This window comes from Apodemus sylvaticus, chromosome 9 (genome assembly GCF_947179515.1).
Source record: "Apodemus sylvaticus chromosome 9, mApoSyl1.1, whole genome shotgun sequence".
NCBI lineage: Eukaryota > Metazoa > Chordata > Mammalia > Rodentia > Muridae > Apodemus > Apodemus sylvaticus.
Window position 1 is genome coordinate 99,929,713 of NC_067480.1, and position 144,179 is coordinate 100,073,891.

Genomic DNA, 144,179 nt, shown 5'->3' on the forward strand with positions numbered 1-144,179 from the left:
TGGAGTCACCAATATAATTTGCAGATAGGTGCACCTCAGGAAAGGCTTATTGCTCATACAACCTCCATTGTATCCTTTCCACAGGGAACTTTTCAACCTGGAGGAAACAATCAACTTGATAGATTTCCTGCCTCTCACAATGTTTCTCCCAACTCTTCTGCACCCCTGACATTTGGAGAGAGTGATATAGGTGTTTCTGTGGACACACCCCGCCACAGTACCAGTAAAAGTAACTTGTTCTCAGCAGATTGACGTGTGGTGAATCTTCATGGTAACCAGTGCCAGGAAAAGAACTAGTTTCTTCCATTACTGATGCTAATGGCAGCAGTAATCTATAGATATAAACACAAAGGTTTGGAAGACAATTTAGTAGTCATATCACATGCACCTAGCCACATATTAGCAGTAACCTCCTTCATTGGTCTATGTCTTCCCCAGCATAAGGCTTATTCTAAGAATGGCAGTACCTTCTGTAGAAAAAAATCTTAAACACATTGGAACACAGTTATTTTTGCCCTAAACAGGCATGCCACTATGGCAAAAGTGAGCTCATTTTTCCATCACATTGGTAGTACAGAATACATGGTTATAACCAAAAAGAAAAATTGCTGACAATTCATCTCCAGACACCTTTACAGTAGCCCTATGCAGGAGAGTTGGGGGGCAGCTCTGTCTCACTATGTGATGGTTTGTATATGCTTAGTCCAGGGAGTGACACTATTTGGCAGTGTGGCCTTGTTGGAGTAGGTATGTCGCTGTGGGCTTGGACTTTAATACTCTCAGCCTACTTGCCTGGAAGTGAGTCTTCCACTAGCAGCCTTCAGATGAGGATCAGCTACTCCTGTACCATGCTTTCCTGGATGCTGCCAAGCTTCTACATTGATGCAATGGACTGAACCTCTGAATTTGTAAGCCAACCCAACTAAATATTGTCCTTTATAAGACTTGCCTTGGTCATGATATCTGTTCACAGCAATAAAACCGTAACTAAGATACACTATGAATTCCACAAGATAAATCATGTGGAGTCTTCAGCAACAGAGAATTTACCATGCAGTCATACCATGCGATCATCAGCACTAGTGATAGTTTTTTTTAGTTTATGGGGCCTCTGGGGCCTCCCTGGCAAATAACTCATAGAGAGGGAGGTTATGTAATCCTGGCTCTATATTTTTATTCATGAAACCTATAAATATGGGAAAGTGTTTGATAAAGGCATGTGATTCCAAAGAATACATGAAAATATCAAGTGTAACAATACTGTATATCAACACAATATTGACACAACCAGTATATAAGAATTACAATGGTACAGAGCTCAGGGAACCCATGGAAGAGGGGTAGGAAAGATTGTATGAGCCAAAGGTCAAGGAAAGCACAAGAAAATGCACATAATTAACTAAGCAGGGCTCCTAGGGGCTAAGAGGGACCAAACCGACAACCAAGAAAAATATACGGGGTCTAACCTCTGCATATACGTTATGATTGTATAGCCTGGTATCATTGTGGAACTATTAATAGTGGAAGTTAGAATGTCTCTGACTCTTTGGCTTGCTTTTGAGACACTTTTCTTCCTGCTAGGTTGCTTCATGCACCCTTAACTTGAGTGATATGCTTAGTTTTATTGCAACTTGATATGCCATATTTAGGTGATTTCTCTGGGAGGTCTGCCATTTCTGAAGGAAAATGAATCTGCAGGGGAGAAGGGATGTGAGAGGGAGGGCCAGGGAGGAGAGAAGAGAGGGAACACTTCACTGAAGATGTAATATATGATGTAATATTTAAAAGATGTTATAAGTAGAAGAAAACAACTAAATAGACAATTTCAAAAACCTTGCTAAAAGGAAATAAGAAGCACATCAAAGTCATAGAAATTTAGTTTCTCAGAGAAATCATTTAGGCAGAATGCTTGCCCTATTCAAAGGCACACATGACATAATGATCACACATGGAATTAGATTAATTCAAGTCTAATAAAAATTCCCAAATTTATGCTACAAAAAGACAATGCATTTACAAGGATGTGGCCTTCAGCAGGTGGAGAGTTTATCAAGTATATTTTGTTCTTGGCTTCTATTGGCACTAGTATTTAAAACAATAGAGTAACCATTGTGAATTAAACTGTTTTCCAAGCACACTTTTAAGTTTCTTTCATGCTTCAATTATTTATTTCTAATATTCATGCAATGAGATATAAATATACTCATTTAACAAGGACAACAAGTTACAGAAATCTGAGGAAGCCAAGACATTTTCAAAGGCAGGAAATAAGAATTGAGAGTCTAACTCTGATCACCCCTCAGTATGATGTGTGCTGTATATAGTACAGACCACATACAAAATTAAACTGTTTTGTACTTTACACATTGCTTTTATATTTAAGAAGCATTCACTTTTAAAATCTAAACTCTGGTATATGAAATGAGCAAGACAAATTTTTCTTTTTCTCTTTCTTCCCTCAATAATAACCACTTTATTGAATGTATCCAACATGTTTTACAGGGTACACTTTATCCAGACTCTCCTCAGGTTACAGACTTTTTTTTTCCATATCCCAATTCTTCAAAGGCATAGTCTATGCCAACTTCTTAGGAACCCCCCTGCCTTTCTTTCAGCATCACTCCCCTACTTTTACCTCTACACATTATGGAAACTTAGATTTGTTTCCCTACACATCCATGTATACAGCCAATGTAAATACCAGATGACAAATGTAAAAGTCCCTTCCCTTACTTTCTCAAAACTCTTACTGTCCCTCCTCAATAGGTGGAGCTAATTTTTCTTAATTAGCTATCATAAAAAATGAAAGAGTACCTACTACACTCACTATGATGTTGGCAAGGTTCAGCCTGCCAAAGATTCATTTTCTCTTCTCCTCTCTTCTCCTCCTCTTCTCCTCCTCTTCTCTTCTCTTCTCTTCTCTTCTCTTCTCTTCTCTTCTCTTCTCTTCTCTTCTCTTCTCTTCTCTTCTCTCTCTTCTCCTCTCCTCTCCTCTCCTCTCCTCTCCTCTCCTCTCCTCTCCTCTCCTCTCCTCTCTTTTCTCTCCTGTCTCTCTGTCTCTCTGTTTCTCAGTCTCTGTCTCTCTGTCTCTGTCTCTCTCTGTCTCTCTGTGTGTCTTTGTCTCTCTGTGTCTCTTCTGTCTGTCTCTGTCTCTCTCTGTCTTTCTCTGTGTGTCTGTGTCTGTCTCTGTCTCTCTCTCTCTCTCTCTCTCTCTCTCTCTCTCTCTCTCTCACACACACACACACACACACACACACACACAACTTGGAAGAACTTTTATGGAAAGAGCTTCAGGTAAGAGATAGGTAAAGATGTTCTCTTTGTGTTTCCAGGAACCACAAAGAAGCAGCTGGAACGACACAGGTAAAATATTATTCTAGGAAAGAGAGCTAAGGAGCCCTCTTGGGTTTACATGAGCTTAAGGAAAAGGTAGAGTAGCTCAGTAGAATGACACAGAAAGAGATTTTAAATTGCCAGCAGTTTAGTTGTAGAATCAGGCTTGTAAATATATACAGTTAGGAAAATAAAGTTACCTCACTGAGCTAGCAGGTTTTACCTCAGTTTACACCTCCTGAGTTTTTTTTTTTATATAAATATTAGATAATATAAATGTTTACTATGGCTATCCCTTTTTCTTTGACGAGTTATTGGCCACTGGCCCACAGAAGCAGTGAGTGGGGTCCAGACTGTCGTGAACTGGATGGAAGAACTTCCAGGACTCATCGTCAGGGGAAACAACTTTATTTTATTGTTCCAGGAAAAGGGTATATAACAGCTCTTAGGAGTACAGGTGGAGAGGGCTGATTGGCCATTACACAATAGCTAATTATCATATGGGTATCAAACAGCCAGACAAATGCAGCACTTCCAGGAAGAAGATAGATGATAGATAGATAGATAGATAGATAGATAGATAGATAGATAGATAGATAGATAATAGATAGATAGACAGTCAGACAGACAGATAGATGATAGATTCCTAATATATGCATGCAACAACAATTAGTGAAGAGGCCTTAAATTTGAAGGGGTGCAGAGAAGGGTAACTGGGAGGTTTTAAAGGGAGGAAAGGAAGAGTAGAAATGCTGTAATTATAATCTCAATAAGAAAAATATCACTTAATAATTGTGATAACATATTGGAAAGAAAATGGAATCAGAATGTCATTTAGCAATTCTGGAACCTAGAAGACATATTCTTACTTATGCTACAAAATGCATAAGTATGATAAGCTTATTGCATGGGTATATGTTGAAGATGCTCATGAATTATTATATACTGAAATTCAAAAATGCTAATGGATTAACATGTGGAAAATGCATTACATTCTATTGCTTAAAACTCATCATACTGTAATTGTTAGGTACAATAAAAAAGCACTTAAAAGGATATTTTTCATTCCTTGAAGAATTCATGGGTCAAAAGTGTTCAATCACAGACATACTTTCTGAACTCCAGAAAGGCAGGAAAACAAGTTTCATTTGCAGCTAATTTTAAAAAGGGGTTATGTTAAATGCAAGGTTATTACATTCTTTTAGTTGTGCCTTGTCTCTGAAATCACTGACTTTGATGGACTAGATTTAAGTTATTCATCACCCAAAAACAGAAGTGAGAATTATGATCTGCAATGATATTTGATTATTACTTGAGATAATATTTGCTTTAAAGCATCATAAGGAGGTTGCTCAAAACTCCTGAGTGCTTGTTTAAATGGTTTTCATTATTAGATTTAACATTCAGAGGAGAGGTAGTTTTATTACATGTTATGGTTTTGTTAACACACCAAGAGAAAGAGAAACTGTATTTCCAAAGTATTACTTTAATCATAAAAATATGTGACCTCATAAGTGCAAGTTTACTTTTCAATGTAAGACCTAAAAGTTACATTAATGGTCAGAGAATCCAGTGGCTTCATTTGTCTATGGAAGAATTATCCCACCTGAGAGGAAAGCTTAGGGCCATGTTGTATTATCATTTTTCTTGCAACTTTGACCAAATTCTTGCCAAAAGTAATCCATAGAAAAATTCTGTCACATCAGGGAAGCAAGGTGGCAATAATATGAAGTAGCCAGACAGCTGGTCACATTTTACTTTCAATATGGAAAAACAGGAATGAATGCCAATAATTAGCTTGTTTTCTTAATTTTTTTTATTTAGCCCCCAAACCACACCAATGGGATAGTTATACCCACAATCGGAATGATCCTTCAACACTAAGTTAATCTCTTTGGAAATAACCTGGAGAGCCATGTCCAGAAGTAAGTCTCCTAGGTGATTCTAAATCTTGTCAAATTAACAGTGAAAATTAACCATCAAAGTTGAAGCCATGTGACTCAAGAAAAAATAGGAAACACATAATCGCAGTGCAATTTCATTCTCTTTTCCATACCTAATTCATGCTGTAAGTTTTGTGAATGGCCTGCTGGTACTATCATTGTGCCTCATTCTGTGACTCAGCACACCTAAAGGAGTCACTGAGTGCTTTTCTACTGCCCAAGCACATAAATCACTTTACCCTTTCCTTAAAGAGTAAACATATGTCCAAATGACTTCCATTTCCTAAAACTAATCTGAAGCATTTCTTCTCATGAAAAAAATCACAATTAGTTCTCTGGTCATTGTGAATGAAAATGCATGATTTTTGTCGAAGACCAAGTGACCATAGGTGTGTTGGTTCATTTCTGGGTCTTCAATCCTATTCCATTGATCCGCTTGCCTGATATTGTACCAATACTATGCAGTTTTTATCACTATTGCTCTGTAGTAGAGTTTAAAGTCTGGGATATTGAATCCCCCTGAAATTCTTTTACTGTTGAGAATAGTTTTAGCTATCCTGGGCTTTTGTTATTCCAGATGAATTTGAGAATTGCTCTTTCTAGCTCTATGAAGAACTGGGTTGGGATTTTTATGGGGATAGCATTGAATCTGTAGATTGCCTTTGGCAAGATGGCCATTTTAACTATATTAATCCTGCCAATCCACGAGCATGGAAGGTTTTTCCATTTTCTGAGATCTTCTTCGATTTCCTTCTTCAGAGATCTGAAGTTCTTGTCATATAGGTCTTTCACTTGTTTGGTTAGAGTCACCCCAAGATACTTTATGCTGTTTGTAGCTATTGTGAAGGGGGTCATTTCCCTAATTTCTTTCTCAGTCTGCTTATCCTTTGAATATATAAAGGCTACTGATTTGCTTGCGCTGATTTTGTAGCCAGCCACTTTGCCGAAGTTGTTTATCAGCTGTAGGAGTTCTCTCGTGGAGTTTTTAGGGTCACTTAAGTATACGATCATATCATCTGCAAATAGTGATAGTTTGACTTCTTCCTTTCCAATTTGTATCCCTTTGACTTCCTTCTGCTGTCTAATTGCTATAGCTAGGACTTCAAGAACTATATTGAAAAGATATGGAGAGAGGGGGCAGCCTTGCCCTGATTTTAGTGGGATTGCTTCAAGTTTCTCTCCATTTAGTTTGATGTTGGCTACCAGTTTGCTGTATATTGCTTTTACAATGTTTAGATATAGGCCTTGAATTCCTGTCCTTTCCAAGACTTTTAGCATGAAAGGATGCTGAATTTTGTCAAATGCTTTTTCAGCATCTAATACAATGATCATGTGTTTTTTTTCTTTGAGTTTGTTTATGTAGTGGATAGCATTGATGGATTTCCTTATATTGAACCATCCCTGCATCCCTGGGATGAAGCCTACTTGATCATGGTGGATGCTGAAAGCATCCAGTGGAAAAAAAGATAGTCTTTTCAACAAATGGTGCTGGTTCAATTGGAGGTCAGCATACAGAAGAACGCGCATTGATCCATTCTTATCTCCTTGTACCAAGCTCAACTCCAAATGGATCAAGGACCTCCACATAAAACCTTACACACTGAAACTAATCGAAAAGAAACTGGGGAAGACCCTGGAGGACATGGGCACAGGGAAAAAGTTCCTGAATAGAACACCAATAACTTATGCTCTAAGATCAAGAATTGACAAATGGGACCTCATAAAACTACAAAGTTTCTGTAAGGCAAAGGACACCGTCAAAAGGACAAAACGTCAACCAACAGACTGGGAAAGGATCTTCACCAACCCTAAATCCGACAGAGGGCTAATATCTAATATATACAAAGAACTCAAGAAAGTAGAACCCAGAGAAACAAATAACCCCATTAAAAAGTGGGGTACGGAGCTAAACAAAAAATTTTCACATGAAGAACTTCGGAGAGCTGAGAAACACCTTAAGAAATGTTCAACATCATTAATCACTGGGGAAATGCAAATCAAAACAACCCTGAGATTTCAGCTCACACCAGTCAGAATGGCTAAGGTCAAAAACTCTGGAGACAGCAGGTGTTGGCAAGGATGTGGAGAAAGAGGAACACTCCTCCACTGCTGGTGGGATTGCAAGATGTTGCAACTACTTTGGAAATCAGTCTGGTGGTTCCTCAGAAAACTGGGCATGTCACTTCCTGAGGACCCTGTTATACCACTACTGGGCATATATCCAGAGGATTCTTCAGCATGCAATAAGGACACATGCTCAACTATGTTCATAGCAGCCCTATTTGTAGTAGCCAGAAGCTGGAAAGAACCTAGGTGTCCTTCAATGGAGGAATGGATACAAAAAATGTGGTATAGAGGGCGGCGGCGGCGGCGGTGGTAGCAGTGGCTGCTCCAGCTGAAGGGCCATCAGCAGTGGAACCAAGGCGACACAGGGTCCAGTTAGGCCCTGCGCCCACGACCACTGACCTTCGCTGACCAGCCGGGCGGCAAGCAACTGCGGTTCTGCGGAGCCTTTCGCTGCACGGAAGCCACTTCAGAACTCGGCTGCCCGCCAGTCAGGAGAGACTCACCGCCATCTTGATCCCGGGCTCCAGAGATCGGTCAGACTGAGGTACACAAACATAATCCTAGGCCCAACACCGCAGGGGTCTGAGCCAGACGGGCGTTGGCCTGCACCCAGGCCCTGGGCTGTTCGAGTGGCCATCGGGGCGCCAACCCAGCCAGGAGTTTTTTTTTGCCCCGGCCGGTGCACGGCCGCCATTTTGCCTACAGGAGCCAGAGTGCTCGGGAGGGCAGAGACTGCTAATAAGCGTAGCCTGAGGCTAACAAAACGGGGGTCTAGGCCCCAAAAGGCACAGGACTGACCCCAAGAACTGGGCGGCTTGGTGGGCCATCTGTGTGTCAACCAGCCCAGGAGGTTATTAGCACAACAGACTCTCCCGGTGCTTTCGCAGAGCGCGGACGCGCACGCCCGCCATCCGGGTCACCTGGCGGACCCAAATAACAAACATAGCCCTAGGGGAACTTTGCTCGGACCTTGGCCTCCCAGGCGTTTGCCTGGACTCAGGGCCCAGGCGACAAGGCTAACCTAGTGTGCGCCAGCCCGGTTGGGGAAATCGGCTGCCCAGCGGAGTGAGCGGAGCACAGGGGAGGTCACAGCAACATTCACCTTCGGAGCTCCCTGGGGGTGCACACGGGTTCCACCTGGTCCACAGACACAATCTGGGGCAAGGCCTCAGGCAGAAGCCCCCAGCTCAACTCTCTCCGCTTCAGATCAGCCTGGGTGGCCGCCACATCTCCAGGTCCCTCAAGAGGCTAGTGGGGGCTTCCGGGCGGCCAGCTGGGAGAAGTCGGTGTGCTCCAATAAATCCTGCGGGCCCCAGCGGGAGCCTTCAGGTGCCTGCTTTGGGATCTGAACAGCCTGGACAACAGCACCCTGTCTATAGGCAGTGCAGAGTGTAAGCTGTGCACCAGAGGCCAACGGGGAAGGGGCAGCTTGCACTGGTGAGTCCAGCACTGACAAGACCAAGTAACACCAGTGAGAGCTAGATGGCAAAAGGCAAACGCAGAAACGTCACTAACAGAAATCAAGGCAATATGGCAACATCTGAACCAAATTCTCCTCTACCAGCAAGTCCTGGATACCCCATCACACCAGTAAAACAAGATTTGGATTTAAAATCACTGGTCATGATGCTGGTACAGGAACACATGAAGGACATTGAGGAGAAAATGGATCAAAAGTTAGAAGCCCTTGCAAGGGAAACACAAAAATCATTGAAAGAAATCCAGGAGAATACAAAAGCCAACAAGGAGGAAATGCAAAAAACACTTAAAGAAATACAGGAGAACTTTGCTCAACAGGCTGAGGTCATGAAAGGCGAAACACAAAAATCTCTTAAAGAAATACAGGAGAACTTTGGTCAACAGGCTGAGCTCATGAAAGAGGAAACACAAAAATCTCTTAAAGAATTACAGGAAAACACAAACATGCAAGGAAAGGAGCTAAGCAAAACCATCCAGGATCTAAAATCAGAAGTAGAAACAACTAAGAAAACTCAAAGGGAGACAACTTTGGAGATAGAAAGCCTTGGGAAGAAATCAGGGGACAGAGATGCAAATATCAACAACAGAATACAAGAGATAGAAGAAAGAATCTCAGATGCTGAAGATTCCATAGAAACCATGGACTCAACAGTTAAAGAAAATGCAAAGTGCAAAAAGCTTGTAACCCAAAATATCCAGGAAATCCAGGACACAATGAGAAGACCAAACCTAAGGATTATAGGCATAGATGAGAGTGAAGATTTACAACTTAAAGGGCCAGCAAATATCTTCAATAAAATTATGGAAGAAAACTTCCCTAACCTAAAGAGAGAGATGCCCATGAATATACAAGAAGCCTACAGAACTCCAAACAGACTGGACCAGAACAGAAATACTTCCCGTCACATAATAATCAAAACACCAAATGTTCTAAACAAAGAAAGAATACTAAAGGCAGTAAGAGAAAAAGGCCAAGTAACATATAAAGGAAGACCTATCAGAATCACAGCAGACTTTTCACCTGAGACTATGAAGGCTAGAAGGTCCTGGGCAGATCTCATGCAGACTCTAAGAGAACACAAATGCCAACCAAAACTACTATATCCAGCAAAACTCTCAATCACCATAGATGGAGAAACTAAGATATTTCACGACAAAACCAAGTTCACCCAATATCTATCCACAAACCCAGCCCTAAAAAGGATAATAGGAGGACAACACCAATACAAGGAGGGAAACTCCACCCTGAAAAAAGCAAGATAGTAACCTTTCATCAAACCCAAATAAGTTAAGCAATCAAATTTAAAAAATAACGTCAAAAATGATAGGAAGTAACAATCACTATTCCTTAATATCTCTTAACATCAATGGACTCAATGCCCCAATAAAAAGACACAGACTAACTGACTGGATACGTAAACAGGACCCTACATTTTGCTGCTTACAGGAAACACACCTCAGGGTCAAAGACAAACACTACCTTAGAGTAAAAGGCTGGAAGACAATTTTACAAGCAAATGGTCTCAGGAAACAAGCTGGAGTAGCCATTTTAATATCAGATAAAATTGACTTTCAACCCAAAGTCATCAAAAGAGACTCTGAGGGACACTTCTTGCTGGTCAAAGGAAAAATACAACAAGAAGAACTCTCAATCCTGAACATCTATGCTCCAAATGCAAGGGCACCCTCTTTCATAAAAGAAACTTTATTAAAACTCAAAGCACACATTGCACCTAACACAATAATTGTGGGTGACTTCAACACTGCACTTTCCTCAATGGACCGATCAGGAAAACAGAAACTAAACAAGGACACAATGAAACTAATTGAAGCTTTGGACCAATTAGATTTAACTGATATATATAGAACATTCTATCCTAAAACAAAAGAATATACCTTTTTTTCAGCACCTCATGGTACCTTCTCCAAAATCGACCATATAATTGGTCACAAGACAGACCTCAACAAATATAAAAAGATAGAACTAATCCCATGCCTCCTATCTGATCACTATGGAATAAAAGTGGTCTTCAATAGCAACAGAAACAACAGAAAACCCACAAACACGTGGAGATTGAACAATACTCTACTCAATGACACCTTGGTCAAGGAAGAAATAAAGAAAGAAATTAAAGACTTTTTAGAACACAATGAAAATGAAAACACAACATACCCAAATCTATGGGACACAATGAAAGCAGTGCTAAGAGGAAAACTCATAGCCCTGAGTGCCTCCAAAAAGAAAATGGAGAGAGCATACATTACCAACTTAATGACACACCTGAAAGCCCTAGAACAAAAAGAAGCTATTTCACCCAGGAGGAGTAGAAGGCAGGAAATCATCAAACTCAGGGCCGAAATCAATCAAGTAGAAACAAAGAGAACCATACAAAAAATCAACAAAACTAGGAGCTGGTTCTTTGAGAAAATCAACAAGATAGATAAACCCTTAGCCAGACTGACCAAAGGGCACAGAGAAAGTATCCAAATTAACAAACTTAGAAATGAAAAGGGAGACATAACAACGGAAACTGAGGAAATCCAAAAAATCATCAGATCCTACTACAAGAGCCTGTACTCAACACAACTGGAGAATCTGGAGGAAATGGACAATTTCCTTGACAGATACCAAATACCAAAATTAAATCAGGACCAACTAGACCATCTAAACAGTCCCATAAAGCCTAAAGAAATAGAAGGAGTCATAGAAAGTCTTCCAACCAAAAAAAGCACAGGACCAGATGGTTTCAGTGCAGAATTCTACCAGACCTTCAAAGAAGAGTTAACACCAATACTCTTCAAACTATTCCACAAAATAGAAACAGAAGGAACACTACCCAATTCCTTCTACGAAGCCACAATTACGCTGATACCAAAGCCACACAAAGAGCCAACAAAGAAAGAGAACTTCAGACCAATTTCCCTTATGAACATCGATGCAAAAATACTCAATAAAATTCTTGCCAACCGAATCCAAGAACACATCAAAACGATCATCCACCATGATCAAGTAGGCTTTATCCCGGGAATGCAGGGTTGGTTCAATATACGGAAATCCATCAATACAATCCACTACATAAACAAACTCAAAGAACAAAACCACATGGTCATTTCATTGGATGCTGAAAAAGCATTTGACAAAATTCAGCATCCTTTCATGCTTAAAGTCTTGGAGAGAACAGGAATTCAAGGCCCATACCTAAACATAGTAAAAGCAATATACAGCAAACCGGTAGCCAGCATCAAACTAAACGGAGAGAAACTTGAAGCAATCCCACTGAAATCAGGGACCAGACAAGGCTGCCCCCTTTCTCCTTATCTTTTCAATATTGTACTTGAGGTACTAGCTCGGGCAATTCGACAACATAAGGAGGTCAAAGGGATACAAATTGGAAAGGAGGAAGTCAAACTATCATTATTTGCAGACGACATGATCGTCTACCTAAGTGACCCAAAGAACTCCACTAGAGAGCTCCTACAGCTGATAAACAACTTCAGCAAAGTGGCAGGTTACAAAATCAACTCAAGCAAATCAGTGGCCTTCCTATACTCAAAGGATAAGCAGGCTGAGAAAGAAATTAGGGAAATGACCCCCTTCACAATAGCCACAAACAGTATAAAGTATCTTGGGGTGACTCTTACCAAACATGCGAAAGATCTGTATGGCAAGAACTTCAAGACTCTGAAGAAGGAAATGGAAGAAGACCTCAAAAAATGGGAAAACCTCCCATGCTCATGGATCGGTAGAATCAATATAGTTAAAATGGCCATTTTGCCTAAAGCACTATACAGATTCAATGCAATACCCATCAAAATCCCAACTCAATTCTTCACAGAGTTAGAAAGAGCAATTATCAAATTCATCTGGAACAACAAAAAACCCAGGATAGCTAAAACTATTCTCAGCAACAAAAGAAAATCTGGGGGAATCAGTATCCCTGACCTCAAGCAATACTACAGAGCAATAGTGTTAAAAACTGCATGGTATTGGTACAGTGACAGGCGGGAGGATCAATGGAACAGGATTGAGGATCCAGAAATGAACCCACACACCTATGGCCACTTGATCCTCGACAAAGAGGCTGAAAACATCCAATGGAAAAAAGATAGCCTTTTCAACAAATGGTGCTGGTTCAACTGGAGGTCAGCATGCAGAAGAATGCGAATTGATCCATCCTTGTCTCCTTGTACTAAGCTCAAATCCAAATGGATCAAGGACCTCCACATAAAGCCAGACACTCTGAAGCTAATAGAAAAGAAACTGGGGAAGACCCTTGAGGACATCGGTACAGGGAGAAAGTTTCTGAACAGAACACCAATAGCGTATGCTCTAAGAGCAAGAATTGACAAATGGGACCTCATAAGGTTACAGAGTTTCTGTAAGGCAAAGGACACCATCAAGAGGACAGATCGGCAACCAACAAATTGGGAAAAGATCTTCACCAATCCTACATCAGATAGAGGGCTAATATCCAGTATATATAAAGAACTCAAGAAGTTAGACTCCAGAAAACCGAACAACCCTATTAAAAAATGGGGTACAGAGTTAAACAAAGAATTCTCACCTGAAGAACTTCGGATGGCGGAGAAGCATCTTAAAAAATGCTCCACTTCATTAGTCATTAGGGAAATGCAAATCAAAACAACCCTAAGATTTCATCTTACACCAGTCAGAATGGCTAAGATTAAAAATTCAGGAGACAGCAGGTGTTGGAGAGGGTGTGGAGAAAGAGGAACACTCCTCCACTGCTGGTGGGGTTGCAAATTGGTACAACCACTCTGGAAAGCAGTCTGGCGGTTCCTCCGAAAACTGGGCACCTCACTTCCAGAAGATCCTGCTATACCACTCCTGGGCATATACCCAGAGGATTCCCCACCATGTAATAAGGATACATGCTCTACTATGTTCATAGCAGCCCTATTTATAATTGCCAGATGCTGGAAAGAACCCAGGTATCCCTCAACAGAAGAGTGGATACAAAAAATGTGGTATATCTACACAATGGAGTACTATTCAGCCATTAGAAACAATGAATTCATGAAATTCTTAGGCAAATGGATGGAGCTAGAGAACATCATACTAAGTGAGGTAACCCAGACTCAAAAGGTGAATCATGGTATGCACTCACTAATAAGTGGTTATTAACCTAGAAAACTGGAATACCCAAAACATAATCCACACATCAAATGAGATACAAGAAGAAAGCAGGAGTGGTCCCTGGTTCTGGAAAGACTCAGTGAAACAGTATTTGGCAAAACCAGAACGGGGAACTGGGAAGGGGTGGGAGGGAGGACAGGGGAAGAGAAGGGGGCTTACGGGACTTTCGGGGAGTGGGGGGGGGGCTAGAAAAGGGGAAATCATTTGAAATGTAAATAAATTATATCAAATAAAAAAAATGTGGTATATTTACACAATGGAGTACTATTCAGCCATTAGAAACAATGAATTCATGAAATTCTTAGACAAATGGATGGAGCTGGAGAACATCATACTAAGTGAAGTAATCCAGTCTCAAAAGATCAATCATGGTATGCACTCACTGATAAGTGGATATTAGCCTAGAAACTTTGAATACCCAGGACATAATCCACAAATTAAATGATGTCCAAAAAGAATGGAGGAATGGCCCCTGGTTCTGGAAAGACTCAGTGCAAGAGTATAGGGAAATTCCAGAACAGGGAAGTGAGAAGGGGTGGATGGAAGAATAGGGGGACAGAAGATGGCTTATGGAACTTGCGGGGAGTGGGGACCCAGAAAAGGGGAAATCATTTGCAATGTAAATAAAAAAAATAAATAAATAAAAATAAAATCCAAAAAAAAATGTAAAAGAAAAAAAAAAGAAAATGCATGATCTTGGCCGGCACAGAACTGGTACTCTGATCTGCATGACACATGGGATTCTCATCTAAAACCAACTCAAACTGTAACAACATAAGCAGAAACTCTACAACTATGAGAGCATTGTCTGTATTCAGAGACAGTATACAAGAGTTTGTGTGCAAAAGGACTTTTCCTTGAATTTCTTATGAATTGATTCTCTACTTCATCATTTACAAAAAGAAAAGCATAAATTTATAAATTCATTGTCTCCCTTTTTCTGTTGAAGTAGAGAATTGATATCTCATTAAGGATATATTGATGAGTATCCTTAATCATGGAACCTAAACTCTGTTTAGTTAGGACTACCATTTATTTTAACCATTATTTTATTTAATCATTATTTACTTAATGACTAAACATTTATTTTATTAAATCATTATTAGCAATGATATTAGTATGCAGCAAATGTTCACAAAATATATTTCAAAGGTATGAAGCAAATGTGTTTATCTCTTGTGAGTCATCTTTTTTACAAACTGAACATTCCCATTTCTTAACTCATTCAGCAGCTGGCATAATTTGGAAGATCTTCACTATCCCAATTACTCTCCGTATATTTCATTCAATATCTTACCTACCATATAATATGTCACAGACAAAAGAAAATTATACACAGTAGTATCACGGTGACTTAAAAATACTCAAAATTGAGATTGAAATACATTCAGAAAAGAATACATTTACCTCTCTCAGTTGTTAGATCATTTGGATTGTGATTGATTATAATCACAATCCAAATGATCTAACAACTTACAGGTCAGGAACTACAGATGTAAGTATCTCCAACAGAATACAAGAGATAAAAGAGAGAATCTCAGGTGTAGAAGATACCGTAGAAGAGATGGACACAACAGTCACAGAAAATAAAGAATGCAAAAAGCTTCTGACAAAAAACATACAGAAAATCCAGGACACAATGATAAGACCAATCCTAAGGGTTAAAGGTATAGAAGAGAGTGAGGATTCCAAAATTAAAGGGCCAGTAAATGTTTTCAACAAAATTATAGAAGAAAACTTCCCTAACTTAAAGAAACAGATAACCCATGACATGAAAGAAGCCTACAGAACTTCAAATAGGCTTAACCAGGACAGGAACTCCTCCAGCCACATAATAATCAAAACACTGATACACTAAACAAAGAAAGAATATTAAAAGCAGTAAGTGAAAAAGGTCAAGTAACATATAAAGACAAACCTACCAGAATTACACCAGACTTCTCATCAGAAACTATGAAAGCTAGAAGATACTGGGCAGATGTAATACAGAGCCTAAGAGAACATAAATGCTATCCCAGGCTACTATACCCAGCTAAATTCTTAATTACCATAGATGAAGAAAACAAGATATTCATGACAAAAGCAAATGTACACAATATCCTTCTACAAACCCAGCACTACAAAGGCTAATGGGTGGAAAATACCAACACAAGGAGGGAAACTATACCCTAGGAAAAGCATGAAGGTACTATTTCAACAAACCCAAAAGAAGATAGCCACACAAACATAACTCCAAACCTTTAACAATGAAAATAACAGGAAGTAATAATCACTTTTCCTTAATATTTCTTAATCTCAATGGACTCAATTCCCCAATGAAAAGGCATAGACTAACAGACTGAATGCATAAAGAGAGCCCAGAATTCTGCTGCATACAAGAAACCCACCTCAGTGACAAAGACAGTCACTACCTCAGAGTCAAAGGTTGGAAAACAATTTTCCAAGCAAATGGTCCCAAGAAACAAGCTGGAGTGGCCATTCTGATATCAGATAAAATCAACTTTCAACCAAAAGTTGTCAAAAAAGATAAGGAAGGGCACTCCATAATGGTCAAAGGAAAAATCTACGAAGATGAACTCTCAATTCTGAACATCTATGATCCAAATGCAAGGGCACCCACATTCATAAAGGAAACTTTACTAAAGCTCAAAGCACATATTGTACCCTACACAATAATAGTAGGAGATTTCAACACCCCACTCTCAGCAATGGACAAATGATGGAAACAGAAACTAAACAGAAACACAGTGAAACTAAAAGAAGTTATAAACCAAATGGATTTAATGGATAATTATTTGTTTGTTTGTTTGTTTGTTTGTTTGTTTGTTTGTTTGTTTGTTTATTATAAAAGACAACATTTAATTGGGACTGCCTTACAGGTTCAGAGGTTCATTAGTCCATTGTCCTTAAGGCAGAAACATGACAACATCCAGGCAAACATGGTGCAGGAGGAGCTGAGGATTCTACATCTTTATCCAAAGGAAGCTAGGAATAGATTGGGCATCCTCAGGCATCTAGGAGGAAGATTTTTAAGGCCATTCCTAGAGTGACACACTTCCTCCAACAAGCCTACACCTTCTGATAGTGACACTCCCTGGGACAAGCATATACAAGCCATTACATTCCACTCCCTGGCCCCCATAGGCTTGTTCAAACATAAGTCTGTGGGGGCCATACCTAAACATAAAATAATGCAATAGAATATTTCATACTAAAGCAAAAAAATAAACCTTCATCTCAGCACCTCATGGTACCTTCTTGAAAATTGGCCGTATAATTGGTCACAAAAGGGGCCTCAACAGATACAGAAATATTGAAATAATTCCACGCACCCTATCATATCACCACATTCTAAGGATGGTCTTAAGTTCCAACAAAAATAACGGAAAACACACATACACATGGAATCTCAACAATGCTTTACTCAATAATAACTTGGTCAAGGAAAAAATAAAGAAAGAAATTAAAGACTTTTTAGAATTTAATGAAAATGAATAAACATCATACCAAAACTTATGAGACACAATGAAAGCAATGCTAAGAGGAAAGCTCATGGCTCTAAGTGCATCCAAAATGAAAATGGAGAGAGCTTACACTAGCAGCTTGACAGCACACTTAAAAGCTCTAGAATAAAAAGAAGCAAATATACCCAAGAGGAGTAGAATGTAGAAAATCATCAAACTCAGGGCTAAAATCAACCAAGGAGAAACAAAAAGAACTATACAAAGACTCAGCAAAACCAGGAGCTGGTTCTTTGAGAAAATCAACAAGATAGATAAACCCTTAGCCAGACTAACCAGAGGGCACAGAGAGAGTACCCAAATTAATAGAATCAGAAATGAAAAGTGAGATATAAGAACAGAAACTAAGGAAATTCAAAAAATCATCAGATCCTACTACAAAAGAATATACTCACCACAGTTGGAAAATCTGGATGAAATGGAAAATTTCCTAGACACATAACAGGTGCCAAAGTTTAGATCAGATAAACCATCAAAAATAGTCCCATAAGCCCTGAGGAAATAGAAGGAGTGGATAACAGTCTCCCAACTAAAAAAAAAAAAGCCCAGGAACAGATGGGTTTAATGGAGAATTCTATCAGATCTTCAAAGAAAAAGTAATAGCAATACTCTTCAAACTGTTCCACAAAATAGAAACAGAAGAAATACTACCCAATTCATTCTATGAAGCCACAATTACACTTATACCTAAATGAAACAAACACCAAACAATGAAAAGTAACTTCAGACCAATTGCTCTTATGAACAATGATGTAAAAGTACTCAATAAAATTCTCGCCAACCAAATCCAAGAATACATCAGAATGATCATTCACCACAATCAAGTAGACTTCATCCCAGGAATGCAGGGATGGTTCAATATATGGAAATCCATCAATGTAATCTACTACATAAATAAACTCAAAGAAAAAAACCACATGGTTATTTCATTAGATGCTGAAAATGCATTTGACAAAATTCAGCATCCCTTCATGTTAAAAGTCTTGTAAAGATCAGAAATTCAAGGCCCATACCTAAACATAGTAAAAGTAATATACAGCAAACCAGTAGCCAAGATCAAACTAAAAGCAACCTTGAAGCAATCCCATTAAAATCGGGAACCACACAAGGCTGCCCACTCTCTTCCTATCTATTCAATATAGTACTTGAAGTTCTAGCTAGAGCAATTAGACAACAAAAGGAGATCAAAGGTATACAAATTGGAAAGGGAGAAGTCAAAATATCACTATTTGCAGATGATATGATAGTATACATAAGTGACCCCAAAAATTCCACTAAGGAACTCCTAAAGCTGATAAACAATTTCAGCAAAGTGGCTGGATATAAAATTAACTCAAATAAATCTACTCAAAGGAAAAACCAGCTGAGAAATTAGGGAAATGACTCCCTTCATAATAGTCACAAATAATATTACATTTCTTGTTGTGACTCTAACCAAGCAAGTGAAAGATCTGTATGACAAGAACTGCAAGCCTTTAAAGAAAGAAATTGAAGATCTCAGAAGAAGAAAAGATCTCCCATGCTCATGGATTGACAGGATTAATATAATTAAAAGAGCTATCTTGTCCAAAGCAATCTACAGATTCAATGCAATTCCCATCAATATTCCAAATCAGTTCTTCATAGAGCTAGAAAGAGCAATCTGCAAATTCATTTGAAATAACAAAAAAACCCAGAATAGCAAAAACTATTCTTCACAACAAAAGAACTTCTTGGGGAATCACCATCCCTGACCTCAAGCTCTACTACAGAGCAATACTGATAAAATAAAAATAAAAATAAACTGTATGGTATTGGTACAGAGACAGGCAGGAAGATCAAAGGAATAGAATCGAAGACCCAGAAATGAACCCACACTTATGGTCACTTGATATTTGACAAAGGAGCTAAAATCATCCAATGGAAAGAAGCATTTTAAACAAATGGTGCTGGATCAACTGGAGATCAACATGTAGAAAAATGTAAATTGACCCATTTTTATCTCCTTGTACTAACCTCAAGTACAAGTGGATCAAAGATCTCCACATAAAACCAGATACACTGAAGCTTATAGAGGAGAAAGTTGGGAAGAACTTTGAACACATGGACACAGAGGAAAATTTCCTGAACAGAACAACAATGTCTGATGCTCTAAGAACAAGAATTGACAAATGGGACCTCAAAAAATTGCAAAGCTTCTGTAAGGCAAAAGACACTATCAATAGAACAAAACAGCAACCAACAGATTGGGAAATGATCTTTACCAATCCAACCTCTGATAGAACCTCTAATATCCAATGTATACAAAGAACTCAAGAACTCAAACTCCAGGTCAAATAACCCTATTAAAAATGGGGTACAGAACTAGACAGAATTCTCAACTAAGGAAACTCGAATGGCTCTGAAAGACCTAAAAAAATGTTCAATATCCTTAGTTATCAGGGAAATGCAAATCAAAACAACCCTGAGATTCCACCTCACATCAGTCAGAATGGCTAAGATGAAAAACTCAGGACACAGCAGATACTGACAAGGATGTGGAGACAGAGGAATACTTCTCCATTTCTGGTGGAATTTCAAGCTGGTACAACCACTTTGGAAATCAGTTTGGTGTTTCCTCAGAAAATTAGACATAGTACTACCTGAGGACCCAGATATACCACTCGTGGGCATATACCCAGTAGATCCTCCAACATGTAATAAGGACACATGTACCACTATGTTTATAGCAGCCTCATTTATAATAGCCAGAAGCTGAAAAGAACCCAGATGTCCTTAAACAGAGGAATGGATACAGAAAATGTGGTATATTTACACAATGGAGTACCACTCAGCTATTAAAAGCAATGAATTAATGAAACTCTTAGGCAAACAGATGGAACAAGAAAATATCATCCTGAGTGAGGTAACCCAAACACAAGGGAACACATGTATTATGTACTCACTAATAAGTGGATATTAGCCCAAAAGTTCAGAATAAACAAGATACAATTCACAGACCATTTGAAGCTCAAGAAAAAGGAAGTCCAAAGTGTAGGTTTTAAAAATTAAAAGAAAACACAAACAATCAAGTGAAGGAACTGAACAGAACCATCCAGGATCTAAAAGTGGAAGTAGAAACAATAAAGAATCACAAAGTGAGACATCTCTGGAGACAGAAAACCTTGGAAAGAATTCAGGAGTCATAGATGCAAGCATAAACAACAGAATACAAGAGACAGAAGAAAGAACCTCGGGTGCTGAAGATACTATAGAAAACATAGACTCTGCAGCCAAAGAAAGAGCAAAATTCATAAAGCTGATAACCCAAAACATCCAGGAACCCAGGACACAATAAGAAGACCAAACCTAAGGATTATAGGTATAGATGAGAGTGAGGATTTACATCTTAAAGGCTCAGTAAATATCTTCAACAAAATTGTAGAAGAAAACTTTCCTAGCCTAGAGAAAGAGATGCCCATGAACATACAAGAAGCTTTCAGAACTCCAAACAGACTGGACAAGAACAGAAAATCCTCCCAACACATAATAATCAAAACACCAAATTCTCTATACAAAGAAAGACTATTAAAAGCAGTAAGGGGAAAAGGGCAAGTAACTTAGAAAGGCAGACCTACCAGAATCACACCAGACTTCTCACTAGAGACGATGAAAGCTAGGAGATCCTGAGCAAACCTCATACAGACCCTAAGAGAAGAACTTCACAAATGCCAGCCCAGGCTACTATACCTTTCTTCATAGATGAAGAAACCAAGATATTCCATGACAAAACCAAATTTACAAAATATCTGTCCATAAATCCAGCCCTACAAAGGATAATTGATGGAAAATGCCAAGAGAGGGAGGAAAACTATACCCTAGAAAAAGCAAGAAAGTAATCCTCTTCCAACAAACTCAAAAGAAAATACCCACACAAACGTAAAAATAACCAAAATATAATAGGAAGCAACAATCACTATTCCCTAATATCTCTTAACATCAATGGACTCAACTCCCCAATAAAAATACATAGACTAATAAAATATTTCTCATGTAAATCTTCAATTTTATCAGAAAATGCTTATAATTCCCCTTTTAATTAATTTAGTAAATGTTTATGTCTGCCATTTTATCTGCATTATTTTTAATGATAATCTTCAATTTTAATTCATCTTTCTATATACTTTCCCTATTTTATCAGAAATATTTGGGGGGGGGGTTGAGACAGGGTTTCTCTGTGTAACCATGGCTGTCCTGGAACTCACTATGTAGACCAGGCTGGCCTAGAACTCAGAAATCCCTGCCACTGTCTCCCAAGTACTAGGATTAAAGGCGCGCTCCACCACCACTCAGCTCAGAAATATTTTCAATATTAATCTTTGATTTTATCACAAATATTTCTAATTCCACCTTCAATTAATTTAGAGTTTTTATATCTACCATTTTATATGTAAAATTTTCCATGAAAGTAAATTTTAACGTGTTTGTCTATTTATTTCTTGAGTTTTACCAGAAATATTTTCCATGAAAATCTTAAAAAAAAAAAAAAAAAAGTGTGGGGTTTTAGAGAAAGGGAACTAAATACTCACAGGAGGAATTATGGAGACAAAGTGTGGGGCAGAGACTGAAGGAAAGGCCATCCAGAGACTGTCTTACCTGGGGATTCATCCTATAAACAATCATCAAACCCCAACACTATTGTGGATGCTAAGAAGTACTTGCCAAAATGAGCCTGATATGGCTGTCCCCTGAGGGGCCCTGTCAGAGCCCTTACAAATAGAGAGGCAGATGCTAACAGCCAATCATTGGACTGAGCATGGGGTCCCCAATGGAGGAGTTGGAGGAAGAACTGGAGGAGCTGAAGGGGTGTGCAGCCTCATGGGAAGAATAATGATGTTGGTGAACCAGAGCCCCCAGGGCTCCCCGGGGACTAAGCCATCAACTAAGGGGTGCATATGGTTCCAGCGGCGTTTGTGTTGGAGGAATTCCTTGTTGGGCATTGGTGGGAGAAGAGGTCATTGGTCCTATGAAGGCTTTATAGAAGCCCCAGCATGGGGAAAAACAGGGGAGGGGGGAGGGGAGGTAGGAGTGGGTTAGTTGGAGGGGCATCCTCATGGAGGCAGGGGAAAGGAGGATGGGTTGGGTGTTTTCTGGGGGGGGGGGGGAACCAGGAAAGGAAATAACATTTGAAATGTAAAAAAAGAATATATTCAATAAAATCAGATAAGTGTTCCTGAATATAGATATATGTATAAATATCAATATGAGTTCACATACAAGTATAAATGTAAACCTTCCTTAGTTGACCAAAGGAACTCAGGGTAAATAATTACAACATATTCAAAAGGTGTTACCAAATCTAAGTACTACAACTGTTTCTCCACGACAAGAATTTAGACACCCACTACTTAAACAGATTCAAGAAGGGCTTCCTCCTCACAGACCAGCAGCCCAACTCCTGATCACATATTTGCAGCATGATCTGTCTCCGTATATGTGATCAGTCTCCTCCCACTTAGATACGGTGGGAAAGACTTCCATAGCCTACAAAATAGGGAACCCAATGTTACCTTTAAATGGCTATCATATTACCTCATCTGCACCTTCATATTGTCTAGGATGTCCCACTCTTTGTTCTGTAACACATTAACATTTTAACATTAGCACTGTTTAGCATTAAACAGTGACCTGAATGCTTTCCTATAATGTTTTTAAGTGGTCTACCTTAGTCTATTATGAACTATATAACACCTCTCCATGCTGCGCAAAACACACCCACCTCTTCCTGCCTCTGAGTCTCCATTAACCACTGTCCTAGTTAGAGTTTTACTGCTGTGAACAGATACTATGACCAAGGCAACTCTTATAAGGACATTTAATTGGGACATTTAACAGGTTCAGAGATTCAGTTCATTCTGAACAAGGTGGAAACATGGCAACATCTAGGCAGTCATGGAGCAGGAAGAGCTGAGAGTTCTACATCTTCATCTAAGGCTGCTAATAGAATACTGGCTTCTAGGCAGCTAGAACTAGGATATTAAAGCCCATACCCACCGTGACGCATCTAATCCAACAAGGCCACTCCTCCTAATAGTGCCACTCCCTGGGCAGAGAATATACAAACCATCACTACCACACTTCAGATTATAATGCTTTAGCAGGTGGTGTCTAAAGTAAATCTGTGTAAATAAAATGATCATTTATCATATAATCATTATACTGTAAGGTGCTATGAGAATTAAAATGTTTGATTGAAAAGTATTACTTAAAATATAGATCATCATTGGTGATTATAATACTAAAATGTTAAGGATGAAATGGACAGACCCACACGATGAAATTTGTGACACAACATCACAAAAACATAAAAGGATATATATGTGATAGGTGAAATGTATTAAAATAATATTTGTAAGACCTTGGTGGCTATATGACTGTTTGTACTCTAAAAATTAACATTTAAGAATATCTTTAAAACTCCCCAAAATAAAAAACTATGGACAAATGACTGATCACTCTTAAGCTGAAAATTACCACTCAGGTGCAAGTTTAAATGCTTCTGCAGAAAATAATTTCCATCCTGTGAGGTACTGACTCTATGAGCAATGGGAGGTCAGAGAAATCGACAGGAACTGACAGATGATGAGGAGCACACATGGAAATTTGAAGAATGTAGCATATTACAATATGACAGAGAAGATGGAGGGCTTTCTCAAGTGTGAAAGACAGCATGAGCAAACACAAGGAGGAGGCATAGAAATGCAGGTGTTCAAGAGAGAAATTACCAACTCTATGAAAAGACTCAGTACTAACTTTGGTTAAGCTATATCTGGACTGCCACTGTAGATAGAAAAAGACTTAGACACTTTCCCTAATACATTGGTAGTATTTAAACAGAACAGTAGATGTAGTGTTTACAAACAAATTTGTCAAATAGCTACTGTCTTAGTCAGTGTTTCTATTCCTACACAAACATCAGGAACAAGAAGCAAGTTGTGGAGGAAAGGATTTATTCAGCTCACACTTCCACACTGCTGTTCATCACCAAAGGAAGTCAGGACTGGAACTCAAGCAGGTCAGGAATCAGGAGCTGATGCAGAGGTCACAGAGGGATGTTTCTCACTGGCTTGCTTCTACTGGCTTTTTCAGCTTGCTGCTTATAGAACCCAAGACTGCCAGCCCAGAGATGGCACTACCAACACGTTGCCCACCTTCCTTGATCACTGAGAAAATGCCCCACAGCTGCATCTCATGGAGGCATTTCCTCACCTAAAGCTCCTTTCACTGTGATAACTCCAGCCTGTGTAAAGTTGACACACAAAACCAGCCAGTACAATTGACCCCTTGTAAATTTGACACACAAACACATCACTATTAAGCCTCAACCCCTACTTTTTTATTCATCCCCAAGAACTAAATAACTTTAAAAGTCTCTGCAAATTCTTACATATTAAAATTTCAATCCCTTTAAAATATCCAATCTCTTTTAAAATTCAAAGTCTTTTTACAATTAAAAGTCTCTTAATTATGGGTTCCACTAAAATACTTTCTTCCTTTAAGAGGGGAAAATATAAGGGCACAGTCACAAAAGGAAAATCAAACTCCAACTGCCCAATGTCGGGGTTTCACTCACCATCTTCTGTCCTCCTCCAAGGGTTTGGGTCACTTCTCCAGTCCCGTACTTAGTAGCACATACATTGTCTTCTAGGCTCCAGCTGCCTATACTCAACTCGAGCTGCTGTTCTTAATGGTCATCTCATGGTACTGGCATCTCTAAAACACTGCTGTCTTCTGCTGCAACTGGACTTCACCAATAGCCTCTCACATGCTCTCTTCATGGCGTCAAGCCTCAGTTCCTTTGCCATCCTTCAGTCCTTCACCCATGACTCCTTTAGCCATGGGCCATCAATTGCAACTGAGGCTGTACTTTTCCCAATGGCCTTACTCTGCTTCTCACAGTGCCAAGCCTTAGATGTTCTTCATGACCCCTCCATGCCTTCAAAACCAGTACAATCTGGGTGACTCTTACAAATTACCAAGTCCAGCCACAAGGGACAACCTTGTCTATCTCTGGAACACAGCCTCTGTGTGCTCTTAGAAAACAATTCCCAGAAGATTCACCTCAATGATGCTGGTCTCCTCTTTTTTAAAAAAATTAATATTAATATTTTTTATTCGATATATTTTTTATTTACATTTGAAATGATTTCCCGTTTTCAGGCCCCCCGCTCCCTGAAAGTCAGATAAGCCCCCTTCCCTCCCCCTGTTCTCCCATACACCCCTTCCCAATTCCCTGTTCTGGTTTTGCCCTATACTGCTACACTGAGTCTTTGCAGAACCAGGGGCCACTCCTCTGTTCTTCTTGTACCTCATTTGATGTGTGGATAATGTTTTGGGTATTCCAATTTTCTAGGCTAATATCCACTTATTAGTGAGTGCATACCATGATTGATCTTTTGAGACTGGGTTACCTCACTTAGGATGATGTTCTCCAGCTACAACCATTTGTCTAAGAATTTCATGAATTCATTGTTTCTAATGGCTGAATAGTATTCCATTGCATCCATTCTTCTGTTGAGAGATACCTGGGTTCTTTCCAGCTTCTGGCTATTATAAATAGGGCTGCTATGAACATAGTGGAACACGTATCCTTATTACATGCTGGGGAATCCTCTGGGTATGTGCCCAGGAGTGGTATAGCAGGATCTTCCAGAAGTGACATGCCCAGTTTTCTGAGGAACCTCCAGAATGATTTCCAGAGTGGTTGTACCAGTTTGCAACCCCACTAGCAGTGGAGGAGTGTTCCTTTCTCCACATCCTCACCAACACGTGCTGTCTCCTGAATTTTTAATCTTAGCCATTCTGACTGGTGTAAGGTGAAATCTCAGGGTTGTTTTGATTTGCATTTCCCTAATGACTAATGAAGTTGAGCATTTTTTAAGATGCTTCTGAGCCATCTGAAGTTCTTCAGGTGAAAATTCTTTGTTTAGCTCTGTACCCCATTTTTAATAGGGTTATTGGTTTTCTGGGGTCTAACTTCTTGAGTTCTTTGTATATATTGGATATTAGCCCTCTATCTGATGTAGGGTTGGTGAAGATCTTTTGTGTTTCCTCTTTCATGACTTCTGCCATTTGACTCACTTTCTTCTGCATTTCTTTAAGTCTTTTTTGTGTTTCTTCTTTATTGGCTTCTATCTCTTAAGCCTTATTCTCCTGCATTTCTTTAAGTGATTTTTCTGTTTCCATTATATGGGTTTCTAGCTTATTCATGTTCACTTGTATTTCTTTAAGAGATTCATTTATGTCCTTTTTGTGTTCTTCTAGCAGCATCATGACCAGTGATTTTAAATCCAAATCTTGTTTTTCTGGAGTGTTGGCGTATCCAGGACTTGCTGATGTTGGAGAGTTTGGTTCAGACGCTGCCATATTGCCTAGATTTCTGTTAGTAGCATTCCTACGTTTGCCCTTTGCCATCTTGTTGTCTCTGAAGTTAGTTGGTCTTGTCTCTGGCTGATGTTTGAACCTCCTGTGAGGCTGTAGGGCTATTTCCGCAACACTGGATAGCTGGGTTTCCCCTGTCACAGATTGCTGATGTGCTGCCCTCCTCTTGGGTGCCCTTGGAACCCTAGTGTGCTTGCCCCAGATTGTGTCTGTGAACCAGGTGGTGCCCATTTGCTCCTTCAGGGAGTGCTGATGGTGTATGCTGCAGGGGCCTTTTCTGCGGGAATCAGCAGAGTGCTGATCACTGCCGGGCAGCTGCTCCCCCAGTCGGGTTGGTGCACACAAGGCTAGCCTAGCTGCTCAGGCCCTGAGTCTAGGCAAAAGCTGGGCAGGCTTAGGCCTGAGCAATGTTCGCGTAGGGCTATGACTGCTAACTGGTTCTGTCTGGTAGCCAAGATGGTGGCGTGTGTTCACTCCCTGAAAGTTCTTGGAGAGTCTGCCTGGCTAACAACCTCCTGGCTGGGTTTGCACACAGATGGCCCACTGGACAGCCCAGGACCTAGGTGCAATCCAACACCTGTCGGGCTTAGACCCTACTATGTTAGCCTCAGGCTATGACTCTTAGCTGGCTTTGCCTGCTAGAACTCTCTGATGTCCTGTGGCCAAAATGGCAGCACACACTCAGGGACAGACTGTACGGCAAATAACCTCCTGGCCAGGTTGGCACATCGATGGCCCCCTAAATACCCCAGGGCCTGGGTGCAGGCCAAAGCCTGTTGGGCTTAGACCCCCGCGATGTTGGCCTTGGGCTAGTCTGTGTACCTGGGGCTGTCGGTTCTCTCTGCAGTCTGAGAGCCAAGATGGTGGAGAGTCTCTCATAACTGACTTGGCAGGAGGCAGATTTCTGATGTGGCTTCAGTGAAGTGAAAGGTGCTGTAAATCCACCGCCGCTTGCAGCCCATCTGGCCAGAGATGATCAGTGGTAGTGGGTGCAGGGACTGCCAGGACCCTGTCACCTTGGTTCCACTGCTGATTGCCCTTCCGCTGGACAAGCTGCTGCTGCCAACGCTCTGGTCTCCTCTTAATCATTACTAATTACTTAGCTCCAGCTAACCAACATCAATAGTCTCAGTAATGCAAAAGTTTTACTTTAGTACTTTGGGCGTCTTGTTAATCACAGCTGATTCATCAGCCCTAGCTAACTAAACCATAGAATGTTCATAGTCAAACAGCAATAGACCTGATAAGAGTCTTCCATTTTCCCTCCGAAATTTCACAAGCCGGTACTCCATCTTCTGCACTGTTCTCAACATTATCTTCCAAACTCCTACAGAACGTTCCACAGAGATCTTAACATCCTAATGGCTCTTCTAACTCAAACTTCCAACTTCCTTCCATTGTCCCCTAAAACATGGTCAGGTTGTTACAGGAATATACCACCATGGTGGTACCCATTTGTCCTAGTCAGGATTTCTATTCCTGCTCAAAACATCATGATCAAGAAGCAAGTTGAGGAGGAAAGGGTTTATTCAGCTTACACTTCCACGCTGCTGTTCATCACAAAAGGAAGTCAGGACTGGAACTCAAGCAGGTCAGGAAGCAGGAGCTGATGCAGAGGCCATGGAGAAATATTACTTACTGCTTTACTTCTTCTGCCTTGCTCAGCTTGCTTTCTTAAGGAACCCAAGACTACCAGCCCAGGGATGGCACCACCCACAAGGGGCCCTTCTCCCCCCACCCCATTGATCACTAATTGAGAAAATTCTCCACAGCTGGATCTCATGGAGGAATTCTCTCAACTGAAGCTCCTTTCTCTGTGATAACTCCAGCTTGGGTCAACTTGATACGCAAAACCAGCCAGTACAGTCATGTAACGTAAAGTAATCAAATGAACACAGGCACTAAAGGGTTCTGCAAAGCCCATATTACAGTTACACAGAATGCAGTGCAATTGGATGAAAACATTTGGGCCCACATTTAATACCATGCTTATATTATACTTTAGAAATCAGACACTATGTATTTACAAAAACTGTTGAAATCTCCCAATTCCTGGGATAACATGTAATATCACTTGTTCCAAAAAAAGTTGTTGACAATAAATCAATGGAATTTATTGGAAAATAGGGTTTGCCTAATAATAAAAAATAACTTATCAAGAATATGTATGTGTGCCTACACATACATATACACATAAATATATGTAAAAAGAAAAAATCAAAGAAAAAAAGGTAACCACTTGAGGGGGGTATGTGAGGTAGTTCACAGGAGAATAGCTCCAAAGGACTGGAGAGGGAAAAGAGAGGGAAGGAGGTAAAATAATTCCATTTCAATTAAAAACATATATAAGAATAGAGGTGTCAGAAAGCACAGAAACTATGGTATACACTGGAGTTTGGGACATCCTCTTAAAAAAATAAATTAAAACAGTTCTCACTATCATTTAATATTCAGACCGAAGAGATAATACATGGAGAAGACCAGTTTATGAATCAGACTACACCTTGAGTAAGGTTGGGCAGTGACTTTGAGGCAACTGCCCATGAAGCTCTAATTCATAAGAACAGCCAGTTTTTCTGAGCAAGTGCCTTAACCTTCATGGGTATAAATAAGAGGAGAGTAGCACCAGTGTACACTTTGTAGAATCTTGGACCAACTGAGAGAAATCTAATGAAAAGACGCTTACTCATATGGAACAAATTGTTCTAAAGAATTTATAAGTATTTTTTCATAATATCATAAACACTGGCTATTAATGCAATAAACTTACTACACAACATTTTTTAAAGCTCTGCTTAAAGCAGTTACAGAAACTCATAAGAAGAAATTGGTATCCACATGTAATAGGCACATATAATCACAAATAAACATGCTGAGAGATGCTCTATACATCATATAAAAGATGCAAAATATCAAAGATGCAAAGCCACAGAACAATATTAAAATGTGCAAGGAAAAATGCCAATTCAACTACAAGACACAGAGCTCATATCACAAGGAACATATTTCATCAGAAGCCAGGAGAACATGGAATGGTACTTGTCAAAGCCTGGAAAAAAACAACTAGTAACAAAGCTCCTTACTCCTTTGCAAAGTTATCTCTCCAAATGGAAGGAGAAATAAGGACATTTCAACACAAACACAAATTAAGAAGACTCATGACATCCAAACTAGCATATAGAAAATTATTAAGGGAAAACTATACATGGTGGAAAAGGAAGAGAGTCTCACCCATAGGAACACAAATAGGAATACATTCTAGACATTAGAGAAAGGAGACAAGAGTTCCCAGTCTGCCCACTTATATTCAGTATACTACTTGATGTATTGTCAAGAGGAATAAGAAAAGAGAGAAGCCAAGATATAGCTTTTCACAGATGATATGGATCTGTAATTACAACACCCTACAGGCCCCACCCCAGAAAACTCTTCTGTCTAATAAATACTTTTAGTACAATTGCAACACATAAAATTACCATACACATTTCAGTAGCCTTTCTTTTTACTAAAACTGAACTTCCTGAGAAATACATTAGGTAACATTTCCATTCACAACTGCAAATAATAAGAAGGAAGGAAGGAGGGAAGGAAGGAAGAAAGAAAGAAAGAAAGAAAGATAGAAAGAAAGAAAGAAAGAAAGAAAGAAAGAAAGAAAAATAACCCTAACGATATCCCATTCACAATAGCAAATAAATCGATAGATAGATAGACAGATAGATAGATAGATAGATAGATAGATAGATAGATAGATAAAAGTACTTAAGAATAAAACTAACCAAAGAAATGAAAAATCTTTACCATTACAATTTAAGAAACTAAGTAAAGAAATGTAAAAAGATAGCTATCTTAGGGTTTTACTGCTGTGAATAGACAGCATGACCAATGCAAGTCTTATAAAGGACAACATTTAATTGGGGCTGGCTTACTGGTTCAGAGGTTTAGTGCATTCTCAAGGTGGAAGCATGGCAACATCCAAGCAGGCGTGGTGAAGGCAGACCTGAGAGTTCAGCATCTTCATCTGCAGGCTGCTACCAGAATACTGGCTCCCAGGCAGCTAGGACAAGAGTATTAAAGCCCACACCCACAAGGTCACACCTACTCCAACAAGGCCCAACCTCCCAACAGTGACACCTCTTGGGCGACACATATACAAACCATGACAATAGCAGATAATAGATGCTCCTGGACCAGAAGAAATAATATTATAAACACAGTTATATTACCAAAAGCAATCTGTCATATGATAGACATGCCAGTGTAGATAAGTAGAAAAAAGTCTACACAAAGAACTGTAGACAAATAAGAAATATGGAAAAGAGGAGAAATTGTCTTTCCTAGGGAAGAGCATGACAATTGTTTATTTAATACTAAATGGTCAGTCGTGAAAACATAAATACAAGTAAAATTATAAGGATAAAGTCAGTTATAATTAGAAATGCATACATATATACATTGATGATTGTAACAAAATTTGATGAAAATAGAGGCCATGAATTTTAAAGAGAGCAAGGATGGAGTATATAAGAGTGTTCAAATGAAAGAAAAATAAATGGGAAAGATGTAATCATATTATATTCTCAAAAATAAAAGAAATACTGTTTAAAATTAAAACAAAACCCTTTGAACAGTGAAGGAAACTATTATCCAAAAGAACGTATAGCCCTATATAGGAAATAATCTTTGCAAGACAGTGAATTAATATTGAGAATATAAAAAGAATTGCAAAAGTTAAATACCCAAAAACCCTATTGCTAATCAATAAATAGGGTAATGAAGTATGTAAAGGTCACTAAATACTTTAGTGCTCAACAGTTTAGCCATTAGAAAAATGCATGCAAATTATGGCTACCTCAATATCCTATATTATCCCTGTTAGAATGGCAATTATCAAAACCAAATGACCACAATGTTGATGAGGATGTAGAGAGAGGAAATATCATCTACCACTGTTCAAAGCATAAAGTATCTCAGCCACTCTGCAAACTATTATGGAGATTCTCAGTAAATATTTAGAACTACCATATGGCCCAATTCCACATTCCTGAGCATATATTCAAGAGATGCTACCGAAGAGATACTTCTATGATCTGCTTTGCTGTTATTGTTTTCAAAAATAGCAAGGAAACTCATTCAATCTAAATCCTTATCAGTGAGGAATGTATAATGAAAATGTGGTACATTGTATATACAATAAAATTTTGTTTGGTCATAAATTATGAAAATTTATAAGAAGCATTCAGAATTCAGTACTTCTCTTGTTCTTTAAGAAGCTGAAACAGATTTAGCATATACTATTTTCATAAACATGGAGTGGCTTCTCCTAATGTAAAAAGACAATAAACTCTGCATTTAAATCTATTTTCATGAAGACAGAAAAACAGTTCAGGTACATTCAACTCAAATTTATTCTTCATAATGAACTTATATGAGGACAAGATACAGCACAAAGTAGAATGTATTTTTTCACCTCATCACCAGATGTCTACTGCAGTATCTTTTTCTGTATCTGCTGATAGACCTAGATGTACTGATCACTGGGGATGATAGATGGAGATGATAGAAAGAGAGGTGAGCATAGATAGATAGAGAGATAGACAGAGATAAATGAGTAGATAGAGATACACACATAGATATATAGGTATATGATGATAGATATATACCTAGATAGATGATACATACATACATACATACATACATACATACATACATACATACATAGAGTTGATAAATACATTGGTAGAGAGATAGCTGATAGAGATGATAGATAGATAGATAGATAGATAGATAGATACATACATACATACATACATACATACATATATACATACATACATACACACAGTTGATAAATACATAGGTAGAGAGAGATAGCTGATAGACAGAGATGATAGATAGATGATTGATTGATAGATAGATGATCATGATGAATGATGATAGATAGATAGATAGATAGATAGATAGATACAGAGATATAGAGATACAGAGATACATAGTTGATAGACACATAGAGAGAGATAGCTGATAGACAGAGATGATAGATAGATAAATAGATAGATAGAAAGATAGATAGATAGATAGATAGATAGATAGATAGATAGATAGATGGATGAAGATAGACAGACAGACAGGCAGATAGATTATAGATGACTGATTGATTAATAGATTAACACTTATGGATAAGGAATGTATAGATACACTTCAGAATATTATCAAAGGATGCCACATCAGACTTCCGATGTACTTTTCTGTAGATTCCTTTTCTGTGTCCGTTCTGCACCCAACTACGACTACTTACCTACATCCACGCTTTACTTTATGTGTGCACTTAATATTCCACTTGAAAAATTCATTGTCCATCAGTCCTATGCTATTTTGATATGGAAGAAATGGAATATAGTCCTTCAGTTTTCACTGTTAACTATTGAGCAGTCAAGGGTAAAATTACACAGCCAATTTCAAGGAACTGTACCATTTCTAAAATGCATTACAAACCTTCAAATGAAAGTACATACATGCATATATGTATACCTTATTCATATGATATTCATCTCCTGTTAATAAAACACTATCTTGATTAGCAAAATAAAAATGGTTTTAAAAAGTCTCCAAAACATGGAGACATTGGTTTTAAAACTTACTCCAAAATACTCACATTCAGCCTTTAAAAGATCTCAAATGCAAAAGAAAGAAAGAAAGAAAGAAAGAAAGAAAGAAAGAAAGAAAGAAAGAAAGAAAGAAAGAAAGAAAGAAAGAAAGAAAAGAAAAGAAAAGAAAAGAAAAGAAAAGAAAAGAAAAAAGAAAGAAAAGGTTTTGGGCTGTTAAAAAGTAGAGATTAGGCAGAATTTCATTATCAGGTAGTAAGTTTGCTTTTAGAAACTTATTCTAGTACATTTTAAAAACAGATTATATTACCTCTGGCCAATGATGCTCACCTAGGCAGAGAGCTGACCCATTCTCCCTCTAGGACCTGCTGGAATAGGAGAAATGGCCTGGGTGCTCTCACAGAGTGCTGACTGTGAGGTAACTCTTCTGCAGTGTGTGGATTAGAATGCAACGGGATTCTTCTGCTAAATATGTCACTGTTATACACAAAGCTGATCCCTACAGAACTAAAAAAAGAAATCTAAATTTATTCCTTACCTTATTTCACATTTTCAGGACTTATTTCTATCATTTGGTTTATAATCTCACCTATCTGGTCCAAACTGTTCACTTCTAACTTTTATTTTCTTCCTCATCTGAAAGCTAGATCAACTAAACAGCTTGGCACAGTAAATCGCATGTCCTCACTGTGAAGTCCTATCTTATTTTTGGAAGTAAAAAGTCATATTCTATTAGCAACAGTAAAAGAGGGAAAATAAGCTCTATCTCCCTAGCAGGAGGAGACTGTTAAGTACTCTACCAGATGTATGATGAATCTCAAAGGAAAAAAAAGTCAAATCTGTGTTCATAGCTACAATAAGTAATAAACGGGGCTTCATGGAATTATCCAGTTGGAATTGGTGCTAAGTTGAACATCCCAGCTACAACCATTTACCCACATGCATCCTATACTTCATATGTGAACTTAGGTTCCACTTGAACAATTCAACTCCCCTTATCCATTTTGATATTAGTTTTCATTATATTTCAAACCAGAAAAAAATCCTGCTTTATATTATTTGGGGGTAACATGGATGGGAAGAAAGCCAGTAAGGATTCAACTTTAAAATACCTAAAAACAAAGCAAATGAAGACAAATTGCTGTTATTTAATGACCATGTTTTCAATAAATGGGTCTATCTTGAAGTATATTTATGATTAAATATAAAAACTTGAATGATAGCATTACAAGAATATGCATATATGTATAGTTTCATAGTAGAACTCTTGGCTAGGATAAACAATGTTTAACCCTCATCATTGCAAACTAAGAAGGAAGATAGTAAAGTGTGATCAAATATTCTGCAATATTTATGTTCTGTTTTGTCATTGATACAATGAGGATATATTTGATCACACTATGATCCCAAAAAATTGTTGTTTACTGTAAAAACCTGTTTCTACAGGTGGTGTAGCTCAGCCTCAGCAGACACCTTTAAACCCTCTGACAGGAATACAGACAAGCTCTTAGTACTCACCTTTTATCCCAAACAATGAAGGTAAAGTTAGTTTGGAGAAACAAATACCTATGTTTGAAAGTGATGTCTAATTGAGTGGCAGACAAAGTGATAAATCAGAGAAGGATTTGACAGAATAGGATATGCCCAACTCTCAGAAGAGACAGGATAGGGAGTTACTTAAGAGAGCAGTGCAGAGAAAGGAGAGGAAAGTTTTACAGGGCAGTCAGTAACAAATAAAACCAGAAATCTCATATTCTTATTTTTATAATTATAAGGCAATTTGCCCTCTCACTCATCACTATATTAAGTTGTATGCTCAGTGAACTTTCTAAAGGACAGAGGATTTTCTAGCAGATTTTTACTTTCTGTTTTTTTTCATGTATGCCAGTATATTAAAAACTAAAAGAAAATTGTGTACAGGAGAGCTAGTTAATTTTAAATGCATGAAAAGACAGGTATAGCACATGGAAAGATTGAAAAATCTAAAACATAAGAAAAGAGAGATGATGTGTTTACTTTAGATTCCAGCAGAGATATAAACCTAATATATTTCTTTCCTGAGATAGAAGCTTGTATCGGGATCCATTAAGCTCTCTAATTGACAGGGGGATAGCAGACATTTCAAAGAAAGGAAAATGAAATAGAAGCAGAGGCATTTTTATTCCTAGTTGTTATTTTCTGTATTTCTTGAGTTTTTACTGCATGCAGGGAAATCGACACACACTACATTTTGTTATTGCTTTCTGAGCATGTAAGGGTTGTGACACACAGGCAACTTTGGGGCTTTATGATTTATTGCTTTAACCACTTTTAGTGCCATCTCTGCATCCTCAAATTCAGGGCGGGATCAAAGGCATATTTAAAGGACAGCATTTTCTGGATTTCCTTTGTAAAGGGCAAAGCACTTACCATTTTGCCATTCAGTGCACTTACCAACCTTTTACCTAACTGTGTAATGAACAGCATTTAGACCTGCTTTCCAGACCTATTCAATATGAGCAAACACATTTCCCTGATCTCAACCAACTTTCTATATTTTGATGCCTCACAATTTTGGCTTTCCAAAAACCTGGAGCCATTTATTCTATGTTCTTTTGTACTCACTAATAAGTGAATATTAGCAATCAATCTATAAATAAATAAATAAATAAATAAATAAATAAATAAATAAATAAATTTTAAAAGTACAGAATACCCAAGATATAGTACAGAGAACTCAAAAAGGTCAAAAAGCTGAAGGGCCCAAGTGAGGATGCCTCAGTCCCACTTGGGAGGGAGAAGAAAGTAATCATAAGTGGGAAGGTATGGAGGGACCAGAGAAGGAAAGTGGACTGGGAGTGGGGAGAGAAAGGGAAACCTGATCTGGTATTTGGTGAGGGAAAAGGACTGGGTCTAGATTCAGTCAGAGAAGATGCATCTAACCCTCAAGAGACCAGAGGTCTCAGGGAGTTTAGAGGTCGGGTGAGGTAAGTGTGGGGGTGGTGACATCCTCGTGGAGACAGGGGAGTAGGGAGGAGGTATGGAATGTGAAACAGTTGGAGGGTGGACAGGAAGAGGGAATAAAATCTGGAGTGTGGAAAATAAATAAATGAATAGATAGATAGATAGATAGATGGAAAAAAAGAGTACAAAAATGTTTAAAGAAAAATAAAAGGTTTGTGGTTTTCATATGCATCACATACAGTGTGTGTGTGTGTGTGTGTGTGTGTGTGTGTGTGTGTGTGTGTGTGTGACAGAAATAGACAGAAATAGAGACAGAAAACAGAGAGCACAAACAAATGAACACACTATGATGGAACTACCTGAAACTATACCACATCCAAAGAACAAAATCTTGGGCACCACCCTTACTCCAAGGCACTGGTATGCTCAGAAACACAGTCACCTAGAATCACAGATTCAGCACACATACATAGTAAATGTCCACAGCTGAATCTGAAATGTATCCAAGTGCCTCCTCCCAGGGTTAGTAAAAATTTACTCTCTTTTTCTTTTCATGGAAATCAGTATGACTGTAGATTCTAATGTGTGTATTTAAGCCTAAATTTTATTTTTTACATATAATATATTGTAAAATTTCTACACATTAATGTCAAAATATCTGACAACTCATGAAAATTATCCATTTATAATAACCAAAAAATAATACTTAGAAATAAATTCAAACAAAAAGCTGAAATATCTCTACAATTAAAACTATAAAATATTAATGAAAGAAAATGAAGAAGATACAAATTCATGAGTAAAGTTCTCATTTTCATGGACTAAAACATTAGTGTTGAGATTTCCAGTTTACTAAAAATGTAAAAAAAATGACTGTATAAAATACGTATCAGAATATTAATAACACTGCTTATTGTAGTAATCATTTTCTTCCTAAAACTCAAGTAGAACCACAAAAGATCGCAAACAGTCAAAGTAATAATGAGGGAAAGAAACAAGTTGGATATACTGCAGACTGTACAACCAGAACAGCAAAGCACTAGTATAAAAATAGATCCATAGACCAGTATACTGAACAAGTAGTCCAGAAACAAAACTACGATTTTAAGGCTGATTGATGTTTAATGAAAGTTCTAAGGACAGTGGGGAAATGATGGTTTCTACAATAAAAAAACCATTTGGGGAAAATTGGATTTCCACACACACATAAGAATTAAATTCAACTGTTAACTCTTGATATATAAAAGCTAAGTCAAAAATGGGTCAACATCTTAAACATAAGACCTCAAACATCCACAGTGCCTTATTTTTAAGCCATTGGAGAGGGTGCTTGTCATTTGGAACAATGTGGAGGAAACTGGAGGGCACTGTGTTCAGTAACACTTCAGAAAGTATTGCATTATGTTACTTGGTGGGTCTCTGATGCTAATTTCACAGAAACAGAGACAGTAGTGGTTCCCAGAAGCTTGACTGGTCGGGAAAAGAGACAGTGTCTTAGCTAGGATTTCCACTGCTGTGAGAGGCACCATGACCAAGGCAACTCCTGCTACAGGACTACATTTAATTGAGGTTGGTGTACAGGTTCAGAGTTTCAGTCTATTATCAATGAGATGGGAAGCACGGCAGCTTCCAGGCAGGCTTGGTGCAGGGAAGAACTGAGAATTCTACATCTTCATCTGACTGCAGCCAGGAGAAAACTTTACTCGTCTGCACTGGGTAGAGCTTCAAAGCCCACCCCCACAGTGACATGGTTCCTTCAACAAGACCACACCTCCAAGCATACTTAATCCACCACAGAGAGTAATTTTGGTTCAAGGATATAGAATTACAATTACATCATAAGAACAAATTCTAGAGATCAGTTGTGTGTAGTATGTGACAATATCCTGCATTCTTTTTTTAATTATATATTTTTTTATTTTCTATATTCTTTGTTTACATTCCAAATGATTTCCCCTTTCCCTGTTCCCCCCTCCTCATAAGTCCCATAAGCCCTCTTCCCTCTGCCTGCTTCCCAGTCAACCCCCTCCCACTTCTCTGTCCTGGTAATCCCCTACATTGCTGCATTAAATCTGGCGGTTCCTCAGAAAACTGGGCATGACACTTCCAGAAGACCCTGCTATACCACTCCTGGGCATATACCCAAAGGATTCCCTCGCCTGCAATAAGGACACATGCTCCACTATGTTTATAGCAGCCTTATTTATAATAACCAGAAGCTGGAAAGAACCCAGATGTCCCTCAGTGGAGGAATGGATACAGAAAATGTGGTATATTTACACAATGGAATACTACTCAGCAATTAAAAACAATGACTTCATGAAATTCTTAGGCAAATGGTTGGAATTAGAAAATATCATCCTAAGTTAGGTAACCCATTTGCAAAATATCCTGCATTCTTGAGAATTATCTCTCCACATAGAAATAGTCATAGGAGACCATGTACTTATCAAGTAGCAAAATTTTAACATTCAGAATACATATTCAGTTAAAAAAATCCATGTTGTACATAAGTACATAATAGATAGATAACTTTAAAGAAAAAAGAGTAAAACATTGAAAAACAGAACAAAGTAAAATTTTGGAAAACATCTTAAAACTACAAAAAATAGCTCAGGGTGATCCAGTACTTAGTGACGCTTTTCTTTCCCGGCAGGAGGACCTGGTTATACCACTCCTGGGCATATATCCAGAGGATTCTTCAGCATGCAATAAGGACATATACTCCACTATGTTCATAGCAGCCCCATTTGTAGTAGCCAGAGCTGGAAAGAACCCAGGTGTCCTTCAATGGAGGAATGGATACAAAAAATGTGGTATATTTACACAATGGAGTACTATTCAGCCATTAGAAACAATGAATTCATGAAATTCTTAGACAAATGGATGAAGCTGGAGAACATCATACTAAGTGAGGTAACACAGTCTCAAAAGATCAATCATGGTATGCACTCACTGATAAGTGGATATTAGCCTAGAAACTTTGAATACTCAAGACATAATCCACATATTAAATGATGTCCAAAAAGAATGGAGGAGTGGCCCCTGGTTCTGGAAAGACTAAGTGCAAGAGTATAGGGGAATACCAGAACAGGGAAGCGGGAAGGGGTAGATGAAGAAACAGGGGGAGGGAAGAGGGCTTATGGGACTTGCGGGGAGTAGGGACCCAGAAAAGGGGAAATCATTTGAAATGTAAATAAAAAATATATCAATAAAAAAAAGAAAAAAAAAAGAATCTACCTCACACCAAAAAAAGAAAAAAAAAAAAAACCTACAAAAAAACAAAACTAATCTTCTAAAACCAACAGACCCACTCCAAATATTGCAAGGCATAAAAACTCCACCTAATATTTCTTTGGAACAATTTTTACAGCTTGCCAACTCCCATCAGATTGAAAAGTTTCAGAAGCAATGAGGCCTCAGAGATGCAGAGTAAATGAAAACGTGTTTTCACCATGATGCTGCATCCCCAGTACACTTCAGCGAGTTCTTCAGCTGCCCCACCTTCCCATGGCCACTCCCTCCAGGGCTTCTTCAAACTATCAGAAGCTTTAAGTGAGCAGAACAAGAAGAAACTGAGAAAACTTTCATGCAAACATCCAAATATATCTGGCTTGAACTTAACAATTTACACATTGGTAATTGTAGAACAAAAACTCTAGAGTCAAAATAGACTTCCTAACTTAAAACATCTAATAAGACATTGCCAATTAAGAAACCTTAGCAAGCTCAATGGTACCATATGCCTACCTAGCCTTCTTCTCTTTTGTTTTAGATCAAGTACTTGATGTTTCAACCCCTAAGTAGAAAATACATAAATTATAACTGTAGAATTTACTAAAACTTTAATACATAAATGTGATTGTTTAGTACGACCTCCTCTTCTAAATCTAAAACATATTACCAAGAAAATAAAAGCACCTTAAATACTAAAAAAGAACATCTTTACTAACATTTTCCCTAGAAAAATTATGCATACCTACAATGTTGAATGTGATTCTATTCAGGAATTCCTTCCCTTTTATTTTTCTCTTGCTCTATGGTTTGATAAAATACATATATATCTGAGAAGCTACTATATTGATATGAAGTTTAAAATCTATAATCAAATTCTTAAAATGTTAGTTAATGCCAAATAAAAAGTATATCTGATTTCTTATTAATCAATTGAAGTGAATAAGTAACAAAATTTGAAATTGTGAAACAACCTAGAATAAGAAAATAAGTAACTTTTCAAGTTTTTTCCCTCACACCTAAGGTTCTGTCTCATAACATGAAGTTGACATAGCTCTGTCCTAAGTAAACTTAATAAGCAACAATCTTTACCATTAAAACAATGACACATTTGTGCTCCTGTTAAAATATACTTTAACACCAAAGACATATTTTTAATCCTCCTTAGTTTCCAATATGTTTGCACAAATTCCCCAAAACACAATCACACACTCAAATTTTCTTGCCAAAAAAAAAATCTGGTGAAAGTAAGAATTATGCATAGATAATTTTTTCTAAATATTTTAATTGAAGTCAATTTTCCTAAGCAGCATCTTGTATTACCATTTTTAGTATCTTCAACAAGTTCTTATAGTTTTACTCTTCAAACATATCTTCAAACATATCTTCAAGCTCAGTTTTTGAACCAAACCCACATGATATTTGCTCCCATTGTCTTCAAGGGTACCACTGATTATTCTCCCAAAAGCTTCTGAACTCTAAACTATGAGGCATCTTTCTCTTGCAAGTGGCCCAGTTGGGCTTCCATGGTTGTTATCCGAGGTCCACGATTGTTTGGATACAGAAGGGACCATGACGGAGTGACAGCGGCATCCAAAACTTGGTCATTGAAGTTATGTTTCTACCTAGGCTGTTCACCTGGTTGCAGGGAGAACAATTTCAAGTAAAAATGGCTTTGCTTTGGGCAGGAAGTACTTGTTCCTTCTGAATTTCAATTTCCTCACCTGTAAAGTGGGGGAAATAATTTTTTCCAATAATGGAGATTAAACTCAGACCTTTGTCAATGCTAGGTAAGACCTCTTGCACTCTGCTGCATCTTTATCTCACCAGATTTTCTTTTTAAAAAAATTGTGTTATTTTGCCCAGACTGGCTTCCATCTGGTGATCTTCCCCTCTGATCTCCCAAGGAGCTGATATTGCCAACATATGCCACTGAACCTGCAGTGGATAATAAGTCTTTTTTTATAAAATTGGTGACCAATGATAATATTTTTAAAGCTGCAGTTTCAGTTCTAAGAGCTGAGTACACAGTCAATTAAAATATTCATTATTATTATTATTATTATTATTATTATTATTATTATTAAGGGGGTATTTGAAAGTTTATCTCAAATGTAAAAAACCAAATAGACAATACTTGCAATTTCATATGGCTTAATATAATTTTATCTCCCAAAATGTAGAAGGGTAGCTGCCATGTTGTTTTATGTAATTTTATATTAACAGGATAAAACAAAGATTAAAACCAATGTTCACCGTGGAAGGACTTTAATACCAAAGTCTTTTGTTCCAGTTTTGACTCTGAAATGTTTCCAACAGGCTCATTTGTTTGTTAAAGATCTTATGACAGACTCAAGGGACTGGATTCCAAGGGTTCCATTATCATCACTGTCTTAGTCAGGACTAAGTCAGGGTTTCTATTCCTGCACAAACATCATGATCAAGAAGCAAGCTGGGGAGGAAAGGGTTTATTCAGCTTACACTTCCACATTGCTGTTCATCACCAAAGAAAGTCAGGACTGGAACTCAAGCAGGTCAGGAAGCGGGAGCTGATGCAGAGGTCATAGACGGATGTTTCTTACCTGCTTTCTTCCCCTGACTTGCTCAATCTGCTCTTTTATAGAACCCAAGACTATCATCCCAGGGATGCCACCACCCAAAAGAGGCCCTCCCCCCTTGATTGCTAATTGATAAAATGCCCCACAGTTGGATCTCATGGAGGTACTTCCACAACTGAAGTTCCTTTCTCTGTGATAGTTCCAACCTGTGTCAAGTTGGCACACAAAATCAGCCAGTACTACCAATGATTATGATAAACATTGTTGTTTTTATTATGAAAAATAAATGTTCCATCTTGCTACTTCATAGATATGATAAAGTAGAATGAACAATATACCCTAGATTCATTCCTTTTAGAAGCCTGTTCAGCTAAAGCTTATCTATATTGGACGTCCACAAAAACAATCAATCAATTAATAGGTTAAATTTAATACTTTTAATAAGTGTTCAAAATGACAGCTGTATCTATTACAAAGAATGAAAGAAATTTCTAGCTCTGCAGAAAATGGCAATGACCCTCAGTTATTAAGTCACAAATAATAGGCATTCAAAAATTGACTAAAGAAATATACCAAAAAGCTATTATGTGCTTCTCCAGGTTTAGGACCAACTACTGAATTCTCCATGTGGATATCTACATGACTCCAGCAACACCCCACAGCAAATCAAGAAAAATAACAACTTATCAAACCCAACTATCTGTTCTCTAATTGATCTTAAGAGATTTTTGCTCCTGGTAAACTCATTATAGTCTTTCGTACAAGAACACATATAACCAACTGTGAGTCTGTCTAGAATATCTCAGGCAACTCTGTGGCCACTACTCCATCAAAAACAATGAGCTTGGTATTTCTGAAAACTCTAGGAATGGCAACCAAACACACTCATCCTTGGCAGCTGAATCAGGCCAGTTTGCCATCAAAAGGAGTCACTATTTCTCCTTTAGCAACTTTCACAGTTACAGTTAAACTAAGTGAAGCTTTAAGGATTGTCAGTCAATGAATAAATATTATATTTAAAAGAATATTTGTGCAAATTAAGGTACTGATTCATTGAATATCTCAATTGTCATCCAGGTATTTTGGAAGTTAAATAGAATAAAATAAATAACCAAATGACCAGAAAATGTTTTGTTCTATGAAATTAATATGGGAATAAGAACTAGTCTAATTTTATTAAAGGAAAATGAGGAGGGATGTCTCTGATGATTTTTCTTATTCTTGAGAATTTCATATATGTATATAATGAAATATGATCAGATCTACCTCAAGTACTCCATCCAACTCCTCTCACGTTACCCCAATGAACCATCTCCCAATACCATGTCAATCTCTTATTACTGTTGTTATTATTACTATAACCCACTTATTCCAGCCTAACCACAACTGTTACATCTACAATAGTACACCCCAAGGCTCAAGAAACATCACAGAAGAGAGATGGAAAGACAGTAAAGCTAGAGGATCAGGACATAGGTCCTGAGGTTGTGTCTCCTAATTACTTGGGCATAGAGTTTAAATCATCACTAATCAGAAAAAAAGTCATTTGACGACAAGCACATTTGAGTTCACTTCCATTGTTTATTCAGCTTTACTCAAATTAAACTTTACTTGGATTCCTGGATTCAAATTTGAGCATTTATATTATTAATTGTTTCACACAGTTTTAGAAAATGAAATGCTACATTTCAACTCATCTGAACCCATGAAATATCATTCAATAAATTATGCCGTGATATGCTTTGAAGCAATCCATAGTGAGTATGTTACCTAATTTCTGATTTCAGGATTGGGTGAAAACTCAGAAATAATGACAGATAAGAAGGTCTGATAAATCCATAACAACCTATGATGTCATCTGCATGTGCATATTTGTTCATTGTTTAGGGCTGTTCATTCCTTGACTATGATCCTGTAAAGTTGCTCCAAAAGGAATCACATTAATAAAAGCCTTACCTCTTCATTAGAAATATCTCATATTTCTCATATTCTGGGCCTATCTTTTTTTCTGTGAATGTTTCCTGTTTTACATTTCTTAATGTGACTAAAAGCAATCTATCTTGGTTGAAAATAGCAATTCCACAATAGAACGAGTTGTACATTTTTGTGATACAAACTCAAATACATTACATTTGTCTGAATTGCTATTAATATTCATGACATTTTTGCACTATTTGTTTTCTAGATTGTAGTTAATGCCATTCCCACTTTTCTACTAAATGTAGCTGAGTAAAAAGCCTAAATTGCTATTTTGTGAAGTGCGCTGAAGTGTTAATGTGCAATGTGGTTAAAAATGACTAATGAAAAAGTTAATAGGGCCCTTTTCCACAGTCTGCTTCCCAAGATGCTCCATCACACACTGCATTCTTGATGTTCTTCTTGGATTCAGGCATTACCAAGATATATGTGTCGTGATTGTCCTTGTAAAATCCATAGGCTAGAATATAACAGAGAAGGCAATATGAAACCAAATTTCAAAATTCCAATCACCCTGTTACCGATTCAATGGTCTGACACCACATTCCATATTCAACTGAGTCTCTGCCCTTCTGAGTGCTTTTTCCTACCTAACATCCCAACATGTCCTGGATCACAAATTGATAGAATTGATTTCAGATTTAGATTGCTTTGAATTCAAGTTCTAATTTTGCCACTGTTCTCTGAGTATAAGATATTTGACTCAAATTTCCTGATCTACCCAATTTAGTTAGTAATTATTTCATTATATATACTTATATAGTCTCCTCTACCATGCCTTACAAACAAACCAGGCACTAGCTCTGTTACTGAAATGCTTAAAAAGCTCTTAAACTACATCCTACCTACAAGAGTTTACTAGCCTGGAATGTAACCAGAGCACAGGAAAGGAATCCCTCAGCTAGGTGGTCCCAGCTTGGTGGCAATTGAACACAAGTTAAGCTGAATCCGGCCAGGCTGCCTGGGGGTCCTAAAGAACATGTGCAAGAAGGCCACATTGTCTTCTTGAACTTTGCCTCTTTTACCTGTGAAGTAGATACTTCTAGAGACTGATGTAAACCTGGTTCTTTCTATTAAATCATTAATCCCTTAGAACTTTGTAGCAATACCAGTAGCCTCCACTTTTTCTAGTCCTTGTAACTATGTATCTAATGTTTTCAGTTTAATTTACTTTTTCTTGTTCTTTGTTTATTTCTTTAGGTATTCTTGCACAATCTAACTTTGTAGACCACATTGCTCTTACTTGAGTATTATTTCCCTGACTCAGCACTGGGATAACAAGCATGGACTACCGTACCTGGCTGTAATTTATCTCTCAGTGTATCCTAGATCTGGTCTAACATTGAACTAGAAGACTCCCATAAACCAGTGGGTATTAAAGGCACAAGTAATGACAAAGTACTGGGGTTCTAGACCCACTTTTACATCTATTGGAATAACAAGCATGGACTTCCATACCTGGCTGTAATATATCTCTCAATAGAACCTAGATCTGGTCTAACCTTGAACTAGAAGACTCTCCCATAGACTACTAGGTATTAAAGGGACAAGTAATGACAAAGCACTGGGGTTCTACATACACTTTCACATCTACTCTACATTGGTGTTGACTGAGACTCAGGTCATCACTGTTCTGGATGAACTCAGCCACAGATGAACTGAACCATGCTATAAAAATGTTTGAAATAGTGCTGTTTCTGATTTCCTTTCTCAGTTAATTCACATTTCAAATATTATGGCCTATTTTTTGTGGCTGTTGTTCCACTCACAATTCAGTATAAAGATATTCTAAATTCCATCTGTTTTCTAATTATATTTGAATTATTAAATGTATATATCTAATATATGACCCATGATCTTTAAGATCTACAAAACTTAATTTGAACCATTTTAAATCATTCAATTTATTTTCATCGAATCTCAGCCTTTGGCTATGATCAAGAGTAAATTCACTTAGTTGTTAATCATTTTTGAATAAAATTAACCTGTGAAGTATTTCTAATGTCAATTTAAATACATAAAAATGTTTAACAATTCATGAAAGCTTTATGGCCAAGTTACATCCACTTAAAAAATTATTTAAATCTTTGATATATTTTAAATTAATTATTACTTGCTTATAAATGTATTACTATTATGTACCAAATGCAAATACCAAAGGATCTGTTGAACATTTATCTAAATTTTGTAGAAAAACATATTCTTGGTACTTTTCACTTTCATCCACCTTGGAGAGGTAAAACATTAAATTACTATAAACCTATTAGGGTGAAAGACTCCTGTCTTTCCTGAAGGATTCAGGAAATAGCATGGATGTAAATGGGTCCAAATCTTAGGACTGTTTTGACTCGATGGGTGAAAACTCAAAACAAGTAATCAAAATTTTTAAATGGGAAAATTTAAATGGATGTTTCTCCAAAGATGACATATGGATAGCTGTGATATAATAAAAAATTCTGAGTTGTTCCATGACCCCAGTTTCTGGCACAAAACATGTAAAATTCTTGATAGTGATCAGTCATGAAATTACTAGGAGCCTTTGTTACAATGTCTGGAGTCTTTTCCCAAGTTTCTGACATAAAAGCAGCCAAGACTCTCTGGAGAAGAGATGTGCTGGAAATTGAACCAATCAATCTTCAATAGCCTTTGTGTTAATCATCTCTCAGGAATAGAAACTCCATGGAAATCCAATACTATAGTTTCCAAAGTTCCTGACTGGGGAATATGAGAGGTTGGTGAGCCAGAGGTGGACAGAGGCTCTACGGGCGTTGCCCAAGATTCTGCCTCTACATCTCTTCCAATTGGCTGCTCCTAGATAGCATCCATTATAATAAACAGGGAAAGATGGTTTCCCTGAATACTGCTACTGAGTAGGTGCTGCAAAGCCTCAGCAACAATGAGTCTGCCAGACAGAAGTGTGAGTACCAGTGAGTGATCTATGAACCAAGAAGTCATAGTGAAATGTGGACTAATTCTGGGTACTTCAAATAGAGTTGGGTGAAACTGTAGCACTTTCAGTCAGTGTCACCAGAAAATCAGAGACTTCTCAGCAAAGAAACTAGTGTTAGAATTGTTTTAAACATAGAAAAGCAGCTTTAGTCTTTTAATGACCATCCAAACACAAAGAGATAATAAAAATCACTAGTCACTAGGTAGGTCTAAGTTGAAACCACATAATGTAACAGCTACTGGAATAGCACTAATACGTTATATAAAATTTAAAATATGGGTGGAAATGTTGAAAAATGATTATGCCTAAAGATTCCTGGAGATATACATATATATTAGTATGGTCACTCCTGGAAACAGTGTGATGGTTGTCCATAGAATTAAACATGGAACTGCTACAACACGGTTCATCAATTCCACTTTTGAATATGAATGCAAAAGATGGAAAACAAAGATACAACCATAGTGGCATGCCAGTGTTCCTAGAAGGACTATTCACAGTAGTGAAAACCAAGGGACAACACAAGTCCCTGCACAAATGCATTGTGTTCATACGAGTAGATGACAAGGACCCAAAGAAGAGATGAAGTTCGGATAAACTCTACAGTGTGGATGACCCTTGCAGTCTCCATACTGAGAGAAATGTCCCATGACTTCACATTTACTATTAAACACTCTAGAAGAGGCAAATTCAAAAGACCAGAAATTAGATTAGAGATTGTGAAGAGAGGATAGAATGTGAAATTTCTCATTATTTGAAACTTCCACACTTAAAAAAAATGAACAAGGGTGACGATTGTATAATATATACAGTAAAAGTATCTAATGCCACTGAGTTATACACTTGTAAATAAATTTATTTCACGTGTGTGTGCTTGTGTGAGTGTGTGTGTGAGAGTGTGTGTGAGAATGTATATATGAGTATATGTGTGTGAGAATGTGTGTGTAAGAGTATGTATGTGTGAGAGTGTGTTTATGTGTGTGAGAGGATTTGTGTGCATGTGTATGAGTGTGTCTGTGTGTGTGTGTGTATGTGATTATATGTGTGCCTGTGTGTGTGAGAGTGTGTGTGTGAGAAAGAGGGAGAGTATGTGTGTGAATGTGTGTGTAGATCTCTATGAGTGTACATGAGTGTGTGTTTGTATGTGTGTGAGTATGTATATGTGTATGAGAGCATGTGTGCCTGTGTGTGTGAGAGAGAGTGTGTGTGAGAGAGTGTCTGTGTGTATGTGTGTGAGCATATGTGTGTGAGAGAGTATATATGTGTGTGCATGTATGTGAGCATATGTGTGAGTGAGTTTGAGTGTATGTGTGTGAGTATGTGTCTGTGTGTGAGTGTGTATACAAGAGTGTGTGTATATGTGTGAGAGCATGGGTGCGTAAGTGTGTGTGTGTGAGAGAGAGAGTGTGTGAGTGTGTGTGAGTGTGTGTAAGAGTATGTGTGTGTATGTGTGTGTGTGTGAGAGCATGGGTGCGTGAGTGTGTGTGTGTGAGAGAGAGTGTGTGAGTGTGTGTGAATGTGTGTAAGAGTATGTGTGTGTGTGTGAGAGAGAGAGAGAGAGAGAGAGAGAGAGAGAGAGAGTGTGTGTGTGTGTGTGTGTGTGTGTGTGTGTGTGTGTGTGTAAAGCTAGATTGGATAACCTATGTCTCATGAATGGATCTAGGATATTTAAGTGGGAAATATCATAAGTTATTGTACAGTACGTGCACCTCCTTAGATTCTCACAAGGCTTTGTAAGAAGGATAAAAAGAGAGAAAACAGTTTGAAAGTATAAAATTGTCCAAACTCATTCCATAAATTATCACCAGTAGGGGTAGAAACTCAAACAGTTTGAATGACAGATGATTTAGAAACATTCTTATAAAAATCAGAGTCTTTGTTTTTTAGTGAGTCTGTTTGTAGCACTTTAGCCTATAAAACCATCTACTTTTAAAACTATTCATATCAGAAAATATCTTTAAAATCTATGGAGAGAATGCATAGGTAAATAGAACATAGAAGTGTCCAAGTCATAATGTTTAAGATAGATTACTGAGGTCACAAGGCATTGTCTGTATGTGAATAGGCAGATAGGCAAGTATTGGCCTGAGGATGAGGCTCGTAGATAGCGAGTTAAGTTTAACATAAATGTAAAATCTTTAAAATTTACACATTATAGGAAAAAACTCTTCAATCAACCCTGGTATATGTAACAAGACCTATGACTTATTCAGTGGATAAAAAGACTGCTTTTACTTTGTAGCATTTTTCTAGGGCTAGAGAGGTAACTCAATAGTTAATAGCATGTGATAATCTTCAAAGGACACAGCGATGTCTTTGACATTCCTAACACCCAGCTAAGTGACTCAAAACTGCCTTGGGTCCAATGCCTTCTGTGTGTTCTTTCACACACAAGACATAACACACACCCATGCACACATATATAAATAATTTTTAAAAAGTAAACCAATTTTTTATAGCATGTGTTGTTGGCATTGCTGTTTTAAGGAGCTGGGTTCAAATTCAGGGTGTTGTGTGTGCTAGGCAAATATGGTTTCGACAGTCTTTCTACTTGCCAAGATTTCAATGAGTCCTTTATTGTGAGGAGCTGCTTTGTGTGTTTTAAGATGTTTAGCAGTCAAAGGGATAGAAATTGGAAAGAAAGAAGTCAAACTATCATTATTTGCAGATGATATGATAGTCTACCTAAGTGACCCAAAAAACTCCACTAGAGAACTCCTACAGCTGATGAACAGCTTCAGCAAAGTGGCAGGTTATAAAATCAACTCAAGCAAATCAGTAGCCTTCCTATACTCAAAGGATAAGCAGGCTGAGAAAGAAATTAGGGACACCCTTCACAATAGCCACAAACAATATAAAGTACCTTGGGGTGACTCGTACCAAACATGTGAAAGATCTGTATGACAAGAACTTCAAGACTCTGAAGAAGGAAAGGGAAGAAGATCTCAAAAAATGGAAAAATCTCCCATGCTCATCGATTGGCAGGATTAATATAGTTAAAATGGCCATTTTGCCAAAAGCAATATACAGTCAATGCAATACCCATCAAAATCCCAACTCAGTTCTTCATAGAGTTAGAAAGAGCAATTCTCAAATTCATCTGGAATAACAAAAAACCTGGGATAGCTAAAACTATTCTCAACAACAAAAGAAATTCTGGGGAAATCAGTATCCCTGACCTCAAGCAATACTACAGAGCAATAGTGTTTAAAAACTGCATGGTATTGGTACAGTGACAGGCAGGCAGATCAATGGAACAGGATTGAAGATCCAGAAATGAACCCACACACCTATGGCCACTTGATCCTCAACAAAGGAGCTGAAAAGATCCAATAAAAAAAAGATAGCCTTTTCAACAAATGGTGCTGGTTCAACTGGAGGTCAGCATGCAGAAGAATGCGAATTGATCCATCCTTATCTGCTTGTACTAAGCTCAACTCCAAATGGATCAAGGACTTCCACATAAAGCCAGACACTCTGATGCTAATAGAAAAGAAACTGGGGAAGACCCTTGAGGACATCGGTACAGGGAAAAGTTCCTGAGCTGAACACCAGTAGCCTATGCTCTAAGATCAAGAATTGACAAATGGGACCTCATAAAATTACAAAGTTTCTGTAAAGCAAAGGACACCATCAAAAGGACAAATCAGCAACCAGCAAATTAGGAAAAGATCTTCACCAACCCTACATCAGATAGAGGGTTAATATCCAATATATACAAAGAACTCAAGAAGTTAGACCCCAGAAAACCAAATAACCCCATTTAAAAAATGGGGTACAGAGCTAAACAAAGAATTTTCACCTGAAGAACTTCGGATGGCTCAGAAAACTGGGCACCTCACTTCCAGAAGATCCTGCTATACCACTCCTGGGCATATACCCAGAAGACTCCCCACCATGTAATAAGGATACATGTTCTACTATGTTCATAGCAGCCCTATTTATAATTGCCAGATGCTGGAAAGAACCCAGGTATCCCTCAACAGAAGAGTGGATGCAAAAAATGTGGTATATCTACACAATGGAGTACTATTCAGCCATTAGAAACAACGAATTCATGAAATTCTTAGGCAAATGGATGGAGCTAGAGAATATCATACTCAGTGAGGTAACCCAGACTCAAAAGGTGAATCATGGTATGCACTCACTAATAAGTGGATATTAACCTAGAAAACTGGAATACCCAAAACATAATCCACACATCAAATGAGGTACAAGAAGAAAGGAGGAGTGGCCCCTGGTTCTGGAAAGACTCAGTGAAACAGTATTCAGCAAAACCAGAACGGGGAAGTGGGAAGGGGTGGATGGGAGGACAGGGGAAGAGAAGGGGGCTTACGGGACTTTCGGGGAGTGGGGGGGGGCTAGAAAAGGGGAAATCATTTGAAATGTAAATAAATTATATCGAATAAAAAAAATTTAAAAAAAAATGCTCAACTTCATTAGTCACTAGGGAAATGCGAATCAAAACAACCCTGAGATTTTCACCTTACACCAGTCAGAATGGCTAAGATTAAAAATTCAGGAGACAGCACGTGTTGGTGAGGATGTGGAGAAAGAGGAACACTCCTCCAGTGCTGGTGGGGTTGCAAACTGGTACAACCACTCTGGAAATCATTCTGGCAGTTCCTCAGAAAACTGGGAAGGTCACTTCTGGAGGATCTTGCTATACCACTCCTGGGCATATACCCAGAGGATTCCCCAGCATGTAATAAGGATACGTGCTCCACTATGTTCATAGCAGTCCTATTTATAATAGCCAGAAGCTGGAAAGAACCCAGGTATCCCTCAACAGAAGAATGGATGCAAAAAATGTGGTATATATACACAATGGAGTACTGTTTAGTCATTAGAAACAATGAATTCATGAAATTCTTAGACAAATGGATGGAGTTGGAGAACATCATCCTAAATGGGGTAACCCAGTCTCAAAAGATCAATCATGGTATGCACTCACTAATAAGTGGCTATTAGCCTAGAAAATTGGAATACCCAAAACATAATCCACATATCAAATGAGGTACAAGAAGAACAGAGGAGTGGCCCCTGGTTCTGGAAAGGAGTGGTTCTGGAAAGACTCAGTGTAGCAGTATAGGGCAAAACCAGAACAGGGAAGTGGGAAGGGTGGATGGGAGAACAGGGGGAGGGAAGGGGGCTTATGTGACTTTCGGGGAGTGAGGGGCCTGAAAAGGGGAAATCATTTGAAATGTAAATAAAAAATATATCGAATAAAAAAAAAACAAAAACCAAAAAAAAAAAAAATGTTTAGCAGTACGCCTAACTTCTGACTACTAAATGTCAGCACATTCACATGCTCTATTTTGACAAACAAACATGTTTGCAAACATCACCAAATATCCCAGAGCAAAACTGCCAATCCAGAACCAATCCTTTGAGCAAATTAAAAGATGGTGTGGCACCCAGTAATTGGCTAAAGAGCAATGATCAGCGAGGGGTACCTCTGTGAGAAATGAACTAGCATCCTCTAGAAGATGAACAGCGGTGTTGGCAGTGGGCAAAAAGTTCAGGGGTGAAATAAACCCTCATCCCCACCTGGGGATCCATCCTGTCTACAGACACCAAACCCAACACTGTTGCTGTTGCCAAGAGGCGCTTGCTGACAGGTACTTGGTTTGGTGGCTGCTCCTTGGGAGGTCCAACCAGCAACTGACCAATGCAAATGTGGACAATTGGAGCCAGCCATCAGACTGAGCTCAGGGAACCTGGTACAGGAGTTGGCAGAAGGACTGGAGGAGCAGGGGAGAATTGCAACCCCATAGGAAGAACAACATCAGCTGGCTCAACACCCAGCGCTCCCAGGGACTAGACCACCAACCAAGGAGTGTACAGGGAAGGATCCATGGCTCCAGATACATATGTAGTGGAGGATGGCCTTGTCTGACATCAAAGGAAGGGAAGGTCCTAGGTCCTATGAAGGTTTGATGCCCCAGAATAATGGGATACTGGAGAGGGGGGCAGGAGAAGGTGGGTAGGTGGGGGAGCACCCTCATAAAGGCAAAGGAGAGGGGCGAAAGTGTGGATGTGGGATGGTTGTGGAAGGGTAACCTGGAAGTGGCATATCATTTGAGATGTAAAAATAAAATAATAATAATGATGATGATGATAGTAATAATAATAATAAACCTCTCATCCAGATGGAAGAAGAGAATGGCATATGTGTCTTAATTTTTCATCTAATATTACTCAATTCTGAATGTAATTTATTGTGTTCTTTATACAAGTTCTGTACTTGTGCAGCTGTCCTTTCTTTTACTTTTCTGGTAAAATGTGAATGAAACCACAGTGTGCTCTGACATTTGGGGAAGAGGGAACATTAATGAGCAGAGTGATACCTGCTTAGACTAGGTGCTAGGAAGAAAAGGAACATAGTCTTCACAGCCTTGCAATTGAAGCTCCCAAGTGAATCCCTTATATTTAAACTCCTTAAAGCAGCCAGGAAGTCTTTGTGTGTATGTTTGTCAGCCATCACTTTAAGTAGCCCTAGGTTCTGACCAATGTTTACAACAATAGGAAATGTTTCTCAGTTCAGAAAAAGCCAGACACTCTGAAGCTAATAGAAAAGAAACTGGGGAAGACCCTTGAGGACATCGGTACAGGGGGAAAGTTCCTGAACAGAACACCAATAGCCTATGCTCTAAGATCAACAATTGACAGATGGGACCTCATAAAATTACAAAGTTTCTGTAAAGCAAAGGACACCATCAAAAGGACAAATCAGCAACCAACAAATTGGGAAAAGATCTTCACCAACCCAACATCAGATAGAGGGCTAATATCCAATATATACAAAGAACTCAAGAAGTTAGACCCCAGAAAACCAAATAACCCTATTAAAAAATGGGGTACAGAGTTAAACAAAGAATTCTCACCTGAAGCACTTCAGATGGCAGAGAAACATCTTAAAAAATGCTCAACTTCATTAGTTATCAAGGAAATGCAAATCAAAACAACCCTGAGATTTCACCTTACACCAGTCAGAATGACTAAGATTAAAAACTCAGGAGACAGCAGGTGTTGGTGAGGAGGTGGAGAAAGAGGACCACTCCTCCACTGCTGGTGGGGTTGCAAATTGGTACAACCACTCTGGAAATCAGTCTGGTGGTTCCTCAGAAAACTGGGCATATCACTTCCGAAAGATCCTGCCATACCACTCCTGGGCATATACCCAGAGGATTCCCCAGCATGTAATAAGGATATATGCTCCACTATGTTCATAGCAGCTCTATTTATAATAGCCAGAAGCTGGAAAGAACCCAGGTATCTCTCAACAGAAGAATGGATGCAAAAAATGTGGTATATCTACACAATGGAGTACTATTCAGCCATTAGAAACAATGAATTCATGAAATTCTTAAGCAAATGGATAGAGCTGGAGGAAATCATACTAAGTGAGGTAACCCAGTCTCAAAAGATCAATCATGGTATGCACTCATTAATGTGGACATTAGCCTGGAAAACTGGAATACCCAAGTCATAATCCACACATCAAATGAGGTACAAGAAGAACGGAGGTGTGACCCCTGGTTCTGGAAAGACTCAGTGTGGCAGTATAAGGCAAAACCAGAACAGGGAAGTGGGAAGGAGTGGGTGGGAGGATGGGGGGAGGGAAGGGAGCTTATGTGACTTTCGGGGAGTGGGGGACCAGAAAAGGGGAAATCATATGAAATGTAAATAAAAAATATATCGAATGAAATTAAAAAAAAAAGAAAATTGGTAAGCAAGAATACTGAAGAAGCCTACAGAAAAGATAATATTTTCTCATTTGTAGAAACTGCTTTTTCCTCCCTTTGTATGTTCACACTGTAATGAGTACTTTATTCATTCCACCATGTGACACCAAGAAAATCAATCTTTGACATAAAGAATTACTCTACCTTTCCACAATTCCATCATCAAGATCACACACACACACACACACACACAACTAATTTTTAGCATGTATATTTTTCTCAACAATATCAAGGCTATACAATCAGCATATGATTCAAACTCAAAGCCACCCATGCTAGAAATGTTACATTTGAATTCAAGATGCCCTATAGTAGAGAATGTAAACTGTTGAATAATTTTTACCACTTGTTTTCCAGGCACTACTAAATATATATTCACTATCAAAGGCCTAGTGTTAGGAAATAATAAATGTAATCCCCTTTGCACAGCAACCTAGAAGAAAGCTTTTATTATGCTATCTGAATGGCAATAAATGCAAATACCAGCTTTTAGAAGTTTATAATGGGTTTTGTTGACCAGATCAGTGTCCCTTATTAAATTAGACTAGCCAATAAACTTCTGGAAGAAAGAAGTACACAACTACGTTGTGATCTGCCAATTCTGTGCCCTCTCCACAAGTGAATTTCCTGTCGAGCCCACATCACTTAGATTATCTGCAAGTCTCAGTTCTTCTTCGTGGCTGAGTTCCACTTTCATTATTGAAGACCACTGGTATGCAAACAGTTGCCTATTTTTCACAGTTTTGTTTGTTACAAAGGATGATTTTTTTTCTTTCTGTATTTGTTTCACTCGGCTAAACCTTTGATAGCTTAAAGCAATAGAAATCAATTCCCTCACTTTTCTAGAAGCCAAGAGCCTCTATGTGTTGGTAGGCCACACTGCTTGCAGCAGCTGGGAAGAAACGTCCGATATCTGCAGCATTCTTTTAAATTCCTTGACTTGTTATATCTCCTAGTGTCTGCCTCTTGTTCCCCTGTGTGAGCCTCAAATCTCTCTTGTCCCATGGCCCTGTCATATAAGAATGTGTCTGGTGTCAGAAAGGACATAATCATTGTGGTACCCTCACCTCAAACTTATTAGTCACATTTACAAAGAGACATTTCAAAAGCAATAAAGTCACATTTACACATTCTAAGGATAATGATGCTGGGATAAACTGGTAGCTTCATTTTTAAAACATATGTTGCCTGTCAGCCCATGAGAACCAGAAACCTTAAAAATAAATCCAGTTTCAATTGGCAGATCACTCCAAGATATCCACAGATTTACAATACTTAGATGGTTCTTAAAACATTGGTTCTTTCACAAAATAATGTTAAAGTAAAATATATTAGATATAAATAAAAATAAAAGGAAAGGAAAAAAGAAATACATAAACCAAGAAAACTAAATATATATGATGTTGTCATTTTCCTGGAACATATTCTCCTGAATCCAGCCTGGTTTGGAAACTATGTGAATATTACATGTATATCTTTATTTACTTTCTTAAAGTAACTATGTGTAATTTATACTTTCAGGTAAGCTCATAAACACACACACACACATACACACACACACAAACACACACATGCACATACCCCTAATCACAATCCACACGTGTTCTCAGGTGGCAAAAACTTGGTACCAATATTCAGCAATCATATGGGGTAGTTGCCTGTATCACAGATCCCTTAATACTTACATTATATCTCATGCAAGATAATTGTGCTCTATACAATATTGAGAAAATATAAGGGCTTAGAAGATGAGTTCATAAAAAATAAACCCATATGTATACTAGGAAACACTGAAAGTTGCAGTGATTTGGCCAATATCACACATTATTAACTAGATGAGTCAGATTTGAGACTGTTCCTCAGTAACAATCAGATGTGCTAGAGAATCACTCTTTTGTACAGAAGGACAGATCTGCCCTGGGCTATGGAAATGACAGATAACATGTCTATATAGAGAGAAAGGTCCAGCTGGCATGAGTGGGTCCCCAGAAAAGCCTTCGCTGACTTTAGTTCAGAAAACACAGATTTCATTTGCATTAAGCATCAGACGTGGATCCCACTGCAATGATTCAGGCAGGGACACAGCAGTAGGAGACAAGAGAGAAGCAGAATTAGAAAACAAAGATGAGGTATGGTAATAGGATCTGATGCACCGATTACTTTTCTGATGGTTGCAACAAAAGGCCAGACAAAACTAATTTGAGAAAGCAAGGGTTTGTTTTGGCTCAGATTTTTAGGGTAGAGTCTTCTTCGGTGTGATGTCATAGTGAAGTGACAGTAGCCTGAAGCATCTGTTTACCCTGCATCCATACAGAAAGCACCAGGGGATGGATGCTGATGTTGGATTCCCCCTTCTCCTTTTTTTTCCTCCTCTGTTCATCCTGTGGACTGGTTCTATTCTTACTTAAAGTGGGGCCTCCTACCTCACTTAACCTAATTGAGAAACTACCTCAGAAGCATTCCAAAGTTTTGTTTCCATGACAATTCTTTAGATGCTGTTAAATTGGTGGTAGAAATTCACCAGTGTGCCTGATGTTTACCAGGACTTGGGAAAGTAGAACTAAATGGGATCCCATGTTACACTGATACAGTATTCTGAACACCTCAGACCCTTCACATTCTCTACCTCTAGGACATAGATCCCTACAACTGTAGAACTCATACACTGCCAGATTTGTTCCTGAAGCTCTGCTAGACCCTGGGATTCTGTTCTAACAACTTTCCTATAGGTTTGTACCCACTCTAGCACCAACACTATACCCTCCTCTTCGTTTTCTTATGTGCTATCCACAGGGTCTCAAAGGGGTGATTGCATGGAGGGCCAACAGATTTTGCTTTCTGTTTATTTGCTCTACTCCTACTGGAGTCTAGTACTAGCAATAAGTGCTGTACTATTGGGGAAAATGCAGGCAGAAGTTAACAATTAGGAAACATTAGCATTCAAGGAAGAAATGAGAGAAGGCACAGGAACAAAACGGGTTTTCTTTTTAAAGGTTATGATTCAGGATATAATATAGAGGAAATTCTTGGCATTAGAAGAACGAGCTGGGTGCCAAAGACAAAGATACTTTTGAAAGAAAATGGAAAGCTTTTCTATTTCATTTAAAACAAAGAATGAGTTATTTGCCGCCATAAAAGGCAGGTCAGCTGTTTGGAATTAGCGGATGGGACATTATCAATGGTTTCACATCAAGTTTTAGAATCTTGGTAGCACCACAGCCAATAATTTTGGAAATTATAATCAAAATCCAATTCTGAAATTCATAGATAGCATGATCATGAATGTAATAAGCCTGACTCTACTTCCTCAACTTAAATTGAAAAATTATTTCTATTTGCCTCACGGTGATACTACCTTAGTCACACAATCCCTCTCTTCCTATAATGGTTTCTTATATGGCAAGTGTGGGAACCATCCCTTTTGATTCAAAAGCTTTAATTCCTTTGCAACCAAATTTATTTCCGTAAAAATTAATTTATGTTATGTTACAGTTTTCTCCTATTTCTTGCTTTTTTAATCTCATGGTAAAGGTTACAACACTCTGGTTGTGTCCTGAGACAGCATAAATGAACCAACACTTATTTTAGAGTTTATAGATCCTACTGTGATTTGTTGTCTGCATCAGGTACTACACCTCTGACAGTGACGATTTCTCCTCATCAGTGATGTGTCTGTCTTGTTGTACTTGCAGGACTTCATGTGACAACTGGAAAAATTCCAAAATGTTTCAGGGAACTAGTATTTTGTTTTTGTTTCTTGTTTTGTTTTGTTTTGTTTTTCAGGAGCTTCTCTAGAAATGTTATTTTTTTCTATTTCAAGAGTATAAACAAAGCATTTTTTCTCACCACCACAATCATTTATTCAATTAAATTCCTCACAGTGTTTAAATTAGAAATGATCTCATAGAATCCTCACTAAGAAAATAGACTCCAAATTAAAGACTGGATAGTAATTGTCTCGGTTAATAAGCCCAGACAGTAGATATTGGCCAATTTTATTTATTTATTATTAGCAGTTGAATTTCTAAGCATGTTCTTAGAATTAAGCATTTCTGAATTACCTCCAAATTGATAGTTTGCTTGAGGTAAGAACTGAGCTTAACCTTTTATCTTTTCTGTTAAGATCGATTAAAGATGAAGAAGCCATGTTTAGAGCATTATATGAAGTCAGAGGGAGAGCAGTATAAACCCAGAAACCATAGAGAAAATATTACATCTCAAAATAAGAAATAGATCTTCTTCGTCAGATAAACTGAATTAAGGTGAAACATGGATCACTTAAACAGTGCAGTAGCTTGCAAGAAAATATAAATCCAAATCCAAAGAGGTTGTGATCTGAGGTTGAGCTAAACCACCACATTCATTTCACTCTAACACATACACACAGACACACACACACACACACACACACACACTCTTTGAGTGGGTACAATATTTACAGCTTGGGCTAGAAGAATTCTTCTGAAATTTGCATCTCTTGCATCTTTAATCTACTTGTTCTTATCAATTTTAAAGAAAAGCTAGAATTGCTGTGTGGACCCACCCAACTAAATAATATTAAAATATTATCTGCTTTTTGCATAAATATTAGTTAAAAACCCACCAGGAAAACTAATCCTCATCACGTAGACACCGGGGTAAACACCCAGCAAGAGAACTCTGTGCTTTCTGTTTGTGTCAGAAAATGTTACAGAAAAATTCCTCTGTGAAACATGGCTTAAAACATGACCGGAACACATAACTCCTCTTTGTAAAGATTACATCATCAGCTTTATTTGCAACTTTGCGGCAAATCTTTACATCTAAACCATCCGAACTGCTTGATGGTTAAATTTAATCTGTTTATTATCTGACTGAATTTTTCCACATGGTCTTTCAACTTTGAAAGCTCCATTCTCTCAAAAACTGTATGCATCTGAGGTTCAGTATTGACAAGATGGGCTAAGAACACAATACATATTTTTCCCTCTTTTTTTTTTTAGATTTTATTTTATGTGTGTGAATGTTTTCCCTGCAATAATATATGTTTACTACATGCATACCTAGTGCCCTCAGAGGTCAGAAGAAGATGTCTAAACCTCTGGAATTTCAGTTAAAGATGGTTGTCAGCCACTGTATGGATGCTGGGAACCAAATCTCGATCCTCTGAAAAAGCAACAAGTGCCCTTAACTGCTGACCTGTCTCTTCAGCTTCCACAGACCAATGTTGTTAACTCCTTTATTATGATGAATTTACTCAGTGGATTGTAGACAAATATGCACCATGACTCAGCAGTCAAACTAAGCAATTAAGTTTTGGAAAACTTAAGGCTAAAATCAAGTGTGATTTGTTTTTTGTAAACTGAACATGTGTAAGTTTAAAAAGAGAAAATTACTGGAACCCACATTCTCCATCACAGTGTATTGATTCAACACAGAGCATGTGGTAATATATTATAATTACTGGAGGTTCTCTGCTGAATTCCCAAATGCTGCTAACGGTGTCACGGTGCCCCTGTACGTTTCTTGATTCCTTTGTCCTGAGGGAATGGTTAAAACTACTAAGAAATGCTCAAGAAACTCAGTAAACTGAATAGAAACTTATTTTTTAGGAACCAGCTCTCAAGAGGGGAAAAAAAAAGAAGGTATGTGATTGGTATCTCTTTGATGTCCACCCACCACAATCAACTGCAAGCCACAATGTGGAATCTTCAACAGCAACTAAGGAAACCCTTCCTCCTATGCTTAGGTAAGATGCCAGAAGAGGAAGAGAATGGGGTGGTGAGGTTTAAAAAAAAAAGCTGGGAAGTCTGTGCTCTACAGGATGAGGTAGCCAACAGGAGATGGAATCTGCACGCATGAATTCAGAAAGAAAGCTCTACTCATGCTGACTAGGTGTATGCTCCCTGGGTGACTGTTCTGGTTAATCAAGGGCATAAGTGAGCCTGGGTTTCAGCAAGCGCTTGGGAATCATAGCCTTTTTTTTACAGCATGCTTCACAGGAAAAATGTCTTCATTTTTCCTGTAACTTACTATTAAATGTGTTTAAGCTTCTACCCACCCCCATTTAGAATAGTTCAAAGGACCTACTATCAACGGTCACCTCATATATGACTGCAGTCCAGAGGTCCAAAGTATTCATGACACTCATTTATTAAAGGTCATGTAATGCTCTAGAACAAGCTATTTGTATCCAGGCTGGCCAACTCCTGGGTATTCCATACAAAAGCGATTCTGTAGGATGCCAGTCACGGTGGTGTGGCTTTTGTTCCTCAAAGCACCTGGCCTGTGTCTTTTCTACTTGATTATGGCTTTGCATCCCTCTAGCAATTAGATTGTACTAAGTTACTCTGACAACCAGAGAAAATAAAGCCAGGTTGATCATATACTTAGCAGTTTCTTCAATTCAAGCACACAGCAAGGACTATCACATTTGATATGTGTGCTCTTAAGGAGAGCTGTTTATCTCCAAACAGTTTCATCTAAATTTCTAACATATAATCTTTGGAATATATTTTCCAGGGTTTCCTTGTTAAAAAAAAAAAAAAAAAACACAGAGCTAAAACAATCACAGTATCAATTAGATCCTAAGTTGGTCTTTGAAGGGACCACATGCCACTCAGCACTTCAGGTTCTTCTGTGTACCTTTACTGCCATCTGCTGATGGTGTGTCTCCGGACTGATTCTCCAACCCAGCTATTCTTATATCACTGCTCAGCAAAATCTAGCTAACCACAGATGGAGATCAGCACTTCTAACAACTGAGCCTATTCTATCACAGTCCTAAATGCATCCCGAGATCCTTTCAAATGAATATCTTGAAGCCAGCACTTACTGTGAATGCTATTTATTATCTTCAGAGCAACGGATGTACGTGCATTGGGTAAACATTAAGTCTATTTATTATTGGCTAGAAATTCAGTAATTATTAATCTGGAAATACACTTAACTGCTATCTTTGATGCCAAAGAACATCATAGAGACCTGGTTTTTCATTTAATTTTAGTCTATTTCTGGAAGAGAGAGGGGGGAGGGAGAGGGACAGAGAGAGCACAGAAAAGAAGAACTGGGGAAGGGAAGAATATGGAGGGGAATAAAGAAGATGAAAGACAGAGAGATGAAAGGAGGCATGGACAACAGAAGAGCAAAGCTAGAGAACTATACCAACATGGAAGTGAGGTTGGGAAAGAAAGAAGAGGGAGAAAAGAAACTTCCTAATAAACTCAACCACAGCCTAATCCAAAGTAAATGAACTAACATCATAGCTAGGAAGCAGTTCAGTCTAACAGAGCATTTGCATTTGTCACCTGTGAGCACATTCAGTAGCAGCACCCATTTCTCAATATTCTCTGAAAACAATTGATAGAGTTTTAACCTGGCATCATGCTGCAGATATCTGTGAAGTATGCTTTTCGAGCTATCTGTAGAGTATTGCAACATTTCCTCAAAGTGTTTTAATTTCATTATGGTTTGATGTCAGTGACATATAGTTCCAAGATGTTGCAACTAAACATAGGTACCCGAGAGACAAACTAATCCATGTCCCATTTCTAAGATCCTCTTCATCTGTGGTCTTTTGAAATAGACCAACAGATGCTTTTAGCACAAAATAAGCCCAGGATGACAAAAAAAGACAAAGAAGTCAACCCTTCAAACAGTTATACTCAAAATGTAAAAGGTGCTTCCAAGTGAGTTGCTTGTTTTTCTTTACTGTGCTTCACACAAATCAAAGACACCTTTCAATTTACATGGCCCTTCAGAGGCAAGAACTAAGTCTTTTCTTTTATTGTTGTATTTTTGTATTGAAAAAATGTGGATATTCATCTAGATGACATTACACTTTGACATGTCTATTCAGTGTCAAACACACATGTATGATAAGATAAAAATCACAACTCAAAACATAAAGGCCAGTTCAAAGCAAGAAAAATATCTCCCCAGAGGAATAAATATGCACAGAAAAACATGACCTAAAGGTACAGGCTTTCCAAGATATATATCTAGAAATAGGGAATCTAGTCTTTTCAAAGCTTTTTGTGATGCTGTCCAAAATGTATCCTTTTATAGATTACAATTTATATATTATATACATTTAGGGAGTAAAAGACTGACAGATGATATGAGATAGATCTGATAGCTAGAAAGATGATAGATTGAGAGATAGGTGATAAGTAAAAAATAGGTTGACAGATAAATGATAGATGGCATAAAGATAGGCAACAAGCAGATAAGTAGATAGATAGATAGATAGATAGATAGATAGATAGATGATAGATAAAGGATAGATGATAGATGATAGATAGATAGACAGACAGACAGACAGATAATAGATAGATAGATAGATAGATGATAGATGGATGGATGGATAGATAGATAGATAGATAGATAGATAGATAGATAGATAGATGAGGGAGATAGAGTTGATACTGGAAAATGAGATACAAATACAATAGTGTGTATCTGTATCCCCTTGCTCCTGCTAGAAGATGAGATACAGAGAAAGAGGACCCCTCAGAAGCTCATGGGGCAGGTGGTCTGGAACATTTATTAACAACAATAAAAGTTTTCTCTGGGTGGCACTTCAAGATGAACACCATGTACATGAGGTTATTCTCTGCACTATGACACACCTGTGCTGACGTTCACACATACATACACATACGCATACGCATATACATATACATACACAGAGAGAGAAAAAGAGAAAGAGAGAATTGAAGTTGAAGGCTAACATAAACTCTTGTCTGGAGACAGTTGAAGTTAATGATGCCTGAGAAGAAAACAAGACAGAAAAATTAAATTATTTTGATTTGGTTTGGTTTGATTTGTTAAAAATAATTAAAGGAAAAATTATAGCCTTCTGAACTCTCTAATATAAATTGGATATATATGTCCAAAGGCATTATGTAAGGTGATTCAATTGAGAAATTTCCAAAACTGAAGGAATACATGACTGTTGAGATGAAATAACTGAGAAGAATACAGCACTTAATCCATACCTATCCTCATTGTCCCAAAAAATACTGGATCTTAAAGCTGCCAGAGAATTGAAGTAAATGGCCTCAAACCAGGAGGAGATGGTACAAAAACCAGATACTAGATTTAAAAGCACATTAAAATTCTAGGCAGAGTTATACCACCATACAGAGGTGAAATGAAGCATCATATGACTAAGAGTTGACAATCTATAGACATAAGTCATATTAAAAATATGATTAGTGAGAATATAGACTTGTCTATGTGAAAAAAATATGGAGTCCTAAAAAACACATTTTTGATAAATTATTTAATCTTTAATTGTCCTAAGATTATGGTGATTGTCTTCTTTTAATTTTTATTTGTGTATATGTGTACCTGCTTACCTATATATGCAAGTGCCCATTGGGACCAGAGGAGGGTATCAGGTCCCCTGAACTAGTGTAACAGATAGTAATTAAGCTATGTGATATGGGGGCTGGAATTGTACACAAGTCTTCTCCAAGAGAAGCAAGTGCTTTTAACCACTGAGTCATTTTCCCAATCAACAGATTACTTTTTCTTAAGAGGTGAAATTTACAAGTATCATAAATCATCAGAAAAAAATGCAAATCAAAATGAGTCTGATATTCCACCTTATAACCATCAGAATGGTTAAGATCAAAAATCAAGGATCAGCACAAACTGGTGAAGTTGTGGAGCAAAGAGAACATTCCTCCATTGCTGCTGGAAGTGCAAACCTGTACAACCTCTGGAAATCAGTTTGTCAGTTTCTCTGAAAACTGGAAACACTCTACCTCAAGAGCAAGCTTTACCACTTCTGAGTATATACCTAAAAGGTGCTCCACCATCCGACAAGGACACTTGCTCAAATATGTTCATAGCAGCTTTATTTATAATAGCCCAAAACTGGAAACAACCCAGATGTCCCTCAACTAAAGAATGGATAAAGAAAATGAGGTTCGCTCTCAGCTATTAAAAACAAAGACATCATGAATTGTGCAAGTAAATGGAGGGAACTAGAAAATATCATTCTGAATGAGGTAACCCAGACCCAAATGAGGTAACCCAGACCCAAAAGGACAAGCATGGTATATACTCACTTACAAATGGATATTAGTCATAAAATACAGGATAACCTTCTATAATCAATAGACCCAAAGAAGCCAAATAAGGAGAGGCTAAGAGAATGTGGTTGAATCTTTCTCACGAGGGGAAACAAACCAGGTATTGGAGGTCAGTGGAATGAGGGAACTGAGCAAGGAGAGGAAAGGGAGGGGAATCAGATGTAGAGAAAGCAGAGGAGAGAGAAGAGACATTGGCAGTAAGGTGGGGCATCAACCTCAAGGATGTGCCAGAAGCCTAGGATAAGGGGAGCCCCCAGGGTGTATATAGAGGTGACTGAAGCCTAGACTCCAAGCAGAGTGGGATATGGGTCTAGAATTGGATACTTCTAGCCAGTCTCTTCTCCCAGTGAAGGAATAAGGACAGTAAACCACCCACAAAACTTTGCATTCAAAATGTGTCCTGCATACAAGATGTTCAGGAACAAAGATAGACCAGAGACAGAGAGAATGGCCAGCTGATGACTGCACCAAATTAAGACCCATTCCCTGGGCAAACCAATCCCTGACACTATTTATAATAAATACCCTGTTATGCTTGCTGACAGAAACCTAATATAACTATCCTCTGAGAGGCTCCACCAGGAAGCCAATGGAAAGTGATGCAGAGACCCAGAGACGAACATTCGATGGAGCTCAGGGAGTCTTATGAAAGAGTTGGGAAAAGGAATGAGGACGTGGAATCCACAGGAAGACCAACAGAGTCAACTAACCTGGACCCTTGGGGATTCCCAGAGCCTGAATCACCAACAAAGAATGAGTACACACTGGCTCTTGTCCCCCTGCACATAGGTAGCATATGAGCAGCTTGGTCTTCATGCAAGTCCCCAACAACTGGAGGGGGGGTGGGGGCTGTCCCTAAGTCTGTTTTCTACATGCCTTGGATCCTGTTCCCCTAAATGGGCAGCCTTGTCTGGCCTCAGTGGAAGAGAAAGCAGCTAGTTCTGCAGCAACTTGATGGGCAGAGGAGGGGTGTATGGGGGCTAACACTCAGAGGGAGGGTTCCCCTTCAACGAGGAGAAGGGAATGGTGGAATAGTGTGAAGATCTGTGTGAGGGGGTAGGTACTGGGAGGTGGGAGGACTGATATTGGGATGTAAAGTAAATCAATAAATTTAAATAAATAAATAAATAAGTAAATAAATAAAACATATCATATGTTCAATTTCCAAATTAAAAAAATAACAAAAGATACAAATGAAAATTATCATTTCTACTATACACAAATAGTCATTGATAATATCAGTAAAATGATTTCCAGTACTAACTCTAAGCATATTGTTATAAAAAAAATAAAGTATGATCCAAATTGTCTTCATTTTCTACTTAATACAAATTACTTTCTAATATTCTAGTTACTTTACTATTCTTATTTAAAAGCTGGAAAGCATTATTAAATCATAGGAAACCCTTGGCTTAATTAAGCAATCCATTCTTGAGTTTTTACATTTTTTTTTATTTTCTATATTCCTTGTTTACATTACAAATGCTTTCCCCTTTCCTGGTTCCCCCTCCCCATAAGTTCCATAAGCCCTCTTCCCTCCACCCCATTCCCCAATCATCCCCCCCCACCCCGTTCCCATTTCTCTGTCCTGGTACTCCCTTACAATGCTGGATCAAGCCTTTCCAAGACCAGGGCCCTCTCCCTTCTTCTTCTTGGGAATCATTTGATATGTTAATTGTGTCTTCAGTATTCAGAGCTTCTGGGCTAATTAATATCCACTTACCACTGACTGCATTCCATGTGTATTCTTTTGTGATTGGGCTACCTCACTTAGGATGATATTTTCCAGTTCCAAACATTTGCCTAAAAATTTCATGATTTCATTGTTTTTAATTGCTGACTAGTATTCCATTGTGTATATATACCACATTTTTCTGTATACATTCCTCCACTGAAGGACATCTGGGTTCTTTCCATCTTCTGGCTAGTATAAATAAGGCTGCTAGGAACATAGTGGAGCATGTGTCCTTATTGCATGCCGGGGAATCCTCTGGGTATATGCCCAGGAGTGGTATAACAGGGTCCTCCAGAAGTACATTTTGTGTTTTGGGGACACTGAACTTTGAACTAGAACAAAGTTTTTACAAACAAATGTCTTTTCCACATCAAAATATCTCAACTTATAATGTTTAACATACCTCAAGATTACAGAGATGAACAAAAATGTCCACACCATTGAGACCATGTCAATTTTATCAAGTGTGTGTTTTAAACATAATTCGAGTGTTTGATTTGAATTTCATTACAAGCTCTATTAGAAGAAGCAGATGAACACTTCAACATAACTGTGTAATTTATTTTCATAAAATCTCTTTAGAGATCCCTGTCTAGTCAGCAAATAATTGCTTTATCATGGATTTTAATATTAGCACTGAATGATTTATGTACATTAAAATAGTGTGATTCTCACTAACCATTTATGAGCTGAGAGTGGTTATCTCCCTTCTGTGAATAATCACACTTCAGGGAAGAAAGGTTAAGTGGTTTTGCCTAAAATCACTCAGATTGTCAATTGATATTTCAAAATATGATCCTGGTGTCTTTAATTCATTAGACTCAGTTGACCTCAACCATTACTTGAAAGGCATAAAGGGCATACAGTTAGATAAGTTCCTCAATGATTTATGTGGAATGATGTCTAATTTGTTTCTAGAGCATTTTTGCTTCATACAACACAATTTCATCTACAAAACAAAACATAAATTATTATAATAATAAATGTAATGATCCCCCTGTGGAAGAGACTGAATGATTTCAAATACAAATTTTCAAAAGAAGTGATGAACTAGATGGATCTAAATAGATCGGTCATTGAAAATAATTTATTGAAAAGCAGGAGAAAGAGAAGGAATCAGAGAGCTCCTTTTGTAAAACCCCAGATTTTAACAAGCTCTAAATGCTACTTGTTAATGAGTAATGCATGTTTCCTGAAAGTCTTCCCTAGCGTAACCTGTTGCCATGGCTGCAAGAAGAGTGCAAGTGCTTTCATGGGTCCTTGTAGTAGAGAATTCACACAAATGAGAACTTCAAGAATGTTCAATACTGAGCAACTAAGAATTAGAATTGGCCTCTGTCAGCTAGAGTGAAGAGTCATAAAGAGACTTTAGGCCATGTTGCCGTTGTTCAAGTCTCATTTCGGCAATGATGGTGTTGAGACATCATAGTCGCAGTTTCCTTGTTGTATAGATGCAGATACTTGACAGTCATTGCTGACTTTTTCCTCTGACACTTAGCAATCTCTATCCCTTCTTTCTCTGTGCTCCCCGATCCTCCTTGAGAAGGTTGTGCCATAGATCTCTGAATTTTCACTATTTGTGGATTTCTATCATAGTCTCAGACTGTCATAAAAAACAAACCTTCCTTGATCAGAGCTGAGAGTTATGCTTACCTGTGAATATAAGGGTGACTATTTAGAATGAAGTTAGAAATATATAGATTTTAGGAAAGTAGCAGCAGTATGTTTTCCTCCTGGTTCCAGGTCCTCACCAGCCACAGGTGCTGGCTAATACAGCATCAGACTCTCTCTAATCAACAGGGACCTAATTCTAATTAGACAGCTGTTGGTTACCTCCAGGATATAAGTCCCACTCTTATTCCTTTGTGGACATCTGGTCAATAGCTCATAGGCATTACATCTGACTGGACTATTAGTGCTTTTCTCCTGGACTGTTTATGGCTTTTCTCCCTTGGCTAGTCCTCAGAGAGGAAGGAACCTTCCAGATCAAATGCAGCTCTATTCTTCCAAGTCCTGTTTCCCAAGTCTGTCTCCAACAATAGGGACTCACCTTCAATACCTGGGAGATTAACGGAGGGCAAGAGTAATAGCCTATGCTGTTTTGGGAGTCTTTCGAAGTCTGAGCAACAACTTGAAAGGGAGTTCCCCATGCCTAGCACTGGGATTCTGTTAAGCAGTCTGTGGCTCTTGGGAGATCTTTACCACCCCAAGCTGACTGTCATGAAGGGCCCCACCTGTAAATATAGAGCTCTAGGCAATTCATGACTGCCAAGAAGGAGAATCTTTTTCCCCATGAATGGGGCCCCTGATTGAATGTTCAGTACCAAATGATACACTCCTAACACTAACTGTGCTCAGCAGGTTTTCTCCTGACTCTTTTTGTGGGTGTGCTTGCACGCAACAATAGTAAAGAATAAGAGATCATGGATTTGAGAGAAGTGGAGGGTGACATAGGAAGTTTAAGGAGGAGAGGAAAACTATGGAAATACGGTTTTTATATATTAAATTCTCAACGTGTAATTAAATGATTTATTGGTAAGCCCTTATCCAACTTGTATTTCTACATAAAGATCAGATAAATCTTAGTAGTTCTGTTTTAGAGGATGGAAGATATTGCGGAGATTCAGTTCATGTTTTTCCCCCACTCTACTGAGTCTACAATGTTAATTAAATAAAATATATGTATACATTACATATACAACAATAATAAAATTTATTTTTTTAAGAGAAGAGTGAGCAAACGATTCCTATGTACTACTCAGAATTCTCTAGAGGAGCAGAGCCAGTAGAATGAATATATAAACATATATTATGAATTTTTTAATTCAGTTTACATTAAAATAGTATCAACAGCTGACTCACATAGGAGATGCTGAGAAACTGGCAGCTGCTCAGTCCATGAGGCCGGGTGCCTCAGCAGCTACACAGTAGTATTGAAACTGGGAGCATCCCTAGAGAACTACTGGTCCTTAGTCCAGAATAGAAGCCTGGAAACACCGCATCTGATACCAGTGGAGGGGTTAGCAGTAAAACAGCTCTACAGCAAGAGGGGAGGCTGAAAGTACAGATGAAAATAAGCTTCCTTTTGTTGTATCCTTTTATTATCAGGACTACTATCAGAAAGTGCCACCCACAATGAGAGAGGTTCTTCCCACAACAGTAAAGGCCATCAGATCAGCTCTTCTCCTACAGCTCCCCACTCAGAAGATTTTAATTTGTAACAAGTTGATGTTAAAACTAATCATGACATGGTGTCTTATTAGTTAAAACTAATCATGACGGGGTTTCTATTCCTGCACAAACATCATGACCAAGAAGCAAATTGGGCAGGAAAGGGTTTATTCAGCTTACACTTCTGCATTGCTGTTCATCACCAAAGGAAGTCAGGACTGGAACTCAAGCAGGTCAGGAAGCAGGAGCTGATGCAGAGGCCATGGAGGGATATTACTTACTGGCTTGCTTCCCCTGGCTTGCTCAGCCTGCTCTCTTATAGAACCCAAGACTACCAGCCCAGGGATGGCACCACCCACAAGGGGCCCTCCTCCCTTGATCACTAATTGAGAAAATGCCCCACAACTGCATCTCATGGAGGCACTTCCCCAACTGAAGCTCCTTTCTCTGTGATAACTGCAGCCTGTGTCAAGTTGACACACAAAACCAGCCAGTACAATTGACCCCTTGTCAACTTGACACACAAATACATCACTATTGAGCCTCAACCCTTACTTTCTTATTCATTCCCAAGATCTAAATAACTTTAAAAGTCCCAACATCTTTACATATTAAAAGTTAAATCTCTTTAAAATGTTCAATCTCTTTTAAAATTCAAAGTCTTTTAAAAATTCAAAGTCTCTTAACTGTGGGCTCCACTAAAATACTTGCTTACTTACATACTAAAATGCCCCACAGTTGGAACTCATGGAGGCACTTTTGCAACTGAACCTCCTTTCTCTGTGATAACTCTAGCTGGTGTCATGTTGACACATAAAACCAGCCAGTACACATGGTGCATACAAAAGAGCCCCTACTCTTATCACTATCCTAGGAAAATTGGTCAAAATTAAAACTGGAACTCAACTATGCTTATGTACACCATTTGGAAAAATCAAATAAAGAAAAATAAGAATTAACACCCTCACGGGGGGGGGGGGTGACGCACACCTTTCATCGCAGCACTTGGGAGGCAGAGGCAGGCAGATTTCTGAGTTCGAGGTCAGCCTGGTCTACAGAGTGAGTTCCAGGACAGCCAGGGCTACACAGAGAAACCCTGTCTCAAAAAAACAAAAACAAACAAAAAATTTAACACCATCTATTCTCTCTGTCTGCACAAACATCCACCATCAATACAGTAAGTGCATTTCTGTTATCTCCATGAAATAAATTTTGAAACAACTCATGTGCTATTGTTACATGTGCAAGCACTCAAGTCATGATCATTTAAATTCTCTTTTAAATTCTAAATAGTTTTTAAAAGAATGCCAAGCAGTTCCGGGGGTCAACTCTTCTCATCTCTTTCTTTCTAGAAAGGCCTGATAAATTTTCAATTGTGTACCAACCATTTCCATCATTGTATGAATTCCCTTAACCTTTCTTGTTATCTCTGAAACACAGCATCAACTGGTACATTAGCAGCATGCTTTGCGAGCTCTGATAACGGTATCTCGGTGTAATCTCACTGCTCCGGGATATGTAGCCTTTCATTTCTTATCCCATTGCTATTTCCCTTTGTAGGCCAGAAATGGAAATTTCTACCTAGGGAGCTTACATCATTTAACACTGATGTCACTGGTCCAGCAGTCTCCCAGACATTTGTAAGACCACATGTCAACTCTATTTAGCTCTTAACACTTATCAATATCTATTTATGCACCTAAAGCTCTTTTTTTGGTTTGTGAGAGGTTTTCAACTCTTTTGAAAGTATTTCAAATCCTGATTGAAAGTCAGGAGAAAAAGAAAATGAAATGTGGTATAAGGAAAGAAATATATCTTCATCTAAAAATGTCCACACTTGGTTGAGGCCATATTTCAGGATCATTGTGATCCATAAAATGCTTCTTTCACTGAAGAAGTACTTGCTATCAATGTGTGAAGTTACTCTCTTCTTGCCATAAACACATACAATAATGGTCTCTTCCATTATATTTCAATCTACACCACTACTGACTAGTAGTGCTAAGGTTCCCTATATGCCTGAAATATCTGCAGATAGAATTTTGCAGTGTAGATGATATGATATCTTCACTATCATTAATACAAATGTACAGTTTCAAACACCAGTTTTGTCCTCGAAACTTCAAAAATATTAAATTAATAAATTAAATATATATAATTTTATATAATGCATATATGCAGATGTATATAATTTTTATGACACTTAAATATTACTGAATTTGACAATTATATGATTTTTCTGAACTTAAATATATTGTACATAACTTTTAAATGATAGCTAAAGAATAGGAAATCTTAGTAACTACAAAATATTATATATTTAGTATATATGCATTAAATATTAAGTTGTAAATATTTTACATTTGAAAACCTGGTTATTCTATAGGCTATGGCAGTTCTTCTGTATAGCTATTAAAAAGTACATTCTTAGTTTTTCAGGTGCCAACCAGCCAGGGAACTGTTGCTTGAAACATTGGAAGAAACCAAGTTAAAAGAGGGCAAGTTCCAGAGGCGAGGTGATTTGCCAAAATCTTCTTATCCTAATGATGTGGTTGGTTGCCTGGTTCTTAATATGACTTCATTGCAAAATATTTAAGATAAAAGAACTTCTGGGACATTCAAATATCACAGAGTCTTAATCTGTGGAATTAGAACTCCCAAGTGCTAATTTTGATTCACACTGATGCCAGCACCATGCACTGTTCTAATGAATTACAAATTCCATTGCATTTCATTTGCCCCATATAGAGATCCTCGTTGAATGTATATAAACTCCCAAATAAGACACGTGTGGATATTAAGCATTATCACATCACATTCTCCAAAGTATAAACATACTGTCTCATTTGATATGAGAATTCAAGAAAACAGTCATGATCCCTCTGCTAGAACTGCAAAACTGAGTAACAGACTGTTCCAAAGCTTTGCTGTGGTTAAGAAAAGAAATTAATCTCAAGCTTTCTGATTCTCTGGCCATCTTGTCCCTTTTATCAAACACTGGACTTCTCTCACCACTCCAGCAGGCTTGAAGCTAGTGGAGTGGATTCTTAAGGTAAGAAAAAAAAATGTGGTTTTGTGTTTCAAAATCATGCTGAGCTTGGCAAACATAACACCTAAGAATTGAACATGTGACAAAACATAGATATATGAAACACCCAATGTTTTGTAAAAAGTCCAGTGTAAAACATATGGTTATGATGGCATCTTCATTAGTGTTATCCTTACCTAGTTTATATTGAAAGTGACATAATTTCTTATAAATTAATATATTATCTTTCTATAAACCCTCCATGTATGTTCTTCTGTAAACCTTCTGTAAACCTATAATAAATATTATATTTAACACATAGATGTCAACACTCCTATGTATTTTTTCTTTTCAATGATTATTTTATTTATTTACGTTTCAAATGTTGTCCCCCTCCCTGGTTTCTCTTTCACAAACCCCCTATCGCATCCTCCACCCCTGCTTTTATGAAGGTGCTCCCCCACCCACCCACCCACTCTCATATTAGCGCCCTAGCATTTAGCCTCCACAGGACCAAGGGCCTCCTCACCCTCTGCTACATATGCAGCTGGAGCCAGGGGGCCCTCCACGTATGCTCTTTGGATGGTGGGTTAGTGGTTTAACTCCCCTCTGGGAGCTGGGGGGAGTGTCCAGTTAGTTGATACTGTTGTTCTTCCTATGGAGCTGCAAGCCCCTTCAGCTCCCTCAGTCCTCCTTTTAACTCCCGGCCTCAGTCCATGGTTGGCTACAAGCATCCGCATCTGTTTTGGTCAGGCTGTGGAAGAGCCTCTCAGGGGACAGGTAAATGTCTTTGACATAGATTGCTTGTCCTCTACTCTGGCTGCATAAAATCCTGACCACAGCAGTGCATGAAATATGCACACAGAGACGAACATGTGAGAGCAGAAGTTTGAGCCCAGATGAAAATAATTTGGATAATTTCAGTGTGGAAAAAAAAAGAATGCACGCAGGCTCTCAAGAGTCCCAGTGACAAGTGCCTCTGTGGAGGCAGTGGCGTGCTTCTAAAACTCTTCACTTTCTATGTCCGGTGCAAGCTGAGAACCCCACAGTCAGTTAGTTACTGCTACCTCTAACATGAGTTAACCTCAACTCTCAGCTCAGTCACCCTTTCAGAGTCTGTGCGTCAGGGGAGTGACCCCGATGAGAACCCGATCCCAGAGATACGGAATAAACAAAGCAGCCTGAGCGTAAGGTCACTCCATTTACTGCTTTTCAATATTACAGTAACTCAAAGCCTCGGCATTTCATTGAGAACACACTTTCACTGATACTTCCCAGTCAGCCACGTAGCGGCAAAAGTGAACAACCAACAGTCTGTAGCGTACTGTGTAGCCAAGCTGCGGTGTCTGCTGAGTATGCGTTTCGATGAGCTTTTTGGAACACTGCCTGCCCCTTGAAAGTCAAGAAGTACCAGTAAAAGCCTCCTAAATCTAGTTTTTAACACATGCCCTCCTCCCTCTAAGTTCGTACAGGGCCTTATATTAGGTAGGAGACCTACAAGTGGCTTCCTATCATGAATTCTCTTTTGCTACTTCAATGACCAGAATGCGTGGAACGAAAATAGAAACAAATGGAATATTGTGAAGCTGTGGTATTTAACTGTAAGTGCCATGGGCCTTGACATAAACTATCAAAAGAAGATTCTAGAATGTTTCCAGCTCACTGATACTTTGTATTTGCCCATGTGCTTACCTTTACAAAACCGTTATGCTTTTGTATATTTCCATGATGTTACCTAGACTCCTTCACTTCAACTTGAAAGACTAACTTTAGTACTTCTAGGAATTTAGCTCTAATGACGACCTCCTTTTGCAGTTTGAATATGGTTTCCCCCAAAGACTCATGTAGTAAATGCTTGGTCCCCAGGAAATGATGCCTTTATAGAAAGTCCTGGAAACATCAGAATATAAGTCCTGGAGGGAGGAGAAAGGTCACAGGTACCTTTTAGGTCTCTTTCTCCAGTTGTTGGTTGCCCTGATATAACAATTTTGCCTGCTTCTAACACAAAAGTCATTTCAGTTGAGACAGAATTGAGAGTATAAACCGAGACTAAATATTGAATCAAGCTATCTTATTTTTTAATCCTTGAACTCTGAAATGCTGAGGTATTGGGCATTGCCCCAAGCTCAATGTCCAGATTGAGTTACATAGTAAGTTCAGGACTAGCCTTGACATTGATAAATCTTGTCTCAATGAGTGTTTCTCTGACCTGATTGAGACCCACATTTACACAGACGTGGGGGTGCACATCCAAAATCCCACTCTGCTACATCAATCCAGACAGTGCAGACATAAAAACTGCCCAGAACATTAAAGGGCCAACTAGCCTGAAATACAACATTGCACAGGAACAGAAACAAAAAGCCCTGTATTTATTTTTTTACATAAGCAAGTCTATTCAATACTCTAATGTTTACATATAATCCAAAAGGAAACAGCAATAAAAGAACAACTTCCTACCAAGCAGCCAGGGCTCCTTATTATTATAGACATCCGCTTCCTCCTCCTTGCAGATCTATTTATTTTCTTGGATTGTTAAGGACCACATCCATTCCCCCCCATTAAAGAGAAGCTCTACAAAACAAAAGCACATTCACGCCTGTCAGATGCAGAGTGCATAGGTTTTATTATCTTGATGATCAAGCCTTGATTGTCCAGATCTGTCCTCTGTGCTCTTATCTTGTAAGATCACATCCTGATGTCAGACTCTATTCTCCATAGTCTGATTCACAAGGAATTATTAGAAAAGACCTGCTTTAAAGACCTGTCTCCTTAGGAATGATTATACACAGGAAAGGCAGCTCTTGGATAATTGAGAGTCTGGGGAAAGAAGTCAACTATTTTAATGGTTATCTATGTGCAGTCAATGGCAGCTGAATTTTTTTTCCAGACATTTTGGGGCTCCAGGCAAGCTCAGGCCTTGTATCCAAAGAAACACAAAACTCATCTACTTCCATTGTTTGGATGTTTATGGTCCAATAAATCATAGGTCATCCTATAGCCTTTTCTTCATATCTGCCTACTCATGACAAAAGAAGAGGACGTTATTCCATCCTCTATCAGTTTTGTGCAAAAGCAGCAGAGTTGTCAGTGCAGTTAAAAAGTTCCCTGTCATCAAAACTAAGATGGCAGAGGTCCTTGGTAAGAGAGGAGATATGCCTTTAATGGACTGAGTTTGAAAGTTCATGGAGATCCTGCACTGTATATTAATTTTACACTTAGCAAAGATGAGTTGATGCTACTTATCTGGTAAAAGAGGGGTCACAAATAGTTTGTTGGAGTCACTAATGTATCCATGCCAAATACAGCTACCTACCAAACCCAGACACTATTGTGGATGCCAACAAGTGCTAGTTGAAAGGAGCCTGATATAGCTGTCTCCTGAGAGGCTCTGCCAGTACCTGACAAATACAGAGGGGGATGCTCTCAGCCAACCATTGAACTGAGCACAGGGTCCCCAAAGGAGGAACTAGAGAAAGGACCCAAGGAGGTGAGGGGGTTTGCAGCCTCATAGGAGGAACAACAATATGAACCAACTAGTACCTCCAGAGCTCCCTGGGACTAAACCACCAACCAAAGAGTAAACATGGAGGGACCCAGGGCTCCAGGCACATGGGTACCAGAGGATGGCCTGGTTGGACCTTAATGAGAGGAGAGTCCCTTGGACCTGTGAAGGATTGATGCCCCAGTGTAGGGGAAAGCCAGGCCAGGGAAGTGGAAATGAGTGGGTTAGTGAGCAGGGGGAGAGGGAATGGGAGTTTGAAATGTAAATAAAGAAAATATCTAATAAAAAAAAGATGAATTAAGATGTGAGAAAGAAAGAATAAGAAAACAGACAGACTCCAATGATCTATGAGAGGTCTGCTGATATGCCTTGAACGTTGTCTCTGACCCTTCCCTTTCTGAACCCAAAGATTGCCACTCTTTGAGATGTGAGAGGTAGGTTCTTGGAGAAAATAATTGAAAAACTATCCATAGAAGCAGAAATTGAGCAGAAAACAATGAAACAAAAAAAGTACAAATGCAGGTGACTTTGCCCCTCTAGAGTTCATGGCGACACAGCGATACCCTCAAGATGAAGCTGGTTGTGCTTCTGAAGGCTAATTATCAACAACCCACTCTTTTTTAAAGCCAAGGTTAATGAGATGGAGAGGAACAAATCCTCCTCTCTCGGCGGACTCCTAACCTAATCAATTGGCTCCAACTTTTGAATTCTTGCTGTGTTAGCCCATTCTTCGTCCCTGCAAAATACCAGAAAGAAATGATTTTGAAGGAGGAAAGACTGATTTTGGCTCATGAGTTCAGAGGTTGTGGTCAGCTGGAGTCATTTTTTTTCTGGTACAGGATGAGGCAGGATATTGGGGTCGAAGGACTTTGTAAAACAGGAGTTATCACCACAGTATCAGGAAAGGAGATTGAGTCCTCAGCAAAAAGTGTCTGTCGAAGCTTTCCCACCTCCTCCAATGATCCCCCCACCTCCTACTCTCTCCCACCTCCTGGCAATGCTGAAGGGTGCTCCAAGGGAGTAAATCTTTAATGAAGTCAGAGCACACATGGCATGATCTCTTCACAGAAGGCTTACTTTGCTCACTGCTGCCTTGGGAACCAAGAGGCCAGAGACAGGACATTCAGAGGGGGCATTCAGTGTCTACATCTTTGCATTTGTCACAACTGTTTTCTACTCAGTTGCATCTAATCTGATTGTAAATACTTTTTAGATATCAACTTCCAGAGCTCGAGTGGATTTGGGGATCAAAACCAACACCTGTACTTGCATCTACCAGCTGTGTGCCTAGGTAGTCTCTCTCTCTCTCTCTCTCTCTCTCTCTCTCTCTCTCTCTCTCTCTCAGCAGCTCAGTAAAATGTCATTTTTAAGACTCCGGTTCTCTCTCGTTACCACAGTTCATCAATACAATGGTGACGATTCCATTACATATGTTTCTAAAGGTGGGAAGCAAGCCTCAAGAAGCAGTTTCAAGCAGGAAACTGATTTCTCTCATTCTGTCTGACGAGTATGAGCAGTGCATTGAGTGCTGGATGTGAGAAGTGAATTTCCTTTGCTTTCTGCTCACTTTACTCTAGTACATCACAGAGGTACATTTCGCTGCACAGAGGGGAGCCCTGAGTGTTTTATACAATGTGGCCACTTAATGTCAGCAGCAACTGAAACTGAGCAGACAGAAACAGCAAGCTGTGGGGGACATGCAGCAATGCTGGAGTTCAGAGACAGCATCTTAGTCTCCAGCATGATGCCTAAGGGGTTTCCAAGGGCAATCTGGATTCCATCCTCTGTCCATCTTAGATGCAGTCACCAGGGCGACTAAGATCAATTCCATGTTGCTGTCCAGGTGAAGGCTAAGTAAGGGTCTGCTTTACCCAATTTGTTTGTTCTACATATTGTCTAACAACTTGACTGATGCTGACACATTCGGGCTTCTTTTTGTCTCCTCAGAACAAGGGTCCCATTTCATCCGACTGTCTGGATGAAAAGACCCAAACTCAGAAGTTCCACCCTGTATTCATGTCTGTTCGCATATTATTTTTTTGGAGAGAGAAAGATAATGACTGATTTTTCAACCACCATATCTAAGAACCTTATAGTTTTTTCCTATTTTAGGATACGTGAATGTCAGCAACCATCTAGGATAGGCTAAGCCTTGTAAATGGCCCTCCTGGAGGTGGCCCACCATTGTCACAAGGTCTGCAATGGGCAAGCTCAATGGCAGGATTCTAAAGAGACTTCATCTCAGGATTGCTTCTTGCCTTAGCCCACCTTATTGATCAAATTTCCTGCAGATCAACATAAAGATGATCTTTCTTTCATGAATTGATGCTGTTTAGGTGAATGAATGACTCTATAAAATTCCTGATTTGTTTCGAATCATTTTTTTTAATTTTTTTTATTCGATATAATTTATTTACATTTCAAATGATTTCCCCTTTTCTAGCCCCCCCACTCCCCGAAAGTCCCGTAAGCCCCCTTCTCTTCCCCTGTCCTCCCACCCACCCCTTCCCACTTCCCCGTTCTGGTTTTGCCGAATACTGTTTCACTGAGTCTTTCCAGAACCAGGGGCCACTCCTCCTTTCTTCTTGTACCTCATTTGATGTGTGGATTATGTTTTGGGCATTCCAGTTTTCTAGGTTAATAACCACTTATTAGTGAGTGCATAGCATTATTCACCTTTTGAGTCTGGGTTACCTCACTTAGTATGATGTTCTCTAGCTCCATCCATTTGCCTAAGAATTTCATGAATTCATTGTTTCTAATGGCTGAATAGTACTCCAACAACATTTTTTGCATCCACTCTTCTGTTGAGGGATACCTGGGTTCTTTCCAGCATCTGGCAATTATAAATAGGGCTGCGATGAACATAGTAGAGCATGTATCCTTATTACATGGTGGGGAATCCTCTGGGTATATGCCCAGGAGTGGTATAGCAGGATCTTCTGGAAGTGAGGTGCCCAGTTTTCGGAGGAACCGCCAGACTGATTTCCAGAGTGGTTGTACCAATTTGCAACCCCACCAGCAGTGGAGGAGTGTTCCTCTTTCTCCACACCCTCTCCAACACCTGCTGTCTCCTGAATTTTTAATCTTAGCCATTCTGACTGGTGTAAGATGAAATCTTAGGGTTGTTTTGATTTGCATTTCCCTAATGACTAATAAAGTTGAACATTTTTTAAGATGCTTCTCCGCCATCCGAAGTTCTTCAGGTGAGAATTCTTTGTTTAACTCTGTACCCCATTTTGTAATAGGGTTGTTCGGTTTTCTGGAGTCTAACTTCTTGAGTTCTTTATATATATTGGATATTAGCCCTCTATCTGATGTAGGATTGGTGAAGATCTTTTCCCAATTTGTTGATTGCCGATCTGTCCTCTTGATGGTGTCCTTGCCTTACAGAAACTCTGTAACCTTATGAGGTCCCAATTGTCAATTCTTGCTCTTAGAGCATACGCTATTGGTGTTCTGTTCAGAAACTTTCATGGTTTTGTCATGAAATATCTTAGTTTCTACATCTATGGTGATTGAGAGTTTTGCTGGATATAGTAGTTTTGGTTGGCATTTGTGTTCTCTTAGAGTCTGCATGAGATCTGCCCAGGACCTTCTAGCCTTCATAGTCTCAGGTGAAAAGTCTGCTGTGATTCTGATAGGTCTTCCTTTATATGTTACTTGGCCTTTTTCTCTTACTGCCTTTAATATTCTTTCTTTGTTTAGAACATTTGGTGTTTTGATTATTATGTGACAGGAAGTATTTCTGTTCTGGTCCAGTCTGTTTGGAGTTCTGTAGGCTTCTTGTATATTCATGGGCATCTCTCTCTTTAGGTTAGGGAAGTTTTCTTCCATAATTTTATTGAAGATATTTGCTGGCCCTTTAAGTTGTAAATCTTCACTCTCATCTATGCCTATAATCCTTAGGTTTGGTCTTCTCATTGTGTCCTGGATTTCCTGGATATTTTGGGTTACAAGCTTTTTGCATTTTGCATTTTCTTTAATTGTTGAGTCCATGGTTTCTATGGAATCTTCAGCATCTGAGATTCTTTCTTCTATCTCTTGTATTCTGTTGTTGATATTTGCATCTCTGTCCCCTGATTTCTTCCCAAGGCTTTTTATCTCCAAAGTTGTCTCCCTTTGAGTTTTCTTAGTTGTTTCTACTTCTGATTTTAGATCCTGGATGGTTTTGCTTAGCTCCTTCACTTGCTTGTTTGTGCTTTCCTGTAATTCTTTAAGAGATTTTTGTGTTTCCTCTTTCATGGCCTCAGCCTGTTGACCAAAGTTCTCCTGTATTTCTTTAAGTGTTTTTTGCAGTTCCTCCTTGTTGGCTTTTGTATTCTCCTGGATTTCTTTCAATGATTTTTGTGTTTCCCTTGCAAGGGCTTCTAACTTTTGATCCATTTTCTCCTGAATTTCTTTAAGTATGTCCTTCATGTGTTCCTGTACCAGCATCATGACCAGTGATTTTAAATCCAAATCTTGTTTTACTGGTGTGATGGGGTATCCAGGACATGCTGGTAGAGGAGAATTGGGTTCAGATGTTGCCATATTGCCTTGATTTCTGTTAGTGACGTTCCTGCGTTTGCCTTTTGCCATCTAGTTCTCACTGGTGTTACTTGGTCTTGTCAGTGCTGGACTCACCAGTGCAAGCTGCCCCTTCCCCGTTGGCCTCTGGTGCATAGCTTACCCCCTGCACTGCCTGTAGACAGGGTGCTGCTGCCCAGTCTGTTCAGATCCCGAAGCAGGCACCCGAAGGCTCCCGCTGGGGCCCGCTGGATTCACTGGAGCACACCGACTTCTCCCCGCTGGCCGCCCGGAAGCCCCGCTAGCCTCTTGCAGGACCTGGAGATGTGGTGCGGCCGCCCAGGCTGATCTGGATCCGGAAGCAGAGAGAGTTGAGCTGAGGGCTTCCGCCTGAGGCCTTGCCCCAGATTGTGTCTGTGGACCAAATGGAGCCCGTGTGCACCCCCAGGGAGCGCAGACGGTGTATGCTGCTGTGACCTCCCCTGTGTTCTGCTCACTCTGCTGGGCAGCCGATCCCCCAACCGGGCTGGCACACACAAGGTTAGCCTGGCCGCCCAGGCCCTAAGTCCAGGCAAAAGCCTGGGAGCAAAGTTCCCCTAGGGCTATGACTGTTAATTGGGTCCGCCAGATGACCCGGATGGCGGGCGTGCACGCCCGCGCTCCCTGAAAGCGCAGGGAGTCTGCTATGCTAACAACCTCCTGGGCGGGTTGACTCACAGATGGCCCACCAAGCCGCCCAGTTCTTGGGGTCAGTCCTGTGCCTTTTGGGGCCTAGACCCCCGCTTTGTTAGCCTCAGGCTATGCCTGTTATGGCTCTGCCCGCCAGAGCTGTCTGTCGTCCTGCAGGCAAAATGGCGGCGCGCGTGCAGGCCCGGGCAAAAAACCTCCTGGCTGGGTTGGCGCCCCGATGGCCCCCGACCAGCCCAGGGCCTGGGTGCAGGCCAACGCCCGCCAGGCTCAGACCCCCGCGGTGTTGGCCTCGGATTATGTTTATGTACCTCAGTCTGTCCGATGTCTCTTGAGTCCGAAACCAAGATGGAGATGAGCCTCTCCTGACTGGCGGGAGGCCGAGTTCTGAAGTGGCTTCCGTGCAGCGAAAGGAGCTGCACAACCGCAGCTGCTTGCCGCCCAGCTGGTCAGTGAAGGTCAGTGGTCGTGGGCACAGGGCCTAACTGGACCCTGTGTCGCCTTGGTTCCACTGCTGATGGCCCTTCAGCTGGACCAGCTACTGCTGCACTGCCGCCGCCACCGCCCCGTTTCAAATCATTTTAAGAAGAAAGTTTCAAACCATGGTCTTAGTTGCTGAGCTAGAAAGATCTAATAAAGCTAGAATTGAGAGAAGAATGTTCCCACTCCTCAGAATAGTAAGTAAAGACTGAATAATAAGAAATACAATGAGCTTTCATAATCACACTAAAAAGAGAAATGCATTGGCTTGGGACAAATTTGTGTTCACGGAAAAACATTTAGGGCCAAGGATAAAGCCACAGGTGTGCGCTCTGATAGGGCAAGGCCATGTGAAAGCTGTTGGTCTGAACTTATACTGAGCTTATCGAATGAAACTGCTTTGAACTTGATATCAACATTCTTCTGTAACTCCCATTTTATGTAACATTCTATCTCTGAGGTAATTTTCTAAAGAATTTTCTAAGAAGGTGTTAAAAGACTAGAGGAAAAAAATAAAACTGTTGGTTGGATGGTTTGGACGGACGGGCTCTGAACCATCCATCCACTCATCCATCCATTCATCCATTCAAATGTACATATCTGTTTCCCAGTACATGTGTGTGTATGTAGGTATGTGTCTATGTATGTAAGCATGCATGAATACTTGTGGAGTGGATGAGACAGGTGGTTGGTCCCAACGAAAAATGTGAATGTGTAAATGAGAATATGAATGAAATGAAACGTATGTTTGAATGTATATGCGTCTGTGTGTATCTCCCTGTATAAAGCATTTTAATTCTTTTCCTTTCCTTCCTCTCTAGTTTAGAAGGAGTTAACCAGCCTAGCCAGAGAGGCTTCTGGCTGCCTGGACAGAAAAGGGAGAAATAGCAATAATCTTTTACCTAATCACCCCTTGCTCTGCCTGTCAGCAACCAGTGTCAGAAGATGCAGAGGCCGGCAGCTTCTGGCCTCAGAGTAACTTAAAGGCAAGTTAGGTATCATAGAACATAACCCTACATTTTTGCAAGACCAAGTCTTACCCCTGTAGCTCCTTCCCCTCACCTGATTCAGAGAGGAATCTGACCCAGCCCAGAGGTAAGTTCTGGACACTTGAAATACCATTACACTAATTTGTTGGGGTTTCTATAACAAAGTAATGCAAAAAAGAAAGGTTTCAACTATAAAATGTCTTGTAATTTTTTTCAAGTCTGGAAGCTAAAAGTCCAAAGCCTTGATATGTCCAGTTATTTCCTTCAATGACTGCAAGGAGAAATGTATTCAATATCTCATGTCTAGTTTCTCTTGGTTGACTAGCAACCATTCACATTCCCTTCATAAACACATCAGCCAGAGATGTGCCTTTCTGTGCAGTCTGTGTCTTAACTTTCTCCTTCCACAAGGGCATCGCACATATTAAATTAGAGTTCTATGAAACTCCAACATTGCTTCATCTTCACTAATTATATTTATAATGATAATTTTCAGTGGTTAAATTTCAATGCATCCATGATTAAAATGTTAATGCATAATTTTAAAGAGGACATAACTCAACCACTGATGATCATTATTTAACATGACTTTATTTTCAGTCAGTTGTCCTTTGACAATGCTCACATTAGGGGTGTAAATATTTAAGTTTTTAAGTAGTCAGCAAGTCTTATTGGGCGTTGGTTTTTGTATTCAGTTTTGTTAGTTTTAAGAGATTAAAGATAAAGACTCCTTGTCTTAAAATAAATTTGTTTTATCACCTTGCAAAATGCATGCAACTACTATATGCTTTACACAGAAAGACAAACTAAAATAAGCAACTATAGCATCAGAAACCCTAGATCTACCACACATCATTCGGATAACATTATATACTAAGAGGTTTTATTGAGCTTTTTTTCTTACTGTCATATTTTGGATCAAACTTCCCTGTTCCTAACTCTGAAAAAATTAATAATAACAATGGGCTATATTAATGGGTTCGTGGTCTGCATTCAATATGTCCAAGTAAGAGATGAAGTTCTCACTATTGATAGAGCATGTCAGTAAAGGACATTGAGAACCATCCTGTTAGCTGGAGCCACACATGACATTTGCGTCAGTGTCAGCCCCCATATAGCATGACTCCAAATCCTAAACACAAGAGAAACAAGCAGCATTGTCTGCTGGGTAATTAAAAAGAAATGTCTCAAAACTTTGCATGTTCCTGTTCATCACTCAGGTGATGTGCATGACAGGAAATACTGATTTGCTCTGAGAAACATGTGTAACAATAAGCACAGTGACAAGAGATTCCCAGACTAACTATGTGTCTGCATCTGACTACAGGAACGTCAGATAGATTCATTTCAATCCACCGTTGTTTGTAAATATGGGAGAAATATTGTTTATTGGTGCTTCTCTTACTGCATTTGTTACTTTTTGTTTTCTTGGTTTTAATTCATCTTCTTAGAAAACTGTTTAGAGACATAATATTAAAAATGAAGGAAAAGTTACAGATAGCTGTTTTTTCTTATTTCTTGCAATTCTAGAGGCTTTACCTCCTTAATCAAGTAGGATTCATCCCAGGGATTCCAGGATGGTTCAATATAAGGAAATCCATAAATGCTATCCACTACATAAACAAACTCAAAGAAAAAAAAACACATCATCATTTCATTAGATGCTGAAAAGGCATTTGACAAAATTCAGCACCCTTTCATGCTAAAAGTCTTGGAATGGACAGGAATTCAAGGCTCATATCTAAACATAGTAAAAGCAATATACAGCAAAATGGTAGCCAACATCAAACTAAATGGAGAAAAATTTGAAGCAATCCCACTAAAATCAGGGACTAGACAAGGCTGCCCCCTCTCTCCATATCTTTTCAATATAGTTCTTGAAGTCCTAGCTAGAGCAATTAGACAACATAAGGAGGTCAAAGGGATACAAATTAGAAAGGAAGAAGTCAAACTATCACTATTTGCAGATGATATGATACTTAAGTATACTTAAGCAATACCAAAAAACTCTACCAGAGAACTCCTACAGCTGATAAACCACTTCAGCAAAGTGGCTGGCTACAAAATCAACGCAAGCAAATCAGTAGTCTTTATATACTCAAAGGATAAGCAGACTGAGAAAGAAATTAGGGAAATGACACCCTTCACAATAGCCACAAACAGCATAAAGTATCTTGGGGTGACTCTAACCTAACAAGTGAAAGACCTATATGACAAGAACTTCAGATCTCTGAAGAAGGAAATCGAAGAAGATCTCAGAAAATGGAAAAAAACTTCCGTGTTTGTGGATTGGCAGGATTAACATAGTTAAAATGGCCATCTTGCCAAAAGCAATCTACAGATTCAATGCTATCCCCATAAAAATCCCAACGCAGTTCATCACAGAGCTAGAAAGAGCAATTCTCAAATTCATCTGGAATAACAAAAAACCCAGGATAGCTAAAACTATTCTCAACAGTAAAAGAACTTCAGCGGGATTCAGTATCCCAGACCAAACTTTACTACAGAGCAATAGTGATAAAACTGCATAGTATTGGTACAATGTCAGGCAAGTGGATCAATGGAATAGGATTGAAGACCCAGAACCAACACACCTATGGTCACTTGATCTTCGACAAAGGAGCTGAAAGCATCCAGTGGAAAAAAAGATAATCTTTTCAACAAATGGTGCTGGTTCAATTGGAGGTCAGCATGCAGAAGAATACGCATCGATCCATTCTTATCTGCTTGTACCAAGCTCAACTCCAAATGGATCAAGGACCTCCACATAAAACCTAACACACTGAAACTCATAGAAAAGAAACTGGGGAAGACCCTTGAAGACATGGGCACAGGGGAAAAGTTCCTGAATAGAACACCAATAGCTTACGCTATAAGATCAAGAATTGACAAATGGGACCTCATAAAACTACAAAGTTTCTGTAAGGCAAAGGACACTGTCAAAAGGACAAAACGTCAACCAACAGACTGGGAAAGGATCTTCACCAACCCTAAATCCGACAGAGGGCTAATATCTAATATATACAAAGAACTCAAGGAGGTAGAATCCAGAGAACCAAATAACCCCATTAAAAAGTGGGGTATGGAGCTAAACAAAGAATTTTCACATGAAGCACTTCAGAGGGCTGAGAAACACCTCAAGAAATGTTCAACATCATTAATCATTAGGGAAATGCAAATCAAAACAATGCTGAGATTTCACCTCACACCTGTCAGAATGGCTAAGATTAAAAACACAGGAGACAGCAGGTGTTGGCAAGGATGTGGAGAAAGAGGAACACTCCTCCACTGCTGGTGGGATTGCAAGATGGTGCAACCACTTTGCAAATCAGTCTGGCGGTTCCTCAGAAAACTGGGCATGACATTTCCTGAGGACCCTGCTATACCACTCCTGGCATATACCCAGAGGATTCTTCAGCATGCACTAAGGACACATGCTCCACTATGTTCATAGCAGCCCTATTTGTAGTAGCCAGAAGCTGGAAAGAACCCAGGTGTTCTTCAATGGAGGGATGGATACAAAAAATGTGGTTTATTTATACAATGGAGTACTATTCAGCCATTAGAAACAATGAATTCATGAAATTCTTAGACAAAAGATGGAGCTGGAGAACATCATACTAAGTGAGGTAAAACAGTCTCAAAAGATCAATCATGGTATGTACTCACTGATAAGTGGATATTAGCCTAGAAACTTTGAATACCCAAGACATAATCCACATATTAAATGATGTCCAAAAAGAATGGAGGAGTGGCCCCTGGTTCTGGAAAGACTCAATGCAACAGTATAGGGGAATACCACAACAGGGAAGTGGGAAGGGGTAGATGGAGGAACAAGGGGAGGGAAGAGGACTTATGGGACTTGTGGGGAGAGGGGACCCAGAAAAGGGGAAATCATTTGAAATGTAAATTTAAAAAAATATATATCAATAAAGAAAAAAAGAAAGAAAGAAAAATCATGCCTTATAAGCTTAATGAGATCTTTATTAAAATCACTTTTTGTTTTACTAATGTATCCTAAATGAATCAACTCTGAGAGAGGTTTATGTAGACACTGCTGACCACATTCCCAGGTTTCTTCAATCCTCAGAGAAATCATTATTTCAGGATTAAAATCAGGGCAGAGTAGAAGGTAAAACATGCACAGATTGTACAAATTCAAGCCAAGAAAACAAAATTACCTGAAAACATAAAAGATAACCATTATTAAATTCTGTGTTTGCACAGGACAAGCAGTTAATAATGACATCATAAAAGTTAAACCTCTGTTTACATTTTGAAAAAAATGTAATACATTATGAAAAAAAATGAAAGAAAAAGTCATCAGAAGTACCCTACATACACAGTAAAAACTGTTTAACAGCTTTCCGCTTTGCCTTCCCTCATTACAGAACAACTCAAGTCGTTCTCCATCTACCTGCAGTTTGACAGTATACAGATGACTTAGAATAGGTTTAGAGCAGGATTGTGATCAGATGTGCTAATGAAGATGCATCACCGCCAACACAGAAATTCTTCAAATATCAAAATCATACTAAGAAATACAAATAATAGATGAGCGTGCTAAATTGTATTGTGTCAGTTTTAAATTTTTAAAATAGAGAATACTGTCCTTAATTATCAGATGTTCAAGTGTTACAAGATAAAGTGACAAGATGTCAGAGATTTGGTTTAACGTTTTGTCTTGGAAGGAAACTAAGGAGTCTGGATGAACTAAGACTAGAATCAAGGCGTACACATAGAGGGACCCATGGTTCCAGCTGCATATGTAGCAGAGAATGGCCTTGTTGGACATCAAAGGGAGGAGAGGCCCTTGGTCCTGAGAAGGCTCGATGCCCCAGTGTAGGGGATGCCAGGACAGGGAAGCCTGGCTACTGGGTGGGTAGGTGAGCAGGGGGAGTGGAGATGGGATAGGATTTTTTCGGAGAGGAAACCAGGAGAGGCAATAATATTTGAAATATAAAGAAAATATCTAATGAAAAGGGAAAATAAAAGTACTTAAGGCTGTAAAATAGGGAAGAGACTCACCAAACTAATGTGTCTGCCTTATATCTGTGCTGGATAATTTCATGTTGATTTGACACAATCTAAAGTCATCTGAGGTGGGGGTGAGGAACCCAAATTAAGAAAATGCCTCCATGAGATACAGCTGCACACAAGCCTGTAGGGCATTTGCTTAATTGGTGATTTATAGATGGCTCAACCCAGTGTGGTGGTGCCACACCTGGGCTGGTGGTCTGGGGTTGTCACCCATGGTCACAATGCTTTGGGAGCTGGGAGAGAGGCTCTGCGGGGAAAGGCACAGGGCCTTTTACCTCACAAGCATTTTGTTCCCTGGATAGTTCTTGGATGTGATTCCATACCTCCTGTGACAAATATTTTCTTTCATTTTATTTATTTGTTTGTTTGTTTGTTTGTTTACTGGTTTTTTCGAGACAGGGTTTCTCTGTATAGCCCTGGCTGTCCTGGAACTCACTCTGTAGACCAGGCTGGCCTCAAACTCAGAAATCTGCCTGCCTCTGCCTCCCAGAGTGCTGGGATTACAGGTGTGCACCACCACCACCCGGCTTCTTTCATTTTATAAGACCTACTTGTTCTTGCTGCGTGTCAGAATACAGTTATAGAACCCAGTCTAGTCAGGGCACCCTTAATCTAAATATGGCTTGCTGCAGTGTTTTCATGCTTTCCCAGATATAATCTATAATACCTGCCAGGCAATTGTATTTTAATTGGATGTCCTGAGAAAGTTCATGCAAAGGGCTCCTCTGTTAGTATTTAATATGTGCTTCCTGATGTCTATTTTCATTTTCTTACAAACTCAGGCAACATTCTTTGGATCATAACTTTCTTTATTACATTTGTGTATAAAAGTACACTAAGACTGAAGTAAGATTGTCTGCAGGATTAGACGGGGGTGCACCCCATTCTTTCAGGCCTGGTGTCCAGAAAACAAGGTGTGCATGGGTGGGTGAAAGTTAATAAGTGGAGCCAGAATCAGGAACCTGAATGAAAAGGGACAAGAGGATGTGAGGACTCCTGCAGAGGAGGTAACCGGGTATTAAAATGGAGAAAAGGTAAAGATGATGGGACCATAAACAATGTGTTTTGGGAAGACAGAGGGCCAAGATAGGGAATAGAAAGAAACATGCATCAGTGAGGGGTGGGTGGCAGGGGTAGAGGGAACATCTAGAAAGTTCCAGAACCCAGGGATGTACGAGTCTCCCAAGTCCCAATAGTGATGACCTTAGCCAAAATGCTCAGCAGAGAGATGGAACCTAGAGACCACGTCCAGTAGATAGACATGGCCGCCATTTGAGGTATGGGACCACCCACTCATCTCCAAAGTTCTTGACCCAAAATTGTTGCTGTCTAAAAAAATAAATGCAGGGACAAAAAAGAACCAGAGACTGAAAGAAAGGCCATCCAGAGACAGGCCCAACATGGGATACATTCCATGTGGAGGCACCAAACCTGACACTATTACTGATGCCATGTTGTGCTTGCAAAGAGTAGCCTAGCATGACTGTCCTCTGAGATTCTCTACCAGCAGCTGAATGAGACAGATGTAGATACTTACAGCCAAGCACTGGACTGAGGTCAGGGACTCCCTTTTTTTATTACTATTATTTTTTCTCATGAACAGGAAAAAGCTGTATGTCTCAATTCTTTATTATTATTATTATTATTATTTTCTATATTCTTCCTTTACATTCCAAATGATTTTCCCTTTCCAGGTTCCTCCCTCCCCAGTTGTATTTTAATTGGATGTCAGCGACTGTTTTGGAAGAGTTAGGGGAAGGATTGAAGGAGCTAAAGGGGAAGAACCCCATAGGAAGAACAACAGTGTCAACTAACTGAACCTCACAGAGCTCCCAGAGGCTAACCATGGAGCATACATAGACTAGCCCATGATCCTCACTACATATGTAGCACAGGGCTGCCTTCTCTGGTCTCAGTGAGAGAGGATGCACCTAGTCCTGGAGAAACTTGATGTCCCAGGGAAGCTGAACACTAGTGAGGGTGAGGTGGGAGAGAGGGGAGCACCCTCTCAGAAGCAAAAAGGAGGAAAAGGGGTGAAGAACTCGTGGAGGGGGACCAGGAATGGGGCAACATTTAGAATGCAAGTAAATAAAATAATAAATTTTAAAAAATAATAATTTAAAAAATTTTAAAAAGATGAAATCTGAAAGTGGTCATTATAATACAAAAGGGAGTTGAGAGAGAGAGAGAGAGAGAGAGAGAGAGAGAGAGAGGAGACTAAATGAAAAAGGTTAAAACAAAACCCTAGTTCAGTATGGTAATGTCAAGGTGGCATATCTATCAGAACACCAGACTGACAATAATAAAGCTGTGATTTAAAATATAAGCATAGTCTGGTGGACAAGGAAGTCATCATCCCTTCTGGTTCACTGCGCCTAAGTGCCTTACTTGATTGATAGATTTGTAGCCACCAGCATTTGACATTTAATATAACACAAATGTAACAAGAAGACTCTTAAGTCAAGGTTCTCTAGAGGAAAAGAAGCAAAGGAAGGAATACATAATTTTAAAGGATTAAGTATATATAAAAGGGATATGTTTTAAAAAGCGGGTTCTGATCAGCGGAGAAATCAGATAAGATTCAACCGGATAAGTAAACTTACCAGCAAGACAGAAGAAATCATGCAAAAGCAAATCTTCCCCCTTCCACCTCTAGACATCATGGTTGACCTACAAAGGTGCTGCCCACTGGGTATTCCTACCTCCAAACATCTGATATAGAAAATCTCTCACAAAAACACCCACTAATTGGTGCTTAAGCCAAGTCCCATCAGGTTGCCGACCAAACCAAAGATTAGCTGTAAGAGTAACTGTTTAGTTTCCTAAAGGAAAAAAAAATGCCATGGCCTTAATCAATTATTCTGCTAGGTAATCACTCAGTTAATATCAATTATGATGTAGAGTATGCTAGACATTTTTACTTAATTATAACCAACAGAATAAACAAGAGAAGAGTGTAGCAGGCCGTCACTTCCTTGATTTGGTTACATTGAATTGTGATGGTGTCATACAAGGAGATCCTCTATGCTGAAGGCCTTGATGAGACACATGGCTGCTTTGGAGAAATCTACATGACAAGGTCCTTATAGGAACCTCCAATCTTTAAGGACAGAATGGCCATTGGCTAACAACCTGCAAAAAGTGAAGCTATTTAGATAGTACTTTGAATAGATAGAGAGAGAATGAACCACCTTGTTTTGTTTGTGAATTAGTGGAACTGATGTGAATATCTCTCCATATAATTTAATGTTGGATATAGCCTTGCTGTAATGTGATGTTAGTATGTGTAGGTATGTCCTTTGTGTGCTGATTTACTCTAAGAATTTTTCCATAAAGTGGTGCTGGATATTGTCAGAGAAATTTCATCACCTAATGAGGTGTTTAGGTCTGTATATATTAAATAAATGAATAAATAAATAAATAATAGCTCTGTTTAAAAAGTTAAAAAAAAAGAATTTCCATGACAAAAAAGGAAAAAAAAAAGAAATGATGTGTAGCCTGACACCCATCTTCACTGCACATTGTAGAATTATCATCTATATGGTATGCCAAGATTGGGATGCCATACTTTGGCTCATGATCCATGAAACTATGAGTTAACAGATAGAATTTCTTTTCTGTTAAGTTCACTCTAATATTGTCTACAACACACTCTGATGTACTAGAAAGGTATCATCATATTCAACTCATAGAGGTTAATTTTGGGTTAGTTTTATTTTAGAATATTACTATTTTGAAATATGTAAGTGAAGTCAACACCAACTAGATTAAATCCATTTGCTTCAATTAAAGAACCTCATGCCATTTTAACCTTGGTTGTTCAATAGATGCTTTTAAAACAATAATTTCATCATCATCATCCTAGTACGATAAAAAATAATTCTCCAATTATTTATACTATATATGTTCATTCTCTTATGTTTACTTCAACAAACATTGCCCAACAGCAAACGATTTTGTCCATGTGACACAAAGGAAAGAGCTGTATTAAACACAAGAGTTTTCAGTGGGTTCTGCAAGTGAGCATCAGAGTGAATTTTCCATCAACTAATGGTTGTTGGCCTTCTCTCACCCACACTATGTACTTTGATCTTTCTTGCATATTTCTGATTCTCTAAGCACAACTAGTGCCTCACAAAAACGCACCTGAATGTCAAATGACTTGAGCATGCACTGACCCTTTTAGATCACATATGCCTTTTGTTGCTATTCACCCATGAGGAAAACATTTTTTAAATATATAAAAAACATACCCTCTATCTTCATCACTAACACTTAACTTCTATATAATACCCCTTGGGTTATTGCATCTAGACCATGTTGGCTCATGACAATGATGACTTCCTTTCAAACTCTTCACCTAGGTACCCCAATACACTGGGATTATGAAGTAGCCAAATTGAGTAAAATACTCAATTCTCAAATTCTCAAATTCTCAGTAGGATCAATGAAAGCTCCAAGTAGACAAAACTTTAGGATAATAACAACACATGGAGAAGTTGGGGAAGGAGTAAATATAGGCAAAATGCAATATTTTAAACTCTCAAATATATGTACACACATACACACACACACACACACACACACACACACACACACATATATATATATATATATATATATATATATATATATATATATATACACATATGAGTCCATGGGAAAAAACAATCAGAATAAAAATGTCATCTTTCAATCTTCCTTCTTTTATGTAAAATCTAATACTAACCATAGAGAAGTCTAGCAGTCTGTACACTAACCTCAAAGAAGAAAGACTGGAGGTCAGGCAGGGAAGTATCTCTGTCAGTCATGTACCTGTAACTCAAGAATGAGGTTCTCAGCCCAGATCTCCAGGACCCATGTAACTAATTGGAGATGATGATATGTTCCTATAAGGGCAATGGTGGAGCTCAGGTCAGAAGGACATGGGCAGAACCACAAAACTCACTGGCCAGACAGCCTAGATAAATCCACTGATTTATCTAACTTCAGGTTCAGTAAAAGACCTTGCCCCCCAAACAAAAGTGGTCAGAGAAAAACAGGTAATGCCAATCATTGACCTACACAAACATATATGCACACTTACACATACATCAATAATAACAAGTACATATATCCAAGTACATGCACATACAACAGCCTTTCTACCACATGCTCTCTCTGTCTTTGTCTCTCTGTCTCTTTCTCTCTCTCTCTCTCTCTCTCTCTCTCTCTCTCTCTCTCTCTCTCTCACATACACACAGAGAGAATGTACCATATATACACAAAAATAGAAAATAATAAAATAACAAAAAATGAATATAATAATAAAGATTCAGGGAAGTTATGAAAAACTCTGGTCTTTCAAGGAAAAAATAGACCAAAATAGAAATCGGAGTGTCACTACTATAAATACCACCTCCCTCTAACAGATACACACCCATGATGGGACAACAGGACCTCTCCACAAGAACAAATGATGAAATCTAGTTCCATTCTGGCTTTGTCAAGTTGGATCTCCCTTCCCAAAGGTCCTTGATAATTCATTTCCACCTATACTGCACGCTAAAGTTGGAGCTTCCTTCCCTCTCTGTGTTTGCCTCAATTATGGTAGTGAATATCAGAGATAATCAACTGATAAAGAAAGTCTGTTTATACTCATGCTTTTGTGGGCCCCTTGCATTCCCATTTGGCCCAATATTTCTGGGCCCATGGAAAGTCAGCAAACCATGACAGGTACCTCCAGGGGCCAACCTGCCTGCATCCTAATCTCAGAACCAAGGAGGGAAAGAGAAGAGAAAGCAACCCTTTAGTTCCCTTCATGGGCTCACCCCAAAAGTTAACCCTAAGGTAATAGAACAAAAGATACTATTATAGACATGTACTATAAACAGGAACAGAGCCATGAATGAAATCAATAGTAGACACTGGGGTGAGTAAAAAAAAGTTAAAATGGAGACTTGTTGGAGTGAGTAAAAAAGTTAAAATGGAGACTTATAAGTGAAGTCATCACAGAATTTCGGGGGTTGGTTGCATTAGTTCAATAACTTTAAGTGCTTACTCATATACAGTCTATGAAAGGAATCTTTTTGCAAGAAGACAAATTTCAGTTTGAACAGAGTTAAGGAAAGCAGAGCTTCACCTACATTCCTCAGAAAATGTCATTCCGCTTTGACCACCATCGCATGCTCCTGGACGGGGTCCAGTCTTTTTCATTTCGCCATAAATCTGTGCTAGAATTTCCAGACCCCTGTGGATGCTCACTTCAGAGAAGCCCAAATTGCATGTAGTGAAATTCAGTGTGGAAAGTGATACAGAAGAGTTATTCTGAGCCTCTGAGTCTCCACGGACCTTGAACAAGCTGTTTCTAAAAGGGCACAGGAAGGTTAGCAAATTAAACAGATAATGTTTAAATCACTTTCTCCTTTCTGCACCAGGTGTTCTAAAATAGGTTAAACAATAATTTAAAAGAAGCACCAGGTTTGGGAGGATGTGCTGCACGGCCGCTGCCCTCAAAACTTTATCACTGACGTATGCTAAAGAATTACAGGCACTAACTTTAGGCTTTAATATTAATCTTACCAGAAACTAAGCATCTATGTCTGTGTTTTGCCACATACTATAGTCAATAATTCCTACATGTGAAAGGGTATGTTTTCTATGACACTGACTACTCTGAAGGTTTGATTCCTCACTAACCCACATCACTTTTTTATTTAATTTGGTTTCTATATTGTGATAAACATCATGACCAGAAGCAAACTGGAGAGGAAAAAGTTTATTTCACTTCACAGGTTGTAGTCCATAATTGAGGGAAGTCAAATAGTAATTCAAGAGAAGAACTGAAGCAGAGGCTGTGGATGAATGCTGCTCACTGGCTTACTCCTATACAGACATTCTTCCTCTCAGACACAGGTCAGGCCCACCTGTTTAGGAATGGTATTGTCCACAGTACGCTGAGCCTTTCTATGCCAATTAGCAATCAAGAAAATGACACCATAGACCAACCTGATGAAGTCCGATTATCAGTAGAGATTCACTTTGTGAAATGGGTTAAGTTCATAACCAAGATCAGTCATCACACAATCATGTTGCTTTACTGAGTGTTCAGAATTATTTTTTCTATAAAGGGCAAAAAGTAAATATTTTATACTTTGATTTTCAGCAGTCAACCATTTTATTACAGCTAGAAAACAGCATTGACAATATATTAACAAATGCACATAGTTGTGTTCTAATAAAACTTTAAGTATAAGAATGATGACAGGCGTGATTTACCCTAAGGGCTATAATTTCTAAAGAACCATACTAAGAAAGCAAATAGATATATCACTGTTATTCAACCAAAGAAATGCAGATTAAATTACCATTTCACGTAATTAAACAATCTTCCTGAAAAGCATATGTTTCTTACACTAAGGAACAAATATCATTCCCAGTAGCATCTGTGAAGAGCATTCAACTCCGGTTTTTTCTGATCTTTCAAGACTGTCCCCCCTATTACCATATGATATGTGTGTATTTGTGATATTTTTTTATTCAGGGGAAGGTGGATTTTTTTCCACTTATGAAGCCTTCAGTTTGTAATTCATTTAGGACGTCAAAATGAAGTAGGACCTGAAATGAATGATCGACCTGACAGTCTGATCATCATGCCCTCACAGAGGAGAGTGAGGACCCTGTGTCTCAGTCTTCCTGCCTGTTCTGTAACAAGTCACAGAATCCCACACAATTTTGTCATCACTGTCCTTTCATAGTGTCGTGTAGCTAGATATGCCTGCCCACTGAGACCCTGTAGATACTATTCGGTATCCAGACCAGATTACCCCTAATCCGTCACAGCAGGCTCAGTCATTCTCCCAAACATAAAGGGGAGAGAGCCTATTTCTGAGTGTTTTGTTGTCATGCATCTAAACAAATAATATCCTCAGATATATTAACCCTTCTTAGTTTTGTTTTGTTCTGACTCTTGAAAGCGTCTTTGAATTGCATGTAGAAATGTCACTTGTAGGATTACATTGGATTAGATTTGGTCAGCAGGCTCAGCAGGCATTCTCTCTGCACATGGAGAGCTTTGCTTCTCAAGGTCCATTCTTTTGGAAAATGCCCCCAAGCTGGAAGCCCTTCTAGAGAAGGGTCTTCGGTAAGAGAAGACGGGTCACCCATGTTGGAAGATGCTTCAACAGCAATGGGAAATATGTCAGTGTCTTCAGAACTCCACCCCCATGTCACTTGCTGGGACCACTGGAGATCAAGGGAAGAGAGGTCAGATCCAGTTTCCCTGACATGAGACCTTTCTGAGAGACCAGCACGAAGACACTGACTTTGTAGGAAAATTTGAAGTACTTCATTTTTAAGAGAAGCCCCTATATATGATATAGTCTCAGTTTATCTCCAAAACTGCCATATCTGGAAAAGCTGTAAAGAGGTTTTAAATGACCCTTCTCAGGTGTATTCCAGTCATGTGAAATAAATCTAAAATAGAATATGGCATAGCATATAACTGCAAGAGATAAAATGGGTCCCCAAACATCTCAATTGTATGCAGCCTGCTTTTAAGGGAAACAGAAAAATCCAACCTTATTTCTATTAAACCGTTAAAGCATGTATGACTTTACAACTTTCCCTATTGTTCACCTTCTGTTAGCTAATTTAGAACTTAGACATTTATCTGTACAGTCCACTCATTAAAATCTGTTTGAGCCTTATAAAATTGAAGTCTAGAAGAAGTTTTTCTTTCTGTCACTGTGGTCAAACATATCTGTAGGACCTCTCTGTACTTTGTATTAATAAACACCATGTATTTTCACATATTAAAATATTTGCTCCACTTTAAGCCTTTTTATCTCACATCTAGTTTAGTAGTCACATATCCCGTCAGATTTGACAAGACCTCAAGTCTCAGATTAGAGTGAAGAAGAGTCTATATGGATTCCTTCTTTCTTCCTCTCTATCCCTTTTCTATCTCTAGTTGAGAGTAACCAAGGACAGAAAAGATGTCCTGAGCTCATCCAAATATTTTCATGATTGTAGATAGTGCATCTGCATCGTCAAATTCTGGATCCTTCTGCCTCCATCTTTCCCAACCCAGTCTCAGGATAACAAACATACCCTGTCACACTTAGCTTTGAAGATTTTCTTATTGACAGGTACAATCATGTCTCTGTATCAATGGGATATGTTCTCTCTGCAACAGAATGTCTTATACATGTGACCTTATCCAAGACTGATCTGAGAGGCCACACCATGATCTGGCTGAGAAGCATAAAAGATTCTTCAGTTTACTCCTCATAGTCAAATATCCCACGGCCCCTTACTTGATGGAATTCCTTCTTTAGACATCTGAGCTGATTTCTTCTGCTCTTATGTATAGCTTAAGGTGCTCTTGCCCTTGCAGATGGCCTTTTGTGACCTATAAGCTGTAGTTGCCCAGAGAGAGAGAAAAGCAAACCACAACCATGGAGTAGCCTCATAAAAGCAATTCCTGCAGTCCAGTCATTGCTAGTGAAAAACAGGAAAGAGACCTATTCCTTCAAGTAGCCATGTGATTTGTTATAATGTCTTCTGCTTCTACCTCTCTATAGGTATTTACACAATATATAGATGGATATAGCTATCGATATATACACATTTCAAACCTTTTGCAATAATGAACCCCTAAAATCATAGACGCTTCGAGACCCTTCAAATCTAGATTTCACCTCAGAGAAATCTCAGATCCACAACAATCTCATGAGAAGGGATTATGACAACCCAATGTCAGTATCTAAGTTACACTTTAAAAGTCATAAACAGAACTTTCATACAACTATATGTCCCAAATTTCTCTTTTTTAGTTGTCATTAAAGAATCCTACATGAAGATGATGCTAGATATAAGAGAATTCAAGAGAGGATGAATTGACAGTGAAGAAAATGCTAATACAAGATCCACTAGGTTAGAGACAAGACTGATTAGTAATTCTGGTAAAAGGGGAAGAGAAATATGGTGGGAAATGGTTCTCACAGCTATACAGCCCCAAAGAGGCATCAACTTGAAGAACATCCATGATGAAAATGCCTATATTTGAATAAAGGAAATAGGGAAGGCATCAAGGAACACACTGAAGAAGATAGGGAGGGTAATTTCAAATGGCCTGCACCATCCCTCCACCCACCCCCAGATAGCATAGCAGAGAAATAATATCTACCTAGGGAAGAAGAGGGAAGCAAGAGTAGACCTTTTCCCGGGAGCCTAATTTTGAAACTATCTCAGTCAGACAGCATAGACCAGACTCACATGATGTCAGAATCCAGATCATTACAAGTCTCTGGGCTTGTACTGGTACCTAGTGATATCTCACAGCTACCGAGAGACAAGCACATTCCCTGGAACTGTGTGAGACTACAAAGCCTTTATATCACAGCTACAGGAAGACTTGAGTGGCCATATTTGGATTACAGTCCATCATGAGATAAAACGTGGTGGCTAAGGGACTCTAGACTAACACAGCCGCAGCCACAAACATCCTGAGTTTCAATATCCACTAATATTGCACCAACCACACGACTCTTGGCCTTGGGGACAGCAAAAGACTTGCCTGAATTTGCTAAAGCAGTGGTTCTCAAGCCGTGGGGTCACCACAACATGAGAAAGTGCATTAGAGGTTCACAGCATTTTTAACACACACCACTGTGCTAAGAAATAACAGGCTAAGATAAAGCCAAGGCTGGAATGAATCCTACTTAATAAATACACAATTCTTCACAGATCACTAGTAACTGACCTAAAGAGGTAGAGATAAGATTCAGCTGACTACAATTAGAAGTAGTCTAAGTCTATATATTTTTTTAACCTTGCAGGCCCTCTGCCTATGTATTATAGTTTCTGGTTTTGTGGTTTTTTGGGATCCCTGTGCATATACACATGTCTCTGTATCTATATGTGTTTCCTGGCTTCTTCCTGGGTAAAAGAATGTCAAGTGACGGTTTATAAATTTTCATATCCATGTAGCTCAAAGATCTCCAATTACATTCACTACAAACAAATCTACTTCACAACATTGTCAGACTCTCAAAGTTCAATAAAGATTAATATGATTTTTTAAGAGTCAAAAGCTTGACTAGATACTTCTCAAAGAGAAGCTATACAAACACCATTTAGAGTATAGCAGGCCTATAAATTCAAATATTCTAAAGGCAGAGGCAGGAAGATTACCACAAGTTTAAGGCAAGGCTTACCTACATGGGACATTCCAGGATACCCAGGAGTACATAATGAGACTATGTTTGAAAGACAAAAGGACAAATAAAACTTAAACAAATGGGAAAGAAATATTTTTAAAATGTTCAACATCATTAATCATCAGGGAAATGGCAATTATAAACCACTATAAAAGCTCCTTGATACTGCTTCCAAGATGTCTTCATGCCTGGACTTCAAGGTGACAATGATGTAGCTTTTTATGGAGAGAATTTGAGATCACTTACACTCCTGCAAATAAGTAACCACATACCCATGTTCCATAAGTATACTCAATAAACTCATTAATTCATACACACACACATGCACTCACACACACATAAACACACACACAAACATATGAACACACACACACACACACACCAATGAGGTGGCACATCAATACAGTAAGAATGGCTATTGATAAAACACTAAAGATAACATAATAGCAAGGACTTAGAGAAATGAACACCTGTTCATTATTACAAGCAATGTGAATTAGCAAATCACTATGGAAAACTGTAAAAGATTCTTTAAAAGGATTCAAAGTAAAACTACTGTGTTCTCTTGCAATCCAATTGTGGCTATTTATCCAAATAAATTAAATCAGTACCTTGAAGAGACATCTGGACCCCCATGATCATCACAATACTATTTAATAAGCAAAATAATCTACCTGTGTATCCATCAACTGATTAATGAAGAAAGATGATATTGTACATAGAGATCATAGAAAACTATTCTGCAAGACCATGTCTCTAGATTCATCCTATCACCCCAAAACACCATTCAACAAACAAAAAGAACAAAATTCTGTCATTTGTTGCAATGTGAAAATTGTAGTGAACATATTGTTATATTAAATAAGCTAGGCATAGAAAAAGAAATACTTCTGACTTTATACTGGGAATCCTAGAGAGCTGATCTCATAGCATAACGACAAAAGTAGCTATTGACAGAGTCTATGGAAGGCAGAGGAATAGGAGGGATTAGCAGTGTGTGTGTCTGTGTGTGTGTGTGTGTCTGTGTGTGTGTCTGTGTGTGTCTGTGTGTGTTTTTGTGTGTGTTTTTGTATTTTGTTTGTGTGTGTGTCTGTGTCTGTGTTTGTGTGTGTGTCTGTGTGTGTTTGTGTGTGTGTCTGTTTGTGTGTGTGTCTTTTGTCACAGTTAGCTAGAAGGAATAAGATTTGGTACACCATTACACAGAACTGACCTTATACTTAATAATATTGTATTATGTGTTTCAAAATATCCATAAGAGAGTCTCTTAAATTTTTTCACTATAAGGAAATTATAAATGTTTAAAATTACAATAGGTCAAATATTTATTTAGCTTATACAATTTATAGTATATGAATACATAGTGTGCCCATACATAAGCATAGATACTAATTAAAAGTAAATTATTGAATACTAAATATTGATCCAGTTGAAGACACAGTCTTATAGATCAGTGGGTCTCCACCTTTGGGTCAAGACCCCTTTGGGGCAAAATATTAAATAGCCTGTAAATTAGATATTTACATTATAATTTATAACAGTATCAGCATTACAGTTATAAAGCAATGAAATAATTTGATGGTCAGAGGTCTCCACAACATAAAGAACTGTATTAAAGGGTCAAAGCATTGGAAATATTGTGCAAACCACTGGATAATTATATAGTCAATGAGCAAACTTGTTAAATATATGCTCTAGAGTTACAGTAGAGATCCATTAATCTAATTTCTATTTTAAGAATGCCTAAGCACCACCCATTTTTTTTACATCACCAAGAACCAGGAACCTTGGTTTCTTGTCCCTACCCACCTACATTTTTTAAATGTTCTACAAGAAAAAATAATAATCATAAGCAGAATAGGGTCTTAAAAAATAGACCAATTTGAACCTTGCCAGTATGTAGAAGTTTTAGATTTCCCCATTCTAAATTATGTCTATGAATGAGCTAATGATGGACACTGGACTGACAAGGAATAAACATCATTCTACTGAGTGTTTAAACACTAGAGCCACACGCACTCAGTGTCAGACCATACCATGAACAAGCTGGCTGAACCTTGTATAAACTTATAACAGGGATGGAGGCTTTAGGCCTCTGGGGGAAGACACAGGATGTGCAAAGTTGCTCTTATAAACACTTTCCTAGTATCTGACTAGCCCTGGGTTGGGGGAGATGAAGCTGTCTCCAATTCAGCTACTACCTTGCAGAGGGAAGTGTGGCAGGACAGCTTTTAAATCCACATTCTTTGGACAAATAGATGAAAGGCAGAGAGCTTCCTGTATCTATTCCTTAAGTGTCTCCAAGCCATGATGTAAAGCATAGACATAAAGGAAAGACACGGGCCTATGTTAGCTCTTTCAGACAAAATGCAACAAAATAATTCAGGGATTTGGACTCTTCACTTAATGGATTTTCATAATATTCACGTCTGGAAATTATTTTTATGGAGGTCTGTTGGGTCAAAGTAGCACAGGCCCTTAAGACCATTCCTCTGCGGCATATTTCCTACCAGGAGCACTCGCAGAGCCTCTACCTTGTTGAGCAGTGGAGTGAGCACCAGAGTCAGAAATATCAGGAGGTGAAACTTTCTGCATAACCTTTTGCATACAATCATCTCAAGTTTGTAAAACGTTGAGGGATAAAGAAACAAATGTGTTTTTTTTTTCATTTATACATACAAAATGAAGTCTTTGGTTTAAAAAAAAACAGATTTCTCACAATCTGTGCTGTTTATCATTTTTATTTCATTTCTTTTCTCCATCTGTAAGTACGAGACGTGAAAATGGATTGATAGGGGTCATTCATTCTTACTTGGAGAGAGTGACTGCAGTCTCGGTGTTTGTAGTTGTTTACAAAAGGGGATCACATATTCGGAAGGCATAACTCTTACCAACGTAAGTGTCACAAATGGACTCTTGGTAAAGCACAAATGTCGTTTAAATTGATTTTCTAGACACTTTCAGCACTGCCTTCCTTGACTGCAGCAACAAGGGGCGAGTGTGTGTTTTTACAGGGCAGAAAGTATCTGCAAATCTGTTTCTTTCATTCACATTTACACAGATAGTTACATCTCAATGAGAACCAGTAATATGAAAAAATAGATAAAATAGTGTCATGTAAGCCAATATTTTTAACTCTCTAAGAGTTAAAATTTCACAGTTTGACCAATGGAGGATGAGCGGGTGAATAACTGTCAGATTCTGCACATTTTTTAGGCCGCAGTTCTGCATCAAGGTCAAACAAGCAGGGGGAAAAAATTTCATCTTCAATTTTCTCTACCCTTAGGTAATAATACATGGAGAACTCATTTACCCTGATTGATCTTTCTGGGCATAGGAGACCTCTGTAGCTTGAATCCCATCTGGACACCATCTTTTTTCTCTTTTTCTTATACAATGCTGGCAGGCCAGGGCTCTGGCTCCCCCTCCCAATTGTGTTCCCTCGCTCTTCTTGTCTCCCCTCTTTCTCTCTCTCTCCCTCCTCCAAGGATCAAGTGAAATATGAACTGATACTGTATTTTCCCGCCCTTCAGAAAACGGCTTATTAATGGTTTTCAGTGGTGAATGATGAGTTGAAGCCTGTTTACTTTATAGTAGAAAGAAGCATTTGTTCTTGTTTTGAGTCTACGTGTCTTACTGTTGGCAGATTGTGCTTGTGCAGGGGAGGAATGGTTTGACAAGTGTACTAATCACTATGATTTTTACGTTTAATTAGACGCACCACTGTTAAAATCGCAGGAAGACCTCTCCAAAGGAAGTGAAAGGAGAACAGAGTTGAAGCTGGAATTGAGTGTGACGAATTCAAAACCCCTTGGCTTTGGGTTTAAAACAAAGTGTTTAAATTTAAGAAGGAAATGATCCAATTTTTTTTTTAAAGGAAATTCAGCAATAGACAAAGGTCCCCAACCCTATGTTCTGTGCCTGGCCCATTTGCTAGTGTATCGTGTACCTTAGCAAAATTGCTGAGCCTTTTATTCTACAAAAATGAAGTAAAAATTGCTTCCACCTGCCTGTCTGGCCTCCAGTGATTTGGAGCCAAATGTTAGAACTTGCTAAAAGCTTGGTGTATGCGAGCTACAGGGGCAAACTCTGCAAAATAAATTCAAGTATCATTTATTCTTGTTAAAAGAAAGGAGTAACTCCAACGGTGTATTGTCCAGATGTTCACACTGCTAATTTCTATTCACTTAACAGTGATGAGGTTCTGTCTCTGCTTTGGAGACAGTATTGTAGCACTGGCCTAACACTTCTTTATCTGAGTATAATATTTCAAAAAATCTTTCAAAACACATATTAATTTCCATTTCAAATATGATGAAATGAGGACCACGTGAGTTATTAAATGTGTTGACTCAAAAATCACAATCGAGGCAGGATAAAGCATACCTCTCTGTTTTTCAATCCTATTCTGAATTCCAAAATGCACAGCAAATTCACAGTTCATCACCAGTAAAAAGTCACCTTCGTGAGTTAAATGATGTGGTAACTGTTCTCAGCAGTTCTGACCTGAAATTTTATACTTGTAGATATGTATAGGAGATATGTATTCATCATTAAAGCTTAGTCTAGCAGACAAGAGTTCTGTAGTTTACCTGTACTTTTACACAACCACTAGCCAGTTCTGGGTGTTCCTCCAAGCCTCCGTGTCAAAGGCTTTAAGCTAGACTGGGGTTTCTAAAATATCTCTTCAGGAGAGACTAATAAGCATCGTCCTTTAATGGAAAATAAAAGGTAAAGGGGGAGAAATGTTCCCAGGACAATGAGTAAACCCCATCTGCCCTCACTCCTGTCTTGATTTCTCACAGTGCCTTTTAGCATCTTAAAATAGCTGTAGAAAGAGCTAAACAAAGAATGTTCACCTGGGGAATATCAAATGGCTGAGAAGCACCTAAAGAAATGTTCAACATCCCTAGTCATCAGGAAAATGCAAATCAAAACAACCCTGAGATTTCACCTCGCACCAGTCAGAATGGCTAAGATCAAAAACTGAGGAGAAAACAGGTGCTGACGAGGATGTGGAGAAAGAGGAACACTCTTCCACTGCTGGTGGGGTTGCAAGCTGTTACTACCACTCTGGAAATCAGTCTGGCGGTTCCTCAGAAAACTGGGAATGATACTTCTGGAGGACCCCGCTATACCACTCCTGGGCATTCCCCCCCCCCCATGTAATAAAGATACATGCTCCACTATGTTCATAGCAGCCCTATTTATAATAGCCAGAAGCTGAAAAGAACCCAGAAGTCCCTCAACGGAGGAATGGATACAGAAAATGTGGTATATATACACAATGGAGTACTATTCAGTCATTAGAAACAATGAATTCATGAAATCCTTAGACAAATGGATGGAACTGGAGAACATCATCCTAAGTAAGGTAACCCAGTCTCAAAAGAACACTCATGGTATGCACTCACTGATAAATGGATATTAGCCTAGAAGCTTCGAATACCCAAGATACAATTCACACATCAAATGATGCCCTAGAAGAAGGAAGGAGTGGCCCATGGTCCTGGAAAGGCTCAGTGCAGCAATGTAGGGGAATACCAGGACAGGGAAATGGAAAGGGGTGCATTGGGGAACAGGGGGATGGAAGAGGGCTTATGGGACTTTCGGGGAGGGGGGGATTCAGGAAAGGGGATTCAGGAAAGGGAAAATCACTTGAAATGTAAATAAAGAATATATATATATATTAGGAAGAAGCTTAGAAAAGAAGCTTAAGTGTATCTCAACTCTCTGCCCCATGAAACACCAGTGAGGACAGTTTCTCTAGGAGTGCCTGTTAACTCAGATCACGGTCTCAGAAACAGGGTATGAAAATACTGCCACGGGATAAACACAAGGCACAAGTAACATTCTTTGTTAGGCACATCCATCCTAGAACGTAGGAAAATACATTGAGTTAAGTGAGCTTCAATACCTTCACACTTGATTCTAGATGTAATGGGCTTTAACAAATGCTTTCTTCTCTTTTGTCTCCTAGCCTAATACAAATTATGGCAAATGCAGCTTTAAGGCAATACAAGGGGCAAAAAATCATTTTGACATGGGAAGTATTTGGGGTGGCAGACTTAGAAGGTAGGACTGTCCCAGGATACCAACACAACTATTTCTTTTCCTTTTACTCTCTCTAAAAGGCTCTAGGCTTTTTCCTTTTTTTCTTTATCCAGGCTACTGTACACACAGGAACACAAATAAAAAGATGATCTAGACTTTAATGTGAGCCAGATATGTTTCTGGCATATTTGCTGAATGACATTTTTCTTTTTTTCCCAAGGAGAGAAAACTAAATTGGGGAGACACATTAGCAGAGCAAGGAATGGGTAAAATCAGAATTCACTTATGACTCAGGATCCGATGAGAGCGAAGGAGGCTCAGAGTTTACGTCATCTTGAGCGCAGGCGTACCCATTGTCCCAGCCAGGCATTTCCGCGGAAGAACACCGAGGGAACTGACATGTGGGCTCTATGTTACTCATTTTTTTTCCTTACTGTGGCCAAATGCGTGGCAAGAAACAATTTTAGGAAACACATAGTTCATATTGGCTTATAGAGAGATACGGTCCATCACAGCAGAAACAGGAGGTTGGCCGGCTGGTCACGTGCCATTGATACCATTGATAGTCCGGGAAGCAGAGTATGACTAGGAAATGGAATAGGGTTATAAATCCTCAAGCTTGCCCTAGTGGTCTGCCATCAAGGCCCCACTTCTGCGGGACACTTCACATTCAAGCCACACATCTCTGAATGAGGAGATCACTGAGCCATGAGACTTCGCCCATTTCCCAAAGCAGTGGTCAGCCTCGCCTCAGCTTGTACTGTGATTGCTAATCATGCTCTCCCAAACCTATGAGAGTGCCTGCTGTAGATGCTAGGAACCCGCCCCCAGTTGGTTCTGATTGGTCAATAAAGATGCGAGCAGCCAATGGCTGGGCAGGGCAGACAGAAACAGGATTTGAGATTTGGGTTTGGGAGAGAGGGGCACAGAGAGATCTACTATGTCAGAGGAAGGAGGAGACACCATGCCTGAGAATAGTGGAGAAGAGGGAGGTACACCTGCATGTGAAGGAGCTTGGAGAATGAAGTCCAGTTGTGCAGCCAACTGGTTCTAGGGCAGTTAAGGTAGAATATAGGATTTAGTAAATGATAACTCGGGATTATCAGTGCAAGGTGGATTGACCGCACGGAGGATAGAAAGTGGCCCGGCTATTGCCTTGATTAAGGCATATCAAAATAAAAAGGCTGTGTGAGAGTGTTTCATTTAGGAACATTAAATACTGGGGCAGGTAGCAGGACCGCACTGTAGGAATTCATATATATATATATATATATATATATATATATATATATATATATATATATATATATATAAAACATCACTGCCCTTACTGCTATGTGATGTGAATACAGGAACCTTTTGTGATATTCTTTTCATTGAGACTCACAAAGTCTGTTCTAGTCCTAAACATCCAGGCATCCAAGGCTCTTTCCAATATAATCATTTATAGTCTAGAATCATATTATGTAATTTAAGGACTAAAGGGATACATGCTGATGTGAATATATTGAAAAATATGTCCTCATTTTATACTGTGTACCAGGATAAATCCTACATATACATGGAACAAATTGGGGGAGTCTTACTAAGACAGAACAAATAAAAGCTTTATTGGAAAACTTCATCCCCAAGTTGGAATCAATCTCTGGGATGTTTTCATGGAACAGTTCTTAGGTTCTGGGCTCAATTATTCTTGTCTGATTATTTTATTTTGATTTATTGCTAATCAGTTTTATAACTCTGTAGGAGTAAAAGTTAACTTAGAAAATTTTGTCCAACAGGAACGAGAATAATTTCTTTCCAGAGCAAAAATATACTAAATGTTATAATTTATGGCCCTGGTAGACATTAACTAGTTTTATATCTAACTCAGCAATGTTGTCTTAATACTGATGTGACTATGGTCCTTGAATTAATATTTATATATTACTAATTCCATCACTAGTTTCTAAATTAAATAAAATCTTCAGTGTATTCACATTATATTTACAATGCAGCAGACGCATGACTCACCAGTATGAAATTATTCTTCAACAGGATTATTTTCTACATTATTCTCCCAGAGTACATTTATATGCAGCAAAACACATGAGAATGATATATATATCCATGAAAAGAGACAAGTTGCACTGTCAACCTTCTTGTCTCAGAACTGACAGGACAGAAAACTTCTCTGCCAGCCAAATGTGCTCCGTCATCCCGTAGTCAGTCTCTCTCAGACGATGGCTAGCTCCACCGGCAGGAAGTCAGCATGCCTAGGCGGGGCCTCTCACTTAGCTTAAAGTTTTCCAAATGTGTCTTGAAATCCTTATGTGCTATGACTGAATGCATCTCTGTAAATGAAGCAAGGTAAAATAATAAAGCATATTCTTCGGATTTGGAAACTTGATTTATATTAAACCTCCTTTTTTATATTAAACCAAGTTCTCACCACCTCCTTGCTTCCACAAGAAAAATCCTGTCTCCTGTTCCTCCTGCGTTGCCTTATGTACCAGTAGCAAGTACCTGAGCTAGGGCACAGAAGGAGTCAGGGTGGAGTTCACACACCCCATATGCTAAACTCCGAGCAGGGTCTCCGGTTGCTGTGAGCACCTGAGGTACACAGGGAGTGTCCGTACACTTAGAAGAGAACAGTGTGAGGTAGCAACGATGCCACCGCAAGTTGAGAGAGATTGCAGCAGAGCACTGTAAAGGGATGTTTTCCCGGCTTTACAAATAGGAAGTCATTTTGGACTAGGTTCCTGAATTATATATGCACAGGTCCTGAGGGTAGAGGAAAGTGGTCCTACGGAGGTCATACTAGGGAGAGCTCTTTCCCCATACTTGTAGGTAGATGCCTACTGCAACTGCAGGAAAACTATATTATTACTCTTCACAATTTGGTTCAGCTCCTAATCATTGCCATCTATTCAGTTTAGTGGTACCTGCTTTTAGAACAAAATGAATCACAGTATTAGTTCATAAAGCAATGTAAAGATCCTATACCAGTTATTAACAATTACGGTGACCACACAGAATATGACCGGACTTAGTTAATTCATAGGAACCGCTAAGATACTCTCTTTGCATAGAATTTGCAGACAGGAGATGAAACAAAACATCTTCATATTTTATTTCCTTTAAGCCCAAAGGAAGTCAGAGTGGGATGGGCCTTAAATTTTATCTTTTAGTGTTATAAATTTTTGTTTCTAAACACTGAAATGTTTTAAATATTGTATGAGTTTCATGCGATAAAATTATCTTTAGACAAAGAAACTTCTGTGTTCAGGGCATTGCAGTAAACACACAGAACAAAAACCCCTCTGCTAGTCATTTTGCAAGGAAAAGGGTAGAATAATTAAGAGATCATAATTCTGCATATTCAAAAAGGAAAGGAGGTGAAGGTGCTATATGATATACAGATGCTAGAGCATATGATGCCCTACAAAAATCCCTGTCACCACGAATTTCTTTAGTATCACTAAAACATAAGCTGTGTGTCTGTATACATTCCATGGTGTGCCTTAACAGCAAGCTCAGTCTTGACGCATTTCACCAATAGGCAAATACTACCTAGTAAAACGTGCATTTGAGGTATTACAAACCCAGTGTTCACAGAGTCCTATCAAGCTGGATTCCAAATAAAACATATAAAACTGCTACGTAAGGGAAAAAATCCAATGAAACTTCCCAGCTGCCTTACATGGCTGGCTGGAAACTTGATCGTGGTGAACATCACCCTTTCAGAGCCCGTCATGGGGAGCTTTGTGCTGAACTTCCGAATGAAGCTTATCAAGGGTCATCTGGCAGAAGAGATTTTATTAGAGTTCTGAGAACGGTCTGAAATATTCTGCCGTCACCTTTCTAGCCTCGTGTAAGACAGGACTGCAGATTTCAGAGCTAATATTCAAACTGAAATTGGACCACACAGATATGAGAAATCAACTTGACATCAAAGGTTTCCATCCTCCCACACTTGCTTTTCCTGCTGCAATCTCAGTCCCCTGGGTACTTTTATTTTTCTGTTGTTCAGTTTCTGGAATTAAAAAAAATGCTTTTACATATTCCCCACCCCCACCCCCAGCTATATGTTCCAGAAGGATCTGGATAACCAGCTAAGATTCATCATACCTCATGTGTAGACATGTCCATAAACAAAAAGAACACAACAATGAATAGTTTGTATGCCTTTAGAAATACTGAAGTATGGAATATTACTGATTTATTGAAAGCTAATGATCTTTTCAAATCTTTGCATCAATAATATTTTTCTGAACACCAACTTTTGTTTTCAGAGAATATTTCTAGAAGAAGCAGAGAATGGTAAATTAAATTAGTTCCAAAGAGCAGCTATTAATATAGAAGACAATTGTTCCTTTTATTAGAATTGGTTAAAGCAGAAAAAATATTTATCATTACACACTAGTAACCCCAATGTCCCGGTGATACCACAATTTCTAACAAGCAGATCAAGCATAGTTTGGTAACTTTTCAAATGTTCTCCTTAAAAGCAATGTGATTTGAAACAAGTAACTTTTCAAATACTCCTTTTTGCTTTTCAGATGGATGACTTCTGAATACCGTCCTCCAACCAGCTGTAAGAAGCTAAAATAAAATAGCATGTGTCAAAATGCTTTGCAAGACAGGGACATGCAAATGTAAGAATGTTTCTTTTACAGGCACCGAGTGTTGTAAAAAAGCACTCAGGCTTCTCTGATTTGTCCAAGCAGCTTCTTTCTACCCATGGGGATTAATTATAGGCTTCCTGTATTTCCAAAACATTCATAGATTTATTTTGATAGTCAGATTAAAAAGAAACACAGTAAGTTGATCAAAACTCTCCTCCCCAGCCCCCCAAAATCAAAGCTCTCTTTGGATTCACTTGTGTCTAAATCATAGATACGGTTTTGATACAAATATTGAGTGAGATACGTTTTTTTGGATCAGTTAGAAACAGCATCATCCTTTTTAAAGACATCATGTAGCTCTATCGGTGTTTTAAAATCGTAGAATACTTCATTTAGCATCAAAAGCACTACCTCCAGTTCTCAGATATCCTCTGGGCATGGAAAGGGTAATAGTAACAATAACCAAAACAGGTACATTGGTTCCTTGCAGCCCTTGCTATATTATCTCAATAAATCCTTTAAACAATGCTATGATGTCTGAACTGTGGTTATATCCTTTGTATTAGCAGCAAACCTAAAACAAAGAGAAGGCTAAGCAGCAAACCCAAGATCACATGAGTGCTTGAGAAAGGTTTAAGCCTTGGAAAGTCCACTTAGCTTTCACCACACACATTACTAATACTGCATGCGTGCAGGGGCAAGTGTCCACAAAATTACTTTTACTATTGCTGCTACTTGGGGAGTTACTAGTTTTTGTGACTGATGTGAAACATTTCGATTGCAGAATAGTATCAATGTACATTTGTGACGTAGGTCTTACAGCTCCTCTGTTACAAAACAGGGAAATTCCTGTTCCTAAAAGGTATATTCTTTGTTCGGCATCACAGACCAGATTCCAAAGGCAACTTGGCTGAGATTTAGCATAACTGTGGAACCTTACATTCTACACCCTTTCAAGGATGGCATGTTGGTGTAATAAATCTGTACGATCCTTTTCACATAGCACCATGACAGGCCCCATTACAAGCTGTGTCCCCTGGACCTCCGTTACTCCTCTATAGCTCCAGCTTTATGAGATTTCAGACACTCCCTTCATCCCCTGTGATTTTGCAAAGTTATGCCACAGAGGTCCAGAAACCAAACTATGGTGCTACATAAATGACTTATTGAAGTTGCATATTACAGTTCATCGTTGGAAGAAGTCAGGACAGGAACTCACACAGAACAGGAGCTTAAAGACAGGGGCTGATGCAGAAGCCATGGAAGGGTATTGCTTACTGGCTTGTTCAGCCTGCTTTCTTATAGAACCCAGGACCACCATGACGCTGCCTGTTAGGATTCTGTCTAAGCTCCACCCCACAGTTACCTGGCAATAGCCAGGTGCCCCTTTCTCAGTTACCAGGCAACAGTCAGGAAGGCCTAGCCCACTATAAAAGGGGCTGCTTGCCCCTCCTCTCTCTCTTATTCTATTACTCTTGCCTCTCTTGCCCTCTTGGGTTCTTTCCTTTCCCCTTCTCCTCCCCCCTCTCTCCATGTGGTCATGGCCAGCCTCTACTTCTCTACTCTCTCCCTCTCTCTGCCTTTCTCTGCCTCTACTACCCTCTTAACTCCCCTCCCCATGCACTAAATAAACTCTAGTCTGTGCTATACTGTTGTGTGGCTGGTCCCTCAGGGGGAAGGGATGCCTCAGTATGGGCCCTCTAAGATACCATCTTCCCCCCACACCTCACCACACACCTTAGATAGAACATATATTAATAGTCTTTATCTTTTTATAAACACATCACCACCCACAATGGAATGGGCCTTCCCATATCAATCACTTACAAAGAAAATGCCACATAGCCAGATCTTATAGAGATATAGTCTCAATTGAAGCTCCTTCATCTCTGATGACTCTAGTTTATGTCAAGTTGTCATAAGACCAGCCAGCACAAGATTATAATGGCTAGTTTTGTATGTCAACTTGATACCAACTGGAGTTATCACAGAGAAAGAAGCCTCCCTTGAAGCAATGCCTCCATGAGGTCCAGCTGTGGGGCATTTTCTCTATTAGTGATCAAGTGTGGGAGGGCCCCTTGTGGATGGTACCATCTCTGGGCTGGTGGCCCTGGGTTCTATAAGAGAGCAAGCTGAGCAAGCCAGGGGAAGCAAGCCAGTAAGAAACATTCCTCCATGGCCTCTCCATCAACTCCTGCTTCCTGACCTGCTTGAGTTCCAATCTTGACTTCCCTTGGTGATGAACAGCAGTGTGGAAATGTAAGCTAAGTAAACCTTTTCCTCTCCAACTTTCTTCTTGGTCATGATGTTTGTGGAGGAATAGAAACTCTGACAAAGACAGGCATCATTTTCTTCTTCTGTTTCCTTCTTCCAAAACTTCCCACATAGCCCTCTCTGCTCTCCCTCTCTCTCAAATTTATGACCTGTTTTTTTCAATTGCTGTTGCATGCACATATAGGAATGTGTATGTCCATCTATATGACCAGAATGCCTTTTCCCTGAGGAGTAACTTTCATGGTAAGAGAACATCCCATGCAAAGGAAGGGAGCAAACCAAGTCCTATTGACCTATGACTCACAGCAAGGACAAGCATGGTGACATAACCCTAAGAGCAAAGCAGTGGTACATACTTTTGGTAGTCACTAACAGCTCTCTAATTGGACCTGAGCTGTCTTTTAAAGGCAAGAGATTCTATATGGCCTCAGTAAACAAGTAGAGATCGAAAAGACAAGATACCAAAAGAAGCCGACTCATCTCAGCAGCAAGAATCCGAAGAACTAGGTTAAGCAAACATATTCACCATGGATTGTGTTTGTCTTAGAGCCTGACAGTGCCTATTAGCAACATGTGACTGTAACAACAGCCCCTTCCTTGCTGTTTCTCATTTTTCCATGACTGTCTACCGTAGCCTGAAATTGTCATTTTCCTCGGCTAACTGCTAAATCACTAGCAATAAAGGAGTTGGTTATTGTTTTAATTGTGCTAACAAGAGAAAGCATATGAGAAAGAAATTCATGTTTCACCCTACTTGCCTTCCCTTTGTGGATCTGCCTTTCTGATTTATCTCAGACTTATGCAGCTCCAGCCTCAGAACTAAATTATATAGTCAGTTTTCAGCTTCAACAAATCCTCTCTGGGTCCTGCTATGTTTCTTTAATGGCAAGGACCGGTGCCTTCCATCTGTAAGGGAGGCATATTTTGCATGTGAACGACAGGGCAGAAAGACCACTAGCTGGAAGTAACAGCAGTTCAATAATATCTTCCCTTTTCCTTGTAGGTTTGCTTTTATTTCTTACAAACACTTAGGAGTGGAAATCAGAAAATGATTTTGAAAGAAATCTATGTTTTTAAACTATGATATTAGAAAGATGAACATTTGATTAATATGCAAACAGTTGAGAAAAGAATGTCATTGTCTAATACAGATATGGCAAGGGCCGTATCTGGTCTGATCTAGCTCGGGTATATAGTCTAGCCCCTTGGGAAACAGTAGATTCTTGAGCTGCTGATTGACACAACACCTTCTGCTCTCTTGTTCCAGGTCCACCTAGCCTATCATGAGCACAAGCTCATCCTAGATATTGGAGAGTCCCCTGAGAATACATAAGTACTTCAATTGTGTCTCAAATGAAAATAGGGGAAGGAGTCAAAACTCCCACATAGGGGTGGGGAACTGAATTATTGTCCTTCATATTGGCTTAAAGGAAGAAATATATTCTCCTCACAATCTATTTCCCTAAAATTGGATTTAATCTTCCTTCCACTGAGCAGAATAACAAAAACAATAATAACTTACTGCCACCTGCAGATGGGATTGTTTTTGCAAATGTCTGCTAGGAGCAAAAGAGATAAACCTGGAGTTCAACTAAAGATCCAGAGCTCAGAAAACATAAATCTTACAGCTGTTCCTGTGAAAACAGATACTTCCTTACCAACAGTAATTTCATTTTGCTTGCAGTTTATGAGATTTAAATGAAATTAAAAACACTAGAAAGGCAGTTTTTCCAAAAGCATATTCTAGTTATTTTCTTCTCGTGAGATTATTTTCTTCCTCCTAATGGCGGTGTGTAGTCAAGTACTATATTCTTAGTAAGAAAAGGAAAAAGACATGCATGCATAAGTTCTGTGCCAGACATTCGCAATGTCACTTGTCCCATATCAAGAAATGCTCCTATGCCCCGGCTGCACTGGGAACTTAAAGCAGCACTTTCTTGTTAGTGTCTCTGCTGTTTGCTTTTAGATTAAAAGGTATATTTGTCAAAGAGATGTCATCAAAGGAAATAAAAATAACTTCGATTGATGTAATCAGGCCAGATCTGTATTCACAGACCAGCTTGGTAAAGTAGAGCCATTTTTTTAAAAGCATCTTACTAAGGACTAAACAGAGCCAAACAGAATCCTGGCTGTAAACTACAAACAACCTCATTAATAGGTGAAACAGAAGGAGCTGGTGGATTCTTCAAGATGGATTTCCTATGGCAAGGCTGACATCCAGTGCAACAACTACTATTGACAAAAGCCAGCATGTCAACTCTGCGCTCCACCAAAGGCACAGACCAACTTATGAGAGAGGTGGGGGTAGGTTTGAATAAGAGTAAAGTATCACATCTTACAGCAAATGAAAGAAACACATAGCAGATCTGGCCTTCTAAAGAACTACATGAACAGGGGTAGACATTTCTTCTAAAAGCATAGCCAACAAAGAGAATAGTATTAATCCCCCAAAGAACCTAAGAATTGAGGGAAAGTCTACCTCCCTATCCAAGGCTTGACCTTGAATAAAAACTAAAACTTTTTATAATCCAAACAGTGAATAATTATTTATAGTTCCTAAGATGACAGGTATTATTATTGGATATTTTAGTTATTTATGTTTCAACTGTTATCCCCTTTCCCAGTTTCCTTCCACAAATCCCCTATCCCATCCTCACTCCTCCTGCTTCTATGAGGGTAATCCCCCACCTGCCCTATCCCACTTTACCACCCTAGCATTCCCCTACACTGGGGCATCCAGCCTTCACAGGCCCAAAGGCCTGTCCTCCCATTGATGCACGACATGGCCATCCTCTGCTACAGGAGCCATGGGTCCCTCCATGTGTACTCTTTGGTTGGTGGTTTAGTCCCTGGGAGCTCTGGGTAAATGTTATTCTACCTTTGCAAAATTCTTTTCACAAGCTCAGCTGTGCTCATTGCTGTTCTATTCTTAATATCTAGGAAATGCAAACAACCTGAAAGTCCTTCAGTTGATGAATAGATTGTGAAAATATATATACATGATATAAATACATGAAGATATGTATATATACATGAAATAAAATTTCAGTGCAAAAAGAAAATCATGAAATTTTCAGGTACATGGATAGAACAAGAAAAGAAATGATGGAAGGAAGTAATCCCGACACAGAAAAATGAATGTCACAGGTTCTTTCTCATCTGAGAGTCCTGCCTCCAAATCTTCATACACAACCTAGAGTAAATGCAGAAACCAGGAAAGTTAAAAGAGACCATGTGATACTAAGTGAGGTAACCCAGACTCAAAAGATGAATCATGGTATGCACTCATTAATAAGTGGATATTAACCTAGAAAACTGGAATACCCAAAACATAATCCACACATCAAATGAGGTACAAGAAGAACGGAGGAGTGGCCCCTTGTTCTGGAAAGACTCAGTGAAGCAGTATTGAACAAAATCAGAACAGGGAAGTGGGAAGGGTTGGGCGGGAAAACAGGGGGAGGGAAGGGGACTGATGGGACTTTCGGGGAGTGGGGGTCCAGAAAAGGGGAAATCATTTGAAATGTAAATAAATAGATCAATAAATTTAAAAGAAAGAGACCATGTGAGAGGGGTGTCACTAGATAGGGGAATAGTGGTGTACATATACCTCATATAGTTCTTGTGATCTGAATTGGGAAGGGGTAAATGGAAAAAGTGAGGGTTTTAAGGAAGGGATGGAGATAAATAAGAAAAATGAGGGAGTAGAGAAAATAACAATAAATATGTCTGAAAGGTAATAAGGAATCAGATTATTAGCAGACTACCTAAAATTACCTATAATGACTGTAAGTCAGTGTATACATATACATACATGCATACATACATATATACATACACATACATTATCTATCCTTTAAATAAAAATTTTCCATCTCATATGAAAAGGCTCTCCCCAAGATTTACAGACTAAATAACAAAAACTCCAACACCATATATGAGAAGCCCTGTTTTGCGTTGTTGGTCGGTGTTGTCCAAGACACAAATGAAACATTACAGCCTATTGCTATTTCCCTGGGTTGTTTAATGGAAGTGGAAGGTAAATCCCTATTGGTGAAGACTCCATGCCCTTTGGGCACAGAGCTCAAAGGACCTGAGCTGGATCTCACCTGAAAGCCTTCTTTCTGAATACTAAGTTTAATGGTGCCAGCTGGTGCAATGTAGGCTTTCAAAGCATGGAAACAAGCAATAGTCCTGTGCAACTTTGATACCTGTGAATCACAAAAGCAACCACATGCCACAAGGATCCTGAGGGTGAACTAGTGGCATGCATACCTGTGTAAACAATGGCTCTCTAATTGGACTTAAAGCCTTCTCCAAAAGATACCTGTACTAGAAATCTAGCCACATGCCAAGAGCTAATGAAGTCAGAGATCTTAGAGAAAAACCTACAATTGCCACTTTACAAATCCAGCACAATATCTAACTATGTTCTAAATATTTAGCCTTTTACCCACAGATAAGGGTAGTTCACGCCATTCACCAAGAAAACTTCTCTTTGCAACAAAGAGGGACCAGTATAGAAAACCACATCCGAGCACAGTCCAGAGTTAGAGTCCAGTCCCAGCTGACACATCTGTGTCACAAATCCAGGGTCTACAGCTCAGGGATCATTGTGGAAGAGGGTATGGGGAGACTGTAAAAGCCAGAAGGTCAAGTAATTTGCTGTGAAATTTTGTCTCCTGGAAATTATGAAATCTCACCAACATGGCCTTCTAAACAACAATTAGCAACAATAAAGGGGAAATTGTCATGAATTTGAAATACATCAAGGTGAGAAAAAAGGGGAAGTAACTTCAAAAAATAAGAAATAGAAAACAGTAATATAATATTAATTCCAATCCTTTTTATTAGATACATTCTTTATTTACATTTCAAATGATTTCCCCTTTCCTAGTTCCCCCACCCCAGAGAGTCCCATAAACCATCTCCCTTCCCCCTGTTCCCCAAACAACCCCCTCCTGCTTTCAGTCCTGGTATTCAAGACTTTTTAATCATTGGAAGTATATGTAGAATCATCTCCTCAGCAACTACAGAACAAGAATGAAAAGTTGTAAAGTTAAAATATCACCAATGAATTAGAATTATACACGGCATGCTCAAGTACTGTGGGAAAGCTTTATAGGAAAGTAGAAATAATTTGCATGGCCAACCAGTAGTATAATGGAAGACCAAAATTTAACCCTGTCCTTAACAGATTTGGAGTTCATTTAGGAGGTAAAAAACATCAAATATTGTATAAATACACAAGACTCACTTATAAGAGGTCTATAAGAAATTCCTCTGGTATATTTACACAATGGAATACTACTCAGCAATTAAAAATAATGAATTCATGAAATTCCTAGGCAAATGGTTGGAACTGGAAAATATCATCCTAAGTAAGGTAACCCAATCACAAAAGAACACACATGGAATGCAATCACTAATAAGTGGATATTAGCCCAGAATCTCTGAATACCCAAGACACAATTAACATACCAAAGATTCCCAAGAAGAAGAAAGGAAAGGGTCCTGGTCCTGGAAAGGCTTGATGCAGCATTGTAGGGGATTACCAGAACAGAGAAATGGGAGGGGGGAGATTGGGGAACAGGAGGAAGGAAGAGGGCTTATGGGACTTATGGGGAGGGGGGAACTAGGAAAAGGGAAATTATTTGGAATATAAACAAAGAATATAGAAAATAATAAAAAAATTAAATAAATAAAAGAAATGCCTCGGAAATAAATGGACATTAAAGGACAGAAAAAAGTATATCATGAAAGCATAAGAGAGTTGTGACTTTGAGAGACACACTAGGAGAAATAAGAGAAAAATCTCACAGATATATAAGAGCAAATAGACCACAAATGTGTCACAAATTATAACTACATATATATGTACCCCATGATGTGATTTTAAATGATACCACCAAGTACCTTGCTCCCAATTATAGTTGAATTTAGAAACAATATTACAGCAATTTGTGTCTAAATTTTCTAGATACTTTATTTTCCTATTTAAATTTATTTTAGGAGTTTGCAAAGGACTACTATAATATCACTTCCACTACTCCTCCTACCCTTCTGACTCCTCCTATGTACCTTTTATATCTGTCACTTCTTTACTCATTATTATGGTTATACATGTATACGGATCCATGTATACACAAATGTGTAACAAACTGTTGAGCCCTCTTACTGTTGTTTGTATATATATATATATACATTTACAGCTGACAACTTAGAATTTGATAGAATATCAAAGAGCTAAAGAACACAATTTATCCCTCTCAGCAAATAATGATTGCCTTCATCTATAGGTAGGACCTTTTGAAATTTCCCCAACGTTAGCATGTCAACTGTTATTGTCATTACACAGGTGTAGGATTTTTATTTATTTTGTTTAATCATTTTTTTACACTCCAGATTTTATCCCCCTCCAAGTCCACCCTCTGACTGCTCCTCATCCCATACCTCCTCCACCCACCTGTCTTCACGAGGATGTTCCCAGACCCCTACCAACTACCCCACCAGACATCTCCACTCCCTGGAGCCTTCATTCTCTTGAGGGTTAAGTGCATCTTCTCTGACTGAACACAGACCTGGCAGTCTTCTGTTGTATATGTGTTGGGGTCCTCATATCAGCTGGTGAATGCTGCCTGGTTGGTAGTTCAGTATCTGAGAGATCTCAGGGGTCCAGGTTAATTGAGACTGCTGTTCCTCCTATAAGGTTGCCCTCCTCCTCAGCTCCTTCCAGCTTTTCTCTAATTCAACCACAGGGATCAGCAGCTTCTGTTCATTGATTGAGTGCAAATATCCGCATCTGACTCTTTCAGCTGCTTGTTGGGTCTTTTGAAGGGCAGTTATGATAGGTCCCTTTTTGTGAGCACTCCATAGCCTCAATAATAGTGTCAGGCCTTTGGACTTCCACTTGAGCTGGATCTCAATTTCGGCCTCTTGCTGAACCTCCTTTTCCTCAGGCTCTTCTCCATTTTTGTCTCTGAAATTCTTTCAGAGAGGAACAATTATGGGTCAGAGTTTTAACTGTGAGATGGCAACTACATCCCTCACAACTATATCTCATGACCTGTCTTTCTGCTGAAGTGGGCTCTACAATTTTCCTCTCCCCATTGTAAGGCATTTCATCTATGGTCCTTCCCTTTGAGTCCTGAGAGTCTCTCACCTCCTAGGTGTCTGGTACATTCTGGAAGGTTCTCCCACCTCCTACCTCCTGAGATTGCCTATTTCCATTCTTTCTGCTGGTCCTTAGGTCTTCAGTCCCTTCCCCCACCCGATACCTGATCACGTTCTCCTCTTCTCCTCCCTGACCCCTTACACACCCAGGTCTCTGCCTCCCCCCTTGTGATTGTTTTCTTCTCCTTCCCAAGAGACACTGAGGTGTCCTCCCTTGGGCCATTCACCTTATTAACTTATTTTGAGTTCTATGGACTATATCTTGGGCATTCTGTACCTTTGTTTGGCTAATATCCACTTATTAGTGAGTGCATACTATGCATGTTCTTTTGGGTCTGACTTACCTTTCTCAGGTGTTGTTTAAGGCAGCTTATTATTGAGATTTAATGGGCATACCTTCCTTGTTATGTCTAGAAGACACTATCTAGCATCAGAACTCCAATGGCTCTTAGAATTTGCTGACCACTTTTTGTGTGTGTGTGATTTTTCCCCCAGTCCTTTGGGATTGGAGAGGGGGGGAAAGGAGGGAGGGAGGGAGGGAGGGAGGGAGGGAGGGAGGGAGAGAGAGAGAGAGAGAGAGAGAGAGAGAGAGAAACCATATGGGCCTGAGTTCTCTTTAGTAACTTATTCTGTCAATTTTGACCTGTTGTGGATTTCTGTAATTGGCTCTATCTATTGCAAAATAAAGTTTATCTGTCAGAATAAAAATTAGTATTTATACCACATTTTTTTGTATCCATTCCTCCGTTGAGGGACACCTGGGTTCTTTCCAGCTTCTGGCTATTACAAATAGGGCTTCTATGAACATAGTGGAGCATTCAGCCATCAGAAACAATGAATTCATGATATTCTTAGACAAATGGATGGATCTGGAGAATATCATATTAAGTGAGGCAACCCAGTCTCAAAAGATCAGTCATGATATGCATTCACTGATAAGTGGATATTAGCCTAGAAATGTGGAATACCCAAACATAATCCACATATTAAATGATGTCCAAGAGGAACAGAGGAGTGGCCCCTGGTTCTGGGAAGACTCAGTGCAGCAGTAAAGGGGAATACCAGAACAGGGATATGGGAAGGGTTGGATGGGGGAACAGGGGGAGGGAAGAGGGCATATGAGACTTTCAGGGGTGGGGAGCCAGAAAAGGGGAAATCATTTGAAATGTAAATAAAAAATATATCGAATAAAAAATTCAAATACCAAAAATAGAAAAAAACACAAAAAATAGTATTTAAAAAACAATTGGAAATTATATTGGATTATCGAATGTGTAAATGTAAATGTTGCTTTTATTTCCTCAGATGAAGGTTGAGATAAGAGCCACACCCAAGCTGTGCAAAGCAACATGGTCTGAGCCCAGAGCATCCTCTCTGAACTCTCTGTCTTCAACAACCTCTGTCTGCTACCCTAAGCCTAGAATCTTTCAACCTCTGAGACCTATTGCTGAACAAACTCAGCCTTTCTACATCGTTCTGAATTCTGGTTGGTAGGTTCAACTCAGTTGTTCTGGATCAAACCCCTCTCCAAGCTGACTCATTCAAACTGGATTCTCTTACCTTATGACTAAATTACTCTCCTTGGAAAGACTGCCTTAGAACTCCACAAAGTGAACTGCTCCAGACCCAACTGAACTCAACTGAATTCTATTCTGTTGAATTCTCTCTCCCTCACTGCTCTTTAAGTAACCTATTTTCCTGTCTGTTCTCATGAGAATTTGGCATAACCTTTCTCTAACTCATTCTGTCAAATCTTTCCTTGATTTGTCACTTTGTCTGCCCTTCAATTAGGATTCTTTGTTTGGGATTAAAGTTGTGTAATATTAGTGTGGCTATTTTCCAGCCAGAAGGATTTAAGGTATGTGGGTTGTCTGCATTCCAGCTAGATATCTGATACCTTGCCAAAGTAATCATGTTTCTGGATTAACATTCCTCTACAGAAATGACAGTCTGTTATTTCTCCAGCCACAGGTAGTTGGCTAGGTTTGTAGTATGTGGCACAAATTACTCTCTGCCATGTGGCCTTTCAGTTTAATTAGACAGCTGTTGTTTACACCCAAGACAAAACTGTCATTATTTCTCCATTAAGATATCTTATCAGTCCACTCATTGTTGTGGTCCAGGGACTTTATGGCTTGAAAGAACTCTTTGTTGCTCTCTTGGCAGCTTGCATAGTGCCTTCTGGCCCACTGAGGGCCAGTCTTTAAGGAGTAGGCTTACGGGTCAGTTCCAGGCTGATACCTCCAAATCCCTAAGCCTCCAAAATGGGTAATAGCTTCAACAAAAGAAGTGGGAGCTTGTTTCCTTAATCTACATACCAGGACTCATATCCAAATTGTCCCAGATCTCTCTTCCACATTATTCACTGTTATTATTAACTTAGCATTTCTTTTTGCATATAGTATCCTGATACTGATTTTTACTTATTCTTATATGTAAGAAAGCTCATAGTATTGTGTCTATAATATTTAGTTTTATTGTTTGTTCATACATTTTTCTTTTGCTACACTTTTCCAAAAGTCAAATGCTCACTTGGAGAAAAAGCCAACAGAATCTCCAAGGAGTGCTTTTCAAGAAAATATTAGAGAGTGCTATAGTGCTGTAGTCTGAATGTTGTGATATCCACTCCAAATAATCACATATTGGAACAAAGTACCCAACATTACCATGTTAAGACAAAGCATCCTTAGAAGGTGATTACATTGTGAGGAGTTGACACCACAAACTATCAACAGGAGTTTTCAGAGGCTTCAACTTAAATAAAGATGAAGATTTTGCAGCTGAAAATAATTTCAGGACCAGAGAGTTGTGTTTTATTGTCAAGAGATTCAACTATGAAATAGCAATGAGGTATAACAGAAAGGGAGACTCTCAAGGGAATGATAAGACACACTCAAGTGTTGGTATGTGGTCCTCATGACAAAGAGGTGTGCTTAAACATGTTTACAACACCTGATATTTTGGTGGATTCTGAAATTTTATCTGAAAGGCTTGCTTAACAACTTAGTGCAGCAGTCCCTGGGTACACAGGATGTGAACTGTAGCCAGTTAAGAAAATCTCCAGGTCACAAGCTTTACATGGGACGTAAACATGCTATTTACTGTAAGTGAAAGTTACCTCTGGGATAAAAATAAAACCATTCCACAAAATCATATTCACTCAGGCCTATAGCATTGGTATTTTAACATTCTTATGTGAAAATACCTCTATGGAAAAGGATATTGCTATGCAGACAACTTTCACAGCAAAATTTTGCTAGTATTCTTGACTCTGCTAACAAGTGACCTCAACCAGAATGCAAGACAATGGACATTTTTTCTCATATCACTTTAATTTTCTCTACCTTTCTCTCCTGTCTCAGAATTATTATCCATCTGATGTTGGCAAGGGTGAGGAAGACCACAGAAGCCTAGAACTCTACATGATTTGTGCTGAGTACATATCCATACACACCCTTCTTCTAATAATGTGCTTGGCAATTTGAGATCCGTGCCTACATATCCTATGCACACATATCTCACTATGACCAACGCATCTAGAAATGTGTTGGTGATTTAGGATCCCCTGGACATGCATCTCTCTCCCTCCCTCTCCCTCCCCCTCTCCCTCCGTCTCCCTCTCCCTCTCTGTCCCCCTCCCCTCCCCTTCCCCTCCTCCGCCCCCTCCCTCCCCCCCTCTCTCTCTCTCTCTCTCTCACACACACACACACACACACACACACACATACATACACACACATACACACGTGGAGCAATAAAATGTTTTTCTCCCCTAATAAGTACAAAACTTGAACAGTTTCTACCCAAACATACTCCCATTGTATTCAGTCTCAACGAGGACAAATCCAGCCTAGACAAGCTTTTGGTAACATGTGTAATACTACAAAACTGTATCAAGTGAGTGTTTAAGCAATATCCATTGTTTGCTATTTTATGCCTATTTAAATGGCATGCACATGATTAAAATCATAAACATTATGGTAAGGAACATGTACAGTGAACAGAGGCTCATATAACTCAAGACCCACCCAAACTATATCCATAGTAAGCAAACTGCTCCTCTTGAATCTCATGAACGAAGCATCATATGACCTGATACTCTCTTGTAGTAGGTTATGGCCTTGTCTATCACTTTACTTTAAATATAGTTTCCATAATATCTGGGCTTTTATTCAATTCTTAATTAGAGGTCAGGAACCTGGAAACACTGAGCCTTTACACTAGTAGTACTTGCCTTCTAAAATGGTCCATGGAGAGCCTTTTGTCCCTTCTACAAACTTTAGTATAGAGAAATAAACTTCACCAAGCAATCTGTGAGAATCTCGATCTTGAGCTTCCCAACCTCCACAGCCATCAGCAATGAATGGTTTGTCATGAGTCACCCGGTCTAAACCATTTTTCTCTTTATCAATAGATTTTTAAGAAACTACCTTCACCATTTAGATTTTTGTTGCAGGGAACTAGAAATTCTCTTTAAACAGTGTTTTAAAGTTTATTATATCAACTATTCTGTAGCAAGAATTAAATTCTGTGTTCTGTCTAAATTAAAGAGCCCATGAACACGGCTCTTACCGAAGCTCAGTTTTGCAGTTTTAGTAATTTTAAGCATAATTCACAGTTACCTTTCTATCATCTTTTTCTTAGAGAGAAGATTACAATGACAGAGCTGAGTGATCAGAACATAAAAATAATTATACAAAAATAGCATGAATTATTCTCACCATCTAGTTGGGATAAAAACCAGAAACATAATGATAATAATGAAGAAAAACAACACTAGAAATATTCCAAACAACAACTAACCCCTTTCTTATTTAGTTTTAGAAGGAGACTACTAAGACAGGAACCACTTAAGAAAACTATAAAATCATGGTAAGAACATACAGCTAGCTGAAGTTGAACTGTGTTATTTTATCTCATTGTCAGAGTATTTTCTTCTATAAATGTGAACAGTATATCCATGATATAGTTACTCACTGATTAAATGACTTCACATATGTAGTTTGCTGATAATTATATTTGGACACATGACAAACATCCTATGCTTTTTTGAATTTCTAATCAAAACTGAAAAAAATGATTCTTAGAGATGAAAGGTCTTGCCTTACTCCTTTCCTACACCAGAAATGTCTATAAGTTTGAGAAAGAACATGTTAATAAAAACAGTTGTGGGTGGCTATTGTTTGGTGCCAGAAATTGAAATGAGTTTTATGTGAGCACATATTCTCTCACTGAGTTACAAAATTTTAATCTTGAGTTTTTCAGAACATAACTGTCTCTTAAGCCATTTCAAAATGTGTTTGCATCTATACTTTAAAATTATGGCCCATATATGTGAAACACTGCTATAAATGATTTATCCGTGCTGAGCCTACCTCTCATAACAATCAGGTAAAAATTAGATATTATATATTTAAAATCTGGTGATTAATATTGATTGACAACTTGATACCTCTAGAAATATCTAAGTCACAGGCCTCAAAGCTCCCCTGTGAGGGACTATTTAGAATACTCATGCCTGTGAGGGCGTTTCTAGGATCAGGTTGGTTTAGGTTAAAAAGATTCACCCTGAATATAAGGTCGGCTGATGGTGCTCATTTCTCTCCCACAAGCTATATGTTAACTTCCCTTAGAAAATAAGCAGTCTTATCAGTCAGTTCTTTGCAGTTAGCAAGGACAAAACTTAGGAGAATAGCCATAGCAGTTTCTCCTCATCCACCATGTAGTCCAGAAATAGAGTTATTTTATCCATCCTTTATAATAAATCAGAACTCCAGCCTTCTCCATCTGTACTGCCGAGAACCAAGTCTTTGTCCTTCTGCACCCACCTCAACAAGGACAACAGTTCCTAGCAGGTCTCCCTGACTCCCAGCTTCCCTTGCTGTACATCCTCCCTTCAGCAGTCCAGTGCTCTAAAACCATACTTCCGACTGTAATCTCCTTCCTTTTGAATGTGCATCAGGGGTAACCAAAACCACTTAGAATCAACCACAAATGTCTCATCCTTTGACAAGATTCACCTTTATCCTTTCTCTTCCCAAGATAGAAGGAATAGTGTTAACTCATTTGATTTAATTATTCACTAATGTATGTTATTGTGTATGTATAATAATTGTTCAGTGATGTCAAAATATCATATTTTAGCCCATATATATGTCATTATTTACTGATTTCAATAGCATGAAAGAACCTTTAAAACTGTAAGAAAGGGTAATGTGGATTAGCAGGCTTTTTAATAATGAAGAGATTAGTTTATATTACAGAGACATTGACAAGTATTACAATTGATGCTTCCTGACCAGCCATGTCACAGCCATTATCACAGAAATGTAGTTCTGTGTGTCTGTGGGAAACATACAGCACATGTTACACTTAGTGTTTTCACCAACTTTATGGAATACTGCCAAGAAAACTAAGAATTATACTGTGTCTCTTTCAAAAGAAGTCAAGACTTTGTTATGTGAAAGTCACATCCACACATGGTTTTACGGAAATAGCTCTGTTGTGTAAAAATTCATGCATTTGTTGAATTAATGAATAAGGGAACACAGAGAGCAATTTTAAAATGCATTTCAGATAGTAGAGGACACCTAAGAGTTTACAACCTAGAGTTGAGAATATCATTTTAGATAAAGAAAGGATCCAATTGAGTAGTTCCAGCTTGGGGGCTTTTATTATTATTATTAATATTATTTGATTGTTTTATTATTATTGTTTGGTTGGTTGGTTGGTTTTGATTTTCTTTTAGTTTACAGGAACAACCAAAAAGAAAAAAAAAACAGATGTATAAGTTCAAAAGCATGGAAGGTTTGGATAATTCTAAGGAAAAAATAGAATGATAGAACAAAGAACTTTTGTAAGACACCAGTGAGAGTTGAGATGAGTCAGTAGTAGGAAACCACACCGATGAGTTTGAATTTGAACCTAAGGCTACTGAGCAATATTGAGATTATAAACCATGATACTCCTCTCCTTTCATCCTTCCTCATCATGGAACTGTACCTTTCTGTGCCTAATTTAAAGAGGTGTCCACTGAAAAGTAGATTGCACGTATAATTATTGAGCAATATGCAAGTGGCTAGACATAGAACTGTCTCTATGCCAGGAAAGACTCTAAACCTAATCATTTAAATGTTTTGCATTATTGCCTCTGGTTTGGAACTAAATTAATAGAATGTTCTTGACCAAAAATCTTGGCTAAAAATTGGCCTTTCTTAGGAAAAGAGGTTCAAAAAAAGAAAGGAAGAAAGAGGGTAGAGAAGATGAGAGAGTGTGTGCTTTTGCTTTGTGCTTTTCAATGTAAAAAGAGAGCATCCCTTTCCTTCAAGCTGATTGCTGCTTTCTGGGGACTTCCTTCCTCAAAGTACTTAGCTTGCTATGGGAAACAAGTGTCAGAGTGGCTGACGTGGTAAAGAGCAGCTACATGACAGAGGAAAAGACACGTGTATCATATTTCTGAGAGACAACGAGATAGAAGCATGTTCTCCTCCAGTGCACAAAAGGCAAAGATAAGTGCCCATGCTATGAGGAAGCAATTGAGATTGAGGATTCATCTTTCGGGAAAACAGGGAAGAAAAAGGGCATATCCATCTTCACACAATGGCAGCTTGCACGAAGAAATGACAGGGCACAAGCATTCTACGAAGCCAAGTATGATTAATAGTGAGGCGCGGGGCTAGGAAGCTCGAAGCCAATCTCAAAGCAAGACCCTTTCAATTTTCTCTGAGTCTGTGGGTTGTGCACATGTGCTTAACAGGTTTAATCAAGAACTTGATGCATTTTAAACCATTTAGTTCAGTGCATTTTAACTCAGGAGTCATTAGCGCCGGATCTAATACTCCATCTTAATAAAATGTCAGCGGACTAACGTGCGCAAAGAGAGCACTCTCAGTGAACCTTCCTCAGAAGGCTCGCCACTGAAAACCCTGCAAGATGGGCCTGAATAATGCATAAGACTTGTCACCGACCCTCAGATGGAAACCACCACTTTCTCTGCCATGATTTAACACAGATCTCACTTAATCAATCTCATTAAGAAAAAAAAAAGTTCCTGACCTACAGTGCAGTCAAGATGAATTTTCAGCAAACGGGCTTTGTATTATTGTTGCTATTATTGTTGTCGTTATTGTTATTCCTGATGACAATGATGATGACGACAAAGATGATGACAACAATGACTATGATGATGAAGCTTTGGGGAGAAAACTCAGCACCTAGTTTTTCACCACTAACCACTCTGCTACTTAGTTATATCCTCAGATACTTTTCTGTTAACTTAACATGCAAAGTAATAAGCTGTATTGTGCCATCTTCAAGTCTTTCCATTTTGAACCAAAGTCGCCCTAAGCTACCTTGTCTGGCCTGGAACTCACGTGATAGCTCAGGCAAGCACTGCTCTTGCATCCTCCCAAGGAGCTGATATTACAGGTCTATGCCACCGGGCCCAGTGGCTGATTAATTTCTTCCTATGCTATTGTGCCAACATGCCTGCTTGTTAGGTTCATATTTAACACCTTTACCACTGATTTTGATGGTATTTTCAGAAGGATATAATTATAGTAGCATAAAAAGGTAATAGTATAGCACTTTGACTCATACCAAGCTCATCTTAGGAAATTCTAGAGCAAGATTCACAGACCCAAGTCCATACATATATTCCAAATATAGAAGGTAAACTGCAGACTTTCTTAACTAGAAGAAGCATTTATTCTATAAAGAGAATCACTTTTCCTTTAAAATATCCATTAAAATAGAGAGTATATAGAGTAACGGCAGCTGTAATTACATATTTAAAGAAGCAATGTGAGGTATAAAACTCAGCTGGGAGAGTGTTTGCACTGTGTGGACTGGATGTAGCAGCACATGCCTGAAATCCCAGCATGCAGGAAATGCGAACAGAAGGACTAGAAGTTCTAGGTCATCCTCAGCTACATAGGGAGTTTGAGATTTGTGTCCAGCCTTAGATAAAGACTGTATCAATAAAAAAAAAAAGAAATAGTAATGTTAAATAATTTTTTACTTTTGATAAGACTAGCTAACATTTATTTGAATACTCCTTGGTGATATTGACGTATGCATTTAACTGTCTCAATAATTCATTGTTAAAGAATTATTAGTTTCATTGTCATGGGAGAAAACAAAGATACAAAAGTACTGATTATATTTCGTCAAGCTTACATAAATAAAAAAACTGGAAATTGATTTTTATACTGTTTAACACCACAGGAAAGCAATCAGCTACACAAAAATAATAATTACATTATAAGATTTTATTCATAAGTCTCTACAAAAATTTATGTTGCAACCATCATCATTCCCATGGTACAAAATAAGTATTTCTAAAATAATAAGTTTGTACTTTATATTTTCATGACATATTTGAAACATACTTGAAACTATTATAGACATTTTAATCTTGAATTCTTTTTTTTTCTTTTTTTTTTCTTTTTTTTTATTCGATATAATTTATTTACATTTCAAATGATTTCCCCTTTTCTAGCCCCCCCACTCCCCGAAAGTCCCATAAGCCCCCTTCTCTTCCCCTGTCCTCCCATCCACCCCTTCCCATTTCCCCGTTCTGGTTTTGCTGAATACTGTTTCACTGAGTCTTTCCAGAACCAGGGGCCACTCCTCCTTTCTTCTTGTACCTCATTTGATGTGTGGATTATGTTTTGGGTATTCCAGTTTTCTAGGTTAATATCCACTTATTAGTGAGTGCATACCATGATTCACCTTTTGAGTCTGGGTTACCTCACTTAGTATGCTATTCTCTAGCTCCATCCATTTGCCTAAGAATTTCATGAATTCATTGTTTCTAATGGCTGAATAGTACTCCATTGTGTAGATATACCACATTTTTTGCATCCACTCTTCTGTTGAGGGATACCTGGGTTCTTTCCAGCATCTGACAATTATAAATAGGGCTGCTATGAACATAGTAGAACATGTATCCTTATTACATGGTGGGGAGTCTTCTGGGTATATGCCCAGGAGTGGTATAGCAGGATCTTCTGGAAGTGAGGTGCCCAGTTTTCTGAGGAACCGCCAGACTGATTTCCAGAGTGGTTGTACCAATTTGCAACCCCACCAGCAGTGGAGGAGTGTTCCTCTTTCTCCACACCCTCTCCAACACCTGCTGTCTCCTGAATTTTTAATCTTAGCCATTCTGACTGGTGTAAGATGAAATCTTAGGGTTGTTTTGATTTGCATTTCCCTAATGACTAATGAAATTGAGCATTTTTTAAGATGCTTCTCCGCCATCCGAAGTTCTTCAGGTGAGAATTCTGGATCGGTAGAATCAATATAGTTAAAATGGCCATTTTGCCTAAAGCACTATACAGATTCAATGCAATACCCATCAAAATCCCAACTCAATTCTTCACAGAGTTAGAAAGAGCAATTATCAAATTCATCTGGAACAACAAAAAACCCAGGATAGCTAAAACTATTCTCAGCAACAAAAGAAAATCTGGGGGAATCAGTATCCCTGACCTCAAGCAATACTACAGAGCAATAGTGTTAAAACCTGCATGGTATTGGTACAGTGACAGACAGGAGGATCAATGGAACAGGATTGAAGATCCAGAAATGAACCCACACACCTATGGCCACTTGATCCTCGACAAAGAGGCTGAAAACATCCAATGGAAAAAAGATAGCCTTTTCAACAAATGGTGCTGGTTCAACTGGAGGTCAGCATGCAGAAGAATGCGAATTGATCCATCCTTGTCTCCTTGTACTAAGCTCAAATCCAAATGGATCAAGGACCTCCACATAAAGCCAGACACTCTGAAGCTAATAGAAAGGAAACTGGGGAAGACCCTTGAGGACATCGGTACAGGGAGAAAGTTTCTGAACAGAACACCAATAGCGTATGCTCTAAGAGCAAGAATTGACAAATGGGACCTCATAAAATTACAAAGTTTCTGTAAGGCAAAGGACACCATCAAGAGGACAAATCGGCAACCAACAAATTGGGAAAAGATCTTCACCAATCCTACATCAGATAGAGGGCTAATATCCAATATATATAAAGAACTCAAGAAGTTAGACTCCAGAAAACCAAACAACCCTATTAAAAAATGGGGTACAGAGTTAAACAAAGAATTCTCACCTAATCTTGAATTCTTAAAGATCCAATGATTCAAAGTTTTTAAAACAGCATTTCACTGTGGTAAACAGACAGACGAATTTCGAGATTTCCTCTACTTTTTAAATAGCTAACTTTTTTTAATTATTCACTTTACATCCCGCTCACTGGCACTCTCCGGTGCTCCCCCTCCCACAATCTTTCTCCCATCCCCCTTCTCCTTGAGAGGATGGGGTTCCCCTTGGTTATCTGCCCCCCTGACCTTGGCACTTCAGGTCTTTGCAGAGCTAGGCACTTCTCCCACTGAAGCCAAAGAAAGCATCCCAGCTAGTAGAACATATCCCACATATAGGCGACAGGTTTTGGGATAGCCCCTGCTTCAAATGTTCCAGACCCACATGAAGGTCAAGCTGCACATCTACTACATACGAGAGGGAGGCCTAGGTTCAGCCCGTGTGTATTCTTTTGTTGGTGGTTCAGACTCTGAGAGATGCCAAGGGTCCAGGTTAGTTGACTCCATTGGTCTTCCTGTGGAGTTCCTGTCCCCTTGGGTGCCACAGTCCTTCCTCCTATTCTTCCATAAGAGTCCCCAAGCTCCATCCACTGTTTGGCTGTGGTGTCTGTATCTGACTGAGTCAGCTGCTGGGTGGAGCCTCTCAGAGGACTGCATGCTCCTGTCTGCAAGCCTGAGAGAATATAATTAATAGTGTGAGGGATTGGTGATTGCTTGTGAGATGGGGCCCAAGTTGGGTCTCAACCATTCCCTCAGTCTCTGCTCCCTTACATGGCTAAGAAAAGGGCAACACAGAAAACTAGACCATCTTAGAATTCTACCCAAAAACACTTATCTGATTCTACCATGTTTACTATGTTGCTCCCTTAAGTATTTCTAATTATGTTCATTTAGAGGGAGGGGGCATGTGGGTTTGTGTGTGTGTGTGTGTGTGTGTGTGTGTGTGTGTGTGTGTACAAGCACCTGTCACGGCACATCAGTGGAGGCCATGGTTGGTTCTCTCCTTCCACCAGTGGGTCCCAGAAATCTAGCTGAGATTTTTGAAATTGACAACAAGCACCTATACCAGGATTATGTCTCCCAAATATATCTCCCAAATCCTCAAGTGGCTGTCCTCATCATACTTTGGGTTGATGTATCAACCCGAAGACCAACAAATAAATAGCCAAAACATAACTCCAAACCTTATAAGTAAAGTAAAAATGAATTAATGAAACGAAACTGAGATCGTCAGGAAGACCAATCACTGTGACTTTGTATTTAACAAAACTTAAAATCATTAGCATGAGTTTATTGCTCAGCAAAATTAAACTTAATAAAGTATTATTCTTCTTCAGTAATAAGCTATTATGGCAATTCATTTTGATATTCTGACTATCTAGCTCAGATTTATGATACATAGAGCTATAAAATTATGCAAAATCAAACCAAATTGATACAGCAGAAAGTGTCAACTACGTACAGAGCACTCGAGGGACAGCAGTGCTGGCCTGAGTCTCTGAACAGGCTACATCTCAGGTCATTGGCCATTAGAGGTGTGTTTTCTTCTTACCCTCGTTTTCTAGAACTTTCCTAAAACCTAATGTTTGAACTATTAAGGGAATGATAATGGTGGTCAGGAAGCAGGGTGAATTTTATTCCAAGGACGATCTAAGCATGGTGCCAATGCAAAGTTTGTGGACAACAGTCTAGAGCCTCCAGAATTCTTGATTACAGAGGTGGCATGCAGTAACACATTTGCCTTCATCTGTCAGTGATAAAAGTCAAGGCAAATACTTTCACGGGATTGAACTAAGATTCAATTTGTTGAGGAGTCAAATTAACCTAGTGTTGTGATGAGACCTGGAATACTCGGGTCTCTTACACTCCTCTCCAGTTACCACCAAAGTTGTTTATACAATGTGACTTCTTTCGACTGATTTGCATAAATCTACCCTTAAGTTTGAATTACAATTTTTTTTTTGCAATGCTCAGCGACTAAGTGTATTTGCATGCACTGTTTGTGCAAGGATAGTAAGAGGTGGCTATACTGGTAGGTTAGATGAATTACCCCAATCTTTTATTATCATGAACCTCCCTAAATTTCTGATCTTTACTTAAAACTACCTACCTACATGGCAAAATCAATTGTCATTAAACAGTACATCAAACAGTGATTTCCTTCCACACATCCACAAACATGAGTAAGAAACTTTTTTTCTTTACTATAGAGAGTATCCTCTTGATCTGTAAATATAAATCTAAAATCCTAGTTGCATCCTCAAAAGTACCAAGAGCAGAAATATTCTCACTGCAAAAATAGCAGCAACCCAAGGAAATGCAAGTGTTAAAAGGGTTTCATTGAACTTTATGCTGTAAATGGCAAATACATACCATTTTATCTCTCACTTTATATACAATTCAGAAGTTTAGAAATATAATTAAAATCGTTATCATCTAGCAGGCTAAATAAAGCATTCCATTCAATACAATTAACAGACCATGACAGCTGTCAATGCACAGGAATTATGAAAGCCAGAATCCTCATCTTTCCTCCTCCATGTTTGCACACACAGAAACGTAGATAATACAAACCTGTCTATAGATGGGGCAGTGATTTTGTAGAACAGCAGTACAGAGAAAGCAATATGCCACAAAGAAATAGGAGCAGTGCCCTAAAACTTAGCAGTGAGGAACAGTCTGCTACAATAGGAATGAATGCTCTAAGGTTAAACTGCTTTAAGTCCATTTCTTCAAAACTCAATATAACTAAATATAACTAAATTCGAATTTTCAGACTGAATTATTTAAAAGTCAGAAAAATTGTTGGTAATAACAAACTACATATATATATATATATATATATGCAGAGAGGGAGACAGAGAGAGAATAAAACATATTCTAGGTTTCACAGATTTCTTTCAGAGCTGGGCAGATAAACACGTGGGTAAAGTGTTTGCCATGAAAATCTAAGGATATGAGTTCAATTCCCCAACACTCATGCCAGGCAACATCAGCATGTATAATTCCAGTGTTGAAAAAGCTGAGATGAGTACAGTCCTGCCAATCACTGAGCTCTAGGTTTCTTGCCTCACTTAGCATTTTTGTACATGATAAAAATCAAACTGATTACTAGTGCAATGGAAACTTCCAGGAATTTACAAGGATGACCCTAGCTAAGACTCCAAGCTACCAGGAGATGTGAAGGCTAAACTAGCAATCTCCTGATAGTAGGCAGGACTTCTAGTGAAGGGGTTGGGACACCAACATAGCCACAAAACCTTTGACCTATCATTAGTCCTGCCTTCAAGATGAGCTGGGATAAAGATGGTGCAGAAATTGTGGAATGGGCAGTCAGTGATTAGTCCAGCTTAAGTCTCATAACATGAAAGAAAGCCCACCCCTGACACTGTCTTGGAGGCCCAGGATCCAGAGGTTAGGTAGCCCAGAGATAGGATAGAATCTAACAGGACTGACAAAACTAAGCAAAAAAGAAAAAGAAAGAGAGAGAGAGAGAGAGAGAGAGAGAGAGAGAGAGAGAGAGAGAGAGAGAGAGAGAGAGAGAGAGAGAAACAAGAAAACAAAGAAACAAAGAAACAACAAAACAAAGAAACAAAGAAAGACAGGATTCCTGGTGAAATTCTGCTATACTCATTCATACCTAACCCAATTGTCATGAAGGCTTCATCCAGCAATTGATGGATATATGCAGAGACTCACTGCCAAACATCAGGAGGACATCAGGGAATCTCATGGAAGATGAAGAAGGATTATAGGATCCAGAGGGGGTCAAGAACATTACAAGAAAACTCACAGAATCAACTAACCTGGGCTCATAGGAGCTCACAGAGACTGAACTGACAACCAGGGAGCCTGCAATGGGCTGACCTAAGACCTCTGCATATGTGCAATATGTGCATATTGGTAGTTTGGTGTTCTTGTGGGACTCCTAACAATGAGAGCAGGGGCTGACTGACACTTTGACCAGCATTTGGAGCCATTTTCTTCCTACCATGTTGCCTCTTGCAGCTTTAATATGAAGGGAGATGCCTAGCCTTACTCCAACTTGATATACTGCAGTTGGTTGTTATCTATGGGAGTCCTGCTCTTTTCTAAACAGAAATGGAGAAGTTGAGGAGGCAGAGGGGAGGTGTGAGGGGTGGACTTGGAGGAATGGATGGAAAGAAAACTGTTGTTGGGATATAAAATAAATAATATTTTTAAAAAAAAAATCAAACCAACTGATTCTGATATCCCTAACTTAGTCCCAGATGTATGGGCAAAGACAAAAATAGCTACCCAAGAAAGTTAATCAACCCCATTCTTGATAACACTTCTCCTAAAAATATACTTTTGGAGATTCTCACCCTTCTGGTTTATACAGGCTTAAAAGTGAGTACATCCCACTATGTTCATAGCAGCCCTATTTATAATTGCCAGAAGTTGGAAAGAACCCAGGTATCCCTCAACAGAAGAGTGGATGCAAAAAAATGTGGTATATATACACAATGGAGTACTATTTAGCCATTAGAAACAATGAATTCATGAAATTCTTAGGCAAATGGATGGAGCTGGAGAACATCATACTAAGTGAGGTAACCCAGATTCAAAAGGTGAATCATGGTATGCACTCACTAATAAGTGGATATTAACCTAGAAAACTGGAATACCAAAAACATAATCCACACATCAAATGAGGTACAAGAAGAAAGGAGGAGTGGCCCCTTGTTCTGGAAAGACTCAGTAAAGCAGTATAGAACAAAATCAGAATAGGGAAGTGGGAAGGGTTGGGTGGGAAAACAGGGGGAGGGAAGGGGACTGATGGGACTTTCGGGGAGTGGGGGTCCAGAAAAGGGGAAATTTGAAATGTAAATAAATATATCAATAAATTTAAAAAAAAAAGTGAGTACATCTTGAGGTGGGCTACAATTTTACATTTGGCAGAATTACTTGCAAAAAAAAAAAAAGGAAAAAGAAAACGAGAAAGAAAAACTAGTGAAATTCATCCTATAAACAGTCACCAAACCCAGACACTATTATGGATGCTAAGAAGCGCTTGCTGAAAGGTTTCTGATACAGCTGTCTCCTGAGGGGCCCTGCCAGAGCCTTACAGATACAGAGGTAGATGCTAGCAGTCAACCATTAGACTGACTGAGAGTGGAGTACCCAATGGATGAGTTGGAGGGAGAACTGAAGGAGCTGAAGGTGTCTTCAGCCTCATGAGAAGAATGATGATGTTGGCCAACGGAACCCCCCAGGGCTCCCAGAGACTAAGCCATCAACCAATGAGTACACGTGGTTCCGGCCGCATTTGTGGTGGACGAATGCCTTGTTGGGCATCAGTTGGAGAAGAGGTCCTTGGTCCTATGAAGGCTGGATAGATGCCCCAGCATGGGAAAATCGAGGCAGGTTAGGCGGGAGTGGGTTGGGTGGAGGGGCATCTTCATGGAGGCAGGAGGAGGGAGGATAGGTTGGGGGTTATCTGGGAGGGGGAAACTGGGAAAGGGAATAACATTTGAAATATAAATGAAGAATATATTCAATACAAATAAAAATAAATAAATAATTCAAAAACCCTCTAAAACCTAGCAAAGGGGCAATTTTTATACTTTCTTTAATTAAGACTTGATGTTGACATCCCATTTAGGAGGAAGTAGTCCAAAGCCTCTTGTTCCCTGCACATTGGCCAGTGGTGCCTTTCTGCATGTATTGCTGCCTACTGCAAGAATAAGCTCCTCTGAAAATGGCTGAATAGTGTACTAATCTATGAGAATATCAATAAGTCATTAGGAGTCATTTTATTCATTTTCCCATTTAGCAAAACAATAGTGGTAGCTTTTCCTCGTAGAGCATATGACCTATCTACACCAGGTCTTGGCCTCATTGACAGTGTGTAAGGTATGGGTTCCATCAAGCGGATGGGGCCTGACATTCAACTTGAACAGTTGTTGGTTACTCATATGTTATTAATTGCATCAATGGACATGGCTTCCCAGGCAAGGTGTCGCTGTAATTCACGAAATTCTCAGCAGGGTGACATTGGTGATTTTTTTTTCCTTTAGTAACACACATAGCATGTCCTAACCATTATAAAAGTTAGACATGGAGTTTCTGGGCGAGTACCACCTAGGTTTCTCCACAGTCTATGATTCAAGCATTCAATGGCTTCAGCAATAGGGTCTAACACTATCAAGTTCTAGTGGGTAATCATTAATGTTTTCAATAGCCTGTAATGTGGGGAAAGTCTGAGGGACTCCAATGGCCAACAACTCAAAAAGAGGAAACCCGTTTCTGGTACTAGGGGTTTATTTATTTGTGGTATTGCAGGTAACTTTCTATCAGGTATATTTAATGCTGTGTGTGTGCGTGTGTGTGTGTGTGTGTGTGTGTGTGTGTGTGTGTGTATGCGCTCATGCTCATGTGTACCACACCACTCTCTTCAAGGCTCAGAAGCCCATGCAGGTGAAGAAAAGGAATGATTACAAGGCCCAGAGGTGGTTGATGAGTTCAAGAAAACAATGCTTCCCAGACACAACAGAGCAGATGTACATGTGAACTCATTGAGACTGTGACAACATATGTAAGACCTCCACAAGCTCAAGACAGACAAAGTCCCAGCATTGATGAAGGGAGGAGGACACCAAGTTCCATCTCTAGCTGAAGAATTAATGGCATTTGAATGCTGATGGGAGAAAGTCAGTTTTCTTCAATGGTGTGACACTACTTGTTACTGATCACAGTGGTCAGTAGGCTGGTCTATGTCCAGTCAGTCAACACAGACCGGACTTAAAGGAGGAAGGGAGAAAGGGATGAGGGAGAGGCAGACAGAGAGAGGAAGGGAGGGGAAGGGAGGGAGGGAAGAATATAAAACTGGGTGGGTAGGGAGGTATTGGATGATAGAAGAGGTATTGGAAATAGAGGTGTATATAATATATTGTACAAACTTCTCAAAGATTAAGTAAGAAAAAACTAAATTTTGAAGCATTTGTCATTCCTGTTAATATTTTGGGGTTTTTTGTTTGTTTTAATTTAAGATACTAAAAAAATTAATGCAGGTAGTGATTTGGGGGTTTTCACCCTGTCTGTGAATTTTTCACCAGGTTGGTTTTCCTCTCAATATCTCCCCTGTAGTCCCCCTTAAAGTGCAACTTGAAGGAGTAGTTTCAGAGATGTTGGGCTTGAAAGAGCTTTTGAAATATTTCATTTCTAAGCTGAGTCAAAAATAGGCATGTTTGTTAAAAAAAAAAAAAAAAAAAGAAAAAGAAGAAAAAGAAAAAAAAATCCCTCACAAAGAAGCTTGTCTGGGAAAGAATTCTTCAAAACTGTAGACGTTTCTTTCAGAAAGCTTCTGTTCCAAATTCATGGAGTTTATTGTTCAGATCTTAGAACTCGGTCCTCACAGCTTGAATTCCTTTTCAAAATTGTTTAATGACTTTTAGCATGTGTTTCTTACTAAGCATTGTGAGTTTCCGGTGTCAGTGTTTGCCTTTTGATTCCTGTCACTTAGCTCACTCTCATGCTATAGAGGCCTTGATAAAACGAGAACCAGAGCTGTCCAGCTTTTTGTAAAATAGTGCTCATCCACCTCAGGACCGAGTCTCTACACGGAGCTTCAGAATTATGCTTTCTCTTATTGAACCTACTTGCTATGCTTGCAAGAACATCTCTGTATCCAATTCATTCAAGTACTATTCAGGATACAACCTGCATGTTAAATCACAGATGATCCACATTGGCCTAGCAGCCCCACCCTTCTGGTGGGAAGTTCAAGGGGGAACTTGGTATTGTGGTGTAGTCACTTACATGCTATAATGCAGTGTGATGGGTTGTATATGCTTAGCCCAGGGAGTGGGACTATTGGGAGACATGACCTTCTTGGAGTAGGTGTGTGCCTATGGGCATGGGCTTTAGTACCCCAGTCCTAGCTATCTGGAAGGCAGTCTTTGAGAGACCTTCAGAAGAAGATGTAGAACTCTCAGCTACCATGCCTTCCTGGATGCTGCCATGCTCCCACCTTGATGATAATATATTGAACCTCTGGACCTGTAAACCAGCCCCAATTAAATGTTGTCCCTGGAAGAGTTGCCTTGGTCATGGTGTCTGTTCACAGTGTTAAAACCCTATCTAAGACATGCAGTCTCATGTCTTCATTCAAACAAGAAATTTAAGTCATAGTCCAATGTTGCTCACATATTTTAGCTTTTTTCAATAATTCATTTAAGAAAATAGTTTTGAGTACTAGAGAGATGGCTTGGCAGCAAGTTTCTTAAAACTTGCTGTTCGAACATCATACTAAGTGAGGTAACCCAGTCTCAAAAGATCAATCATGGTATGCACTCACTGATAAGTAGATATTAGCCTAGAAACTTTGAATACCCAAGACATAATCCACATATTAAACGATGTCCAAAAAGAACGGAGGAGTGGCCCCTGGTTCTGGAAAGACTCAGTGCAACAGTATAGGGGAATACCAGAACAGGGAAGTGGGGAGGAGTAGATGGAGGAACAGGGGGAGGGAAGAGGGCTTATGGGACTTGTGGGGAGTGGGGACCCAGAAAAGGGAAAATCATTTGAAATGTAAATAAAGAATACATCGAATAAAAAAAAAAAAAAAAAAAACTTGTTGTTCTTCCAGACAATCAGGGATCTATTTCTAAGATCTACGTGGCAGTTCCCAAGCATCTGAAACTCCAGTTCAAAGGGATCTCACACTCTCTTTTGGACTTCAGGGGCATCAGGCACATACATGGTGTACAGATCTACATGCAAGCAAAACATTCAAACACATAAAATTAAAATAATTTCTGGTACTGGAGATATACCTTAGTTGGCAAACTTGGCCTATGTGAGAACCCAGGGTCAATTCCCAATATTGTGAAAAGAAAAGAAGGGAAAAAAGAAATCTTTTTGGTTTTCTCGTGGAAGAGAGGTGACTGAAGAGTTGGGTTAACTAGTATTTTTATTGGTTTTGTAACAAAATACACTGAGTGATTTATAACAACAGAAATGTATTTCCAACAGTTATAAAGTTAGTATGTTCGAGATGTCCTTCCGTTAGTGAGTCCTGCCCACATTCTATACCCATGCAGCAGAGTCTCTGACTGAGTTCTGTCTCCCCAAAGGGCTCATCTGACAAAAATCATTACAGTAGTTAAGTGTCAACACAGATTCAGTAGACATATAGGCCATACAGACAAGCTGATGAATATGAAAATCTCCAAAGTAGAAATTAAATAACGTTAACCCATCCAAGCTGAGACTTTATACTGCCTTCTTTGCTTGCATTTGGTTCTAAAAGTTGGTACCGAAAGGGAGTTAGTTTTGTGGGCAAAGAGCTTGCTTTGCAAGGGTATTTGAATCCCCAGAACTCAAGTAAAAAACATCAGTGATGATATACATCTATAATCCCAGTGTTCTTTCACTAAGAGGCAGAGACAGAGAACCTTGCACATCATGGTCCTGCTACTCTGGAGAGCACAGTAGTAAACAACAAATAGACTTTATATCAAAGGAAGGAGAAAGGTGATGACTGTCTTCCAATCTCTCTCTCTCTCTCTCTCTCTCTCTCTCTCTCTCTCTCTCTCTCTCTCCCCCCACACACACACACACATGTACCTGCACTCACACCCATGAACCTTCATATATATATACACATTACAAACAAACATAACCCCCAAAGAGTTTTTCAATTATACCTTTAATAGATACACCATTTGGAGCCCACACCTAAGGGCTAAGGTTACTCTGCACCCTTTGGAACAGTCAGAATTCAACTAGGGTTCATTCAGTAGGACTTAACTGGTAGCCTGAGGAATGTATAGCAATTCGTTTGTCTATTTTCAGGCTTCGAAACAATGCTTGTAAAAATTTCTTTTCCCAAGTTGCTTCCAAGCAAGTTGCTCTGAGTACCAAGAATAAACTCAGGGACTCACACAGGGGTTGAGACACAGTAGCCTTAGCTTTCTGATCTCCTCTTGTTCCTACTTTAGGGTCCCACCCACATCCCACCCTCTCCATATCCAAATTATTAGATGTGGAATCCAATGAATATTTTCAGAAATAAAATAATTTACCCTAACATTGGTATAATCAAAGACCCTTTAACAAAAGGGTTGTTTACAAAGATAGGACCAGAGTGAGGGAAAGAGATTAAGACTGAGGCAAATGGCTAGACTAGGAAGGCATTTGTGGAGCCTTTACAGTTCTAAAGTCAGTGGGAGGTAGGGAGGAAGTGATTTCAGAATCAGAAGGGAAGAGTTGTAAATAGAGGGAAAGGAAATCTTTGGTTGAATAATGGTGAAGGGGCCAGAGAACACCACCCTGACTTCACTTTCTCTTCATTTTGATGTGTCTGTGGAACTCCCCACAGAAAGGGCAAGGAAGCCCAATCAATGTGGTCCACATGAGTAAACCTTTAGTGGTCTGGAGAAAGAGAAAAGTAGAACAGAATGGAAGGTAATATATAAAATGGCCAGCACCAACAAAATATGTTTTGTTCTTCCTGTTCATCGCCCTGAGGCATACTTCCAAGAACGATAACTGGGCAGAGGGCGATTGTGGGGTTTGGCTCTTGATAGTATCTGATGTCACCACAGATGATGACACCCTGATATTCAACAATGGCAATTTCATAGGCAGGACCTTTTTATTTGTTTGTTTTGGGGTGGGGTTTTTTGGGGGTTTTTTTGGGGGGGGTTGGTTTTTTGGATTTTGGTTTTCTCGAGACAGGGGTTTCTCTGTATAGCCCTGGCTATCCTGGAACTCACTCTGTAGACAGGCTGGCCTCGATCTCAGAAATCCGCCTGCCTCTGCCTCCCAGAGTGCTGGGATTAAAGGCATGCACCACCACCGCCCAGCAGCAAGACCTTTTTAATGCATGAAGCACATCTGATTTCCTTTTATATTCCTACAATGATCTGACACACAGTGGTCATTCTCCAATGTCTGCTATGCTGGGTGCTTATTCTACTCAGTTATCACCAACGCTATCAGGGCTTCCCACTGTGGGCAGTGGCTGGAAGAGTACCAATGGGCTTCTGTTAATAGTGCTTCTTTCCCAGCATTCCTTACAGATCCTCACAAAACCCAGTCACCACGCGTCATCTCACTATCATTTGCTTTCATTTAATACGTCTTGATGACACGTTCCAATCTCCCAGTTTGCAACATATTTTCCATTGATTTCATTTTAGATTTTAGATTGGCTTCCTGGTGACACAGGAAGGAGACAGGTAAATCTCATCAGTAGCGTGTCTTCAAATTGTACCCTATATAGCTTACTTCAGGGAAGATTCCCTACAGATTGTTAATAGCTTCAACCAATGGTTGATGTTGGTAGTATCAAACAAGACTTTGAATCCATGTTATGGTGGGATAGAAAAAAAAAGTTATTGGTTCTATATATAAATAAAAAAGGAAATGGATGAGCAAATGTATCCATGGATAAGAGAGTGGCTTGTTGGCAATCTCAGGATTATATCTAACAGGCTATGTCTGCCCACTACCTGTTAACCTCAGTCACCTGTAGGATAAGCAGACACAGAGAAACAGACCAATACATAGAAAATGGGGGACTTTGGGGAGACTTGACCTCTGGGGTAGGAGGGATAAATATAGAGGGCAGTAAATGAAGGTCACAGGGAAATACAAGCAATGCGCTCTAAACAATGTGGATATAATCAGCACCGAGTGAGACGGGATATCTGTGCCCCTAAGAAAGAATGGAAGCAGTAGAAATTCTGAGGTCAATGAGTCCTTCAATTCATTCCAGTTGTTCTGTATTCATTGGCAACGTGCCTGTCACCAAGCTGCCAGTCCAAGACACATGGTGTGACAATCAGGTTGACACTCCTTGTCTCTTCATGTAATTTCCTCCTTTCTTTCTGTCTTAGAAGGGCAGTTCTGCCCTTGCTCTCCCTCGCCAGACCAGATCGGACAACTGAACTGCAGTGGTCCTGGAGTCTGCTGATCATTGTTTATCTGTCTTTATTAGATTCCCTGGGCTTTAGCATTGTGAAGAGGTGCTTACCCTGATGAGAGGAAATCAGACTAGGAGCAGTTCACTTTGTCCGACTTCGTTTTCATTCAAATTCCTTTAATAACAACAGATCAGTAGACAGAAGTGAAGACGCCGTGCCCATGGATGTCATCTGACTCAGATTAAGATAGTTACCGTCTTTCCGAGACTCAATAGGAACCAGACATTCTGTGTTTTCAGCCAATGTGGAGTTGCCATTAGCATCTGCCCTGGGTTTGTATAAATCATAGAACCCTCTCTGCTTCCGAGACTGGATTTAGTTCTAACATAAAATCCTCATTAAAGACTGATGGTGTGAGGAGCATCCCGCCGGTGATTCCTTGCATGCCCTAGCCTCCTAGGTAAGTTTTAGTGATTGTGTATCTCCGTAGCCCTTTCGGAAGCTTGGTGGGATGTCATTAAGCTGACTGCACTAATGTGTAGGTCCAAAAGCCACCAAATAAGAGGGACTTGAATTGTAACTAGAATTGAAATGTCAGGAGTAAATGTGTCCTTTCAGCAGATGCTACCTGAGCCTAAATTGCAAATCAAGGAGTAAAGCATTTGCCATCTGAGATGAGATAGAATGTTTGTAAGAAAGTACTGATTCCTGGGTCTCCCTCAAGATCCTTCTTTCTACAAGCATATCTTCTGCTGGGAGGCAACACCAGTATCTCCTACATTTAGTCCTTCAGCAAGTGTGCATTGGGTACCTACTGTGTGCCTGGCCCCATTATAGTCACTATGGGCACATTGTGATTAAAAACAGAAATGACCCCTATTAAGTTATTAATTAATAAGTGCATTGGTTCGAATGTCCTTCTTGGGCATGAAACAGTTGAGGCCAGATTATCCTAGTATTCTGTCTCTTGTTGAATACAAAGCTGAGCCCAGAGGTGGTCGGTAGATGCTTAAAAGAGAGCACAGAACTTATAAGTCAATAGGAAGGCCTTTCTGATATTAACTACTCTTTTATGAGTCGGAATTTCCTAGCTCTTTAAAATTTCAAAGCATTTCATACATATCATGGCAACTGATCTCCATAATCTCTGTCGCTTTGTCACCCCCCTTTCTACTGTTGAGAAGAGGAAATAAAGAGGTCAGGAGGCTTGATTATGACAACAAAGTTCATTGAAAATCTGTGGGTTTGTGTCATTTCATTTTACAAAGTCAGCAGAAAATGCCTATGACCTCAGTCTAGAGTAGAGAAACCAATCTGAGTATGAAAAATAGTTCAAGAATATTATAACTCCCATAATTCAGAGATTTCCCATTACCTTCACAGAGTTCAATGATCGTGATTAGGAAAGGCGATTCCACCACTACTATCTTCACACTAACTATCATAGCATCCTATGCCAGGATAGGAATTTAACACAGACAACCAGCTTCTGCTTCTGGCTTCTGCTTCTGTCTACAGATTCTAGAGTCTTAGGCTGGAGATCCTACAGGAACCAGCATTTCTTCTGACAGGCAGATAATGCATCAGAATTAATGTCGAGAAGGTCTTGGATAGCCTAGCTGCAGAAGGCATACAGAATATTAAACTGATGTGAGATCTGAGAAATGCTGTCTCTGAAAACAGCTCAACCATGATCAGCCTGCAGGGATAAAAAGGGGGGAAAGGAAGCCTAGCTC